Consider the following 144,179-nt stretch of genomic DNA (forward strand, 5'->3'; position numbering starts at 1 on the left):
GGCAGCGTTTCCCAAAAGCATTGAAAGCCTAAGTAGATCGTAGAAACTGTTGGCACCAATGGTCTCTACTATCAACTTAAGCTTATAATCCTTTTGGGAGATGCAGCCCAGATCTGTTACTTCCCATGTATGGCGTTTGTAAAGTCAAAATTGCTGGAGTATGACCACATTTGTTAAACAAGCCCCAGATAAGCTGTCCGTAATTCTAGAAACTCTCCAATAAGAAATATATGTATATGTATAATGCATAACTGGTATACAAACGTTAGAAATGTTGCTTTAGATTCAGTATAATGTCATACTGCAGGACATTACTGTCAGAGCTAAAAATGTAATGTCATACTAATAACTTATACAATTCACATAATAACTGTTCTGTATATAACTTAAAACATAAAAAAAAAAGAGAATACAGATCATTTATATATATTTTTATTTATAAATGATTAACATTTTATTTACAAATGTGATCATGATAGTAATAATAAATAATTAATTATTTATTCATGGTACAATTGCACTTTCAATAGAGGATCCCCCAAGACTCATTTGTCTGCTCGCACAAATGCTGCAAATACACTGTCCTCTTGATTCAGGAGAATTTCTGGCTTATCAAACTCCAGAATGACACCTCTCTTCATGACAATCACCAGGTCTGCATTAAGGATGGTGTGCACACGATGCTGCAGAAAAACATATATGACACATTATATAATTTGAGACTCTGTTTGAGCTGGCTACAATTGCTCAATAATCATTTAAAGGATTGAATCATTTGTATGCAGTTGTGAATTACATTAATTGTACAAGTTAGTACATAGACAAGACTTTTATATTGAAATTGGACAGTAAATGAATAGTACTTACAGCTATGGTGACCACAGTCCTATCAGCAAAAGCAGTCATCACAACTTTTTGTAGAATGCTCTCCTATGTAAAAAAAAAATACAAATAAATAATATACATCTACAGTGAGTGTGGTTTTAGACTTACGGACTCAATTGATTTTTATAATTGTATCAATATATTTATGCAGTATATGAAGGCAGAGGTGCAGTCATTGTGTCGGCCTTTCCACTGAGGAAGTGGATACTTGAGAACAGTGTGATGTGAATCGAGGTCTTGGCCCCAGGGGTTTCTTGTCTCGTTTATCTTAATCACACAAACACACACACACACACACACACACACACCGTAGCCATATCTATGGAAGCAGTGGCCTCATCCATAATCAGAATACTGCTCTTCCGCACAAATGCACGTGCCAGGCAGAACAGCTGACGTTGCCCCTGGCTGAAGTTCTCCCCACCTTCAGTTATTATGGCATCTGAAACACAGGAATAAAGAGTACAAATCAATATCTTTATTCACAGAATTCAGCAGAACCAATCTTTTATATTGTTTACTCAAGACACTCAAGTTTGTACAGCTGGTATAAAGTCCTGAGGGGTGCGCTTAAATTAATATTCTGTGTCCAATACAAGTTAAGCTCAATCGACAGCATTTTTTGCATTATGTTGATTAAAACAAAAATAAATTTTGACTCGTCCCTCCTTTTCTTTGAAAAGCAAAAATGTGCGTTACGTTGAGGCACTTACAATGGAAGTGAATGGGGCCAATCCGTAAATGTTAAAATACTCAAAAAAGTATCACCATAATATGTAAATATATGCACGTTAACAAGACTTTAGTGTGATAAAATTGCTTTCTAAAATGTTTTTGTTAGTTATAGCCAATTTTATAACTTTGTTGCCTTGACGACATAATGATAAAACCCTAAAATTACTGTAAAAAATTACGATTTAAACAACTTTACAGTACAAATAATACATTTGAACAGTTTTAACAGAATTAACATAAGTGCTTTTTGTTTTATTATTATTTCTCCTCAATTTGGAATGCCCAATTCCTAATGTGCTCTAAGTCCTTGTGGTGGAGTAGTGACTCATGTCAATCCGGATGGTGGAGGACAAATCTCAGTTGCCTCCGCGTCTGAGACCATCAATCCGCGCATCTTATCACGTGGCTTGTTGAGTGCGTTACCGTGGAGACATAGCGCGTGTGGAGGCTTCATGCTATTCTCTGCGGCATCCACACACAACTCACCACATGCCCCACCGAGAGCAAACCACATTATAGCGTCCACGAGGAGGTTTCCCCAGAGGTGGGGGACTCGGGTTACATGACTTGTTGCTCTTTGCTGCTGAGCAACACAGGCCCCTGATGTAAGTGCTTTTATTAAATTATAAGCTTCACATTTCTGCTTTTAAACCCTCAAAAAATTGGCCCCATTCACTTCCATTGTAAGTACTTCACTGTAACCTCAATTTTAGCTTTTTTTTAAAGAGGAGGGACGATTCAAAATACATTTTTTGTGGTAATCAAAATTATGCCACAAATGCTGTTGATTGAGCTTTAAGGGATAGTTCATACAAAAATGAAAGTTCTCTCATCATTTACTCACCCTCATACCATCCCAGATATGTATGACTTTCTTTCTTCAGCAGAACACAAACAAAGAATATTTCAGCTCTGTAGGTCAATACAATGCAAGTGAATGGTGATCAGACGTTTGTAGCTCCAAAAGTCATGTAAAGGAAAAATACAAGTAATCTAAAAGACTCCAGTGTTTAAATCCATGTCTTCAGAAGTGATATAATAGGTGTCGGTGAGAAACAGATCAATATTTAAGTCTGATCACCAATCACTTGCATTGTGAGGACCTACAGAAATATTCTTCTAAAATCTTTGTGTTCTGCTAAAGACATCTGGGATGGCATGAGGGTGAGTAAATGATGAGAGAATTAAATTTTTGGGTGAACTATTCCTTTAACTAATATTGAACCCAGAATATTCCTTAAAGCCATCTGACCGCACATTTTATTTCATGTGCACCCTCTTAAAAATTTAGTCAATTTCTGTCAGTCATTTAAAATTAGATATAAATTCTGCATGATACTGCTTCCAACGCAATTCATAAAATTAGAAAGTCTCATTTCAATTGTCAGAGAGAGAATGTAAAATAGTCATGAAAAACTAAATTTACTATTTTTGGCACAACAGACCTTGACTACCATTACAAGTGGATCATGGAGAAAAATAAGATAACCTCTTAAACTCTGCGGATGAGGTGCTATAAGGCAGGCCATTTTAACACAGAAGTTCCCAGTTGCATAAGTTAGGCATATTTGGTATCATTTGAAAGCTTAGAATCTGAACTTTCCAGAGAACCGCATCACTTTTTCATTTTGTTACATAAAATAACAAAATAAGGCCTGAAATATTTGTGTCGCAAATTGACCCCACCAAGAAGTTACATTTTAGAACATTTTAAATGAATATAAATGTCTTATAATAGCACTTAAATATACAGGTCATATATCAAATGAAAGTGCTCATTCCCAGGAAGGTGACTGTGCAGTATATTTTACTGCCATAATACCACAGATATAATTATTTTCAAAAATATCACAAAGTAATATCTTATTTTCGGTAAGGCATAAAATGCAAACGTCTCTTTTCTGTGCTGACCACTGATCTGTACGCTCTAAATAGCCTCAAACTTTACATCAAATCTTATGTTTGGTTGTTAGCTTTAAAATAAATTAAAGAAATTACTTGTTTGATAGCTTGCTTGGATGAATAATCCAATGTTGTGGACTTCAACAAAATATGAAGTCCGGTAGAAAAAGCATGAGAACAAATCATCAGCCAAACAGTTCCCATCTATAGAAGATGAAATGTTACACATCATTGTAAAGCTGGGATTAATCTTATTTGAAGACTCACCTTTTTTCACTTGATTTTAACTGTGCTTAATGTGGGTTGCTTATTTTGATATGTGTCATTGTATTTTCTACATTCTGTATTTATATGATAATATATATGATATATACCCAATATATCTGTTTATGCTATAATGTGAAGCACTTTAGTCATCATGCATGTTTTAAATGTGCTATAGGAATAAAATATATCAGATCTGTATAATGTGATGGAATGTAAAAGAGGAAAATATATATTTGTTTCTAGTACATGCTGCCATCCTTTTGGACATAGAACTGAAATGGCATACTGCTAAACTTTAGATATAAAAAATATATATATGATATTTTTTTCCAAAAAAATAAATAATAAATCAATAAGGAAAAATATACAATGGTATGTATTAATTAATCCCGCTGCCCACATATGTGGACATCAATTTTTAGGAAAACAATTCCTCTAGAATTCGATTTTTTGCTTGTTTATTAGGTGCTACTAGTTACAAATCAAAAAGGGAAATGGAAAATGCATACAGCAGCCACACGGGGGTTTCAGGAGGTTAATGAAAAAAATGTACCAAAAAAAAGCATGTTTATACAATCCCATCAACTGCATCACCACATATAAAAAGCTAACCTCACTTTTATCAATTATTTCCTATCTACAGCCCTTGTATTATTTTATTATTATTTAAGTATACCATGCAATGTCTTTTGACTCTAGCTCTTTAATAGATGTTACTGTTTACATTTTTTTTTTAAAAACGGCGGCAATTCAGGGTTCATTTGACAGCCCAGAAAGGATCTGCATGCAATGGCCGCTGCTGTTTGTGGAGTTAAAACCCCAATTTTCAAACAATTATTGGAATTTGGCTCTTGTAGATTTCCATCAGGACCAGTGCCCATACCCACCACTGAAAACTGCTGCTCATAAAAACCTGGAAGTGAAGTTGCCTGCTGTTTCTGATCTAAATATTTTATGATTTAATGCAGTAAAATATGGCAAGAAGAATCCTCATAAACAAAGTAGTTTGAAAGTATCTAGCATGTTCTTTCACATCTGTTGTTTCCTTACCAAGTCCTCCAGGTAGGGATTTTACCACAGGTTTGAGCTGTGCGATTTCTAATGCTTCCCACAGCATGCTGTCAGTAGCCTTCATCTCTGGATCTAGATTGAAACTGAACAGAAAGACAATTAAATAGTATAAAACGTATTATATTTTCAGGGTGCCTCAAATATCCTGCAGTTCTAGACTGCCATATTGATGTGCTACTGTATGTAGCTTTTAGAACTGAGAGTCGAGCACTGCAACCAGGCAAAAAATGACTCACTTCATCACTCCACAGTTGCTATGGTAGGTTCAGAGAGAAAACTGCAGCAATTAATAATATACAACTGCACATTCATGGTTGTCTTCAATTCATAATTTAAATCTTGAGCAGTTCAGTGGGTGATCTTCCCCGCATGAGCTTCAGTACAACATTAACTTTTTACTGTTATGCATAAGCAATAAAAAGTACCACACTATCCTAATATATCTCAGATGTTGGGATAAAATAAAATGATTGATACATTCAGTGTTCAGTTTAACTCCCATTAAAGATATTTACCGAATGGTTCCGCTGAATAAGAAGGGATCTTGTTGAATAATAGAGAAGCGTGATCTCAGCGTTTGAAGTGGCAGCTTTGCTATATCGATGTCATCAATGATTATCCGCCCTATTAAAATATACAGACTAAAAATGTAATATTATACAAATTCTGATGGATTTATTAATATGATACAATTATTAGATTGAGATGAATTAAAATGTAATGAGTGTCACCTTCAAATGTGTCCACCATTCGGAAAAAGGCTAATGAGAAAGACGACTTGCCGCTTCCTGTTCTACCACAGATCCCAACCTATAACAGATCAACACAATGTACATGATTAAAATTCCTAAATAATTGTGAACGCACCATTAATATACAATCAAACAGAAATTATACTTGTCCTATAAAGTGTTTTTTTTTTAAAATACTTTTGGGAAGTTTTATTCCATTACAAAGGATCAGTGATAGTACCTTTTGTCCTGGTCTTATTTGGGCGTTGACGTGTTTCAGGACCGGCTTTAGCGTGCTGTCGTACCTCACACTCAGATTCTGAATCTGGATCTCACCCCGCTGGGGCCAACCTTCTGGAACCTGATTTGCAGCTGACAGAGAGGCATATAACCAAAAATATATAAAAGAGATCTGTAAAATGGATTGATGGATGCTAAGAGACATCTAAGCTGAGCTCTACGGACAAATGCTGAGTGTACAAGTAGACTGAAAAAGAGACTCAAAATGAAGGACGAATTGACTGTAGTATCCTGTGTAGTGATACTCACAGAGAAGTCCTTCATAGTTTTCAGGCTCAGTCTTTAACAGAGCTTTTATTCTTTTCACAGCTCCCAGCTGCACCTCCATATCAGCCAGATTACGTACCATCCAATTTAGGTAGTTTGACACCTGCGTTGAATGAAAATGTGAACAAACACAGGGCATATTCTGTTTAATGTTAAAGATTATAAAAAGAAAGCTGGTTTTATAATTTATGCCCCAATCTGGTGTTTTTAATTCATTTGTAAATTAAATAAATGTCACATTTCTCCAAAAGTTGCTTGTTGAATACTCCAAATGTGTATCTTGAAATCAATGAGCTCTCTATATTCTTTATTCTATAGTCTGTATTAAAATTAAAAAGTGTTTCTGCTGCAGACCTGCCATAAGTGTGGAGAAAGTTGAATGTATTTGTGTGCTCTTACCATGAGGGCATAAGTGAGTCCCAGCCCCACCAGCCCAGTGGACAGATGATTGAACAGCGAGTTGGTGATGGAGGCCACAGCTGCTATCAGGACTATACAGGCCCCAATGTACTCCTGTAAATTGAGATAATATAACATTTACCTTTGTGTTCAACTGGACTTCCTGTTATTTGTCATCTGTCTAACGTAGCATTTGATCAGATGGAACAACCACAGACCTTTGAAAGTGCACCAAGTAATTATTTATTTATGCTTCTGTAATCATCAATCAGCACTGGTATTGTATTACATAAAAGCAAAAGCTGAGACAAAAAAAGTACATACATTTAAACGTATTTGTCAGAAGAACAATTAGTTTTTTTAAAGGTGCTGTAAGCAATTTTAGCCTTTCTAGAATTTCCACAAGTTGAGCTGTTGACTTAGCCACGCCCCTTCTTCCAAAAATCATGCACACCAAAGATACCAAATGAGCTTTATTGAGACCGACACCTAGCAACTGCAGCAAAATAGCGCCCTCAACTGACAATTGTTATGAGCAACATGCCATAAAAATGTCAGTAAGCCTCAATAATTCACTGCAACTACAATACTATGAGAACGTGCAAAATGATTGACAGGCAGAAAGTGTAAGAGACCGTGGCCTGTGGACACATTTTTGTTTGCTGTTTACATAGTTTAGAGTGGTCACAGAGAACGGTGAGATTTCTCAGGACACTTACTTCATTAATATCATGCAGGGAGAAAGAAAATGTTTTGCATAACTTTCCATGAAAAAAATCACTTAGAGCACCTTTAAGAGGCAGGACTCGAAACCAGGTCTACAATGAGCTTGACACCTCAAACTGTTGGAGTAAAGGCACTGATCACCACTAAGACAGAGAAATAGATACTATTAATGTATTACTTGTAAATATGTATTAAATACATATTTTTCTCTTACCCTTAATACATTTCAAAGAACATAAAATTAAAAGACTAAAGTTGAGGCATTAAACTTTATATAGTGCTAGCTGATGTGATATGTTAAGACAATCGTCTTGCATGGTATAATCTTATAGGTCCATTGACGTTTAATCGGGTAGCCAATCAACTTGCATATTTCCCTTTGTGTAAAATGTAAATTGTAACATTTAAATAAAACCCTCCTCCATCCCAGCACCACAGGTCTATACCAGAAACATGGGGATTGTTTGTATGTCTAATTGTGCAGCAGCATGTCAATTATGCTTGATGCCACTCGTCTTGTGCAGCAGCAGGAGCTTGTTCACATGCATATCTCAGCATGTCTGTGAATATTCTAGCAGTTGCAAGTCAAATCAGACTTCACTTTGGCTTGCGAGCAAGTTTTACTCTTCACAAGCGCAGTATCTATCTCATGATATACTGTATTTTAGAGCAGAGAAAAACTAAAACAATGTATATTCACTATAGAAATTTCCTTAGAGTTTATTTATTTACTTGTCATACTGTTAATAAGCCTATAAATAACCTGCGATTAACTCACCATTCGAACCTCCAGCCAGCGGTTAGCCGCTGTTAGAAATAGAGAGGCCATATTATTGGCATCAGTGAACTCTAGAAGCCTCTTTCTGAATCTAGCCTCATACCTAAGAAAGCAGAATACCATTGGAATCAATTAATACATTTATTGCCTTTTTCAGATGTTCTTATTCAGCTTAAGCTTTACAAATGAGATAACATTTGCAAAACCAATCTGATGTCAACAAAGGTGTTGTAAGTAGGGTTTGTCATGCACCGAATAGTTGTGCCCACCTGAAAGCTCTGATGGTTGTGAGGCCCTCAACTGTCTCAGAGAAGTGTGAGAGCAGAGGAAGCTGTGTGCTGTCGTCTAGCTGCTGCAGATCTCTGGAAACAAACAATCACACACAGGTCACTTTTCCCAAACATCTCAGTTCTTCTTTAAGTCAACATAAAACAGCCTTTCCAACCCATTTTACTTATGTTATATCCATTGAGCAATAATTGGATAATGAAAAGTGGTTTCATGATATATGGTATATGTCATGTAGTAGGAGGTGTTTTCTGATTGATTACTTAGATGCAACTCTGAAGTACTTCTGGATGAAGTAACAGGCAATGGCTAATGGTGCCAGTACGATGAGGAAAACTGGTGTGACGTATGAGATCACACCTAGAGCCGATGCACACAGTAGTGTAGAGCGACTCAAACACTCAAGAGTTGCAGGAATGTGCTAAAACAGAGAGAGAGAGAGAGAGAGAGAGATATTCAAACAGTGCTTACTCAAAAGGCTTCCGATTACTAAAACTTTATGCTAAATGCTGTTTCTAAGAGTCACCAAGAAAGATATCTTGCTTCACACAGAACCAATGCTTGATTGTGGGATTGTAACCTCATACCTGATCTATTGTGTTGGTATCAGAGGAGAAGCGATTTATTATGCTTCCCAATGGAGTTGTTTCAAAGAGCCTGGAATGAATGAGTTTGAATTTATTTGAATGTATTTTTCTATTGTAAAAGTAAAAACACTTTACTACTTAAAGGGACAGATCGCACAAAATGAAAGGACTGTACCTCATTGGGGCCAGTATGATATTATTGAGCAGACTGTGGTGCAGCTCTTTGGCTACCCGCAGGCCTGTCCACTCCACAGCCACTGATGTGGCCAGACACAGGACGATCCCAAGACAGCACAGAATGCTGAACACCAGCAGGTATGATGAGTGACTGAAACCCACTTCCTGCGAGGGAGAGCAATGATTACACATAATTTCACAGAGAAAACACAAGAAATTACAGTAAAATCCTTTTATGTAGGGTTAATATAACTTAATAGCATCTGTGGAATGATGTTCCTTACCACAGGAAATAACTTTAACTGTCCCACAATGTGTAAACAAATGGAAAATGTGTTGTAGTATTACACTAATAATGCAAGCCTGGTAGGCAAGCAAGCTTTTATTTTAGCCAAGGGACTTAACAGTGAACAGTGAATTTACTCTAAACATATGATCTGTTCCTTTGTACACAAATAAATGTGTTAAAATTTGTCTGTGGTCATCAACAGCATTTCACAGAAGCAGTAAATAGTAGTAATAGCGATATGTGGTTTTTAAATGGCTAATGCTGATAGCAATATCTAAAGGGCAGGAACCAACCAAGACTCAGAATGAAGTTTATAACTGCAGCTTCCAGTCGGCCTTTATCCCTCTCTGAGGCTTGATTAGCCTGATTAGGGGCTGGGTGTACGGAATCACAACCCGGCCCCGCCCTCCGCCCTGTCACACTCTCATTTAGGACACTCTTGGTTATGTTTAGGTTAAAGTTTGAGATTAGGGAGGTACGTTTTACTCATCAAAACTTCCACCTAATGTTCACCTTAAAAAACCTTGTCTGATTACAACAGCATTTCACTCGATGGACAGTTGTACAAACAGAGAGTCCCACCAATGGTCGAGTCAATGTTTTTGTGTCTGGATGGGATGTTTAAACAACAATTTGTTTGAAAGAGCCACAGTGTAAAATTTTTAGGTGAAACTAACCAACAAATGGCTTACCTATTGTTTTTAGAATTTTAACATACAGCTAACTACAAGTAAATTAAAACCAAGAATATAACTTTTACTTCATTAACTTGTAAAATGAAATCCAGAAAGACCATAAATAATTCCTAATATCTGCTCTAACACTGCAAGAAGGCAAATGTTCATTTTAAATTACACATCAAGACTGAATATTTTTCTATTTGATGGACATAGTGCTTTCAATTCTAACCCTGCAATTTTAATCATTCACATTAAAGAAATAACAAACTGAAAGAAAATCAATCCACAGAGATTAAAAGCCAATTTATTACTGCAGCACTCCAGCAGAGAATATCAATAATGACGGCCAGTCTCCAAAATTCGTGGGAAATCAAAATCAGTGCATAAATCTACTTGATATTCCATGTGGCGTCACAAAGTGCTGTTTAAAATGCATTCAGTAATTTCACGAGTAGTGATGGTGAATTCATTATTGAGTAAAATGAATGAGAAAAATGTCCTGCAGTTTCTCTTGTGTTCATGAGACATACTGTATAAAGTGGTGGTGTTCACTAGGGCATGCATTAATATTATAACTCTTGCTCATATGGCTTGTTGACAAAAGGTGTGCCATTACATTTCTAAGCAATTGGATTCGCCTGGCAGATGATGTAGAAAAAAAACAAAAACAAACCATAGACTTACATTGAAGGAGGCACCAGAGTCATATCTAGAGATCAGAATATCATAAAGATTTTTGACATAGACCATTGAGCAACCAGCTAGCAACCACCCAGAACACATTCGCATAGAAACTTGTTACCAAAGTGTTTTTTTTTCACAGGCTACTCAACCTAGTTATGACTTATCACATAGAACAGCTATGTGTATAGACTCCTATGGGAAATGAGTGCTGGAATATTTGAGAAAGCCCTTTGAGATGGGCCTGTATGTGCAAGTGTGAGTGTGATAGAGATATGGCTTTTTCTAAGTGGCATGATAGGTCTTTTTGACCATCTATTTAAGTCAAGGGTAGATAAGATAAACTTTAAAGTGAATATTTCCCCATCCTCAAGACCCTGAACAACAAGAGTGTAGTCTCACAGTGTTATCTAACCTGTCGCAGCACATGTTACAGTAGCTCAAGGCTAAGTCAACCACAGCATGCTCTGTTATGGCTTTTTGCAGTGACAGGGGTGTCTATAAATAAAGTCAAGTGTTTGTGTCTGGCTTTCAACATCTTCACTTGTTCTGTACTGACAACAGTAAAATTTTGCAATGGAAATGTGACTAATGGAAATGTATAACAGTAATGTCAATACCCAATTCTTTTTTCATGGAGGATAAAAATAAATAAAGGATTAATAGTCAGCATATGCAGCCAAAGAACACATATTTAAATTGATGTCATATATGAAACATCCTCATGCTGAATAATTAATATATAGGTTATATATATGTTTATACCTTATTATTGTCATGGTCTCGGTGAGTCTGCCGGTTTGTTCCATTTATATTTATGTTCTTTTCAGGTGTTTCAGGTGCCGCTGGCTCGCGGAATCAGTGTTTCCATGGGAACCCTGACCGTATATATGGGAACGCTGATCATGCCAACTTTCAGCGGATGAGCGGCACCTGATCGTGATTTGTTTTCTGCCTTTATTTACACCACTCTGTTTCGTGTTCATTGCTAGATTGCTTTTGTTTGATTAGTTACTCACCACTCTCTCTCTGCCCTAGTCGGCCCTGTTGCGTGTTTTCTATATTGGTTGCCAGTCTTTGCCGTAGTGCCTAGATTGTGGTTACCATCGCATCGCTCGCCTTGACGCTTCACCTGAGTATTCCTCATAGGTTACCTCTCTACACTTACCTCTCTTCACACTACCACGACACACACAAACGACACACACAAACCTATGAACACACTATCCTCCAGAGGATTCCTCACAGATCTGCGCTCCACATTACCACAACGCACACAAGCCTACGAACACACACTCCATCTCCCTGCTGAAGTCGGTGCCGGGTTCCCCTCATGCTTCGCTGCATTTTATATTCAATAAATTCTGTTACTTTGCCTCCGCAATTGGATGTCTGGACTCATCCTTCTTACAACTATACCTTTCAGACTTGAATATGTAAACATTTGTAAGAATTAAAAATAAAAAATATATATATATATATATATATATATATATATATATATATATATATATATATATATATATATATATATATATTTGAAATGCTATTTATTAGTAAGCAAGCATCACTATTACTAATGCTCATACTTACAATTTGGAGAAGAGAGGTGTCTTGTTAATTTTATAGGTGACCAGACTTACAATATTTGCCTGGCAGATGATAAAATGGACTAAACCCCCCATAGACTTGCATTGAAGGAAGTATCTGAGCCATATCTAGGGTCTAGAATATATTAAAGAATTGGGGATACAATATTTACTCCGGCCAGTAAGATGGAACCTTTTAGCAACCACAGCAACATTGTGGTGGTGAATTTTACACAAGCAAGCACAACTCATATTTACATTTACAGTATTATTATTGTATTATTGTCTTCCCTTACCTGCACTAGGGTGCAGTTGTGCGCGGCTGCCTCAATCTTGGCCTTGATTACTTTGGACGTCCAGTGTGCGAGCCAGTAGTCAATGGCCACCATGAGGGAATGTTTGAGGAGCTGGGACAGCAGGAGCAGGAGGAGCAGCAGGACGCCTGCAGAGCTCAGGTATGTCCCACAGGATCTCCAAGGGATGGTGGCTCTGTGCCTCATCACTTGAGACAGATTATCTTCATCATCACTCTCCACTGACTCCTCTAGAGATCAAAGGAGGAAAAATGCAGAAGGACAGACAACAAATAGGTTTAATTGTTATCAAAACCTCTTCTACTGCTATACACTGGTATGGTAATATGATATGCATTTGAATAACCTCTGTGTAAATGTAACAATTTGCAGATGATGGATAATGCAAGTTCTTGTGCTGCTGTTTAGACATTGATGTAGGATATTTTCTCACAAAAGGACTGACAAGTTTATCCAAGTTGTATCCACTGTAAAGCACAATAAATTGCTTCTATGTATGAATTGTGCTATATAAATAAACTTGCTTGCTTGCTTGAATGTTTAATTATATATTTATGATTTATAATAATATATCCAGATTTTTTTCAGAGGTTGATATTTATAAAAACACAAACTTGTTTCCCTTTTGTTATATGAAGGTCTCATTTAAACTGACTTGGAAACTTTTACAAGGCATCATCATTTTTTTTGGTACTTTCAAAATGTTTTTTATGTGTAGATTTAAGTTTTAACATTGTTCTAGATCCAGACTTTCAATATTAAACTGAAAATACACATTATTACATGTTTAAAACTATGATCATCTTAATTCGTAAGATTATCATAAAGTAATTTGGCCCATGTTGGGAATGTCTTGACTTTAAAAACTAATGACATCTACAGTGATGCATATATATATATATATATATATATATATATATACATACATACATACATACACACACTGTTGGACAATGTTAGTTTAAATACATTTCATTAAAAAATTTTGTTAATTATATAGTTGCCGTAGTTATAAATACATAAATTATTTAGTTGACGCCTGCCTTAATGCATACCAGTGTGACTTTATTGTGTCCCTTTGTTTACCAAAAAAATTTTTAATATTAAATCTTGAAGGCCAGAATTCACAAAAAATGTAAGAGTATTTTCAACAAGGTGTTTGAAACACTAACAGACTGAAGTGCAGACTGATTTTCAGTCTACTTGCAGCATCTAAATTTAAAACATGTTGTCATGCACAAGTGTAGGTGGATTCCACAGAGAAGAGAGAAAGGAAAAAATAATCATGAAAAAGCTTTGAAGTCCACAAGCATGTAACACTACTGTCATGCCTGGAATTTCCTTGCTTTATCACAGACCAGAGCAGTGGTGATATGTGTGAATCACCTGTCTCAATTCACTGCAGTAGCAGTAACATTTACTAGCACAGCACATTAGACACCATTGACAGAAAACATGTGCTACTCAGCAAAACCCCAGTGCTGAGACAGAAACATCCCTACATATATTATTCAGCCCATCATGGTCATTCGGCAGATGGTAAATGCGATTGCAATCTCAGCAATATTTTGCAAACAAATTTAGTATATTGAATGTGCCACCAGGGGGAGAATCATGACAGTCATATGCAGGTATGTAAAACTCGGAGAAGGCATTTATTTAAAGCTCTGATTTATCCAAGAGTCTCACCTCCTCAATATGGGACAACGGGTGTCCCATATGGGACATCTTAATTTTGATTGATATACGGGATGTCCCAGCCAATACAGGACAGTTGGCAATCCTATATTTACATACGAACAAGTAAATCGATTTGGGAAGTCATCCAGATCTTCAATGAGGATTTATGAGGATTCCTACTAGGGGTTTGCTCAGTGAACAATGCAACAACCCATTGTCCTTTTAATGCAGATGGCTTACAGGAAAACATTTCTCTGCTACAGAGAAATGTTTTCCTGCAAGCCACCTGCAATAAAAGCATACACATTTAAAATAACAGAACTTAGGCAAATGAGACATTAAAACTTTGATAAAACACTTTTTTGTGTTTTTGTTTTTCTATACTCCTCTTACCCTCCTCTTCCTCCTCAGTTTTCAGGGCCTCTCTGGAATACATGGCTCGCCTCAAGTTTTTTCTTTCAAGAGCTGTCATATTATCATCTGCCATCTCCTGGAACACAATATAATAGAGAACGGAAAATGGGTCATTGACAAATATGGTTGGCTGAGATGGTAAAAATGATAAATCTTTTAAATATGAGGGAAAAATATCAACTGAGTATAAATGTAATCCTAGAATTCATGTTGGATTCAATGTATTGCAATTTTTACACCACTTAATTTAATTACACCAGCACTAATTTTATTAAAATCAATGTAAAGTGGTGCAACCATAAAATAAAAACTATTGCAATACTTTTGTTGCACCACATGAGTGTACACAACTAAATAAAATAATAATAAAAGTCTATTCCAAACTATGTACGACAATATTTCTTTTTCAAGAATTTCATCATTTTTGTGATTAACTCATTTTAAGTAAATAAATACAATTTATTTTTATTTTAATTTACAATTGCCGGACAGTTACACCATTTAATTTTGCATGTGTGGAAAATATTACAATGATTTTGAACACAAAAATTGTCAACATGTTCATCAGAGTAGTGTATATCATGTATATATTCATTGTCACTGTTAGTCAAGTAAGTCATTGTTTTGAGCGTCATGTCATTGACCCAAATTCTGTTTATGAGTAATCATAATATTTGATACGTCTTAGTTGATTGGGATTAATCTACCACAATAGCATCAAATTTCAAAAGTGAACATCTATGTAGATAATTCTCAATTTATTTCCTGAATATTCAGGAACACTGATCCACTATAAAACAGATAATTATAATTTTTTACAGAACTGTCATGTAGCATCCATGCAGGGGCGAAAATTTCATCAAAATGTTGGGGGGGACAATAAACATAACAATTCTCAAGAGCAATTTTTGAAGGGGACACCAAGGGGTTTTTTGTTGTTGCCCCGTTTGCATTTGTATGATTTTATTTCTTAAACAATTATTTTAAGAATATATCATTATATTATTTACAATACACATATTTTAATGATATTTTAGGGGGAGGACAACCCTAGTCCTGACCTCCCGACCCCCCGCGATTTCCGCCTATACATCCATGCAATTTTTTCATGACTACATTGAGATCAGTAATTTAACTGAACACTTGTGTGTTCAAGGCATTTGGAAACACAGAATGGGTATTGCTCTCTTAGCAGAATCTAGCATTGAATGTCAAGCTAAACAATATAAACAGGTCATCTCAGGTTATTGCCAGAACATCTCTTACAGCTTTCTGCACGTGTTGAAAGATCTGAGCATAAAATTCAGGATGTCAGGCTGCCAGATGCTTGTATAAAAGTGCCTTTGAGTTGAATTCTGGTCACATAAAGCCAGAGTAGAGACCTAATCGGAAAATCTGTTAGCCACTAGGTGGCATTTTAGAGACTTTCTTTTGGAGTTCTGCCACTGTTATTTCTTTCAGTCCAAATTTATGTGAGTTCTCTGAATAGTATGGCATTGCCATCCACTGTGTCTGGTTGTTTTGATTACCATAAAAAACAAAAGCTCCAGTGAAATTCTCAAAATAGTATTCAGTCTTTTTATCTCACCAAATCTGCTTTTATGTCTACAACTCACTTCCTGTCTGAGATTAGTTTCCGATACTGCCATTAGCCGCTTTTCCACCATCGGCCGTACAATTCTCATCACAAAACCATACCATTCTGCGGCGATCTGGGCCAGTTGGTACTTGTACTTTTTCCACTGTAGTGCTATGAAATCAGTAGAATGTACTTAACAGATCTGCCTGAGAGGTAAACATTGGTGCTAGTGCGGCGTGCTGTGGAGGATGTTTGCATATTCCAGTTTTTATGACTGCTTTTTTGCCTGCTCTGCTAACAAACAGCAAAGACCCACCATGTCGCAAAAAGGAAAGTAAAGAGGAAAGGGCGAGAGGTTTACCATCATTTGCTGAGGGCTTGTGTTTACCACCAGACAAGAACATGTAGAAAGGTAAAAGTTTACAGACTAGCTTAAAATAATATTTATTGATAAAGTATTATATATGTATTATATGAAAATAGTATATGAGAATATATTGATGTATTTTAAGTTTAAATTAGTTAGTAATCAACTTTCCTGACGAAACAAGGCATGTAGAAATATGTACGTAGGCTACAATACCAGTTAAACCATCATAATAAAATCATGAAGATACACTAAACGAGTCGCCACTTACTAAAGCCATTCTACCAGCACGGTTGAGCATGTTTGAGTAAGGTTAACTAACCGTGCAGAGAATTCCATGCCGAGAACAGTTTATAATCCTGTCGTGCCAAACCGTGCTCCAGTGGAAATGCTACTGCAACCGTTCCGTACTCAGAACCATTCGGCCCGATGGTGGAAAAAGGCTATTCCATGATCATGTGAATCCATTACTGACCAAAAAAAAATAAAAAATCCCCTTTAAATAAATCGTTTTCTTTAGTATCTCACAACATGTTCAGCAGACTACCTTCTCAAACTTGCGGTCTTGTCTGTGCATCAAGGTCTTCCATTGCTTGAAGAGCTCAGGTTGAGAGTTCTGGATGTCCTTCAGCGTTCCTTGTGTCTGTATGCTGCCATCCTTCATCGCAATGATCTACAAACAAGACAAACATTCTATTATCATTACTTCAATCTCCTTATATTGATCTGCTCAGACAGACTCCTGCTGCAAGAACAAGCCATTATTTAATGGCAAGCTTTACGACCTGACAAATCAAGGTGAATGTGAGTAACAGAGATTTCTTAATAGAGTTAAGAAAATGTATTTCCTGACCACAGGTGATTTATTGGGTGGCAGAAGAAGAAAGACTGCAACAAAGCAATTCATTACCCAAGTCAGGCCAGCTTGAGGGAGAATGCTTTATTTCAAAGAGGTGAGAAATCTAATGTCTTAAGAAATCTAATGTGTCACAAGTTCAAATGTTAATGTAGTTATTCATTATGAAACTGCAGACAATGTGTAATGAAGCACATCATTTTGTTTAGCAAAAAGGTTGCCATGCTCATGTAATGTTCATGAGATCAGGATGGTTACTGTAGACAGATTACTTTTTAGGGGGTAACGCATTACAAGTCTTGTCAATGTTTTGTACATCATCACTACCACTACCACTTCAACAATGCAAAAAAAATGATTTCCTTATCAGTATTTTTGTCTCTTCCCATAAAAAATGCTTTAATTAAGATTAATTTACATTATAAGCAAAATTCCATTAGATATTTTTAAAGATCTGATAAAAGTACGATGTGTTTAACATGTTTTTGAAACCAGTATCTGAACATGTGCCATTTCTTGTTTACGAAACAATTTGTGTTAGGTTGGTGGAAAGTGCTAGATGAGGTGAACTGGGTATTTGTGAAATTTTCTATATTTTCTATATACTGAAACTGAATGACCTTATTTTGGTTGTGCAATTTTGGTTTGGGCTGCAGTGTGATCACCTTCATTTGCAAATAGCAGGCAATTAAAGGGGGTTTTAAAGGGATTTAATTCGATTTTTATATATGCCAGTCTATTTTGCTCTATTTGATGTAGTAATGAATTGTGTTATTAGGATTTACAATGAACAGCGTTGAATGTTTGAGGGGGTGATGACATTTAAATGATCTTTAACAACAGACTGTTGTATTGGGCTATAAATAATAATAATAAAAAAATCTTATTGGCTTCCTGGAGTTCTGGGGGTCTAGGAGAAAAGTCAGAGCATCAGAGCCACTGTATGGTGTCCTGCTTAAGAGTTCTCAGCAAACCACACCATATTCACACCAAGTTTTAATTTTCAGCAAGAAAAACATTTACAAAAAGATTTTAAATTGAAACAATGTATTTCTACACTGCCAGGTAACTTAAAATGTACTTATGGTAATATCTATAGATGGTTTTATTCAAGTAAAATGAAAATTAAAAAAATAAATTGATCAGTTGTCACACATTATACATACATTTCTGCATATACATGGTGAAATTATTTATTTTTCACATATCCCAGCTAAGCTGGGGTCAGAGTGCAGGGTCAGCCATGATACAGCGCCCCTGGAGCAGATAGGTTCAAGGGCCTTGCTCAAGGGCCCAACAGTGGTGTCTTGGTGGTGTTGGGGCTTGAACCCAGAGCCTTAACCGTTGAGCCGCCACTGCCCTCTAAAATGATTTAATGATTTAAAGACATGGGTAATAATGGCACATTTTCACTATTTACAGCATATGATGTCCTAAAACAAAAATGTCTGAAATATTTTACTGCGGTTTAATGTTTTATAATTATTACTATTATTATTTTAAGGTATTGTTCACATTTATTCTGAAAAGAAAAATATGAATTCATGCAGGTCTTCAATTGATTTTCAGAGAATTATTAAGAAGTTTTTGTTACCCAGTCTGCATGGGGCAGATACTGCAGTTTGTGTGTCACGAGCACCACCGTTCTCTTCTCTTCTCTCAGCAGTTTGAGAATGCCCTCCTGCATCAGATGATCACTCAAATGAATATCCAGTGCTGAGAAAGGATCATCCTACAATAAAAGTAAATAAACAAGCTGAAACAGGCGAACTGTTCACAAAATAATTTTATATTGGAGATGCTACAGTACACCTAAATGAAAGTCAACAATATGTACAGTAGGAGAGGAGGAGAGTTTTGGGGATTTCCAGCCAAATGTGGATAAATAAAACATTATTTTGAATATTATATTCTCTTTTCAGAATGTTTTCTCTGAATCAGAGCATACTTTAGTTGAGCAAAACCCATCTGGCATAGGACAGATTATAGTCTAAGGGTGTTTTCACATCTTGTTCTGAACCCTGGTTCATTTCCTCCCCCTCCCCCTGCTGGTCTCATATTATTTGAGTCTGATCCACGGTCTGATTGCTTCATCAAAATGAGTACAAACAGCAGCTGTTTACCACTGTAATTAGGTAACAACTCAAGACATCAAATTCACTGTGTTTAGGTGAATTATTAAAGTTTGTCTTTTTGGATTTACCACCAAAACTTTCCATGTACAGAATGGCACTTGCGTTTGTCTACCGGGGATGCATTGAATGTGCAAAGATGTGAAGAATGTAAGCTGTTCTTTGAAGGTGATTTAACAGATCAGCAGGTATGAGAAATGCATTATTATACCATAATTATTGTGAATGAGAGTATGCACAGGCACAAATTATACACCATCAACTGTGGTTCACTTCCCGATTTAGGAAGATTGCATTCATATCATATCATCTCACAAAAATAATGCACACCGAGGTAGAGGTCTGCACAGGACCACTCCCGCAAGTTTCTATCCCGCACACAAATGCTCCCGCTGAATTTTACTCCGTGTTCACCCACTCTCTGCCCGCAGTGATTATCTTCCTGGCTGCTCCAGTTCCCGCAATCCCGCATTTGTTTTCCACATAGAGCAAAAGCTACAAATAGGCAACAAGTGTCCACAAATAAAAAAAATGTTGTTCTGTTATTGCTATTATCAGATGACGTGTGGAAATGTTTGACTTGCCTGATGTTGGTTTCTTAACACTAAATTGACAATTTTCAGGTCCGAGTTTCACATTCTTTGATGACTGTGAGTGCGCTTTGCTCTGCCATTCTTCTAAAGCCGTTGACTACTATATGTGTGAACATTTATATTAAGTTATAAAAATAATAACAAGGATCGTTTATGAGGGTTTTAACTGCATTCGTTAATTACTAAAAATATAAAAGGGATCCACATTGGATTTTTCGGGCCCTTCTCTGACTGCCCGCTCCCATCCACATCTCATGGAAGTACCGTCCGCTACCGCTTCAATTTGGAAGTTTAATTCTGTGGCGCACAAAATCTACCTGGTACTGTGGGAGTTCTGCGAGAATGCAGACCGCTACACCAAGATATTCAAGATAAATTATGTACAAATAAATATTATAAAAAAAATAAAAGCAATTCAAGTTTGAAGTACATGTAACTTGCATTGATTAGCTGCATCTGCAGGGGGCAGTTGGCTCACCTCACATGCAGCACAGCCACAGAATGAGAGGGATCTCGAGACGCAATTTTCAGAGTTTCGACTACTTTTAACTTGACACAGCATCCTAAATTTGCAGCGTTTAAGAAAACAAATTAGACGCTCCATAGCATAGAACAACAATTAAAAATAATTAAAAACCAAAAGCAATAAAACATCCTGTGAAAAAGGACGGATTGACGAACTCAACTGAAAATACATTTCTGTGGACTGTTGGCTTGTTCTATGATATGGGAATAAAACAAGCAATAGTATTGTATTTTTACTTCTAAAGCCACTTTGTATATTGTCTAACCATTGCTTTACTTGTATAGTATTTTATATATATTGTATTGTATTATATTATAATATAATATATGTAAAGTAAACATTTCATTCTTTTCTTGATGATAGAGTTAAAAAAGCAAAAGCATAATTTTTCCAAGTACCCCATGGAACCTATTGAACGTACCCACTGAGGTATGCATCCCCTCTGATTTTCTGTAATTGCTGTAAAAGTCCTTGACACCAGCATAGCTTTTGACTGTATGTCTCAAAGAGAGACAGAGATTGTGAACAGCTCCTGTTCAGACATCACACACTGACGGTGCTGTGGCAAGCTCTGTACTCACCAGAAACACCACATTGGTGGTTTGGTAAAGAGCTCGAGCCACACTAATGCGTTGTCTCTGGCCTCCAGAAAGAATGATACCCTGGAAAGTGGAAGAAATAGGCGAAGGAAGTAACTGACAATGCTGTAATGTTAAAATACCAGATAAGAGGGAGAGATACAGTAACAATTGAGCCTCAGTGGGGTTAGCACGGTGACTGACTGTTTTTGAATCTTTAAATCAGATAATAGATTGCTGATTTTAACTGCCAACAGTATAACCTGAAAGGCTTTAACTACACCAAACAGCCCTCTATATGAAACTCATTTGAATGCTTGTCAGTGGCATACAAAATTACACATCTTAAATTAAACACTACCTTATGCAATACTAAAACTATTCCAGATGGCTGATAATGAAATGTGTCTCAATTGTCACATGGGTGGCACACTAACCCGCTCGCCAATCTCCGTCTGATCCCCCTGGGGAAGGATGTCAATGTCCGGCTGGAGAGAACATGCTTCAATTACTGCCTTGTACCTGCAATAATAAAAGAGACTGAATTGGGACTGAATCACAGCTGACTGGATGCTTAACACTGTGGTAATCCATCTATATTCCTTTTTTAAATATTGATGTTGCAGTAAAATTGGTTGTTAATAATGAATGGCTGATTTTGTACATGGTTCTTTTTATCAAGTGAAGTTTATTAAAGCATGTAACAGTTTTATTAATATTAAAATTACAGACTTACTCTCGCAAAGAATCAGATTCTATCATTACAGATTGAGTCATTTGCTCATTTTATATGCTCAGATTATTATTGCCCCATTATGTAACATTTAAAGTAACATATCATGGAAATCACATTATCCTTAATCATTTGAAATAATGAGTTTCATGCACTATGTAGGCAAAGTTAAATGTACATGCAAAGCTTCATCCCCAGTCCGCCCATACTATTTATTGAAACTATCACTATTCAGATTCTAATGTAGTTGTCTGAATATCGCAAAAACATTTTGTGAATAAAGCAGGTTTCCAACCAAGTTGCATATTTTTGTGAAAAAAAAAGATATAATAATAATATTGCATAAAACATTTACGAATAAAGAACTGTTTTAACTAGTCAGGTTTCCATCCAAACTGTGAATTTGTACGAGAAAAACTAAATATCGCAAAAACCGTTTGTGAATTAAGAAGTATTTCACTAGTCAAATTTCCATCCAAGTTAAATTTATGCTAAAAATCGAAATATCACAAAAACTATTTGTAAATAAAACAGTATCACTTGTCAGGTTTCTATCCAAGTTGCAAATTTATGAGAAAAATCTGAAAATTCACAAAAACAATTATAAAGGAGCATTTCACTAGTCAGATTACAATTTAAATAGCAAATTAATGCCAAAAAATCGGAATAATGCAAAAACAAATTGTGAATAAAACACTGTTTCACTTGTCAGGTTTCACAAGTTGCCAATTTATGTGAAAAAGAAAAATCTAATAGTGCAGAATCAATTTACAAATAAAGCAGCATTTGAACAAGTCAGGTTTCCATCTAATTAGCCAATTCAAGTCAAAATCTGAATATTGCAACAGCTTGAGAATAAAGCAGCGTTTCACAAGTCAGGATTCCACACAACTTGTTAATTATAAAATAAACCAAAAAAAAAAAAAAAAACAGAAAAGCGAAAATGCTGAGTAGCATGATACAATCTCAGCCAGAACATTGATGCAATGTTCATATATCTTAACATTTGTGATGTTTAGTCCAGAGCTATGTAGAGCAGGATTTTTGACCAGTGAGATTTCACAGTAGGCTTGGCCATCCAGCACATGCAACGAAAATGAAGCCAAGTGGCAAAATATTGTGCTACAAAAGATATATTTTATCGTTTGTTGCTTTATTACATCTTGACTGGTTAGGACATGGGTCATTTAGCAATTATCATGGCTATGATGTCACAACCATGTGCATAATGAATGTTCAACTACTTGGTCCGTCCTGATGAACGATAGTGTGAAATAAACTAATGTGCAGAGACAATGCATTACAGTGATCACTTAAATAAAAAGGTCTTAAAGGTACAGTAAAAAAAACAGCCCATCTAAGGGTCACGGATATAGTGGAAAATATTCTAATCCTTGACTACATTAAAAGAGGACTTTGGGAAATATATGGCTATTAAAGAGAAGAATATGCCCCCTTTAACAATCCATGTACTCTGTGTACAGTCACCGTTGACACTTTCCAGCTGCCGAGGCTCCAGGGAACGTGAAAGTACAACAGATTCTAAGAAGCATCAAATCACAGATGAGATACTTACTAAGGGACACATCTGTTTAATGACAGTTACTGCTATTTATAGGGGAGAGAATGATTGAATGGCTGGTGAAGAGAGAGGAGTCTTTTGTATTGACTAATGGAAAGAGGAGGTAAAAAAAGACACAAAAAGGAGAGCAAACACTCTACTACTTCTACATCACTAGGGTAACAGTGTGGTGGGCACAGGTTAATGTGTACGGAAAACCCATTAGACACAAATGCTGGCCCCAGATGACATATGGTGTTCTGCCATTGTTGTTATGTAATTGTGTGAGTGAAAAATATGTTAATTCATTCAGGTTTCTATATGTCTTTGAATTTATCATGAATACTGGTGTGCAAAGGCAAAACGCAACTACTTGTTTTGTCAAAACTTAGACTATGATCTGTCCTGTAACAGGCAGTTTTGGCTTACCTTTGCTCATATACTGTACATATACATACAACATAAACATATGTGAACTACTGCATTACCATGTGTGCACAAATTGAAAGACGAAGTCATTATTCTCAGATTCAGTGATGTATTTAGTGTTTTGCCATCATAAGGAAGACTACATTTACTTGTTTAGATTGAGAATGTAACTGAAGATCCGTTACCTTAGCTTTATTAAAGGCATCTCAAACGTGATGTTCTCCGTGAGTGTGGTGTTTAGCAGCCAGGGCTTCTGGGAGGCGTATGCCACAGCACCTCTTTTCCTGTCAGAGGGGTTGCCATAACATCAGTGACCTCCTTCACAACACCAATGTAGCTCTTAAATATAAAGAAAAGCTTGTTCAAGCTTTATTTTAACTGACCTACACTAAGAATGCTAATTTAAGATTTACTGTGTGCTCTAACTAACAGGATGAAATGTCAATGGCCATGCACTACGTTAAGAATTAATTTTGTTAAATTTTTTAGGCATTATGGATTTTTTTTAAAATGATAACAGAAAGGTCAATAGTAATTACTTTTCTTCAGTACGGTAAATATTAAAACATTCTATCTAGCTTATCTGGCCAATGGCTTTGTTTGGAATGGAACACAAGTGTGTTGTTAACTGCATACTGTGCACTATATATTGTATACTCGCTACTATAATTTTTATTTTATTTTATGTATAACAGTGCATATTGTGCAACGATAAACATTATAATTCACAGTACTATGCAATAGTGCATTGTTGACACATGTTAATATTAAAAACTTTGTTTGATATCGTTTCGGTTCATTCATCACACTGGACATGGAAGCTCAAATTGAGCACACTGAATTGTGCAATGAAGTATTCTGAGCAGTGTGCTTAGGTTCTTTATGGCTTATTTTGCATCCTGTGCATAGTACACATTCTGCATACTGCTAAAATATTATTAGTATGCTAGTATGCTATTCTGAACCAATGTCTCATGTGGTGTGTGGGTTTGTGTGTACATACCTGATATCCCCCTCTGCAGCTGCATCAGCGGGGCTGAAAACACAAATACAACATTTAAAAACATTGTCATAGAGCATCATATATATACACTTTTATACCCATCATAAATAAACTCTCAAGGAGTTACTACAAACACGGCAACCAAGGACAGAGGGCCCTCGGCCCAAGGAAGATGCGGTTTACCAGCAGGGAAACCATTTTGCGAAATATACATCACACAGGGTTGCCTAGGGGACAACCAGCGCATGTGGAGCTCTTACCACAGTACGGGAGCCTGGGTGACGCCCGTGAGTGACGCCCGTGAGTGACGCCCGCGTGAGATGCAGTGAGCCTCCCCGAAGACTCGATGGCCGCTAGGCTAGGGAGGAAGAACGTCCAGGGTTCACACTTCTTGCGAACGCAACTGGGGAAAGAGCGCACATCTTCGCCTCAAGGGAGGGGAAAGGCACTATGCACAAGCGATACACCCGGCCAGCTGACCCGAACTTACCTGTTTGTGTCACCTGATAACACATGGGATGAAACTGTCTTAACCCTGAGGTTATAGAACCTTGCGAAGGTGTTAGGTGTTGCCCAGTCCGCGGCTCAACATATGTCTGCTAGAGAGGCGTTGTGGGACAACGCCCAAGAAGCCGCAACACCCCTGGTAGAATGGGCTCATAGGTCAGCAGGGGGTGGCACATGCAAGGTGTGGTATGCCATAGTGATGGCATCGACGACTCAGTGGGTGATCCTCTGTTTGGAGACAGCGCTTCCCTTCCGCTGTCCACCGAAGCAGACAAAGAGCTGCTCAGAGCTTCTAAAGCTCTATGTGCAATCCAAGTAGATGCGAAGAGTGCGTACCAGACACAGCAACGCCAATTCTGGGTTTGCCTCCTCCTGGGGCAGCGCTTGCAGGTTCACCACCTGATCCCTGAAAGGGGTCGTGGGAACCTTGGGCAAGTAGCCCGGTGGAGATCTCAGGATGACGTGAGAGTAAGCCGGACCGAACTCTAGGCACAGTTCGCTCACAGAGAACGCCTGCAGGTCCCCTACCCTCTTGATGGAGGTGAGCACCGTCAGGAGGGCGGTCTTCAGAGAGAGCGCCTTTAGCTCTGCTGACTCAAGGGGCTCGAAGGGAGCTCCCCGAAGGACCACGGAGAGGTCCCACGAGGGAACGAGGCACAACCTGGGGGGGGGGTTAACCTCCTCGCGCCTGATGATCAAATCGTGCTTCCCTAAACACTTACCGTCCACTGAATCGTGATGTGCTGATATGGCAGCTACATACACTCTCAAGGTGGAGGAGGACAGCCGTCCCTCCAACTTTTCCTGCAGAAAGGAAAGTACTGATCCAACTGCGCATCTCTGGGGGTCTTCATCTCGGGAAGAACACCACTGAGCAAACAGATGCCACTTCATGCATAAAGGCGCCTCGTTGAGGGGGCCCTCATCTGAGTGATCGTGTCTACCACCGCGGGTGGAAGGCCACCTAAGTCTTCCACCAGACATGGAGATTCCAGAGGTCCGGTTGTGGGTGCCAGATAGTGCCCCGTCCCTGAGAAAGAAGGTCCTTCCTCAGGGGAATTTGCCAGGGGGGGACAGTCACGAGGAGCATGAGGTCCAAGAACCAAATCCGGGAGGGCCAATAAGGTGCCACTAAGAGGACCTGCTCCCCATACTCCTTGGTCAGAGAGTACCATAGTGAGCAATGGGAGGATTCTGGGGAAGCGAACATGTCTATCTGTGCTGGACTGCCTGAAGGTGGAGCCTCCACTCTCCCCTGGGCGTAACCTGCCACAACAGCGTGTCCGCTGTGCTGTTGAGGTGGCCCGGGATATGAGAGGCTCGCGGGCGAGTTGTGACATAAGGCGAGAGCGCAGGCCGCCTTGGCGGTTGATATACGCTACCATAGCGGTGTTGTCCGTCTGGTTCAACACGTGCTTGCCCCGGATCAACGGAAATAGCCTCCTCAGGGCAAGTAGTACTGCCAGCAACTCGAGGCAGTTGATGTGCCAATGCAGTCACGGCTGCCCGATATATAAAGTTATTCACTCCGTTAACTATTTCTGCTGAAGCGCCCATGGGTTTGTGCTCAGCACAACGTAGTGTGCGAGGGGAAGAACCGCTGGAAAGCGCCGTAGATCCAACAGCATGTAGAGATGAATGCACAAATTCAGAGGAATTCAGCTCTGTGACTTGCTCGCTCGGCTCCGAAGAGGATATCTGATGTGTGTTTGCAGCGTCACTCCTTTTATACCCGTATGTCCGGGGGAGTGGTATGCAAATTCCACACGCCAATTTCCATTGGCCTTTTCTCAAGACCTGAGATGTCTGGGCTCTGCAGGAGTGACCCCTAGTGTCAACTCATCGACCCAATGTCGAGTGAGTGACAGATAGGGAACAATGTGTAGCACTAATGTTTTATTACATTTTACAAACAAAGTGTAAGGTATGGCGGAGGATCAGTGGCCTCAGCAGATTCATGAATAAGAAAGAACCCACTGTTAAAACCCCTCTAATCACTGAAATAGCGCCAACTAGTCTCCACGAGCACAATAAATGTATTGACAAAGAGACAATGAACTATTGACAGGAAATCCTCATGCCTGCTAAGCCCCCCCTTTCCCATATGACTCGCCTCACACCGCGTGCTTCACCATGTGAGAAAAGGGCACATGAAAAGCTGGCAACAGAGAGTGTGTGTGTGTCTTTCATTTAAACCTTGAAAGGTTTATTCTTAAGGAAATACGTGTAATCCCTGTATGTTGTGTATTTCTGAGGTATATCAAACTCGTTAGAACTGTTTCGTTGTGTGTTTTAAACTCTGAGGCCTCATATTTAATAGCCTATGGGTGTATATCCACTTCTAAGTGTACTAAATACACATTTCTTGGTATCAAATTAAACCTTACGACTTGTCCTAGCTGAATATGAATATAAGATTACCTTAGAATTGTGTTCTGCTATGTTTTACCATCTTTTGAGTTATTCAAACCAAAGTCCTGACCCCGAGTCATAAAGGATGCAAATGAGCCTTGACGGGACAAAGGAACCATCTCATGATTTAAAATAAAGGGGACTTTTACGACCTCCAAAGGAATGTTCAGAGTGCAGACCCTCAATTAATTCTTACTGAGAAGGAGAAATGAACCCTTTTAATCCTATATATTCTATATATATATATCCATGTGATAAATGTATTGACATGTATCTAATGTTCCATCTCATGATTTTCCTAAATGTTGTTTGGTCTATGTTTTCTTGCAAACTCTAAAGGGTTAATGTTTCAGACTTTGCATACTATGGTTAATCGAAATCATATGTGTGGCATATTTGGTCTCTATAACTTGGTATTTTGAAGATCGAAATGACTGTGTACATGATATGTCGATAACAACAACATATTAGTATTACAAGAATATTTCCTAGTTTCTTCATTGGCTACCACCCCTCTTAGAACAAAGAGAAATAAACCAAATTCCCGCCTAGAACTTCCACCCTTCTTATTGGTCGAGCCAATGAGAGGTGGGACACGTTTTCTAAGGTTATAAATTGCATCCACAACGGCCCTTCTCTCTCTCTTGCTTCTTGCTCTCTTGCTTCCTGTCCTCTTGCTTTCTGGTCCTCTGAGCCTTGTGCTCTCTTACTCTCTTGGTCCTTCCTGAGAAGTCCTAATGAAGATGATGCTGAACTAGAGGCCCCCAAGGACTCCCAAGCGTGCGCCAGGCTACGGCCTTGTCTTTCCATTCACCAAAGATCCTCTGACTCCCACTGGTTCTCTCTCATCAAGACAACATCATCAAAGATCAACTGGAGCCTCAACAAATTGCATCAGGACAGTTTAATTCAAATGGGACATGCAAGTATCAAACTTAGTCTCATTATTTGATACATTAAGTATCCTTACCCCTTTCTAAAAGGGTGTGTCAGAACTAATATGATGGTTTGCTCAGGCTGTTGATCTGCTGAATTTCAAACAATGCTATAACTTCCTGCCTTCCTGTATTCTGCTTCAGCCCTCTTTCCCTTGGTAAACTGTATGCATGTATGTATATGTATGTTAGAGTAGTTTAAATGTTTAGTCTAGTTAATAAAGTCTTGTTCATGTCACATGTAAAGTTGTCTGTGTCTCAAGCTCATATCTAAAGTCACTAATCATAGATGTTGACTACTTGCTCTTAATACTTAGTAAGAAAGACATTTCCCATTCCCCGGAAATGTACATTTCTATTAATTAACTAATTAATAACCAATATTGAGTGTTCACGGGATGAACCGAGTATTTGGTTGTAATGTTAATGTAGCTACATCAAGTTAACCCGATTAACTGATCCAAATATTCATAATCGATTATAACAAGTTATGATTGATTATTAATATTTCATAGAGCTGATTCGCTACAAAGTATTCCACAGTATAAAGACAAAAATGCACTAAAATAGCACCAATTCAAGAAACACTTTTAATCAACTATATTAATCGTGGCTATTCACTTTGCTACAGCAATTGTGAAGCTGCATTTATATGATTCATGCCGCTTTAAAATTCACAAAAAATGCTTGCAGCGAATGTCTTGTTTTGCTTTTAGAGCTGGAACTGTCCATACAATAATACATAAGTTGTCTGGTAAGATGGAAGTGCAATGCAATGCTAGTAAAATGCTGATGCTTTTCTCCAGCAAGGCATGTGAAGCAGTGTTTCTACAACAGCATTTGACTTTTTATTTGAATTTCAAATAAAATATAGAATAAAATGTAGTTCCTAGAATATCAAAATCCACAAAAGGAGGTAGATCATTTTCCAATTTGGCTCCTAAACTATGGAATAGTCTCTCTAACACTGATTGGGATGCAGACACACTCACTCAGTTTAAGTCTAGACGAAAGACTCTATTTATCTATTTAGCCAGGCATACACCTAATTTATCCTCCAACCCACAATTAGGCTGCTTTAGTTAGGTCTGCCGGAACCATAAACATTTATCATGCTCTATAACTCTGCATCTGCAAAAACATTTAGTGGCATCTACAACAATATTAGATTTGTATCCCAATGTTACCAGAGCCAACCAGATCCAGCTCCATTCCTGCTTGGTGTCGGACTCCACTGCTGTACATCTCTCAGTGATGATGACTAAATGCAGCCAGTGCCAGCCAAACATCACTTCAGTCTATTATGATAGACTTCAGGGGATGAACTTATGCCAACTCCAACCATAAGGCATGGGATACTTCATATGCCACAGGACATATGGACTTAGGATAGACCTCAATGAAATGACCTGCTGGTTGAACTGCAATGCACCACACTCATCTCTGCCTGCATCATCTTTGTCCACTGATGGACTACACTTTTGAAATGGAATACATAGACTACCAATTAATTGCCAACAAACGCCTTCATCAGCCAACAGGACAATTGCATCAATGTGAACTTCAGCAGTTAATACAGGATGAACTTTAAAGACATTAGTCATTAATCTAACAATTCATCAAACTACACAATGATGACTCTAAGACTTTATAGATATTACAGTATTCATTTTCTGTTAACTTGGTTTTCAGATACTTTTTTCATAAAATCAAAGTCTGTAAAATGAAATATCTCATAACTGGCAAGTTTGGTTCTTTGCTTGTTTTTGAAATACCTAACTGAGAAAATAATTGGGAAAATTACTTTTGGAACCAACGCAACTGAAAAAGTGAACAGGCACTATTACGCTATATTGGGTGCAGATGAACAAAGCCTTAATGGGCTTGTCTTTAAAAAGTACTGGGCTTTTAATGTAACTGTGTCCTTCATTAGACATCAAGGATAGGTAAAAATAAGCTTTTGAAAGAAACCATTAAATTTCATAATTAGATATCTGAAAAATAATTTTCTCATTTGTGCTATGACAAGAGTAGATTCTGATTAGCTGCTGTTAAGCCAAATGATCAGAGGAGAATGTATTATTGAAAAAAATCACCTCAATGTAAAATATGCATCTCTTAGATAAGAGTATATCCATTTTGAAATCTAAATGTTTTTTTTTTTTTTTCATTTGAATGAAGGGAATGGAATGACAGATTACTTTTTTAAATTCCTGTAATAATACACCTTGCCATTGTAATAATGTACGATATAGTGATTGCTGCCAACAGTAATAAGAGACTTCTGTCCTTGGCTGCCAATCAAAACTATTGCCAAGAACAACACACACACACACACGTTGGTCTACTTATCATTATGAGGACTTTCCATAGACATAATGGTTTTTATACTGTACAAACTATAGATTTGCAACAAAGAACCAAATCCGGGAGGGCCAATAAGGGGCCACTAAGATGCAATAAAACATTTAGTATGATTTTTAAGCTATTTAAATTATGGGGACACTAGAAATGTCCTCATAAATCACATTTATAGCATAATAACCTTGTAATTACCAGTTTGTAACTTAAAATGTTTTCCTCGTAAATCACATAAACACACACACACACGCGCGCGCACACACACACACACACACCAACACACATTTATGTTCACACATAGTAGCTCATTGTCACAGCTCATGCAGCTTTATTGATGACCAGTGGGATGACAGTCCATTTTATCATCAGCACCAACTGTCAGTTTTTTGTAGTAATACTGCAGGGTTTGTAAAAGAATTCCAGAGAACCTCTGTGCTAGCTAAAGAGCTTATTAAGTCCCCATTATAGTAAAATCTATACTGCACATAAGAGAGCTTTTCGGAGAAGCAAAAGCATTAACTATTAAAATCTAACTGCGCCCAAAAACGCATACATACAGGTGAGAAGTATGAACAGATTCCAGACAAACATCATCTGGGAATGTGGCATTGTCCCGTGACCCGAATATATGACATAATAATAATAACAACCATGAAAATAATACACTCGGGTTTTGTTAAATAAACACTATTTAAGCACAAGGAATGACTATCAGTATATATACTGTAGCACTTTACAGTATTTCTCGTGTACTCTTTATGTACTCTTTAACACTGAGGATTCGGACATTCTACTCCATTAGCATAATTTTTTTTGGCATAGTATAGTGTAGGTAAGTATACATATTCGGACGCAGTTCATGACAGTCTAAAAACCTAGCAAGCTACCTGGCGAGATAGCTTTCTACATCAAATTTCGGACAAAATTAGGAATCTTAGATGTTAACATTATTTCGTTTACCATTTAAGAGAGGTTTCATGTTGGACTGCACCCAAAATTACTATTATGCCCAAAAAATACAGTGTAGGTAAAAAGCTAATTACTTGATAGCTTAGCCACATGCTATAGTGTTATTTGAACTACTTGTGTGGTTTACATAAAGAACATTGGTCCTTGTGCTTTGTCTAGCTGTTAAAAACGCATCCTGTATGACCGGCTCTCATTCTGTGGCAGAGCAGCTTGTTGAGGCGTGCTGATTGCCCCCTGCTGACATGCTCGTAAAACAAAATGACATGTACTCCAAGCTTGAATTGCTCCGATGGTGGAAAAATACTTGAATTCATTGTGAAATTTACGTATGGGTCAGGAGCAAGGTTTCAATTGTTTTACATTATTAATTTAGATTTTATTTCTATCTCAATTGTAATTTTCTCTACAATTTAGTTGAGTTATTTGTTAGATCTTTTGTAGCTTTAAATTAGTGTTTCAGTACATTTAGTTTTTATTTTAGTTTCAGTTTTTATATTAGGGATAATAGGAGAATGGGTAAATTGTGTTTAGGCATTTGTGAAATTGTGTAATAAGTGATTTATTGACCTTAACCACAAAGTCCTCTTTAATGAACTGGGCATGAGAAAGTAACACACCACAACTCTAAAAACTGAATTTTAAGCAATACACTTTACTAGTTCCTAATGAAATATAAAACAAGTCACAGATTGACAGGGTAAAACAGAATAAGTGAGAAGACTCATTAGGGGGATTAATGTCAACAAACCACATTGAAACTGATCAGCACAGCTTGACAGCACATGTGCACACACACACCCTCAATCACCCTCAGTGAGTGAACACAATAATTACCGGCTGCACTCTCTGCAGGAGGTGCTAAATGTTTATCTGTTTTCCTGTTAATCTCTTTGAAAGAACTGAGCACCTACCTTTCATTTCCATCTGCATCCATGGGCAGTCTGCAAAACAATAAACAGAAAAATAAAACTCAAACAGGAAGCAACCTTAACATGGCAAGAGGTTGACTTGCATACTATAGATTCTGAAAGGCTGTGTTGAGAAATAGCGGCTATCCATAATGTAATATCAAGGATAATGATAATCACTAAACTTTAAATAAACATGAAGGCATCAGTTGCAGCTTTTACGCTCTATATGCCCTCAAAAGTGGAAAAGAACCCATTTTGCAGCACATCTAAAGCTGCATTGGCTTTGTAGTTAAGCTAGGACTCAACTTGTCAAGTTCCGGAGGATTGTTATGGACATGCCTTTTCAGGCTGCAACATCTTTACCATTTTCACTCACAACTGGATTTTTCTTCAAGTAAATTAGGAAAAGCTCAACAGTGGGGCTGTCAAAATGGCCATTCCATTTGAGGGACATCCATTGAAAGCAGATGACGGATGCGGTTCACGAAAGTGATTATATGTTACCGTACTGAGACACGTAATTGTGCGCTATTATAAGATGATTGACATTGTGATTTCCACCACAGCACACCACATGTGGAGGTGCAAAACTGAACATCCAGTGAGAATCTGTATAGTGAATGTCCCATTATAAGCAACTATAACAAATCAGACAAATAAAACAGAACTCAATAAAAAAAAATACCTTGTGTTCATCTTACGAACAAAATTACACAAAATTGTAATTAGTAAAAACAAAACTAGGTATTGAACCATACAGTCAGTTCCCTCTTTTACATTAACTGCTGCTCTACAGTATCTTTTAGGTCAACAGTTTGAAGAGAATCTTGTAAGTTAGTTAACGTTGAGGACATGTAGCTAGCTAATTGAATAATAAACATTATAATGATGCAAAAATGCACATTAAGTATGTTCAATGGAACCACGCCTATTGAAATGCGTCAGCCAAGCATTTGCGTAAAGTGTGTAAAATTTTCCTCCCTAACTTTCATCATATCCTCTTTGTTGCATCATAGATTTGTGTTTGGGACATGCAATGTTGACATTAGAAGCTGTGAGAGACATTTATCTGGGCAGATAACATTTGTCTGATAAATGATTCAGATAAAAGAGATATTAACACTGTCGGCGCCTTGGCTTGGGTGTATCTAACAAACTTAAAATGTGCAATCTTGCATGGTATGTACATTATTGATATGTAAAATGTAACATATTACCGGTAGTTAACATTACTACTTAACATTTTTTTTTACATCAGCAATGGAATTAGTGAAAATGCTAATTATTGAGATCAGTAATTAAGTTTGCACAAGAATAATCATTCATTCTTGATATAAAAAATATGATGTCATTACTTATGTAAATACCCATTACATTACAATATAATAAATGCACAAATATTACAAATTTTAATTTTTAGTTTTAATTTAATTGCTGATATCAGGAATAAATATTTGTACAAGTTACAAAGTAATTATTAATAAATAAAATATATTGTTTTAGTAGTACGAAGTACATAACTGATCTGTAAAATTTGATCTAGTAAGTTATTTATAAAAAATATGTTATTTTCATTTTGAACAGGACTGAATGAAAGATCATCGTGAAATATTCTAGTGAAAATGCAGATAGATATCTAAAAAGTTATGGCTTTTTACTAGTTTTTGATATCAAGAATGGGTATTCCCATGAATAATGTTGTCATTTTTTACATCAAGAATTTACTTTTTTTACTAGTGCAAACCTAAATACTGATAATTGTTTTTATTTATAAATTATTTTATTTTTTTACTAGTAATTTTTTTACATAGTTGCATTGCAGATATCAAGACTTAATATTTAAACTATTGAAAATTTAATTATAGATAACTATAATTCATATACTGTACAGTACATGATTAAATGTCAAAAGGGCTGGTGATAAATCTTATACTTTATATACTTTATTTACAAAGCATTTTTAAAAAATTTCTTGAAAGGTATTTAAAAAAGAAACAATTTAAAGGGTTACTTTTTGCAATCACATTAAAGCAAAATATTTATTTGACAATTTTTTTGTTACCAATATTCTGTTACTAACGTTACATTCATTATTAACAATATTTTAGTGTTAACAGGCACTAAGTGTAAAGGATAAAAGAGTATTTTGCTTATGTATTACAATAACTTTCATTGTAGCATCTACATTGCATATATCTACATTTAAACAGACAGAATCGTTGAGATTTAAAGCTGTGTTAGTCATTTATCTGACCATTTGTCTGATAAATTATTTAGATCAAAGAAAACTTTTCTTGACACAGGGCCCTCTACTCTCTGATCATGAGCCAGAAATGCAGCATACAACATGAACATTCACACGTAAAAATCATTTCCTCTCCGAATAGACAACACCCACTTAACAGAGTGAATTTTCTCACTGGCAATATAAACAAACTAACCAAGAGTTGCATTTAGCCTGTTCTTGGAGAAGACAGCTGTTCAAGAAAATATTTTATTCTAGATGTAACTACTGTATAGCAAAACATATTGCTTCCAGTGTTTCGAGTTGCGTTAAGAATTGCGGTCTGACATAGTTCAGATGGCAACAATGAATGAAACCAAGCTTGCATAGCTAAAAACATTTGCGTTCACAGTCTACTTGTGTAGAGAATGTTTTGGAGAAGTTTTATTTGTCATACTGTAAGGAGATGATGCAACAAATGATCTACAATTATTCCTATATATATATATATATATATGTTTACATAACATATTGCGTTTCTTTTTGGGAAATGCTTAAAAAATACACTCATACATTTTTTATTCTTCAAAAGAAAGCAACAAGAATTATTTGTAGCTATAAAGAACCAACAAATTATTTATTTGTAAAATGACAAACATTGAAATATAATGATCTTGTGGATTATAACATTATTCAGATTATGTACAAAACTAACACAAGTTTATTGCAAAAAAAATTGCAGAATATGTTGGGCAAGAGACAGAGTCAATACAATTTGAGGGGATTATGTTTGTATAAAAAATAAGACAGTTAGGACTGTATTGAAAAAAAACATGTATTTCAGTTCAGGGGGTGGTACTGAGGAAGAAGTTGGGAAGTGATTTAAAATTGTGTAAAACATTAAAGATTTAAGAGAATGTTTAGAAATGATGTGATAAAAAGTTATGAAAGACTGGATAATAATCATTGGAGTATAACAAATGTATTAAAGTACAATGGAGTTATGAGTATATAGGTTTAAGTTTGGATGATGATATATTTTGTAAATTTGTTTGTAGAACGGGATTCATTACTTCCACGCTGAAATGTTATGAGATGCAACTGGCAGTCAAACAAATATTGAGCTACGCATAACACATAAGCTACACATATGTATTTTCTCAGGCAATTATTTAATCTAAATAGACGTACAATTTACAGAATTTCTGTTCACGTGTTCAACTTGCTATAGTTTATCTTCATCAAATAGCAATGTCAAACATAAATCAAGCCAATTGCTGAAATAACAGTGCCACCTTGAGGAACAAAAGCAAGTATAATACGTACGTGTACACGCATATGGATACTGATTATTCACCATTGATTTGCAGAAAATCACCATGACATAGAAATAATTTGTATGAATATATACACATTTGTCTTAAAAAATGTAAATATCCTGTGGTAGGAAACATATACAGTATAGATAGGAAACAGTAATAAAAATATGATATGATTAATGGAAATAATGCAAATATAGATTAATATCTCGGGTCACCCGCTTTTTGTAATAAAGCATCATTTTATTATATATATATATATATATTGTAATTTTTTGTACTGTTACACTATTCATAAGAGAAAGGTTGAGGAATACAAATGAGGTAAGGTAAGTGGGGTGGAATGAGGTCCATGGCTGTGTCTACATTCCCCCCACCCAGCAACACCTGATTGCAATTTAGTACCAGTCCTGCCCATATCACTAAAGACCCGAGGTATGCATTTAAGGGTTAAGTACTTTGAATTTACTGCTCCTATTTTTTAATTATTATTATTTATCCATATAAAAACATCCTCTAATCTCAAACACAATGTAGATTCACATTTTCTATCCCAATCTCATTGTTATTTTATGAAGCCCCTTTGATTCAGACTAAATTGTTTGGCTGTTGCCAGGGGTAACAGGAACTTAAACAAACACATCACTGCATTCTGCTTAACCCATGATATGGCTTTTAAAAGTGGTGTCCAAACATCAAACCACAAGACTCAAATAAACATTGTAATTACAAATAGCCAGTGTGACACCGCAAACCAAAGAACAGGTGACTCATCTTTGAAGAGGACTGGATACAGTGGTTGACAAGAACATTGCAGCCTCTATTTGACCTGAGCTAGTTCAGTCTGAAAGTCTATGGCTTTATTACTGTACAATTGACGACAAAATATTCCCGATTCAGTAAATGCCCCTTGCATCACCTGATATTTGAGATATTATGGGGTGCACTGACATATTAGGCCATTTTTCTTGGGGTAATCTTTGAATTAAAAACTTTTAAAAATTGATCAGGCATTGTTCTATTTGGACTACATTGGTTCAATTTGATTCTTGTGTCAAGACTGGCAAGATGCAGTAACTCTCTGTCTGTACTATTTGGACTACATTGGTTCAATTTGATTCTTGTGTCAAGACTGGCAAGATGCAGTAACTCTCTGTCTGTACTATACTGTTTTATGATCCATGAGGGAAAGTAATAACACACCTCTCTTCAACAAGCTGCACAATTTGAGGTATCATTCACGTCTGTAGAACAAACCGTGTGGGACAAGTTGTGTGCAGTCTGACCGAAGTCTTGAATTCAGCAAAAAACTCAGTAATGCTTTCAGCTATAAAAAAAAAAAAGAGTGCAGTAAGCCTATTCTAAATTCTGTTTATCAAAGTTAGACGAAATTTTGCACATCTAGCGCTAACTAATGGAATTGCGACTTCAGCCTCATCATAGACGCACCCGCCTCCCATGCTGGCTGACGTCGGATTGAATCCCGCACAAAGCCGGACAAGCAGGACCAGTTACAGTAGTGCCATGACCCAGATGGGAGTAAGGTTTAGGGGGGTGAGTGTACCGGTAGCCAGCTGGTATGATAGCTGTGCAGTGTGTAAACCGCACTCTCCTGGCCTTAACAGATGCACTAGTGACCGAGGATAGGGCCATGGCTTTTCGAGCCTCATTGTTAGCGCATCCGATTCCCATGCCGGGGATCACTGGTTCTAATCCTGCTAAGAGCGGGTTGAGTACGACCGGTTACAGTGGTGCCGTGACCAGGATGGGAGTAAGGTTCACACATACCGCACAGCTATCACGTACCAGCTGGCTCCTGTTACATTTGCATCCCAATTTGCAAACTATCTGAATTATTGTGCCCCAAATCACAATTTTTTTCCTGGTAGATTTTCAAAGTCTGGATCAGGGCAGTAACACGCTTCATATATACATATTAGGCAGTCTGCGTATGGCACCAACGTCCTAATGGGTCCTAGAAACTTCATTGGCTGCCCTTGTCAAGCTACAAATTAAACTGCATGTTAGGATGGGATACAAGAAAGTACCACTGGAAATTATATACTTCATGTTTAACTACATTTCCCTCCACAATCAGTGCAGAATTCATGTGGGCCAACTGATGTCACAAAACATTGGGAATCAATGCCTTCCTCTATGGTGCGCCAGTGAAAGACAAATTACTCTTTGACAGGAGATTGCTGTGTCTTACACAAGCCAAGAACTGAACAGGCAGATTTTCAATGCAGTCTTATTTGGATTACTTAATATATCTTAAACAAGCATAATCAACGTTGTACCTGTAGGGACAGTGAATTTAAGATCACAAAACCAAATCTCAATAAAGATGCCTCTGCAGAATACTTCAGTATGAGAATACAACATCTGAAATGTTTAATATGGTAGCAACTCTCGAAGAAATTAGCAATACTCACAACATATCCACAGAGGCACTAAAATCATTTCAAGCTCTACATGAAAGGCATTATTCATCACAATGTATTCTCTGCGTCCCACTCTCTTTCCCAGGGTGCTCTGCCTCTAAGAGCACTCATGAACAAATGGGAATCTATCCTGTGAAAACACAAATCACTTCACCAAGACCGAGTATGAAATTAGGGTGAACACTTGAGCCATCGATTTGAGCTTTTCAATTATCAGCAAATTCTTATCTCTAGTTATTTTAAGACATGGGGGATGAAAAAAACCATTTGAAGACAATTACCTTATCTTTATGACTTAGGATTTTATTATTAACAAAATAATTGTAGGACAGTCTTCAAATCTGTCAAATAATTATCTAGTCCTAACGGGACAATTTTGCATATTGAAGCCATTTAATAGAATGATCAGCTGATACTGTAGATGAGGAGTTCAATTTCCTGAATATATATGAATATATATAATATAAATATTTTTAGAGTGCCAGTGTGTCTCGTGCCACTTTTCACCCATTCTGTTGTGCAAGCTCGGTGCACCACACGCAACAAAAAACCCACCAAATTACTCTTTTAAATTGGAAGTTTTTCAAGAATCACCCAAGAAGAACTGAGGGGTTGAACTCAGGTTACTAGCAGTTTGAATCGAATTCACTTTCTCAGCGAATCAGCCATCAGTGAGCTCACATCTGGGAGTGCAGACATTTCAAAATAAGAGTCCCATGTATATTTGGGTCTTCTTGATCATTAAAAGTCCCATATTGGGTACCACTTTTTTTCTTCGGGAAATTATTGATTGGAGTAGCACAATAAACTGCATCTGGGATTTAATTCAATTTGCACTCTTGTTGTCTCTGTGTCTGGGCCATCCAATAAAAGAAAAGAAAGACTAAGGCGATATTTTACAACAATATATACATACGCACAGACACACACACACACATACACTGATCAGTCACAACACTAAAACCACCTGCCAAATATTGTGTAGGTCCCCCTTGAGCCACCAAAACAGCGCCAACCACATCTCAGAATAGCATTCTGAGATTATATTCTTCTCACAACAAATTTTACAGAGTGGTTATCCGAGTTAACATAGACTTTGTCAGTTCGAACTAGCCTGACCATTCTCTGTTGACCTCTCTCATCAACAAGGTGTTTCCATCCGCAAAAATAACACTCACTGTATGTTTTTTGTATTTGGCACCATTCTGACAAAATTCTAGAGACTGTTGTGTGAAAATCCCAGGAGATCAGCAGTTACAGAAATACTCAAACCAGCCTGTATGGCACCAAAAATCATTCATGCGATTATCTAATCAGCAGTGCAGTGCATAAGATTATGCAGATACAGGTCAGGAACTTTAGTTAATGTTCAATAACATCAACCATCAGAACGGGGAAAAACGGGAATAAATATTTAATCTCATATTTGTAAAATATCTATTATAATTATGAAAGGGGTGTGAAAATGTATGAGACAAAAGAGAATGCAAACTTATCTTCTCAACTAAATATACAGTTTATTAAACCATCGGTTAATGGGTTATCAGCTGTCTTCCTTTTCTTTGGTGTCTATTTTTTTCTGAACAGCAATCTAAATCAAGCAATTCTGTGATTTGGCTACTAAAAACAGCCATTTGGCTCCCAAATATTTTGATTTGATTTGATTTTAATGTTTCAGTTTAGGAGCCAATGGCTCCCAAGCCATTTTTTTAGCCTGGAGCCCTGCCCCGGCGTTACATCTTAAATGCAGTTATATTTAATGTGTTGCAAATAAGATGGAAGCTCATCCCTCGAGCCCGCACTTTCTGCAGCTAGATTATAATGTGATAGCTTGTGACTTATTGAATCATAATATATGTGTCACTGTGCATTTCTTATCATGAAGAACATTGGCAATGCGCAGCTTTATTAATAAGAGAGAGTTTGTTTTTTTGTAAAGTTAAAGATGGATTGAAGTGAACAGAAAGTTGAGAAAGGGTAGTCTTCGCCTCATTATATACCGCAACAAAATATGTTTTTGATTTGTTTTTGTTTTGGCTTGTTTTAGCAGCTATACTGCAGCAGAAATCTCTGAGAATGTTGACTATAATATAAAAATACAAATATTTTATATAAGATATTTATACTTGCTTTTAGAGAATAGTTATTGAATATAAGTATATTTTGTCTTTATTGCACTCGCAGAAGTATAACCAAGTGAAAAAAAACACTTATATTTCAGATACATTCTCTTAAAGCAAGAGTAAATGTCTAATATGTTGCTTCTCAAATAAATGTATCTTGTTTTAAGGATTTTTAGACTATTTTAAATGGAAAACAAGAAAAAACACTTGATAACAATAGGATGTTTTTACTGAATTAAACTTAATAAAAAAAATATTTTTCCCTTTAATTCAGTCAATGTTATTTAGAGGTATTTCAAAAATAATAATTTAGTTCTCTTTAATGTTAGTAAGCACGTTTAATACAACCTTTTAAGTCTGGGCACAATCTGAATAATCAGTTAAGAGCTAACGATTAATCACTGAAATAATCGCAGAATAATCGTTCTAATAATCATGAGATTAATCGATTATCAAAATAATAGTTAGTTCCAGCCCTAGTTGGGATAGTTCTGCAGACAGATAGTCATGCCCAAAACTGGCTGGCTGCGGTGCTCAAACAAACAGAACAATGTTTTGATAATGCCAAAGCCACATTGTTTAACCCTTTTCGGAGGGAGGGTTCAACCATTGCGCAGATTATTTACTGTAAAGTTGTCTCTGCAATTAAGCTGGGAGAGGAGAAAGTATTACATTTTGAAAATGACATAATTCACCTTTCAAAATGACTATGGATTCTGCATTCTCACCTGTTCCACTTCACAGTTCCAGAAATCTTTTGCATCTCACCCAATGCAGCCAGCAACAGAGATGATTTTCCACAACCAACCTGTCCTACTATTATTGTTAACTGACCTGTGGAGAGAATGCAAAAAAACAAAAACAATAAAAAAAATAAATAAAAAATATTAAAATATATATATATATGTGGACAAACCCAAAAGTCTTCCCCTCCACCATAGCTCTTTATTCTGATTGTGCTTGCATTCAATTCAAAGCATTCAAGCCAATGATGCTTGACGCCACACCTGGGAGTGACCTCTGCATACACCAGTGTTTTACACAAAACTGTTTGGGGCTCTGCCTTTTGGGAGCCAAACTATGAACTTTGCAAATGAGTTCTTGCCTATATAGATATGTATCCGAATATATATATATATATATATATATATATATATATATATATATATATATATATATATATTGTGGAGCTGGAGGGCGGTGCTGGGCTAGAATGTCACGTGCCCCATCAGGCCGATTGAGGACCAGTCGGTGCAACATTCTAGCCCGCCCTGCCCTGCCCTCCGCTCCACATATATATATATATATATATATATATATATATATATATATATATATATATATATATATATAGTATAGTATAGTATATAGTTGTACATCCTGAATATACTGTATAGTTATAAATCCTGAATATATACATACAAATCAGAATGTAGAGTAATAAATCCTGAACATATAAATTTATCTCTAAATATTTACAGTAGTCATAAATCAGAATATATAAATAGAAATCCTGAATATATTTTAAAATCTGAATACATAAACATAAATCCAGAATATAACATATAGATATAAATATGAAAATATTAATTATGAATATAATGTTCAATTCTGGAATTATAGTTATAAAATCGGAATATGTACAGTAGTTATAAATCTGAATAAATGGTTATAAAATCTGAACATACAATTGTAAACCTTAAATTACAATTACAATCCTGAATATATGGTCATAAATCTGAATTTAAAGTTGTAAATTTGAACATATATTTTTAATAGTTGACTGTATCTCTAAATATATGTTTTTTAATTTGAATATATAAATCTAAATCTTGAATATATATATAGAGGTAAATATGAATAATTAAATATAATTCCTGAATATATAGTAGTAAATCTGAATATAGAAATATAATTCCTGAATATATAAATGTAACACCGAATACAATATATAAATAAATCTTAACGCTCATGCATGTTGAAAAACACTAGTTTTCATACACTATGATGATCATATTCCAACAAATTTGAGGCAGCATTTTTGTTTTGATGACTTGTATATTTCAAAATATATTCATTGCAAGAGGATTAAAAAAAGTGGCGAGAGTAGCTATACTGTGCATCGAAAAACAGAAACATCACTTCCACCGTAGACATCTCTGTTAATTATAATATGGGTGATCTAGTGTCGCAAACAGTGTTAGTGTCGCAAAACAGTGTTTTGTTTGGATACACATTCACTCCCCTAACACACCTCTATCTGTATTTCTCTCTCATTTGAGTTGCAGAGTGCACACAAATCTGGAATTAATTGAATGCCAAAAAATTATACAGTGTGATAATAATAACACCAGTAAACGAGAGCTCATGCTCCAGTGCATACAGCTGTATGTAGCTACAGGCATTGTAGCATGAAGGTGAGAAAATGCTGACAAAAGGAGAAGAGCCAGGTAGTGAGTATATTTGTGACAGGACTCACCAAAAGGAATCTTAATATCCACATTGGATAACGTTGGGGTTCCATCAGTCCAGCTGAAGTAGCCATTTGTTATCTGGAATGGAAAGCAGACAGTTGTTCCCAGCGCATGGGTGCATGCTTTCTTTCTTGTCTCCTCATATTGCTCACGTATTCTTTCACTGTATGAATAAAGACATGATCTGAATCTCACCTTGATGCAGACATCTTCATCCTCCACAGTCATTGGCTCATCCTCCTGTTCACTCTGCAGCCCACAGCTGTTCCAATCCTCTCTAACAGGACGCTTACGGTTCACCACCTTCAGAGGCTTTATTAGAGGTGAGAAAAACAACAGATCTACTAAAGCTCAGCATTAGCAACCTCTTCAACAGTGATAACATATCTATGCTTTACACAGTTGTGGTATGTAATACATACAAATTCCATAACATTACTTTTTCAGCATAATTATATCAGCTGACTGGACTTACCAGGGACTGATACTTGTAGTGATTGGTTGAATTGTGTAATATGGTTGCTCTGGGATCCTGTTCACCTCCGATCTCATCACAGGAGAAAAACTCACTTAGCTTCTGAACACTAGAACAAAAACAATAAAATAGTTTGCCAGGTATTTATATAGTATCCATTTTGCGTTCACTACAACTTCTCTTATTTATTGTTGAATTTGCACCTTGGCCACAAATATCTGATATGAACAGTGCTCAAAGTGGGCAGGTATGCATCGGTTTGTTATACCGGTAACAATGCGAAAATGGCAACTCTAACAATGGAAAGTTTTGTGACAAAGAATAAATGGAATCTGTTAATTATGCAATTTGATACGTAGCATTCCTTTATTTATGGCAGAGTGAGAATGTTCTTCCTTTAAGCATTAAACTCTGAACTCATCTATAAACCTACATGGCCCAATGTCTACCACATTGAAATACTACCACATACCACCAAGTATCACTAAATAAATTCAAAGGAAACTAATTCCACAGATAAATGGATAGAGTTAGTTTTCAAGTAGTATAAAGTGTATTGTTGGATGAATGCTGTAAAGACATTGGAAACAGATGATGCTCTCATGAAAAATGTTGATGACAAGCAAGCAGTCAATTCCCCACTCGTTAAATGAAAAATATTGAGACTGGTGGCACAGATGGCCTGTTTTCCAGACTGCACTGATCTATGACCTGTAGATACAGCTTTCCCTCTCTGAAATGTGTTCCACGTCATTAGGTTGAAGTGATTAAACCCGAAGCACATAGACACACATTTGATTTTTTAAAGCAGAGTACAGCTGTTATGGGAGGGAACAAAATGCACAGCTCAACTGAGCTGAAATCATTTATCACACTTTGACATACGAAATATGTAATTCACTATTCACAGCCATGATTCATTTAATCCAGGAGTAAAAGTGTCCAATATGAGGGAGGTTACTGAGATTAAGCAAGTCATTTTCAGATGCTCATGTGATCATAACATGGCAGCCCCCACAAGAGGAAACAGACCCTCTCTGAGTAGAATAAAACAGCTCATGTGAGTGCTCACAATATTATACAAATATTTCAAAATTAAAATGTATTTCTTAAGTAGTATTTTTTTAATGAGGATTTTTTTTTTTTTTTAACTAAATGCACCTTTAAAGTATGAACTCATTAGTTTAGCATCAAGCTAAGCTAATACTAATTCAGACTCAGTTGAAATCAATTGTGAGCATTAGTCCATTTGTGTGGTGTGCATGAGTGACTGTTAACAAAGTTGCTGCCCATGAAGCATCTCAAATCACTCACTTTAAAAGTTCCACTTCAGTTAGGATGCTGTCTTAGAAGGTTGCTGTCTACGTAGACAGTAGACAGCGAAGCAGCTCAGTAGGTTTTGGAACAGAGCTAAAATTTGTTTATTATTAGCTTATAATATAGCCTTGGTTGTTTGTAACTGACCTGACCAGGGCTTTGACGGTGGAACGCACAACACTGGACAGCAGGAAGAGAGGGGTGACCAGGATATGAAAAAGTGAGAGGGAGGCAAAGGCCACAGCGGGGGATAGGTCTGCATCATCAGACATGTGCACGTGGGCAACAAACGTCTGGAAAAAAACATGCATCCATTTACACTTCATCTAGAGTGTTAAAACCTATGTAAATATAAGCTGGAATTGCTGGCAACAGTTCCTCATTACATATAATTGGTAAGTCCCAATAAAGATCAGAAATCTGATTGACCGTTGTATACTTACGGTGAGTACTGCTGCAATGGGAATAGCTGTGTTCATAAATACTGTGAATACAAACAAAAATAACACTAAATTAGTTTCAAATTGATTGTATAACTATGTGCAAAAAATTAAGCAAAGTGGTACACGTGTAAATTGGTAATGTGATTTTTATTTCATTTTTTACAGTGTGTTGCTTTAGGTGCGTTAGGTGAAAATATTGACTTGGAACTAGAACAAAATCTTGAGAGCAGTATCCTACAGCATATAAGACTTTGGAGCAAGAAATACACATTGCAAGACAGAATGGCTAATACAAGTGGGTTGTACCATAAGCACATTATAAAGCATTATCAATCTTGGATTGAATAAATATCTGTGCTTCTGGTGGAATTATATGTGCAGTATATTTCTGAATGCAGTTAAGTTCATGTTGATGTGCACTTTGTCATATATACAAATAACACGTGTGAATACTTTGAGATTTGTGAATTCCATTAATGGGTATTGACTTGAGAAATGCTTTGGATCTGTGTTTACTCCTCTAAACAGTCTGTGCTGGAAGTGCCACACCTGAGTGAACCTAAATTTGGCTATGTAGGCACCATCCCGCACATACAACATAAGTTTATCTAATTGATGAGGGATGCTGTATCTGCAGTATTATATTGCCAGCTGGTTGCTGAAATAATTGAATGAGCAGATGCCTCAATCTTTGTGATAAGAAATCTTCAATTACCAGAATTTATGTAAATCCTAGGGAGCCCATTATGTAATTGCTATTAACAACTAACCGATTATTTACATCAAGGGATTGATATACAACCACGTTCCCAGTTATCATTCTCACAAATTTGCACCTTCACGTTCCATGACAATAAACAAGGCTTGACATTGAGCTCAAGTCAGTTTAAACAGACTGCCAAAGCTTAATTTCCAAATGTTAACATCCAAACACATATAAGTACGCCAACCCTTCATAATCCTGCACTGTCTAGAGTCATAGCTTCAGATTGTGGTATGCAGAAGATTTGGTTTTAACACAATCATTCAGATATTACTGTGAGAACTGTGGCTTTTCCTTTTAGGACTCTGACAACTACTGAGAGAAAGTTTTCATAAGTGAAGCATGTTTATCTGCAGTAGCCATCACCACCCCAGATTTAGCTATAGCCGTCTGCCATGTAGTTGCAGCACTGACAGCTTTATGAAAAACAATTAGCCTCTTGCCAGCTGGTATCTTCTATTACTTTTCTGTAAGGCAATTCAGTGACAAGATGGCTAGGTATGCTGCACATATTTCTTTGATCCCAGTATACTACCCAGAAGGTCTGTGAGATGCAAACACTTTGTGAATGCTTCCACTGAGTTTATTTACATTGATGGGACTTCCAATTTGATTGGAATTCCCTGTCTGACAGGTTTCTTGCCACCAGTCTAGGCTGTCTGCTATATTTGAGCTTGCAGTCTGGAAAATGTTCTGTTTCTTTTACCATGTTGTTTTGAACTAACTATGGATATTCACCCAATTTGGATAGTTTGATAAGTGTGATGATGGACAAACTTAATTGGAACTTCTGGCATATCTTCCCAAAAGTACAATTTACTTAAATTGGTGAGCTGAGTGCTGCATAATGAAGTATGTCAAGTTTGTTGCTAAACTGTTTTTATTTTGCTACAGATGCACTGAACCCAATACACTCGAATACCTCTCAAGGCCTTCCCTGCTGGCAAACTCCATTACATTTATTGTGAGGGATGAGCTTTCTATATAGCTTGATAGATTGATTGTGCTACCATAAATGCCTTAAGAACTTAATCTTCATTGTTTCCTTCAATGGGTTCACAAGTTCAATCCACAAAGGCAATTTAGTGGAAGTTAGCATAGGTCTGCTCAGGTGGTACCCAGAGGGTCTGTGAGATAAAAACACCATCAATGTGATTGGTTCCTTTCAGATTTGCACTCTATGACTGGAGGCAATGCCTTCAAGTTAGTGAACTATTTTACAATCATTGCTGTAAATTTGCTGCATACTGCATAATATTTGTCATACTGTGGTGCTGCAGCAAAGTTTAATCAAATTGATGGGACTTTCTGCAACTGAAATACATGTTCTTTGGTGTCCTCATTTTGCCTTTTATTTTTGTTATGCTGTTTAGTATTCTGTGCAGTATCTTGGTGGACAAATTGTAGTATCTCCCCCAAATTACTTGAGCTGGTGATGTAGTGTATGGAAGTGTAATATCATCCCAAATGGAACACTTCACGTTTGTTTTACTACACGGAAGTGTCTGCCATTTATGAGCTGACGGAAGTGACGTTTTAAACACATGTGATGTGTTGCCGCTAGATTTAATGTGAAAGACAACCTCAGTTCAACAATGTACATATTCACACAGCTTGGGGTGATGGTAAAGCATTATCTGTTACTCACATTTGTAATGTGCTGTCTTAAATAAAGTTCTGTTGTTTGCTACATCTCCATTGTTTACTATTGTTTTGTAAGATCAGCATCGTAGCCAGGTAACTCCAACCCTTCCACTACTTATGGCAAGCCGTGACTGCTGAGTGCATGAAGTGTCCAACATTCCACACTCTGTTATAATGGTTGAACAAGTGCATCAGGCAGGACTTATAGTACACTTTTTTGAATTTCCACTGTTAACATATTATGAGCACTACTCACACTACAAAATGACATATAATAGTGCAGAAGTGTGCGGTTTGGGTTGCACCTACAGTAATTGCCCTGTTAGCTTAGCAACATGCTAAGTACAAACTTGACTGTTTCCTTTGAGACAGGTCCTGTTGGAAGTGATGCCAAGTTAGTGAATGCTGTGCTACCATGGCTGTCATTCTGTTGTGCTGCAAAATTTAATCACTTTAATGTGACTTCCTTCTCCAACTGAGTATCCTGTCTGATCATTTTATTCCCATATTATATTTTTAGGCATCCCCCAATTCACCTCTAGATTAGTCTGTCTGTCTGTGTGTAGTTTGGGGTGTGCAGTCTGGTGAATGCATTTATTTAGACTGTTCACACCAAATCCAGAGACAATCATCTGATAGAAGGTCTATTCACACCGAGTCATTAATAAAATGAAACAAAAAACTATCACTCCTGTACTATAGGTGGCACTGTTGCTGTCCAACAAACATTTATATCAGTCGCATTTTTCCATGGTGTTGTTTCATTTTGAGGAGTATATGATCTGTGTTTTTTTTATGCGAGTGAGATGAGTAAAGAGTGCTGTTGCATATTTATTTGCTCATGTATTTTGCTACGAGAACAGACTACTGAACCATATTCTCTTTTGTATAATGCCTGGATAAATTATTGCAAAACGATGTTATATGATCCTTGCAATAAAAATAGCAGCTTGGTTCTGCAATGTGTTTGTCTACAGTAAAATATTGCATGTAACAAGTCTTTTTATGGGATATTCAACACAAGAGACTGGGTTGGGGATATTTTTCAATGAGCTTAAGGAATTGCCGAAACTTGCTAACAGGCATAGTGATGTACATATTAAATAATGAACATTAAGACAAAAAAGCATTAGCAGGATTTCAAAAACAGACTGGGTTAACATTTGCCAAACAAAGTGTTCATAAACTGCAACTATTTATTTTTAAGCATATCATTTTTGGGGGTTTTTATCAGCTGCATGTTCAATGCCGGTGTTTGCCAGTTGATTAGCACCACCAACTCGCTGGATTGAGCAGCTGCAGCAACTCAAAATGACAAAAAGCTCTTCTCTCATTAGTCAGTCAGTTTTAATCACAGTCCAAAAAAAAAAAAACTGATCACTCTCCGTAAAAAATAAACAGACGATTTGTCTGACCCGATGTGAATAGCGGCATGGGAATCCATTGATTTCCTTAAAAAGCTCTTCGGAACGAAAAATCGCCCTGAAAAAACAGACTTGGTTTGAATAGACAATGACTATGCATATTTATTTAAACTAGAAAATTGACTTAAGATTTGTGCTTATCAGACTCACTGGCAAACAGTAGCACTTCCAGGAATTTTGTTAATGGTGTGGTCAGAGGGGAACAGTAAAACATTTAGAGTGGCACACCAAAATGTTTGTGTATGTGTGTGTGTGTTTGTGTATATATATATATATATATATATATATATATATATATATATATATATATATATATATAATGTATATCTATAATTGTGTGTGTGGGCAGGTTTTGGTGGTTTACGAGAAAACATTTTTAGGTTACAAACCGGTAATTACAAGGGTATTGCTATAAATGTGGTTTACGAGGAAATGCCTTGTGTCCCCATAATTCAAATTGCTTAAAAAAAAACATACTAAACTATGTTTTTTTTTTGTTGAAAATGTACAAATGCAGAATGTTTTTTGTGAGGGTTAGGTTTAGAGGTAGGGTTAGGGTTTGGGGATAATCATCCGAGAGGAAGTCTCTCGCTGTAATGGCACCGCCCATGGAGAAGTCAGGAAAATGGTGGATATGAAAGCACATTTGAAATGCACGTGCTTCAATCAGCCACAGAAATTTGTGCTCTTGCGCAATTTAAAATGAATGGTCATTCGGGGACAGACTCACTGACTGACATTCTATTGCTTTCCTCAATAAATAATTACTTCTAAATGTTAGGAGTAAAAGCTAAATGTTATTGATTTGATACAGATTTGACTCATAACATTGAAAATAATATGATTTATAAGTTTAACCAAGAGGTTTTCTGTTTATTGACTAGAGCTGAAAAGAATCAGAGATGTCTCCACTAAACTACAGAAATAAATTATTCTAACGTCAGCCTAGTTAAGGTTAATTGAATGGTTTATTGAATGTTTATTCTATTTTTTATGTCTATCAATTAGTGATAAGAAGATTGGATCATTTTACTGACTTGATCTTTGAATCTCGTTCGGCAAAATGTCTTCAAAAGGTCTTTATTCACGTCATTTCGTTCATTAGTCACATGACAGTCGCATAAGCTTTATAGGAAACAGAATTGATTTGTCACTTCCCGACTCTGTCTTCGGTTCTGAGTCTTTCATTGATTTTTTACTTGATAACTGCATAGGCTTTGCACAGGAAACAGAATTGATTAGTTCACCTCCCAACTCTGTATTTGCATCTGTCTTTCATTAATTTGTCAAGTGACCGCTACTAGGCTCCACATAGAAGACAAACAATATAATTTTTTCACTCAACAGCTCATGTTGCAGTTGTTGTTTTCATGATAAATACATGTAGTGTGACAATCAAATACATTTTAAAGTCATAAGAAAAGTCCTGATGAGCTATTTTCATGTATTTAATGCAGGAAGTGTTTACAAGATATTTTCTGCCAAGTGTAAAATTAAATTAACATGGTCTTTTACTATAAGTAATTTCAAAGGACAATTCTTTAAGGCATACTTGATTTGGGTCTGCAGTTCACAATAAGGACATAAATATTACAACAAGAGGATCCATTATGAGGGAAAAATAAATGACAGTAATTGAGTCAATAATATGGGGTTTTCTAATAGCTTTTATAGTCTATGATGAAAAGATAAAAGTTGTCAAATTTGGGACGGGGCTTGAATTTGAGGCATCTTGTTATTTTTCCCATCATTCAGAAAGTTTAAAGCTTCAACGAACACTTCATTACCAGATCCAATGTTATGGAAAATAACAATAATGACAGAAGCATTCACAAATTTATACATTGCAAGTAATAAAGAAACAAGAATGTGAGACCAGAAATGCTTCATGAAACAGTAAAGGCAAAAATACAATCAAACTAACTTTTAGTCTGTATTTAAGGAAGGTTGGGAGTATGAACTTATTTCTGTTTCCAATACAGAGTCTTTGTAGATGTCACGTGAAAAATGATCGAAAGCCTCAGATCTGAAGACCGACTCGTGAGGTGAACTAATAACTTCTGTTTCCTGTACTGATCCTATGGGTACCTATGTAGCTTTCACGTGTCAAATAAATGAAAGACTCCGATCCGAAGACCGACTCGTGAGGTGAACTAATCATTTATGTTTCCTGTACAGAGCCTATTAGGCTGTCCTGCATCGAATGAGTGAAACACAAGCATGGATTTTGCGCATGTGGGACCACGACAAAATGAATGAATTCTTTTCTAAATGAAACTAGGCCTGTTTGTTTATGAAAGACAAATTTATCTCACATCTGACTTCATATTTACAGTTAAAGTGAGTCTTTACAGTGCGTACAGTGACTTTTGGTTCACCTGGGGAAAATATCTCTCTTTTACAAGGGAAAGCATTTAATGAAAACTGTTTAATGCTTACTTGGTTGTATTATGCAAGAGTTTGTTTTGTCATTGTAAAGTTCACAGCACTCCTCTTACAAGCACTGCTGATGATTCAAGTGGCGCGCTATAACGTGCATACTCGAGAAAAGTAGAGGTGTAGTGTAAGAGGTGTAGAGTTGAATAGTTTTTTTTATATTTAATGTCTGATAATATATAGACATTATTCTGAATATATATAGAATATTATAAACATAGATTATTATTCTGAGTTAAATATAAAATATTATAATGATCATGGTGGAAGGGGGAGCCAGTTGGGGTGCTACTGATGGCAAATTCTGTAGTATAAGGCCACATCTTCACTAAACTCTGTTTATAATTCCAGCAATTGAGACCAAATTCACTTATCCTTCGCAACAACCTCTGCAGCGAGGAAATGATTGATGCAAACCGAATGATACATGAAGCTGATACCTCTTCACACCACTGCATGCAGAATTCACTCCTGCTGAGCAACCCTATACCTGCTAGTGTTAAGATGAAAAATACAAAAAAATAATAGAATGCACAGGCCTGCAGGGCTTTGAGAATGAAAGACATTGAGAGAACACCACTGTGAAAGAAGCTAAATTATTCTATGTATGCAGCTATGGGTATATTTGAAGAAACAAGAACATTTATGAGAATGTGTGCCCTATTTCAAAGCATTTCAAACTTCAAACTTTACCTCTAGTTTTTGATAGTTAGGAAGTGCTATTTTTTACCCTTACTTATTCAACCTGGTCTCACAGATATGCATTAATATACATAATACTGTATAACAGATAATAAAGCCATGTCATTTTTAAGAGATCAGGCTGTATTTATAAGGATATTTATCATTCTTTATCAAAAGTTAGGTGGCTCATTTGCTTAGAATGAATTTTACAGAAGGAATTAAATGTCTGCTCATGACTCTCTTCTCCATCATTTGATCATCAAAAAGTTAATTGTGTTTTGCAAATACTGCTGAGGTTTGTGAAACAGACACAGTCTATAATAAGCCTAATTTGCACAGAAAGGTATGCATGCCCAGAAGATAATCATAATAACGTAATTTCAATGTGCCCAGAGGCTAGCAATGCAGTTCTAGCTCATTTAACTCTTTAAATTGGTCTCCAGGTGGTTTGTAAATAAAACCCAACTTTTGCAATGAAAGTGGCACAACTGTTATTTGAATTCAATCCTTGATGTTGATTTTCCATTTTTGGGCCTGGCTCACCATTGAAGTGCCTATACCTTTTTGATTAAAATAGTATTGATATAAGTTTTGTTGTAAGTGGTTATATTTTGTGTTCAATCCTCAAGTAACATTTGCTTTATCCATACAGTATATACAAAGCCGGTTGAGAATTCTGAGGTGTCTCACTTGAAATAGAAGTGTAGAGTGCGAATGTCTGTAAGCTGGTCATCTCTTTCCCTCGGGTTTCCTCCACACTTGAGCAGAAGATATGCTCCCAGGCATAAAGCTTCAAGAGTTTGATACCCCGCAGCAACTCATTGGTCTTCTTCAGTCGTTCACTGGAATACTCCTGAGTGGCGTCACATAAATTATACATTTGTAACAACGCGATGGGCACTTTCAATCTCATGGGTCTTATTTGAGCATGTATAACTCAATGTAAACACTTTTTGACAGGCTTATCACTGTCTACAAGCTCTAGCTTTGCTGCACCAATATCATCCGTATTTGAACAAAGTCTATATTTGCACAGCTATTTGACCGCAGGCTATTAAGACCCAATCTTTTCTTGTTATTAAACCGAGAATGTAAGATAACTCACCAATGTGCTTTTCTGTGCTTCCGATAGCTTGGTCGCTACAAAGTACTGCACTGGAGCCAGAAGGGTGATGACCGTGGCCCCTATCAAGGCACTAATTCCCAGAAGGTAGTAAAGGAGGATGACTCCAACTATGATCTAGAACCAAAGAAAACATTTCATGTCATTTTTCTTTTCATATTCAGTAGCGCTTTTATCACTGGGAGAAATAAAAAGAGGTTTTATGGCAAACACGAGTAAAACTACAGATGCAAAGGACCGGGGGACGAGTCCTGAAGAGCATGACATGAGAGTCTAAAGTGTCATAAAAGCACCACAAAATGTGATTGCTTCAGCAATTGTTTTTTCATTTCACACTTGCTTTTATGATACTATAAGTTAGGTTCAGGCTTAAGGTTTAGGTTAGGGAGGTAGGCTTTTTTTTATTTAAATCTCAATAGAGCATTAACCGTTAAAACTTAATCTGCTTAAGCAGAGCATTTAACTCACTTTTAGTCAAATAATATCATTTAGCAAAAATGGTGCCTAATCGTCTTGGAGTTGTAGCAGTGTGCATACTAAATGGTGCAGAAGAGTTCCAGATATTACGAGATCTATGATCAAGAGGAATTGGCCAATGGCGAAAAACAGTTTGCTCTAAAAAATACATGTCAGAAATTAGTAATAGTTCAAGGTACTTTGCCAGAATGGGCCATCACAAGCAACTGGCCATTCAACTCGGTGTCAGAAATGTATTTTTTTTAATTAATTGTCATACTTTTACATCACACACTAATTGTTGGGTTCCTACAGTATATGTGTTATATTCCTATATTTGAATATACAGACCTGTAAAATCTGAGCAAAAATCATGCAATTTGAACTTGGCCAAAGAAGGATGTACAATTGCTCCACACTCTAGTTACCTAGAGTCATGAGTGCTTTCTGAGTCATCTACCTTACCTTTACTAATGAAACAAGGGACCAGTTCTAGCTGTGTGAATGAACAGTAGTTCAATAATATAGTGACAGATAACAAAGGGCATCCACTATTATAGGAAATATGGAAGATACCTTGGGGAACTAATCAGGGTTTGCACAAATGCAGTCACAGGTACCTGTAGGAGCACCCCAGGAGAATGTGCCAAGTTCACTGTAGAGATAGTGACTTCTTGATTGACCTGGCTGCATTATTCTAGGTCTGAAAACATGGCATCTTTTTTGTTATTTTGACCAGTTGTCATTTTATGCAAATAAATGCTCAAACGACAGAATTTCTATTTGGAATTTGGGAGAAATGTTGTCAGTAGTTTATAGAATGAAACAAAAATGTTCATTTTACTCAAACACATACCAATAAATAGTAAATCCAGAGAAACTGATAATTTTCCAGTGGTCTCATAATTTTTTCCAGAGCTGTCTGTACTGAAATTAACTGAATTTTTTTTTAAATAAAATTAGTCTTTTTATTTATAAAATGTTAATCTATCAAACAGTTGTTAGCCTGCTAGGACTATCATTATTTCAAGGGTGATTTGATAACTTAATTATGGGGTTTGGTAAGTTTTCCCCCCTTACCACAAATTAGTGCTTTTTTATTTAAATGAGAACACTTAACTGCTTGTCATTCAAGAGCCTCATCGACAAAGAAACAAATTGCAATGAGTGGCACATTTTTACAGTGTTACAAAGACCAAAAATAGATCTTGCAGAGGTGTCTGACATTTCTTCACTCTCTAACCTCAGGAGATCCATCTTCAATAGCAGGAGATGTGTGAGGAATATTAAGAGGTTTGCGATGTTTTTGTACTATATTTCTTTGTTAGGATTCAGCTCAAGGACCATTTGGTGCAACCTCATGTCATTCAAATAAAGGCATATGGCATAAAGAGTCAGCTTGCTGAGAAACAGTTCCACATATTGAAGAGAAAGAAAAATATACAGTACATTACATACACCAATCAGCCACAACTTTAAAACCATCTTTCTAATATTGTGTAGGCCCCCCTCGTGCCACCAAACAGCGCAACCCCCATCTCAGATTAGCATTCTGAGATTATATTTGTACATCTCACCACAATTGAAAAGAGAAGTTATCTGAGTTACCGTAGACTTAGACTTTGTTCGAACCAGTCTGGCCATTTTCTGTTGACCTCTCTCATCAACGAGGCATTTCCATCCACAGAACTGCGGCTCACTGGGTGTTTTTTGCTTTGGCACCAATCAGAGTAAATTCTAGAGACTGTTGTGTGTGAAAATCCCAGGATACAGTTCCATAAATACTCAAACTAGCCTGTCTGACACCAACAATCAAGCCATGGCCCAAATCATTGAAATCACCCATTCTGATGGTTGATGTGAATATTAACTGAATCTCTTGACCCGTATCTGCTTGATTTTATGCACTGCACTGCTGCCACACGATTGGCTGATTAGATAATCCCATGGATGATTGTTGGTGCCAGACGGGCTGGTTTGAGTATTTCTGTAACTGCTGATCTCCTGGGATTTTCACACACAACAGTCTCTAGAATATACTCAGAATGGTGCCAAAAAGAGGTCAACAGAGAATGGCCGAACTGGTTTGAACTGACAAAGTCTACGGTAACTCAGATAACCGCACTGTACAATTGTGGTGAGAAGAATAACATCTCAGAATGGCGCTGTTTCGGTGGCATGAGGGAGACCTACACAAAATTAGGCAGGTGGTTTTAATGTTGTGGTTGATCAGTGTATATGTTATGTTACATTTATATATTTGGAGGACACTATACTTCTCTGGAGCAACTTACAATTAATTTAAGGTAATTACTTTAGCTGTTCACATATTCCCTGGGAATCAAACCTATTCTCTACCATTTGGCCAAGAACCCTCTTAAGCCAAAATTTTAGATAAAACATCTGATGGAAGAACAGCACTGAGCAAAACAGTTTCAAAGCCATAATTACATATAAAATGCTGCCTTATTGTAGCAATAGTCTTTCCTTCAGAGACAATGGCTTTGATCACACTGCATCAAATTATTATTATTTGTTTAATACAATCTTCAGGACTGCCATTTTTTTTTTTAATACAGTGTATTGTCTAGCATATCTACATCAGCTGCCATAGTAATGAATTAAGCATCAACAGAACACCAAGAGTCAGTGTGGTTCCTCTTTTCTCCCTCCACTACTCGTAGAGTTTATTCTTCATTAAGGCTTTAAGATATTAAGGAGTGATGTTTTTATAAAGCTGCTTTAAAAAAAAAAGATGTATTGTGAAAGGAGCTAAACAAATAAATTGGACTCGACTTGAATAGGAACACTGCATGAGGCTTACCTGTACTGGCATTGCGAATAGGTTGGGACACAGGAAGAAGAACCACATTAGCTGGCTGGTGTCTATGGCGACAAGGTTGCATATCTGGCCCACTGTCATTCCCCCCATAGACATGTTTGAGGTGCAGAGACGCATAATTTTATTGAAGATCTTTGTCTGGGAGTAAAAACGAATGTGAAACTATTTTAATGGGCTCAGATAATTGAGAGCTCAAATTTAAACCTTTTAGAATGTCAGTTCAATCATTAACCACTGAAGTTCCATCTAACCATCCAACTATCATGTCTAAACATCCATCCATCCATCCATCCATTATATCTAAACATCCATCCATCCATTCTTCACATCCATCCATCCATCCATCCATCCATCCATCCATCCATCCATCCATCCATCCATCCATCCATCCATCCATCCATCCATCCATCCATCCAACCATCCATCCATCCATCAGTTTGTTTATGCTAGTTTTCATATACAAGTGCTACATACTAGTGTAAAATAGTGATCGACTGTTGTCCTGACCTGTATGGCTCCTCTCAGGTTGATTCCAGTCTCAATGGCAACATAATAGGATGCTTGGAGGAATGTCCTCTGGAGGAGCAAGGCAAAGAATAGGAGCACGGCTAGGACATATGCATTGGCAAGAAACTCCTGGGATGAGATGAAATAGATTCCAAAATGCTGCATCTGAAAAACACCAAATCATGTGCAGCCTCAAATTAGCATTAGCCTTAATGATCCTCCATAAAATCAGTAAGATAGAGGCCAGTAAATGACATTACTACTGTCATTTAGCAGATGTTTTTATCCATCACTTTGTTAGTGCAAATCACTATAAGTGTGAAAGCCCCTTTACAGCTTCAGTTCCCCTGGAGCATATTGAGGTTAAGTGTCATCCTCAAGGGCACGATGATGTCAGTTCATGGATCGCCCTTTTCATGTTCAAACCAGCAATTAATAAGTAACTAACCCATAGTTTTAACCACTAAGCTACAGATCCAGATGAGGGGTAAGACCATTAGCACTACTGTCCTCTGACAGAGACTAAAAAAAAATGCCTACAAAAGGCACTGGGCCACTACATATCACCAATCACAATTCACACATTACTTTCAGTAGGGTAGATAGATAAATAATTTACTAAGCATAACAGGACACTACAAAGTTTGTATGTTGTACCGTATGTTCATTCATCTCATATAAATGTTACCGCAACCTTCACAAGGCAAAGTGGATTACAATGTCATACAAAGATATTCGAACAGCATGACATCTGAGAGCCAGACAGCATGCTGTTCAACTCATTAATATTTGATGACAACTGCATGATGATAAAATGCTTTGTAACACAAGATGAAAATGATACATGAAAAGACGCAGCCATGACCTGAAGTGTGTATACCAATGCAATGGTTTCTAATTTTACCTTTAAATTTCTCAGGAAAGAGAATTGCTTGGTTTTAAACTGCCAAATGTATACACAGAAATAGCATAAATATCTGAAGAATTGTCACTTATTGCACATTTCATTGCCAGTGATGCTTAATGCTTTGGTCCAACAAAAATTCTAATCATAATGTGTATAAATGGACAGTTCTTGGCCAAAATAAGTACAATGTAAAACAGATTTTAAGCTAATAATCAATATTAAAATTAAACAACAATATTCTTACTGGTGGTTGAATGGTGTGGTTCTCTTTACTGATATGGTGGACAATGCCTGAGATGCAAAGGGGCCCGGCAAAGCCAAGCAGATCTGCCATGAAACGGTAGGTAATACTGAGCATGAGGGGTTTTCCGAAGGCCTGCCGGAGGGCTGTCCAGATCCACTTTGGCCCCTGGGGCTGCAAACCTAGGGGATTCTAAATAAGTAACAAAAAATAAAGAGAAAGACTGACATAGAAGAAAATGTGACTCCATGTTATAGTCTTTACTTTCTTATATACAGTATACATAATGTCTGATTTTAAGTGTATGAAGTATCAAACCCCCACCCCCACACACACAAAATGTATATATGCATAAATTGATGTATTTAAAAAAAAACATCTAATGTTATTGTATATTTTGTTTTAAGGGCAAAGTGCTGCCAAATGGAAAAAGGGTGCAAATAAGTGGGGCATCTTTCTCTTTTTACAGTGAGCAATTACTTAGTAGCCACCTAGCAATGCCCTATCAATCACTCAGAACATATTAGCATATCCTGTATCAGTGGCTCCTGTTTCCTAATCATATAAGCATTTTCACCCAAGCTTTTTCAAATATAATTAACAAATTGAAAATTCTGAATCTCATTAACTCCAAATGCTAAAAATAAAACCAAATGCTTTGGCCTTCAAAATTGATCCTGAGGTTATAGAGTCCTGAAAACACCTTGGTGGACCTGATGTCAACTGATGATGTCAGAATCAATAGCAATTAAGATCTAAATTGAAATACAGATTTTTATTTGCTTTTTATGTTGCTATCTTAATCTCATGTAATACTGCATCTGACACACAGGATGTAATACAGTCAGAAGCCTGATCTATAACACTAGAGTATGGTATCTTACATCAATCATTTTTACATTTAGTAAACCCAGTACACAAGAGACGTGACTGATGTCACACCATCATGCCGCATGTGAGAACTGTCACACTCTAACAATATCCGTTTACCTGGAGCTAAGTGCACAAACACTCACGTGAATTGCTCTCACAACACACCCTTCATTCCCATGAGCTCTGAGAAAGAGAGTGTTTTATCCCCGCTAAGAGTCAAGATGTCATTAGGTCTCATTCACTAATACTTGTGTGCAAGTTGCGTACTTACGTGAGCAGAAAATGTTTCCACGCAAAATGTATGAATCTGGATTATTTTAAATGAGGGAGAATGTGCCTGGAGTTATTAATTTGAATAAAACATGCCAAACCATAAGGCTTTCTGCACAACTTCTGTACGACCATGCGTTACTCTCTACAAATGTGGACCACACGTGATCAACTGGATTCATTTGTGAAAACTATCCCAGATAAACAAAATGAGCAATAACACATATCGTTTTTATTACACTGAAATATGTTTTTCAGGGGCCTTGGTTCTAAAAGTAGCTTTCTTATTCCTTTTCTGCATATGTATTTTAGAAAATTCTTCAATAAAGACTTCTAAGCCAACAATTAGTATTAAACCAACAAGCTCAGATTTGATGCTAACTTTACAGCATTTCATTAAAAGAAAAATCCAGGAAAAAAGGTAATGTGTCCTTTATGTATGAAGGAATGAATGAGCTACTAATCAAAAAGCATTGCAAATGACACAATTGAATCAGGTTTTTGATTCGTCAATGTTTTAAAAAAAAAAAGTATTTTCTTTCTAGAAAAAAATCACTATTGACTTTTAAGCTTTAATGCTACAACATCCCATTTTTAAATAATGTTAAGTAGGTAGCTAATGTTATCTAGCATGGCACTACTAGCCTGCAAAAAGTCATCCCTGTGAAAAGTACTACACTTTCCCATTTCAGTTTTGTTACTGACTTCTCTGATTGGTTGATCTTGCTTTAGTATTGTGGGTAGTGTAGTTTTAAAATTCAAAAATTCAACAATTAAACACAATTGTTAAAAAATAATGTTTAAATCATTATACATATACTTTTTTTATCTATATACATATATAAATGTATTTAAAGAAAACTTTATACTAAATCTCTAGTTCATAGTGGTACCTTCTGGGCTTCAAAGGCCTTGCGGAGCTTCATATAGTTTGTGAGGGCTCTCATAGCAATTGGTAGTCTGCCAATGACCTTCTGATCGATAGGCCTTTTGTGCGCTGATGTGATGAAGGTATTCATCCACCAGTATGTGCTTTTAGACAGCAGGTTCACAAATGGCTGCAAGAAACGGACCCCAAGATCCTGTAAATCCTCTGGAGGCTTCACCTCAGTGGAGTTTGCAAAACACACATATCGCTGGAGAAAAAATAAATAAAATATGAGAAAATATTCAGTAAATTTTGAAATAGGAATCAGGAAAGGATAATTAAGATATACAGGGACTCAATTACATATTGCAGTTTACATTTCACAAAAAATGGTGTATATTGTACGTCTTACAGTACATCAAATAAAATGCAAGCATGACACAAGACATGTCAAACTCATTTAACCTTCTTCCATGGAACAAAATGTAAATGACTGACAACCTGGTCACCTATTCACTTTCAGTTTTCCATGCAATGAAAGAGGATGGTGAATTCTCTGCCTGATAGTAAAAAGTCATACAGAATTTTCAATTATGGGTGAACAATTCCTTTAAAAAACTGCTATGTAAGGGTGATTTTTGACCAATGAGATTTCATTAACACAGTTTTAAAGAGATAAAAATCAAGCAAAAAACATAACTTTAAGCAATGTTCCAACAGGACACTTGAAATATCGCTTAGATGCTAAGAACAAACATTCACTGGGTCTTTGCGAGCACCATGTGTCCTGTGGCTGAATAAAAACAGGTGGCATTTTGGCAGCACAGGGTGATGGATATGATGGGCTAAAGCCCAGGAAGAAACATTCATAATTTATGAGTGCCATAAATGAAGTCTCTTATAAACAACAGCAAAAATATAGAGTAAAGAATTTAAAAACTTGCAGTATATTATGAGAAATTATAAACAGGAAGATGTCTAAATACTAAAATAAATTAAAAGAACTTCACACACTCACATACACACGCAAGTAGTTTAAAGGTGCAGTATGTAAGATTCAGAAACGTTTGGTTACGTATGTAACCTCCGTTCCCCGAGGGAGGGATCGACACGTTGTGTCGGAGAAGCGACACTAGGGGGTCTCTCTTGAGCGCCGATATCCACCTCTGGTCTATGAAAAAAGGCCAATGAGAGTTGGCAGCCAGTATTTGCATGTCCCACCCCCGGACATACGGGTATTTACAAATACGGGAGTTCATTCAGGATTTTTCTGAGGAGCCGGAAATGGTCCGGCCACAACAGTGGCTCGGTTCAGTGACATGGCGGAGGAAAGACACAACGTGTCGTTCCCTCCCTCGGGGAACGGAGGTTACATACGTAACCAAACTTTCCCCTTCTGTCGCTCTCTCCACGTTGTGTCGGAGAAGCGACACTAGGGGACCCATTCCAATCTTGCCATGTGCTGAACCATGTACGTGAACTGCCGATACAGAGGCGGGCAGGGATTCATCCAGTGCCACGCATCGTCTGTACCCGGCTGCACGTACCCTTCCCCAATGCCCCATACTGAACATCGGGATCCTTCTAGTTACCCTGGGAGGGAACAAGGCGATGTTTGCCAACATGGGAACGGGCCAGCCTGGCTGGGCCTCTTTTCTCTCTATGTTTCTCGCATAGAGCAATCACGGCCGGGGCCCTTACACGCATATAGGGAAGGGGGTCTTACCCAGACCCTGCGGAGACCACACCTGCCCTTTTTCTTGGGGAGGAAAAGTGGTAGACACGTCACACGGCCGTCTTAGGGCTCGTGTGGAAAGTATGGTGCGGTGGTAGATCCCAGCCTCGAAGGGGGGAGTTGCTACAGCACGGCGACCGGGGCAGCTGTAACTGCCTAAGTTAGGAGGGGGCCACCAACGTGACTTGCTCCTCGTCCTCCCTGACCTTGCACAGCACCGGTGCAAGAAGGCTCACTGGGGGAAATGCGTACTTGCGCAGCCCCGAGGGCCAGCTGTGTGCCAGCGCGTCTGTCCCGAGGGGAGCCTCTGTTAGGGCGTACCAGAGCGGGCAGTGGGAGGTTTCCTGGGCGCGAACAGGTCTACCTGGGCCTTGCCAAACCGTTCCCAAATCAGCTGGACCGACTGGGGTGAAGCCTCCACTCCCGCCGGGCAGGCGTTGTCGTGATAGCGCGTCCGCTACGATGTTGAGCTTGCCGGGGATGTGAGTGGCACGCAGCGACTTGAGTCGCTGCTGGCTCCATAGGAGGAGACGGCGGGCGAGTTGTGACATGTGGCGGGAGCGTACGCCGCCTTGGCAATTTATGTACGCCACCACTGTGGTGCTGTCCGATCTCACGAGAACGTGTTTGTCCCGAACTAACGGGAGGAACTTCCTGAGAGAAAGAAGGACGGTCAGCAACTCCAGGCAGTTGATGTACCAACGCAGCGGGGCCCCTTTCCAATGGCCCGCTGCTGCGTGCTCGCTGTACATGGCACCCCACCCGGACCGGGAGGCGTCGGTTATGACCAGAACGCGTCGGGACACCTGCTGCAGGGGCACTCCTGCCCGTAAAAAGCAGAGGTCTGTCCAGGGTCGGAGTGTTTTGAGGCAGGCGGGGGTGATCCTTACCCGATGCGTGCTGTGGTGCCATGCTTGTCTCGGGACTCGAGTCTGGAGCCAGTGCTGGAGTGGTCTCATATGCATCAAACCCAGCGGCGCGACCGCCGCGGAGGATGCCATATGCCCCAGGAGCCTCTGGAAAAGTTTTAGAGGGACCACTGTGCCTGGCTTGAGGGAAGCGAGGCAGTCCAGCACCGACTGAGCACGCTCGCTCGTGAGACGTGCTGTCATTGAGACTGAGTCTAACTCCAACCAGAGAAAAGAGATGCTCTGAACCGGAGTGAGCTTGCTCTTTTCCCAGTTGACCTGAAGCCCCAAGCGGCTGAGGTGCCGGAGCACCTGGTCTCTGTGTGTGCATAGTAACTCTCGAGAGTGTGCTAGGATGAGCCAGGTAGTTGAGAATGCGGATGCCGGCTACTCGTAGCGGGGCAAGGGCCGCCTCTGCGACTTTCGTGAAGACGCGAGGGAACAGAGACAGGCCGAAGGGGAGGACTTTGTACTGAAACGCCTGGCCGTCGAACGCGAACCTTAGGAAGGGTCGGTGTTGTGCCAAAATTGAGACGTGGATGTACGCGTCCTTCAGGTCCACCGCTGCGAACCAATCTAGATGCTGAACGCCAGCCAGAATATTTCTCTGCGTAAGCATTTTGAACGGGAGTTTTAACAAGGCCCGATTGAAAACTCGCAAGTCCAGGATTGGTCAGTAAGCCGCCGCCTTTCTTGGGTACAATGAAGTAAGGGCTGTAGAAACCCTTCCTCATTTCGGTTGGAGGGACGGGCTCTACCGCCCTTGGCTAAGAGGGTCGCGATTTCTGCGCGCAGGGAACTGGCGTGCTCGCCGTGTACTGCGGAAAGCGGATGCCCCTGAAGGGGCGGGAGCCGGGCAAACTGAATTGCGTAACCGAGTCGAATGGTCGGTGCAGCCAGCGTGATGCTTTGGGAAGCGAAAGCCACGCTTCCCAGCTCTGCGCTAGGGGCACCAAGGGGACGAGTATTTTGGACATACCCGGCGGGGCCTCGCAGCGGGGCGGAACAGGTAATGCAGCGTCGGGCGGCTTCGTTGCGGCCTGAGGCTGAGGTGCTGAGAATAGACTCAAAGCACTTACCTTGCTCCAGCGCCCGGCAGGGGCGGGTTCTTGACTGAGGAGGAGGTCTGATGTTGGCGTCCTCTGGACTCGTCTGAACCGGCCGGCTGGGGGACAGTCGTGGGCAGGCGGAAGGCGGGATCGCCGCGTCCAGTGTACCGGGACTGTCGTAATCTGAAAGCAGATTGCCGTGAGAACGGCATTTGCGGGCCAGGTGACCCAGAGGCAAAGGAAATAGCTCTGTTAATGAGAATGTGGGTACCACAGCCCCCGTCAGGGGTGTGAAAAAACAAAGGATTCTCTGCCCTCCACGGGGCGGGCGTCTACCGGAGCTAACATCTTCGGCTCTGGGTCGGCTGTCTCAGGAGCGGCTTGGGAGCCTTCCGGGTCCTGGAGGGGTTACGTGAGACAGGGGCGTCTTGCCGCCTCGCGGGTGCTTCGGCGCTGGGGCTGAGAGCTGGGCCCGGGTTGAGGCGGAGCAGGAGCTGGTTTCTTCGCAGGGGGACACCCTCGGCGAGCAGACGGGGCAGGGCCCGTAGCGGCAGGTCTGCGGCGGGGCATCATGTGAGAGATGGCCTCCGTCTGCTTCTCCACCGCGGAGAACTGTTGGGCGAAGTCCTCGACGGTGTCGCCGAAAAGGCCAATCTGGGAGGCAGGTGCGTCCAGGAAGCGGTTCTTACCAGCCTCACGCATCTCGACCAGATTGAGCCAAAGATGGCGTTCCTGGACCACTAGGGTGGCCATCGCCTGTCCGAGTGCCTGCGCTGTGGCCTTCGTCGCTCTCAGGGCGAGGTCGGTCGCTGAGCACAGTTCCTGCAGCACATCAGGATCAGGTCCACCCCGTGCATGTTGAGTGCTTTGGCCTGGTGGACTTGCAGGAGGGCCATCACATGCAGGGCGGAGGCAGCGTGTCCAGCCGCACTGTAGGCCTTCGCGTTGAGCGAGGATGTTGTCCTACAGGGCTTAGATGGGAGTACGGGGCGGCCCCGCCAGGCGGTAGGGCTACCGGGGCATAGATGGTACGCAACTGCCCTATCGACCTGGGGAATCGCCTCATATCCGTGGCGCTCTCCGCCGTCGAGGGTGGTGAGAGTGGAGCGGGTGGCACCTAGGCGAGCGGAGGCGGGGCTCTCCACGTAGAGCGTCAGCTCATCATGCACCTCCGGGAAGAAAGGAACCGGGGGATGCGAGGCCGCTGAACGGCGCCGCCCCAGGAACCAATCATCCGACCGTGAAGGCTGTGGGGAGGATGGAGGGTTCCAATCCAACCCCACGCTACGGCGGCCGGAAAGCATGTCAGACATCTGGCGTCGGCCTCAGCCTGGGCCTGCTGGCCCGAGCGGCAGTCCAGGGGAGTCCTCGGCATCAGACATCACACTCTCCGATGCAGCGGCGAGCTCATCTGCTTCGGGCTTGGGAGGATAGACAGCCAGGCCGTGAGGCGAGCCGCTATCGCCCATGGCGTGGGCGAGGGACCAGCGGCGTGTCGGGAGCGGGAGGTTCGCGGGGGCTACCCGGCGAAACCGCACCGCTGCCGCCCCAAATCGCCCCCAGCGCCAACCGCATCGTCCTCAATCCCGTGGGAAGAACGAGCAATGCGGGGTGCAGCTGGGGTGGCTTGCTTTCTGTTGAAAGCAAGCCGCGACCGCTAACGTGGTCATGGTCATGTTCTCGCAGTGAGAACATGAACCATCCACAAGCGCCGTCTCGGTGTGATTGCGGCCCAAACACACGAGACAGCCTGTGGCCGTCTGAAGCGGAGAGCACTCTACGCATCCAGGAACAACACAGGGGCGGAAGGGCATCTTGAAAAAGATGCGTTCTGAAAAGAACGTTCAACGCCGCTGTGTTTTGCTCTTTTAGAGAAATTACTCTTTTAATAGGAATTTACTCTTTTAATACACAGTGTGTGTGTGTGTCTGCGCTGTCGAAGCGCTCAGGGGCAGCAATGCACGCCGTGCAATGTAAAGGAGAAAGCCGCTGTTGTGCGCCGTCAAGATCCAACAGCATGCAGATCGTCAGAGGAAACAGGAACGTTTTAATGTGGTGTGTAACTCGCAGCAAACTGCAGACAGACCATCGGCTCCGAAGAAATTTTCTGAATGAACTCCCGTGTTTGCGCCGCTTAAATACCCGTATGTCCGGGGGCGGGACATGCAAATACTGGCTGCCAACTCTCATTGGCCTTTTTTCATAGACCAGAGGTGGATATCGGCGCTCAAGAGAGACCCCCTAGTGTCGCTTCTCCGACACAACGTGGAGAGAGCGACAGAAGGGGAACCCTTGTCATTAATGACACATGTGGCTATTAAGTAAACTACAGCCAGCTACCTGTAGCTCGTGCTCACGGTCATGCACACACTCCATAGGGATATGAGCGAGCGAGCATTCAAAACAATGACGTAACATACAAAGAGACTTAATGTGATTCACCCACTTTATGCTGACAGATGAGGCAGTATAATTAAAATTACACATTTATGATTGTTTTTCTACAAATTTGAGACTAAATTAAAACTACTTATCAGCTAACTTACATAGCATACTGATACACACATACAGCTACATACTGTACTATACCGAACTATACCAGACAGTTACTGTTGCACTATTTTATATTTTGTATGTCATATGTTGTACTACGATCAAGAAACCAGCGTATTTGCTTAAATTTATCCTGTATACCTGACTTTTAGTCAGGGCTGGACTGGTAATCTGGCATACCGGGCATTTTCCCGGTGGGCCGACAAACTTTGGGGCTGATCAGAGGAGGACTAGCCATCGGGAGAACCTAGGGGTCCGGTGGGTCGGCTGCGAAAAGGGCAGAATGGACCGCAATAAGCTAAAATGTTCTGCCATGTTATGCAGTACGGACCACAAAATGGCACCGCGATATGCAGAAAAGGACAGCGAACACCCCCTTTTGGTCCAGTTGCTATGTAAAATCCTGGGCCAATTTCTCTTCCCAGTCCAGCCCTGCATTTAGTATAAAGAGAAGGTCATTTAAATTATTTGAAAGTCACGCAGCAAGGTAGCTTGGAATTTGTCAGCATTAGCATGCAAGATCAAGTTAACTAAAATGACACAGATCAATCATTATGGCTCTATATTTCACATGCTTTGCAGTTATGTAAGCTTACCTGTCCAATGAGAAGAATGCCAATTTAGGGGTGGTTTTGATCCCCAAAACTGAACTAAGTTCCCGCCAGGAATCAAATGCCCTGCCGATGTTCACTCTAGTTTTCGCTTGACCACAATCATGTTCCCACTTTGTCAGACGGGATTAAGTAGATAAATGTTTTTTTTTGGCTTACTCTCAGTTTATGTAGGAGTCGATGTTGTGTTGGGAGCGGACGTTTGCTGGATTCCATCTCTAAAATAATGTTACCTAGTGTTGCAGACTGTGTTGACATGGAAGAGAAGCGATTACTGAGGCAAGTCTCTCGGGAGCGCGCTTAAACATCACATCCTTTGGATTTTCCCGACAAAACCGACACGCTCCCTTCGCATGAAAATCAGTCTACAGGCTTTAATAGGCGACCTAGGAAGTCAGGGAAGGGCTCATTTTATAAGTTGTGTTACAAGCCGCTTACACATTGGCAAAAAAAAGTTAATATTACATGAAAATTGTTACATATTGCACCTTTAATAAAACCAGGTTTCAATACTGAATTCACTTTATTTTAATAATTGGCCTCTGTGAAAGTGAAGCATTGCAAAATTGCATTATTTTACGTAAATTTCCAAAATAATAACAGCTTTCTGCACCATCACACTGCAGTTATTATGATATAAAAGACATTGGTATGATTATATGTGTCCTATAATAATCTAAACTCTCTATACACTTTAAACACTAATGTCCAAGTTGAGAATACTACTTTCCTCAGTATTCTGAAAAAAAAAAGAAAGAGGAACTGGAAAATTTTGTGTTAATCTAAATGTGAAGAACTATATTTGATTACCTTTTTTAAAGGAATAGTCCACCCTAAAATTGGAAATTACATATTTTAATGAATGTTGCAATGGTGAATGTCATAAAACAGCAGTTGATAGTGACTCACTTTAAAGCGCCCCCCCCCACACACTTATTAAAAAATGTATAGTCCATGCGACATGCTCCAAGTCTTCTGATAAACAGACTGAAATGTATCAATCTTAGCTCTCTAATCAAATTAAACCAAATGGAAATCAGCATCACAACATTCTTTAAAATATATCCTTCTGCACAAGAAAAGAAAGTCATATTGGTTTCAAATGACTTGAACGTGATTAAATAATGATAGAATTAAATATTTTGGGTGAACTATTCCTTTACAGTTTTAAAAATGGCCCATTCTCCCATACTGGCTGATATTCTCAGTTTCAGCCACTAAAATTATTTACCCTTCTGAGGATGACGTTGATCTCCACAGCCAATAGCAGGCCATACAGCAGAGTCAGTAAGCCAGTTATCCCAAACCGCAGCTGTCTCATCCCGATGCCATGCTCTGTGTACTTGGCAAATTTGATTGTTTTTGTGACAAACACCAAAACCCAGTAAATTAGCAAAGCTGTGGGAGAAACATAGAACATTAACAGTTTTATATTATATTATATTCATAGTTTAAAGGATTAACTAGATTAAGTATTAGAAATACTCATGACTAGGCCTGTGTGGAATCAGCATTTGATAATGCTTTACTGAGAGTGTAATTCTCTCTGTTCTGCTACACGAAACATACTGCAGATCAGTTTATTTAATTTTTTATTACAGTTTTGAAACTTCTTTTACATTTTTTTAGTATTACAGTAGAGGAAAGCAATTAGAGGGCTAACTGCAGCCAATGCGGCTAATTCAATCTCTTGCCAATGTTCAGCTGTTGTTGCAACAACACAACAATTAACCTGTAGCTGTAACAATCCTTTTTATTCTTACAAATATGGCCTTAATAACCATATCACATACTCTGTCACTATACCACTAAATATAAACAAAATGTGCATGCCATGTGCAAATAACAGAACAAATGCATGATATTGATGCCAAGTTTGAATCATTTTACTAAATACCAAACAAACCACACTATAAAGCAAAGACTCACTCAAGAGTAGCTTTGGGAAGTTGGAGGTCTCTATGTTATGATAGTAGACTATTGATGTGATGGCAGCCATGAAGGCCAGACATGATGGCATATAGAGATGCAGGTGGAACGACTGGTTAAACCTGAGAAAGAAAGATAGAGAAAGATTGTAAGGGTCATTAGTAGATAAGGGGTGGGATTCCCGAAGCACTAAGTTGAACATTAGTAGCACTTAAATAGTACTTAATCTCTAAGGAGCGCTTCCCAAAAGCATCGTCTTCTAAGTAGTTCATAAAAACGTTTGTTAACAACATTAACAAGAGCTTTGAACCTATCTTAAGTACATTAAGTGCAACTTAAACATATATGTCTGGCATATATGTTTATCAAAGACAATGGGACATTTAATCAATTTAATTAATATATTTTGATAATTGGACAGCCACTGCAAACTATTTCAGGGGATAAAAAATAAACAAAAATGGAAAAAATCACTATGAAATCAATAGGCAGTCTCCGCAGTCTGCACAAGCGTCGTGATAGGTCTAAATTTACAAGACACGTAATACAGTATAACGTGATATTAGCCTTCTTTGATAATCACAATTGTAATGGCTATAAAAAGATGATATGTTCTTATTAAACAGATTATTTAAGAATACATATGTGAGTAATGTGACCATGCAGTTTAAAACTTAAATAACTATACCTAAATACATTTTTTTTTATTTATTTAACAAAGGAGATTAGAGCGAGAGTGTGCAATTAGAGATCCTATCTCTCTTCCTCCTCCTCATCTTCCTTCCTCCAATGGCTGGTAATAATAAATAAATATCTTTTTGCTATTTTTGGATGGTAAGATCACTTGTTTTACTTTAACCCCCACCAAAATAAAAAAAGACTTTGAACTCGATTATGAGAAATATTGTGATTTCAGATATGAGGTAAATACAGATGTACAAAATGCACTACAGCAGTGTCATGGTAATGTGATTGTAATACTATTGTACTTGATATACCTAGTAGCACGTTACAAAATAATTATAATATTCCACATGTATCCTGGTGTTTTTTAATCAAAAACCACAGTTTTACCATGGTAAAATATCAATAAAACCATGGTAGTACCATGGCCCTTTTTTGTTAGTGTAGATAAACAGACAGCCAGACCGAACGACTGACCAACCGACAGACAGACAGACAGACAGACAGATAGATCTCACCCATCAGACACGATGCCCTCAGCGATTTCACACACAGTGACAAAGAGCAGGATGAAGGTGAGGATCCAGCGAAGGTTGTGTCCGGGGAAATGCAGCCAAGTGCTGTGATGGATGTGCACCTTGGAACTCTGGCTTCCCCAGCCTACAGTACAATGATTGAACATTTGTACATAGCTTGCAGCAACCGCCCATATTTCTCTCTCTGACAGAAAGCAATGCTAACTATCCTTGAAGAATAAACTGTTCATACAGCACCATCCCTAGAAGCCAACATGCTGAAATGTGTAGCTTATTATTTGGTCATATACATTGGTGGCCAAAAATACTGGCACCATTGGTAAATATGAAAATATGGGTAAATAAGGCTGTGAAAGAAAATTATCCTTTTGATCTTTCAATAAAAATCACAAAAATCTAACCTTTAATTGAAGTTAAACAATTGAAACAGGGGAAATATCTCCTTTTCCTATAATGCCTGAGGTTGGAGAACACATACATAGGGATCAAGACCATTCCTCCATTCAAAATCTGTACAGAATCCCGGCCAGGTTGAACTGCATTTCACATCCCTGATATCTGCCTGCATCACCTCGGTCTATTGATGGACTACAAACTTAAAATGGAATGCATAGACTAAGAATTGCCAACAAAAGTATCATCAGCCAATTAACAAGGACAATGGCATCTATGTGAACTTCTGCAATTATTCAAAGACTTCAAAGACTGTGGTCATTAACACAATCGATGTTTAAACACTGACCTTTAACCCTTACTTAGTTTAATAATTTTAAACCATGACTTTAACTATACATAAGTAATATTTACATTATATTCATGATGTTAGTCAGAGGGGAACTGGCTCCCACTGTGAGTCTGGTTTCTCCCAAGATATTTTTCTCCATTAATCTACATCTTATGGAGTTTTGTGTTCCTTGCCACAGTTGCTTTCAGCTTGCTCACTGGGGCTATTAATACAATTATTATTTAATTGTTTATTTTTTAACAATCGGATTTTAGCTAATTACACAATGATGACTCATCGACATCATAGACATTACAGTTTTATCTTCTGTTAATTCCTGATCTTCTAAGCTGCTTTGAAACTATATGTGTTGTGAAAGGTGCTATACAAATAAAATTGACTTGACTTGACTTGACTACAGATCCTTCAAATTCAGAGGTCCATGTTGGTAGACTCTCCTCTTCAGTTCACCCCACAGATTTTCTATGGGGTTCAGGTCAGGGGACTGGGATGTCCATGGCAGAACCTTGATTTTGTGATCAGTGAACCATTTTTGTGTTGATTTTGATGTTTGTTTTGGATCATTGTCCTGTTGGAAGATCCAACCAGGAACCATTGTAAGATTTCTGGCAGAGGCAGTCAAGTTTTGGTTTTTTATCTGTTGGTATTTGATAGAGTCCACAATATCATGTATCCGAACAAGATGTCCAGGTCCTCTGGCAGAAAAACAACCCCACAACATTCAAGATGCAGCACCATATTTAACCGTGGGCATTGGGTACTTCTTCATCTCTGTGTGCGCCAAACCCATCTCTGGTGTTTGCAGCCAAAAATATCTTTTTTTGTTTCATCTGACCATAGAACTTGGTGGCATTTGAAGTTCCAGTAGTGTCTGGCAAACTGAAGATGCTTGAGTTTGATGTTGGATGAGAGCAGAGACTTCTTTTCTTGAAACTCTCCCACACAACTTGTGATGTAGGTGATGTCTGATTTGTTTTTTTAGACTATCTGGCCCCAAGACCCATCTAATTTCTGCAATTCTCCAGCTGTGATCCTTGTAGATTCTTTGGCCACTTGAACCATCCTCCTCACTGTGTGTGGAGAAAATATAGACACATGTCCTTTTCCAGGCCAATTCTTAACATCTCCAGTCGATTGGAACTTGTTAATTATTGCCCTGATGGTGGAAATGGTCATTTTCAATGCTTTGGATATTTTCTTATAGCTACTTCCCATTTTGTGAAGCTCATCAACCTTTTGCCACACATCAGAACTATATTCTTTAGTCTATCCCACTGAGATTGATGATTAAGGGAATTTGGCCTGTGTGTTACCTCATATTTAAACCCCTGTGAAACAGGAAGTCATGGCTGAACAATTTCATGTTCTTAGTTACCCAGGTGCACTAAAAAATATTAAATATGAATGGGAAAATACTTAACATATATTTTACTCATAAGAATTTCTAGGGGTGCCAATAATTGTGGCCAATGTGTTTTGGAGAAAATTTTTATTTAATAATGAACTATTTCCCTTTTTCAATTGTTTCACTTCCATTAAAGTTGAGATTTTTGTGAACATTTTTAATGAAAGATCAAAAGGATAAACAATGCCGATTTTTCTTTCACAGCCTTCTTTACTCATATTTACCATGGGTACCAATATTTTTGGCCACCTCTGTACACTAATGAGCTTGTAGTGTTGTTGCAATAATACAAGACCAGATTTTGCCATTGATATCCAAAAGAACATGTGTAAGGGGATTCAGATGGGCAAGGAGGAGGCGAGAACCGGCTTGTCAATATAAATAATAATTTAATGAAATCTTAAACCAAAACACACATACATAAACACACACATGACGGACATGCCCGTAATTCTCTCTCTCCCTCTCGAACCGTCATCACCGGCCGCCTTTATCCCTCGCGCGCCCCATCAGGCCGATTGGGGACCGGGCGTGTGACATTCCAGCCTGGCCCAGCCCCCCTCCGCTCCACAACATGATATTAGGGACACATTAGGGACATAGGGAAGCTGATACCAGACCAACAACAACAACAACACGTATTTCATTTTAAAGCCACTCAAACATTGTCCCTACCTGACAGGTATCACTAAAATGTCCTGTGAAATCATTTTTGTCTCTGTGACACCTCAAGGCACTGTGAATAGTAAAAAACAGAATCTGACAACAGCCTGCATCTTTTGGCCAATCAGAAAACTTGGAGATGGCTCTCTGCAAATGGCATAAGTTTGGGATGGGACTACATGTTTGATTGAACAATGTCAGACAGGGGGATCATTTGGTTGACCTGTATGGAAACAGTCTTAATATTTGCAACACATTTTGGTGACACAAGTGGCACCAAAATCGTTTACAGTAGCTATAAGTCTGCCTATATAAAACGGTTTGATATTGGAATTTCAAGATTTGATTAAATTTTATATGATAAAATTCAAATATACTGTATATGTTTGTCAGTTTAATTTAGTTTTTATTTGATTCGTTTCAATATTGCTTCGTTAAAATGAGCCGTTATATATATAGCCGATATGTATATATACAAAGATTTGTTAAACCGAGTTTCCACAGTAAGTTTCTTCAGCAGAAACTCTGTATATTACAAAGTTTGTTTTGTTTCTGGTTTGTTTCAGGTTAGTTTCAGACTCAATTCAATTTATATTTGGCGAACTGAGTATTCCAAAGAAGCAAATTTAGCAGAAACTCAGCATAAATTGATGACTGCAGGATGGGAAATAATGATTAGCGGGAATCTTCACACATCCACAAGGCATAGATTTTAATTATTCAAATGAAGATCACATTTTTACTCAGGCTTATTACAAAATATGAGGGTCAGGGACTTGATTGGCTAACACATTAATGGGATTGTTTAATGTTGGTCTGACTTTTAATACGACAAAGGGAGCTTCCTGTAACTCGACTCTGTGACAGGGTGATAGCTTCAGCTCCTGCTCTGTACATTCCACATCTAAGGTCACATTTGTATGTCTAAAATAAAAATGTTTACCACTGCGGGTTGACAGAATACATCCCAAGCTCCCTACGTGGTTGTCCAAACCATATTTCTGACAATTCACTGCTCAAGTGCAAATCAATTATGCAGTGTTTATCTTTGCAATGAATGAAGCAAATGTTAAAATGTGAATTTCAAAATGCGTATTAATATTTTCCTGTCCTGTTTTTGTGATCTTTCCAAAAAACATCCCTCTTAATGGTGCAGTACAGCTTTAAAGGGGACAAACAAAAAAACCTGCTGTTGATTCTTAATTAAACTGAGTAAAATCTAGAGGTGTTGAACATTCCATTGACACAACAAGCATGTTCTAGTGCTCACCTGTCTGTTACACTCACCGATGAAGAGGATTGGAAAGGTGATGAAGAGCAGGAAGACATGCGGCACCACTGTGAGGGCATCCAGGAAGCAGCCGTTGTTTAGGACACCAGCATCCACGTTGTATGCTGCCGAGTTGTTGTCGTTGCCGCAGAACGCCAAGGACATGGTGGTATGTCTCTGAGGGAAGCCGATAGAAGAAAGACAGAGATAGCGGGAACGAGAGAGAAAAAGAAGAGGGATAAAGAGACACTTTCAGAGCATAATCTGTCCCCAGAGCAAACACATGGATGCTGGCTGCCAAAAAGTGTTACATCCTTGCTGTAGATGGATGATTTGAGCTGAAGTGAGTCACAGCACAGGTAGAGTGCAAAAAATGGTCCAGTTCTGCACAGGATCAGGACATCCAAACAGACTCTCTCCGACAAGGGGACATCTGCATCGCATTCCACTGGCAAAGCCACAACTCACGGGCATGCTTTTAATAACTACAGCTTAATGGCAGACAAAAAACAAAAAGCATCTCCATAGGTGCTCAAACAAGCGCATGAACAAGGGACGCGATCTGCCTCTGCTGCGGTCTCTGTGGTGATCTGAAGCAAAGTGTTGACCTTGTAGGAGGATAGATGTATAGTGAAGTGTGTGTATGAGAGGCAGAGAGTGTACGGGGGGGAGAGAGAGACAGGATGGTGGAGAGAGAAGAGGGGAGGGGAAGAGGGGAGATAGCATGACTTGCATTGCAAGGGGCGTCAAAAGCTGATACACACGTCATGGCATGAGAAATCTCACATGGTAATGAGCAGTGAACTGACTCACTGTATTCAGGACTGATTTAGTTATATTTGCAGGAAATTCAAGAGGCAAAGAGAACCTGTGAGGAGGTTGAAGGACATCTAGTTATGTAACTGCCACAAAGGAGAGGTACACACTTTGGTTAATTGGCTGCTATTTTTTAAATGGCCAAATATAATTAACTGGCTGATCCATCAGTCTACCATTATAGTACATAGAGTCAATAGTAGTCAAGCTTGCTAACTTGTCCCACATCTGTGTGTAACAGACATGAAAGACACCTCATATCATCTGACTTTAAACGATTCCTATTACTTTCCAGAGTGATAGGTTGATTTTCGACTAGTGGGCGATATAAAACAGTAAAAAAAAAAAAACAATAGACTTAGAGACCAGAATATCATAGAGACTTGGGTCTCTGACCCAGACACTTTTAAAGCAGAAAATAATAATAAGAAAATGATGCTTGGACCCTAGTCTAATAGAATGACCTTTACTATAACTACATTTCTGTAAACTGACTTTTACGTGGCACGTTCAGTGTTTTGCCTCAGTTTCCTGGAAAAAATAACACTAGAAGCTCAACAAAACTGTGCGTTTTATTCACTTTCACACAAATCCAGAGTACAACTGAGTATGACTGTATAAACACTTATTTTTCGCACTATTACTCACACTGCTTTGTTACATATACTTACTTGCTTGCTTTTCATTTGAAAAACTTTGCATTTTCACACTTGTATTATAGACTCAGCTTGCGTGGTAGGTCAGGTTTAGGTTAAAGTTTTATGTTAGGGAGGTATAATTTTCAGCTTTAAAATCACGTCTGAGTACGATACCATTTCAGCTTTTGAACCCCCCCCGCTGGACACCTCCCATTCTTTGAGAAAAGGCCATTGAGAATTGGCTAGTGGAATTTTCATGCCGCTCCCCCGGACAAATGGGTATAAAAGAGATGGAATGCCCACTCCATTCAGGTTTTGTGCTGAGGAGCCGAGACACAGTCCGTCCATTTCAGTGGCTAAAACAATGTTGTGGCAAGAGGGACACAACATCTCATTCCCTCCATCAGGGAACGGAGGTTGCAACAGTAACCATGATGTTCCCCTTCTTCTCACTCGACGTTGTGTCAATGTAGTGACACTTGGGGTCCCTATAGAAAAATGCCACAACAGCTGAACCGCGTTACATGAACTGCTGATGCAGGTGCAAGCATGCGGTTGCATGCATAATAACAGGAGCATCAGTCTGCAAGTAACCTCCCCCAATGCCCCAAAAGACGTCATGTAGTTCCCCACATCCCTGAGGGAGGGGGGGAGTGAAGTAACTAGCAGGCCACGCAGCCCATGGCCTTTTCTCTCTATGTTTTCTCTCCAGAGAGTATAAGATTCGGCTGGGGCCAGTTAACAATATTGTACGTGCCGGGAAGGTGTTCTTTTCCTTTCCTATTCTTTCATGGGGCAAAAGACCCCACGGAGGCCACACCCTGCCCAGAGGGGAGGTTAATATGTGGCGATACATCATGTGGGCCCAAGAGTCACACATGGAAGAGGCAGGTGGTAGGTCCTGCCGTGAAGGGAGGAGCAATACAAACACAGCGACCGGGGCAGAAAGAGCTCTGCCAAAGGGAGACGCGGTTCAGCCGACAGGGAGACCGTGCCATGGAAAATACATCACAGGGGTTACAGGAGTAATCGGCACCTGTGGAGCAGCTATCCCAGTACAGGGCATATTAGTACCCATAGTGGGTCTGGCTGTGAACTCCTCCACCGAATTCGCAAGCCACAGGGCTCCCTAGCCCAAGGAAGGAAATCCAGGGTCCACGACTTTGTGAACTCGACTGTGGGTAATAGCACATGTTTTTGCCTCAGTGGAGGGGAAAAGTGCTATACGCAAGCGATACACCTGGCCAGCTGTTCCATATTACCAAACTCTACCTGTTCTTACCTGACAAACACGGGACGAAATCGGCTCAACCCAGAGATTGTAAAATCTCACAAAGGTGTTGGGTGTAGCCCAGCCCGCTGCTCAGCAGATGTCTGCTAGAGAGGTGCCATTGGCCAGTGCCCACGAGGATGCCACACTCCTAGTAGAGTGTGCTCGTATTCCCAAGGGGCGGGCATGACCGGAGCCTGGTATGCCAGAGCAATGACAGCCACGATCCAGTGAGCAAGCCTCTGTTTGGAGACAGCGTTCCCTTTCTGCTGTCCGCCAAAGCAGACAAAGAGCTGCTCAGAGCATCTAAAGCTATGCAAGTGAACCAAAAAAATTGCGCAAAGCACGCACAGGACACAGCAACAACAGGGCCGGGTCTACCTCCTCCTGGGGCAGTGCTTGGATGACGTGAGAATCTGCCAGACCGAACTCCAGGCATGTGTCACTGACAGAAAAGGCTTGCAGTTCCCCAATCCTCTTGATGGAGGTGAGCTTAATCAGGAGGGCCGTCTTCAAGGAGAGGGATATCAGCTCGACTGATTCTAGCGGCTCAAAGAGGGCTCCCTGAAGGCCCAGGAGGACCACGGAGAGATCCCATGAGTGGAAGAGGTGTGGCCTGGGAGGATTCAGTCTCCGGCGCCTCTGAGGAACCTGATGATCAGGTCGTGCTTTCCTAGGGACTTACCGCCCACTGCGTAGTGGTGAGTGATCATTTCTACGACTGCTGGTGGTAGGCCACTTTGATCTTCCATGTCCCATCCAAGGGCCAGACGTGGAGGTTCCAGAGGTCTGGGCGCATATGCCAGATGGTGCCCCGTCCCTGAGAAAGAACGTCCATTCTCAAGGGAAATTTCCAGGGAGGTGCTGTCACAAGGAGCGTGAGGTCCGAGAACCAAGTCTGGGTGGGCCAATATGGGGCGACTAGAGTGACTCGTTTCTTGTCCTCCCTGACCTTGCACAGGGTATGTGCAAGTAGGTTCACTGGGGGGGGGAATGAATATTTGCACAGTGTTTGCAGGCACAGGTGAATCGCAACCGCCTTATCCACCCGAGGGTCCTCCGTGTACCGCCCCGCCGTCGAGGGTAGTGAGAGCAGATGAACCCGGAAGTCTGTTTTGGGCAGCGAAAGGTGCCCTCCACGACCTCGTCAGTTCGTCGTGCATCTCTGGGAAGAAAGGGGCCCGTGAGTGGCGCCCTAAAGCCAGGATTCAATCATCAAGCCGCAAGCGCTCAGTGGAGAGTGGAGGGTTTCAGTCCAACACGATGCTTATGGCGGCCCGGGCAAGCATGGCTCTGCATCAGCCTCAGACTGGGCGGGAAGACCCGAAGATGGCAGCCTAGTTGAGTCATCAGCGTCCAACATCGCTAGTGCGCTCCCTGATGCAACAATCAAAGATTCATCCTGCTCACAGGTCCCGAAAGAGACGTCATGCTGGCAGTGAGGCAGGTTGTTCTCATTTAGGAACCGGACAGTAGCAAACAAGCATGCTGGGGAACGGGAGGTCCGTGAGGAATTACCCGGCGAGACCGCGTCCATTGAACTCCCCATATCGCCTCCAGTGCCAGCCGGGCCGGCCTCAAACCCGTGGGTAGAAGGCGCAGTGCGGGCGGCGGCTAGAGTGGCTTTCCCCAGGAAGACGGTAGGTTCAGGATCCTTTATTTATACTCGTAGGTAGATTTGGTTTGCAGTGGATGAGTTCATTCAATTGACCAATATTTTACAAAGACAACCCAAGCAAAGTACGACATACAAAATATAAAATTACATAATTTTATAAAACAACACACAGTGTACGACATAAAAAATATAAAACGACATGATTTTAAAAAACAACACACACACAGTGTACATGTTACAATCAACATTTAAAAACAATATATAGTTAAATAAAATAGACATTGCATAGAAACGAAGGAAAGCCAGGGCAATGTTGCCATGGTCGTATTCTCGCAATGAGAACATGAACCATCCACAAACGCTGCCTCAGTGTGATCGCTGCCCAGACACGTGAGGCAGCGCCCGTGGCAGTCAGAAGCTATAACGACCACACCACAGGAATCACACAAAGAAAGAAAGGCATCTTTATAAAGATGTGCCTTTAAAAAGACGTTCAACGTCAATGTGTGTTCTCTAAATATACTCTTTAGCAGGAATATACACCCTTTTAGCACTGTTGAAGCGCATAGGGGGAAATCAAAAAATCTGAATGGAGTGGGAATTCCAGCTCCTTTTATACAGGGTAAGTGCCATACAAATTCCATTCGCCAATTCTCATTGGCCTTTTCTCAAAGAATGGGAGGTGTTCGGGGCTCTCAAGATCGACCCCTAGTGTCACTACATAGACACAACGCCGAGTAAGTGACAGAAGGGGAACTGACCATTTTTGGATGGAGCCACATTGAGAGCACCATATCTCAGTGATTTAACCTTATTGGGCCTTTAAAATTAAGAATAAAAAAGGAAAGTTTGTTCAGAACCACAATCTAAAAGTATTTTAAGATATTTTTAATACTTTTTGAGTTATACGCACTTCAACTTTGGTAAAACTATGTCAATGTCAATACCCTGTTTATTTATATAGCACAATTAAAATAACAGTATTTGACCACTGTGCTGTACAACATCAAACATAATAAGAACAAATAAGATAAAGAAATAAATGAAATGGAGAAAAGAATGAACAAAATCATGCTGTGTTAAAAGCTAATGAAAAGAAATGAGTTTAGGCATAGATTTAAAAATAGATAATGAAGGTAGTTTTGATATACCAAGGCAAGCTGTTACAGATATTAGGGTCAGCTATAGAAAAGTTGCAGTCACCTCTTAGCTTCAAACTCAATCAGGGAACTGAAAACAATATTTGGTTCCCAGATATTATGGATCTTGAGGGATTGTGTAGGCGGACAGATACGGGGCACTAAATTATTTAAAGTTTTGTAGACAAATAATAATAATTTAAAATCAACTCTGCATCAAACCGGCAGCCAATTAAGCAAAGCTAGAATTGGAGTAATGTGTTCATATTTGCGTACGCCCTTCAAAAGAAGGGCGGCAGCATTTTAGACAATTTGATACACTGATATAGAGGGAGTTACACTAATCCAGGCTAGACGAGATAAATGCACGAATCACTCATAGTCTCTCGAGGACAGAAAAGGCTTTACCCTTTTCCCAGAAAAGTAATTTCCCCCCATTTTTAGACTTTATTGGCATATAATGCAACAAATGGTGCTGAGGTTGACTGATTTTTAGTAATAGATCCACCCGTCTCTGTGCAAGATAATTATAATAATAATTAAGCTGACACCTTTCTAAGGTTATTTTTTTTTACCTGTAGTGTTACTCCAAATCATAGGTGAACATTTTCATTTTGACCCCCTCTATAAAATAATGGATTACTCAGTAAATATTGACCCATGGCATTTAATCTAAAAAAAATTTAAAAGATCAAAATCAACATTTTGAGCCTGAGACCATTGGTTGAGTTGGCACAGAATGTGCCTTCAGTGAACAATACAATACACATATTTTTTTTAAATCCCATCTACACTGAGGGAGGGACCTGAGCAATTCTGTGACTAACATCACAGAGAGGTGTTCTATTACATTTGCAAGTGACTGGATAATTTCGTCTGGCATAAAATGGGCAGAAATCCCATAGATTTATGTACATTGAAGGAGGGATCAGAATATCTTAGGGTGGACTCTTTTGACTCATTTGCATAAGCAATCACCTACAGTAGCAACTATAGGTCAACCGATGAAGATGGATGGTGGATTTTGCCGATAATGATAACTAAGATGGTGGGAAATGCCGATAACCGCTTCACTAGCTGATTGTTTTTCAAATCAATTTATAGAATGTCAAAAAAATACTAATTCTTTCTTTTCTATTATGGGCACAGACAAAGAGTCCTAAATTAATAAAATCCCAGATGCAGTTTATTGTTCCACCAAATTCCCAATAATAACAAGACAAAATTTAAGATTTGGTGCATAACGCGGGACATTTAACTATAAACAAGCAAGAAACACACTGGGACTCTTATTTTGATATGATAACAATTGATCCAGATTAAGCTGTAAAACCGATAAGTCGGTATACCGCTATTAGTGACGACCAAGAACACTCTTGCAACGACCTACTAACACCCTACTCTAGCATCATGACAGCGAGCAAACCTTTTTCAGGAGATGTAAAAATCTAGTTTAGAATGCTATTTACAATTTCTGATTTATTGAGCCAAATGTGTCAAAGATCCATCATCGAGATCCCAAATCCTTTTAAAATGCATGTATCTTTATCTGTCCAGTCTACATTGATGCCACATTAGCATTAAATTTGACTCTATTTTCACATCAGATTACAAAGGAAATTACATTGTTGGACTATTGACATATCAAAGTGGAGGTGGTAAAAATAAAATAAAAATATATAGGGACCTTCTCAAAATCACTGTGTTGCCAAAAAGTAAACATAAAGTTAGAAGAACTACACCTCTCTGTGTCTATTCCAGTTACCTGATCCACATTGAAATTAGACCTTCAGTATGTAGGGACTGAGGCCCATCTTTCTTCCTGCCTTAAGCTAAAATTACAACTCACACATACTCGGAGAACCTTTGTGCACATGGCTGTCTTGGGGAGGAGATCTATGAAGTTGATCTATGTTTAAGGAAACTACAGACAGGTGTGTGTGATCTGTTATAGATTTCACAAAGCCTCTATATATGTGAAATATGTTGTTCCAGTAAAGCAATGTGAATTGGCCTTTGACACCATCAACAGGAAAGAAACACACACACACACACACAAACATATTACAATCCATTAAGACAATTTATACAGTAAGCATTTGGATCCAAATGGTTGCATTTGGCCTAGTAGGCACGCCACAACATGTACTGTAATTTGTCTTGCATATATATATATATATAAAGTATATATATATATATATTTGTCCTCCACCACTCAGATTGAGGCGAGTCACTACGCCACCACAAGGACTTTTTGGGAATTCCAAATTGGGGAGAAAAGGGGAGAAAATCAAAAAAGATAAATAAAGGAAAAAAGAGAGAGACCATTCCAAATTTTTCTTTAATCAGCTTTTCTACATGTATGGATGCCATTCCATTCCAGTGTCTGTTGAATTTCTGCTTGAATTTTTGCACCAAGAGTAGCATAAAGTCACCCAACAGCAATGTGAAAGACTGGTAGAGAGCATGCAAAGACGCATTAAAGCTGTGATTGAAAATCAGAGTTATTCCACCAAATATTGATTTCTGAACTCGTCTTAAGTTAAAACATTAATGTTGTGTCATTTAAAAATGAATATGAAATTGTTTGTTGTCATTTTATGCAAATACATGCTCTAAATAACAATATTTGTATTAGGAATTTGGGAGAAAGAAATGTTGTCAGTAGTTTAGATATAGAGAGACCTCTGTATCTGTACCCTCCCTAGCAACCGGGCCAATTTGTTTGCTTAGGAGACCTGGCTGAAGTCACTCTGCATGCCCTGGATTCAAATTTACGACTCCAGGGGTAGTAGTGGACTAGTCTCTTTATTTTTTCCAGAGCTGTATATGTATGTATATTCAGCTCTTTTTAATCTTGGTTGATGTTATTTTATAAAAATAAAAAAAATACACCATTGTTCATTAATGAATCATGTTCGTTCATAATGCATTAACTAATGTAGCATATTCAACTTTCAATTTAAAAATGCATTAGTACATGTTCTACATGTGAATAAAGTAGTTAAAGCTACACAATGTATATTTTGGCCCTCTAGCTGTTATAAATTAAAACTGCATGTGTCTTGCGGAAGAACATTGTTTTGGTAATGAAATTTGTGCTTCGCCACTGCTCCACTGCGTGGATGAATGTGGTTCAAGGCATCGGTGAAAACTGGATACATGACATCTTATCAGGGCGAATGGACAAATACATTTATTGGAAACATTGATATTTTGAAATAAACAAATGTTACAAAAGTTAGGCAACGTTTGTTAACATTAGACATAAAGATTGCTAGTCTGATAGAGTCAAAAGCTGTAAAGTTTTTATAACTGCAGAATATTCTGGCCAAATAGACCATGATAGTAACTAATTTATAGATTGACATTGTTACCAACCAGTGGTCAACATAATTTCAAGACTCACATATCCTCGGCAAGCCTAGGACTAAAGGATTTATTTATAGAAATGATTGCCGTTATAAAGAAAAATGCAAGTGAAATGTTCTGCACTGATTACAGTATAATTATTGTATTTCACTAAACACACACACCGACGTTATTCATATTTATACATAAACCATATCAATTAAATATCTTACCTGTTCAGTAAGAAAAAAGACATCTCTGGGTTGCTTTTAAATCCTTTCAGATCTGAGTTGTCACACCTCTTAAAAGCCAAGTCAATGTTGATTCGGGTTTTATTACGGACTCTGACGTTTTCTCTTTTTGCTTGTAGACTTTGATCTGTTTGAGGTTTCTTTGTTTTTACAACTGGTGATTCCCCAGAGGTTTGCCATTTCAAATGATCCATGGTCAATTTTTCTTGTTCGTTGTGACAACAAAATGTCAGGTTCAGATACTCCCACACACGCTACAGTAGTCGGAGCTTATTTTCCAACAGCTCTAAAATATAATCATTATTATATGTTTACAAAAGTAAATTTAGGTGAAGACATGGTTTGGAAGATGGATTTTTGTTGAACTCTCTCATTAATAACATGTTGTTATTTTTTTTAACAAAAAAGTGTTACATAGTGTAGCTTTAAATAATGTTGACAAATACAACCTGATTGTAAAGTGTTACTGTAAAAAAAAAATAATATCAGCACATTTTATTCCCAAATCTCATTTCTGGTATGCAGAAAAATGTCTTTCTCTGTACCATAATGTGTAAAAAAAAAACAATATATGATATTATTAAATTGCAAATAATTTATACATCATGGTATTTGTTGTACTGGCTTTAATTTATGCAGATTAATTTTTTAAATCATTGGCCAGAAAGACAGATAAAATTATTCTTGTTATTAATGAAAATCTAAAGGAATCACCATTGGGAATATTGCGAAATACAAACAAGCTCTTAAGTAAAACATCTGGATGTATTACAGTAAATCTACTTTATACTCAAATTATCAATGTCACACTGCTAAAAATCTTGGCCCTAAAACAAAAAGTCTTAATTCCTTAAGCAAAACAATTATTTTGAGTTTTTACCTTTTAATGAGATTCAGAGATGTCTAGCTTCCTCTCTGACACACACCTACACTTGTATTACGCAAGCAAAAAGAGAAATGAATTCTGGCTGGACAGGCTGTAGTATATTGAGTTGTTGATCATTTGGTTTCATAAACATTGAAACAAATGAGTCTTTCCATCGAAAGCACTGCGCATGCGCGTTCGCCCCTGAATTCTCCAGCATCGTGATTACGGCCAACATCAGTGTTAAAATACTAAAGATGTGGCCAAGTTCGTTATAAAATACAATTTGATTAACTAAATGTTATAACATCTTTCTCTGACGAGGCTGCAAGGAATGTGTTAGAAAAAGCTCTCGTGCAGCTTTCCTAACAACTTCAGGAGGAAATAAAACCGTCGAAAAACAACCAATAAACGAATTACAAACAATACACTATACCACTTAATGCTTTGAGATTTATTAGTAGTATGTTTGTTGATAATGGAGTTTCAACTATTACTTATGCGACCATTTTATAGCCTATAAATCAAAAGATGAATATGCATACCGGTCTGTAACGCGTGATCATCATCTCAAAATTCCAGTTGTGTCCAAAACCGCCACCTCATGTGATGATTTTCCCAGTCCAGGGAACTTGACGTCCAATATAAGCGTCTAACTCAAATGGAAATAGGTTAGCAACAACACACAACTGACATTTGTCCGCGGTTGTGCCATTGGGACCGTTTTTTACTCGGAGGAACTAACCAAGGTTCTGAAATGAGCGTCGAAACAATCCGTTTGAAATTCCCGAACATCGATTTGAAAGTTGCTCGATTTGAAGGAATCCGGTTCATTCAGTCACGCGCCATGAGAGATCAATTATCGATCAAGCATAACAATGCGACTACTTGTCAATCAAATACAAAATGGGAGAATGCCGTAACATATATGCCTCCGCTATTGATTTTAAAAGCATAAAAAAATGACACAATTTCTCATACTTGTAATAAACTTGGATGGAATAGCCTACATATTTTTAAAGGTTGGGATTAAATATTGCCTTTAACTAGCACCAGTCATGAACGACAGTGACCTAGTAATCATTCGCAACTGGTATATGGGCCAAATTCGACAGGTGTGGAATTGATAGTGAAAATTGTCCAATCAGCATGGCAGCTGAGGATATCGTCATCACAGCATAATACCACACTGCCGCCTACTTGTAACTCAAAACAAAGGGCACAATTGACACACATTCATCAGCACCTTAGAAGTACAGCACGAAGGCAACACGTTTGTTAATACACGTTTATTACTTTAAAAAGAACAACAAAATATGTCCTAAAGAGTTTTTTGATGAATTATTGTGTATTTCCAAAACATGCTTTAGCACACTCTTGATTTCTAAAGCATGTAAATAATGCATTTGCTTCATATATGACTGTGAATTATGTGCTTTGCAAAATTATAAAGACAGCTAATGAATGACTCTTGATTCCCATGCATGCATCTTCTGTTTAGTGTGATCCTTTGAACTCGTATGATGAATGAACGTTACATTTATATCGCTTTTCTGACACTACACTCATAGAGCTTTACACATTGAACAGGGGACTCTCCTCACAACCACCAACAGTGTGCAGCATCCATCTAGATGATAGGGTTGGTCCTTAAAAGAATGTCCTGAAAAAAGAGAGACCAGTCTGATTACAAGCAGTCATATACAGTATTTCACTTATAATTGCTGAAAACAGGTGCACACATAAGAAGGAAAAGGAATTTAATAGTAAAGTAACACATACACATGCATGTTGCTACTGTTTATATGAAACCTATATATAAACATGAAAGTAGAATATGTCACTGCACTGGTTCTCAGAATGTGGAAACCTCACATGCTGACACAGATGCACCATTACTAACTGCTGCAACCAGCAGGCCATTACTGGTAGTGCAGCATATAGTGTCCTCAAGCAACAATGCTGCTCAAATGCTAAATCCCTCCATATATGCTTTGTTTTAGTCTCAGATTTTGTGGCTGGGGAGCCAATGGCAGAACCTTTCATTAATTCAGACAAAATTAGGCTAGCTTTATAGAAACATGCTGTAGTAAAGAACAGATCAAAGAAGCAATGATCAACACAAGTCATGACATGTAACAGTCCCTTTAAACAACATCAATCAGAACTACTGTGTGTGCTTTGTGATACATCTCTCAACAATGGATCAAGACAATTTTTATTCTCGAACATCAACCATTGAACACCATCATTTATTTTTATTATATCAGCACATCCCAATCATTTGGATAGCAAAAGTGGATTTCCACAGAGATGGGTGGGATTAACAAAGAGAGTGTCACATGTACATGATAAAACGTTCACTGCAGAAGTGCACCGGAGGTTTGGGGGGTTTCGGCTGGGGTAGTGGCTGATCAAGGAGGGGGATGGGGAGGCCTCATCTGAAGGACGTAGCCCTGTCTGTACACAGAGGCACTGCCCTGGAAAACCTTTTTCTTTGCAGTGGGTCTGACTGGTGCTGCTTTAGGACTGAAGACATACAGCAGATGATAGGTTCACTATGATGAGCCATTTACACAATTGTTTCACATAATACCCAAGGCTGTAGTCAAGTGAATTTATATTTTTTGGAGCTGTCACAGTGTGTGGTGTGTTTTTCCTTGGGGATCATATATTATGAAGAAAATGTATTTATACGTACACTTCATCTTCATATTCCTTCGGTGGAGACACTGCGATAACCAGGTCGATCCAATCCTGCACACACACATAAACAGGCAAAAAAAATCAATCAAAAATTATATATATATGATATAAATTGTAAAGTATTTATACATCATAGTAGTACTCCCCTTCATTTTCAGTGATTTTAATAATGATAAAAATAAATAAAAGTACAATAGTAGTAAACTTAATAAACCTTTTCTTGTATTAACATATAAAACGACAGTGCTACGGATAATGAGTAATCATTATTGATTCCAGAAATCATAATTGAAAACAATGGGTGTAGTTATAATTAATAGTATATAGACATTATAATTATTATATTAATATTTTACATTCTTTCATATTATACAGTATATATAACTGTAGTGTATAGGTATCAATATAATTGTGTTAATAATTTTAGATAATATAATATAATATAATTATTATATAATAATAAAAAAATATTATTATATTGATTATTATAATTCTAATAGTTATAGCTAATTCATTGTAAAAATAGTCAAACCGATTGGGAAAATTTGAAAGTGTCCAGAATGTGATGTAACACAAAAAAATTATTTGGTCCCAAAAGTAGGCTTAATTTTTTAAGCAAAATGCAATTTGATTGATAGAGAGAGAGAGAGAGAGAGAGAGGACAGACAGATTAATGAGAATCACCCATGTCCAAACAGCACATGCACAAAAGGAGGCATTTTCTATAAATGAAAATAAATTCTAGCACACAACAGAAGACGTGGTCAGTGATTTTGCCTCCCACACATTTCATTTCCATTAATGAAATGCACATTGAATCTCATTACTCTACTTAAAACTCCACCTCCACCTTTACATTTACATAATGTGTCTCATGGACATTTCAGCTTGTCTTGTCTTGAGAAGCACAATTTGTTGCAACATTTGCTCATCATTTCCTTCACTCTTCATTTCTTTTTCATGCTGCTTCCTGCAGTAATCATCACAGCAACATACTACGGCCTTTCTTTTCCTTTCTGTTTCTATCAATAAACACAAACTGTCAAACCCACAGGACATCAACCACTGAAAATTTGTGTCTATGATCATTTGCATTTTTTGGACTGTTGTTTCAACAAAAAAGTCATTGAAAAATAAAATGAATGCATAATTACAGTATAGCCACACAGAATTCGCTGCGCCGATTGTGGTGGGAAATCTGTGTAATGGGCTTAAACATGATTCAGTTTGGGCTGAGATTACAACAAGCTAACTTGTATCAGAATGATAGGCACTCAAACTCTGCGCAAGTCTAAAAAGGATTATAAAGCGCAACAGTGCCCATCCACTTTATCATCTGTGTTGGTTCGGAACGTTTCCCATTAAAAAAATTTCCATAGGGATTTCATAAAATCCTTCATAAAAGCGTTCTAAGCCATAAAAAAAACCAACCAGCTCCGATATGAATCACAACTTTACAAATTTAATTGAAGCAAAAATAGTGTTTGAAAATAAGACAAAAAGACAAAGTCTGAGTACTTAAAGTCTTTACTGAGGGAACAAATCCCATGAAGTATCGCAAATTACGATTAATGTTTCATGAAATTGTTGATTTTAAGCAAAGAAATATATTTTCTTATTGCTAAATATTAAGATATATGCAAATATACTGTATAAGTAGTTTGAGAGTGTAGGAAGTAGGCCAAAGACCAGGTCAACTGATTTGAATTAACTCGCTGTTTTATTGTAATGAGGACCGTACCCCTCCACTGTACCAAGCCTGAGTCAGAGAAGTCTGTCCTTCAGCCAGAGTCACATCTGTCAGGATCTTTCCATTCACAGCCATGATCTCATCACCTGCCACAATCCCACCTGAGAGAACAGACAAAAATATTCAATATTAGTCATTATTTACCCTTGAATTCAAAGCAATCAAAAACAAGTTTTACAGAGAATAAAAGTGAATAATATATATAATGAATCTATCAAATTAAACTAGATTTTTTTACATGGTGCTTGCCCGTGGAAAAATTGCTGCCATATTGCTAGGATGTTTGAAGTAGTTGCCACTGCCAGGGTTTTGTAATGCGTTTTCTAGGAAGTTTTGGGTAGTTGGTAGAACTTTGCAAGTTGCTAGTGTGTTCTGAGTGAATGCTAGGTGGTTGCTTACTGTCCCAAGTCAGAACAGAACCCACCCCCAAGTCTGTATGATATTCTGATCCCTAGATGTGGCTTAGGTCTTTCCTCCAATGTTTACAGAAAAGTTTTTGCCCTCTACTTAACAAGCCACATGATTTGAGCTCCTGTCCATAGCAAAAACCACAATTTAAACAAATTAGAACAAACCCCAAACCCTAAATATGATCAATAATAATAGATATGCTTGTAAGTTTACAATTGAAAACATGTTATTTTTGTGAGGCTCACCATGTTTATCTGCTGCGCCTCCCTCATAGATAGACGACACCACAATCTTTCCCAGTGGGGAGTCTATCCCTCCCTCTATAGCCAGATCAAGCTTTCCATCCTATAGAATATTAAATACACCAGAATGAGGTTTCCCCCAATCCTTATGTTTAAGATGCTCAATTGCATATCTATATTAATCATACATATGTTTATTTTCAATTCTCACATTACCTTCTTAATTCTTAAAAGTCGCAGGTCTCTACCAGCTATCTGATCAGCCGTGAACTGTTAACACATACACAAACAGTGTTAACAGGAGTTATGTTAAATCTGTAATTTTAATGTGATCCAATAAAACCATGTCTATGCTAAACAAAGTCTAACGTTTCCAAGTGTCCAACTATGCAGCATATAATTTATAGCTTAAATAAGAATGCACAGTTTATGCTGATACACATAAGCACATGGATTACTGTACCATGGAATATGGATCAAAATCATCTATGTATTTCTGAAATCCCTGCAAAAGAAATATGAAAATAGAAGTTGATGTTTGCCAGAGGGTGAGGTGTAAATCAGACATCTTATTTTTGGCAAATACAAATGAAAATGTTCATTCATTTCCAAGAAAATGAAAGCACTCTACAGTCCAAATGGATATTTGACACCTCTAATGCAATCAATGGCAGCTTCTTCCTCTGTTTCTCAATAGACTATTCAAGGTAAAGCCAGATCAGTGTTTAAAAAACATGTCTCATTAGTTTAACATGACCTCTAAATCAATCTATAAAAAGCATCTGATCTATAAAGGTGCACTCATAGATTAATTATAAGGTGTTGCCTATAAAGACATTAATAGGTGTTTTCCAATTACATGGTAACCCCCATATTTGTAAATTTTTTTAGTTCTTGGAATACATACATCATGGCTGCAAAAAGCCATAATTACAGTAAGAAACCAAACACTGTTTATTTATTTTCATAATGCTGCATCCACACCAATAGGTGTCAGTATAAAGTCCAAGACTTGAATGCACTAGTTAAATACAGACATTTAAGCACAAAAATATATTAAAAGCTCAACTGTAAATTCTCATATGTATAATCACAGCAAATGTCAATAAATGGAATACACATCCAAAGTATAAGAAACAGTATACTATGCTGCATAACATATTATTACTACATAGTGTGGTGCATGTAGAAATGGTGAGAATGAATTTGTTTAGTTGGATCATTGGTTGCTTTCTAGTTAGAGTTGTCAAAAGATGTTCATCAAAGGCAGTCATATTTTAATTTGCAATGATAATTAAGGTTAACATTATCAAAAATATCTAGTAGTAAATATGTAATTGTTGGATGACATTTGGTAACATACTATCACGCTCAAATCCACTGGCCTTCAATGAAGACCAATAATCAATCACGGTTTAACTGCATACTCTTCCTCATCCAAAATGAACACACACACACACACACACACACACACACACACACACACACACACACACACACACACACACACACACACACACACACACACACACACACACACACACGTAGTGTTTCCATGTTTTATGGGGACTTTCCATAGACATAATGGTTTTTATACTGTACAAACTTTATATTCTATCCCCTAAACCTAACCCTACCCCTAAACCTAAACCTCACAGCAAACTTTCTGCATTTTTACATTTTCAAAAACCATAATTTAGTATGATTTATAAGCTGTTTTCCTCATGAGAACCGACAAAATGTCCCCACAAGGTCAAAAATTTCGGGTTTTACTATCCTTAAGGGGACATTTGGTCCCCACAAAGTGATAAATACACGCTCACACACACACACACACACACACACACAAAGATGACATTTGGTGCAACTGTATATGCATTACATAAGCTTCAGTTTGATCATTCCTTTTGCACAGTGCATATCAGATCTACCCAAGTGCTTTTTCAAAGAAAACAAAATGGATGTATGATTGCCTTTTAATGACTGGGTGTGACTGAGAACAAGGTAGGATTTTGATGTAGACAAACATTTTTTTTATGTAGAGTTAATCCATTTGGTAAGCCCTGTTCAATGTCATGTAAAGTTGACTCTGAATAACCAGTCTTGCATGAAAGGCTCTTTATTCGATATGATTGTGGCTTTGCAATCATACACAATTGCAAAACACAAACCACAATCTTTTAAACAGCCATTCACAACATAAATGTTAAACACTGAACACCCTAGAATAGGATACACTATAAGTACAAAATGTATCCTGTACTGCTGATTTGGGATCAGTTTCCACAACCAAAAGTCAGACTTTAAAGGGTCATATCATAAATGTATCATTATTATTTATTCAGCAGCCTGATCTCATGAACATTACATGACAACAGCAACGAAACGATGCTATGATGTGCCATATAACACATTTTGCTGCAGTTTCCCCAGTTTTTGCTGTCAAAACAAATCAGAATGTGGTGATTCATAATATCAGAATGAAAAGCTCTCAAAGCTAGAAAGACAGCCAGTAGCTCTCGGCGGTTGACATGTCACGGCCGTTTTGCACCTGTTTCCAGGTTTCAAAAGTTGGGCGACAATTACACACCATGCCCTAACTTGTGTTGGATGCAGTTGTGGTCAGCACTTTCTTTCTGAAAACTTAACCCAGAATAACACACTGTTAATAGAAGGCTGGTGCTGTCCATGGTGCTAGAGCAGCCGGACATTGGCGAGTTACCGCTATGCACATGAAAATGAAATGACGTCAGTGGTAATGTTATTTCACTTTTTGAACTGAAACAGACATCAAAATATTGTCTGTATGCACTCATTATGAGGTGCACATGCAGGAACTCCTAAAAAGCAGATTTACTGGATGGGGAAAAGTGTGCTTTTCACCTGTTGACATTAAAATACATTTTCGTGAAAGTGTGGGGAGCCAGAGACACACTGAAATGAAGGACATAAATTGATCCACAGTTTCCTCAAACGCGAATATAAAAAGCCAACTGTAACGCTGTGTAATTGGTGCATGAAGTACGCATCCTTCTGATCTATTGACTTAAATCAGTCCTGATGACAGATGTACGATAAGATCTGTTTCTGAGAAAACATTCTGAATGGGCACGTCTCAAGCGCACGATTTAAGGGGCTCACGAGGCATGTGCCGGCACGAGGACCACCTTTAATTCATCCTGCTCGACCTCGTGGCCCTGCCATGCCTCCTCGTGTGACCCTTTGGGTACCACAGAAGAGGCGTATGGGAGGGCGCAGGAGGCAGAATCGTCCCTCAGAATGATGGTGATTCAAGAGCACAGCATCTTGAGACTCATGCCGTCGCAGTAAGGGCAGTCTGTCTCTATGAGAACAGACTGCGTGGGCCAAGCCCAGACAGAAAGTGCATGCTGGTCTGATGCTGGTCTGATGGCAGGATGTGTCTCTTGCACAAGGAACACTTATGTAATGACATTGCTGGGAATCAGGATGCTGAAGCGGCCCGTTCACCAGCGAAACGTCAAGCGGCAAGGCGGAGTGATGTTCGCATTGAAGGAGAGCGAAAAATCTTCTTGTTTCTGTGAAGATTCTGCCTGCTGACTTGTGTTGGCGATGGCAAAGCAGTAGAAGGCTTCTAGACAAGAGATGAATCGCTGTCTTGAGGAAAGAAAATTCTGAGGAATGGTGTTTGTGTTAGCATGCAATGTCAAGTGTACGGAGTCATAAGGGAACACACAGTTGTTGTAATGCCTCGACTGTTATTTCCATCAGGAAACTGCAACGAAATGTAGAATGCAGCACATAAGAATAAAAAGCATAAAAATATTTATAGTAAAGGTCATTCTATGAGACTACGTTTTTTTCTGGTGTTGTTGGTTATGTGTGCAAATGACAATTTTAAATGCTCTTTTCAGACTGGGGAGGAAGCTTTGAGTTCTGAAAGTTACAGTATGTTTTCATAGCACAGTGGCATTTTTAATCTCATACGATCAAGTAAAATTGTATTGCTTATGATATGACCCCTTTAATTATTGTTAAATTATTGTAATTGTAAAAAATAAAACTGCTTTTAAATCAGCTCAGTTGAATACATTTGACCAATATCACCCAGGGAAATATTGTTAGAGAAGTAATAGACACATAACATGCAATATATATTGAAAGCAGAGACATCACTTAAGAACTGAGTCTCTAGAGAGAGGGGGAGAAATGCAAAGCAATGATGACAGTTACTTGTTTCTTGCCAGATTTAAAGGATGTGTTGTACGTGACCATCCGTTTGAGCATCTCTGGGGGCTGAAAGTACACATAATTATGACGACTCTTAAATAGCACCGCACAATAACCCACACAGAGTGCTTGTGCCATCTAATTATATGCCATGAAAGGTTTCCTCAATGAGACAAATAGGTTGATTAACTATCTATGAATTGAGTCATCCTGTGAGCTTTACAAACACACTCAATGCTTGACCGCACTATTTCAGAGTGAATTGTGTTCAATATGCTATTGATATATGCTATTGATATATGTGGATTATTTGAGAGAAAAGACACCTGGTTTTTCAGACAAATAGTCTTTTGTAACTGTTACTCATGTCCATAACACATATGTTGCAGGATAAGTTGCATGCCTTAGTTTAAAATTTAGGGTTAGGGGTTTGTTCAAACCACTAAGCCTAAGTATTAGCACTAGTAATAATGCTTATTAATATTGCCTTATAAAGAACCATTAACAATTCAATAAAGACTGAAGAGACACCTCAAGGCAGCAAGGTATCGTTCTCTCTTGCCCTTCTTGTTACCCTCCTGAAATTGCCACCAAATTGGCAAGCACTCATTCATCTAATTTAGGAGCCACAAGGTCATGCATAAGCGATTGGCTTCTTCTGTGATCTGATAGAGCGGGACCGGTTGTCTGATGGAGGGGCTAGCAAGTATAAGTTTGTCAAGTTGATCAATCAAATGCATTTTAATTCTATAAGCCTCATTGAAGTAAGTGCACAGATGGAAAATGCACCTCTCTTCTCTCCATTTCTTTTATCTCTCCTCAGTTTTTCCTCACAAAGAAACGTTCATTCTAAGGAGACTGCCTTCTTAATCAGTGCAATCAGACAGAAAAACAAATCCATCTATCTGTTCCCTCTTGAATCTCAAAAACTCAAATTCTAAGGCAATTTGGCGCAACAATCAAACCAATGAGATTTAATAGTCGTTAAGATCCAGGAGCATACTCATTAATCAGCAATACGTATACACATGCACGCACTGTTTGTGTCTTACCATGGTCTCGTAGCGAAGTGTGGGTCTGTGGGTGGTCTGAGTTGGTAGCATGACGGGTTTGGACATGACAGGGTTGACCTGCCGCCGCTGGTTTGGAGGGCTAGGGGCTATTTGCTATGTTGAGGTCAGCAATAAGGGACACACACTTAAGGTCAGAGTATGATATACCATCATTATGTGATTCCAACCACACAACATGAAAAATGCAAGGAACATTTTAAATAACACAAATTCTGCAGAAGATCTTCTACAGCTGTACTCTTCTATACATCTGATTAATAGAGAAAATGTTACTCAAAAATAAACATTTTATTGAAATTATATCAGCATTTAATCTCCCTAATGTTGTTCCATACCTGTATGACTTTCTTACTTCATGAATCACAAACGGAAATACAATGATGTTTGATGAAAACTGGTGTGGCGTGTATTGACATGCCATATTTGAATTTTAAGTTTAGCTAATCTGTGTAGCTTTTAACACTAGTGTTTGAGGAAAGAATGTGATACAGGTTTGGAACATCTTGAGGATTGAGTAAATAATGATTGAATGAACTAATATGTTAAATTCAGATTTGAGTAAAGTCTTACGAAATATTAGAGCTAATTGTTTTATTTAATAATAATTATAATTTTCTAATATGGCATCTTAAACTTCATAACCTTCCAAATGGGGGGGGCATATATAGCATATGTGCCAGCAAAATTCAATACAAAATGCACTTCTTGCAGTGTGCTATTACATTCAGAGTGAGAAACTCTGGAGGATGCAACATTTTCTCTGCAAAAGATGCCAGTTTCTATTAAGCTAAAACTACATATGTTGTACAAGCGTGCCAATTTCCACTAAAACTAAAGAGGAAGGCACAGTGCAGTAAGTAGTATTATTTACAAACTAAGGACTCACCAGTGAATTATTAGAGGTTGATATCCTGCTAACATGAGATGTGTTTCTCATCACCTGTGTCACAAGGATAAAATTAGCAATGGTCAAGTGATAATAGAAATCACTGGCAACCGCAGGATACTATCTTTGCAAACATGATTCTAACCAAATGACCTTCTTCAGTCTGAGGTTAAAGGGACAGTTTATCCAAGAATAAAAATTCTGTAATTATTTACTCATCCTCTTCCATGGAACACAAAAGGCATCCGAGATCCTCAGGCATCATTCACTTTCATTGTGTGGAAAACATATGCAGTCTGTCTCTAACATAATGCCTAGGGTTCCTTTTGTGTTTCACGGATGAAAGAAAATCATACAGGTTGGAACAATGTGAGAGTGGGTAAATAATTATATAATTTTCATTTTTGGGTGAACTAAACCTTTTAATAATAGTAAACTAGTCTGGACAACAACACACTTGAGGAGTGCTTACAAATGATCCTAAATTCAGTCATGAAACTATATTTCAAAAACTGATATGTCTTTTGCCATAAAATCTTTTGAGCCAATCAGCTTGTGTACTCTCTCTCTGTCTTAATTAAAATGGCCTCAGTTGTTTGTAGGTAGGACAGTTTCACTGCAGCGAACTAAGAGAGTTTACTCTCTGAAACCCTCCTCCTCCCTAGCATCACTTGTCTAGATCTGCTTCAAGGGGATTGTATGTATTTCTAATTGTGCATCAACAGTGTAGTCTAATATGCTCAAAACAGCATGTCTGTGTATATTCTTGCAATAGCGAGTTTTTGTACTTTGCTCTGCAGCTGCAGCAGCAGTGTAAACAGATCTAGTCTGACGAGACCAAACCTACCAACTGTCATATCCACTATATTATTTTGAGAGTTGTCATGACTGAACTTAAATAAATAATAATCTCTCACACTGATAAACACACTCGCTATGCTAACCATCAAGTCACGGTCGACCTTTGGACTGAGTGGGTGTGAGAGGTCACTGGTATTGGTGAGGTGGAAGCCCACTCTCTGCCGGTAGCCATTCTCCCCAAACCTGCTTCCTTGTTCAGCTAGGCTTGGAGAGCGGAGATAATTGGATGAATCTCCATGGTATTTGTCCTCCATGTGCAGAGGTGGTGAAGGTGGTGGGGGAGGAGGCAGAGGTGGTGGGGGAGGAGGAGGTGGTGGAGGGGGAGGTGGGTGAGATGAAAATGGAGCCCTAGAGAAGAACTTTGGGACAGCAGGAGATGGTCGCACATAACCTACTGAGGATGGAGGCAACCTGGATACTGGTGGAGAAGGAGGGCGTTGAGGGGCTGGTCTGGTGGCTTGTATTGGGTGCGGTGTTCTTGGAGATGGAGGGTGGAGATTGGATGTATAGTAGAGGCGGGGTGAGGGTGGAGGGAGTGGTAAAGGAGGCGGGGCCTGGTTGGATGTGGGTAGAGCTGGGGCTAGTCTTTTCAAAGGATGCCTCAGACTCTGGTCCACCTCTTCTAAGTTGATGTCATCAAGGTCAGTGGTGGCCAACGTTATGCCACCGGGGAACCTCCGGTTGGTGGGGCCGGTCGATGGAGGGGAACGGGTTGGAGACATCTGGAAATACACTTTAATTGCTTAAAAATCTGAACCTACCAAGCCACTCAATCTGGACTAAAAGCAAAGATCAACACACTTTAAGTTCTTTTCCACCATCAGACCGAACGGTTCTGTTTATAGTGAGTAAAGGTTCCAGTAACATTTTCACTGGAGGTTAGTTTGGTATGGTATGATTGCAAACTGTTCCTGGCCCAGATTTCTCAGCATGCTTAGCTAGCCATACTCAAGACAGAGAACCATGCTGAGGGAACAGTTTTAGTGATGTGCCTCATGTTTGGTGACTTGTCAGTCCAAATTCTGATTTTGCAGCACCACAGTGGAAAAAGAAACCGTAACCATGCAAACAAGCCTGTATCGATATGGAACATCACAATTCCACAATGAGAACCATTTTGCCTGATGGTGGAAAATGCCTTTTGAGTATGTCAACACACTGCAGTATTCCTTGAGTGGAACTTAATGGTGTTTACCTCCAGAGACTCATTTTCCACCGAGGAGATCTGTTCTAGTCTGGTTTGACAGAGCCTCTCGACCCAATGCTGCACCTTCTCTGACTCATCTAGATCTTCTCTCTCAGTCTCTGACACCTATTTGAATTAGTAAAGCCACACCCAGACATGGAAGCTATAATAAACCAATGGGAGCTTGTTGAAGCACCTTTGCAAAACTGCAGCTGCCATTAGAAATGATACAACGGTATAATTATGCTATTCAATATCCAAGGTTACTGAATGTTAGATTCCCAGGGGGACTGAAGCTATTACACTCACAGGCTATGCACAATCTATGTCAAGAAACCCTACTGTAACCTCTTTGGAAGACATGGTACCTCTTGTAGAAGTCTGCTGATTTTCATCTGTTTCTCTCGCTCAAGAATCTCTTCCTTTTCCTTTGCAAGCTTCAGCTCAAACTCCATTTCTTTTTTGTTCTTTTTCTCTGCTGGGAGAGTGTCAGTCTTTGACATCTTCTTTTTCTTTTTTGTCTCTTTTCCTTTCTAAATACCCAAAGTAATGGTTTGAGAACATGTGGTAGAATTTACATCAATGCCAATCCAACAACCATGCTTAAACCTTAGACATTTCACCAAGATAAATGAGATATTATATAGTAGTTCCATCACACCAAAACACCACAACATGCTTGTAGCACACAATATACCTTTTTGAGTGTTGGCAACTTCCCTTCGTAACGGTAGATCCAACCGAATGCTATGAGAGCAAGCGTGATAACATGAACACAAAACCATGATGGGGTGCCAATTCTGTTGATTCATCCATCTAAATCAAACAAGAAATGATCCAACCAAACAAAATACAAAGAGGATGGTCTGCATGCAGTTACACATACTGCATGTGTATTGCATGAAATGTCTTGAATGAGGGAAAGTTTGTAGAAGGAAGTCTTTCTCAGTGCATGTTTTTACCTCTTCTTCATCCGAGTTCTCACCGTCCTCATCGGCTGATGAAGCCAGGTAGTGACAGACACGGCACACCAGAAAAGCAAAGAGACAGACACACAAAGAAAGATGACGCATTCCAAGAACTTACTGTTCATGCAGTAAAGAAAGTAGCAACATCAAGAATGTGTGCAAAATGGGTACCTTTTTTACACTAGTTAACAGTTATTTGATAATCTTTAAAGAATGGATCCTTTTGACAGACGATGATGCATTTTGTCTTAATATAGATGAGTAAATCTATATCTAATCTAGGAAATCTATATCTAATCTAGTAAATCTAGGAAAAATTTTTTATTTAAACATTTTCTATGATTTAATGCACATTTATCTCAATATATGTTATTTTGTTAGAATGCTTTGTTTATATTGCCCTGACATGAATAAATAAATAATGTATTATTTAAATTAAATAAAAAGTCAACACTGCTTTGTTGGGTTTTCAGGTGATAGTAAGGGGCCATTCACACTTAAAACATTTTTGCATCCATCTACACAGTTTTTCGATTGTTTTTCTGTGTATAACAATTGGCAGATGTCTTTGACCATTGTGCCACGTCTTGCTGTTTTTTCAGCATATTCAGTATGCTTTAGATGCAGTAAAAAATATAATCTTGAGTCAGGAGAAACTTCATATCTTTTCCATTAATTGAGCAGCATCATCATCATTATTTCTTCAGACTGCCATTATCCCTCTTTTTTATTAGTTTTTTCAGCTCTTGGAAAGTCATGGAAAGACAATAGTGAATTTTTCTTCTGCTGTTGCAGCAAATGGGAATGCAAAAACTAATTTTTGCTGTGGTCTCCCATTTATGGCAGAGAAGTTTACCCTTATATATGAATACTGAATAACTTCAGTGCTTCATACCCAGAAATTTGAAAAGGGTCTATTTAGTAGCTCTATAGAAAGCATTCAAAGTTAACACACTGGAGAGGTTTTATATGTGTGTCGTGGACTTACTGGAGGTTTTGGGTTTAGGTGAAGGTGTGAGACGTGCCGGTGGTGTAGGGGAGGGGGATGGAGAGGGGGATGGGGAAGGGGTTTTGGATTTTTCCTTGGATCCCCAATCTTCTTCCCACTCTTTGTGGTGCTTCCTCTCTGCTGCTTCAATTCTGAATTGACAATATACACATATAGGTTGTGATACATTTATAACATAGACTGTCATCCATTCTGACAGGTTTGCATAATAATATTAGAGTAAACATTTATTTAGCAATGGCACTGCATAGCAGTTTCATGTTCAGTGTGGACAGACATTTATTTGTGTCTTTGCTTATTATTGCTAATTGCTTATTGCATTGTAATTTGTTAGGACAAGGTGTTAAATGCTTCATTTGATCAATTTCTTCTTCTCATTGACATGTTTATTAATGCACCTTAGTCAGAGTAGACAGTATATTTAAACTGACATGAATTACTTTGAGGGATTGAAATACAGTTCGATCTGGGTGTAAATCTTTCATCTGATAAGACATTACTTTCCACAAAAGAGGAAATATGGTTTGTGAATATTAGACCTGACCTAAGATGGCAAACTGTACTTCCATCCCTTTGTGTTCAAGTCAATTTGAATATACCAATTTTTGTTTACTCAGGAGACATTTTTGCTTTTACTTGGCGAACAGTATTTTAAGTTGATGAGAACCTTTCCATTTCTTTATGATGTCGTTCTTCTTCTTCTGCAGTCTTCTGTGATATCTCCATCTTCCTCCTGCAACATATTTTACATGTGAAACAATAAAATTGTTATGCAGATTGTTTTGAGATTAATATTATGTGTATTCAGAGTTGCAACAATTTTTCAGCTGTTAAGCTTATGTAAATTTATTTTTACTAGCAAACTACTTGAATTGAAGTATTGAAAGAAACAGATGGCAGATTAATTCATCATCACATGATCATTTAAATGAATATCTAAATATTTTATATTTAAATATTTATTCAAAGACGTATCTCATGAGGGCTCTGTGGTTTTGTAACACTTTCTTTCAGAAGTCACTAACAAACATTATATAATGCTTTACAGATCAAACATTCATGTACATGCAAATATCCAAGCATAATATATATTACCATGTTAAATTACTGAATTGCCTTTAATGTTTGTAATTCATAAAAAGTATTATAAAGTATTAGCAGATATTAAATTCATAAATTCAATTTCTTGGGATAGTAAAGTATAACCAAAAGGAATAATATCCAGAATGTTTCAAATGTTTGTTCTAGAATAAGCCCAAATTGGTTGTGATCTTTTTTTTTGAATCACTTAAATATGTGTTTTGTCTGTTGTTGAACAATTGTTTTGCATGATCTCAGATGTTTTTGTGTATTGTTATGCTTGGTTACTGTTATGTCTGATTTGTGTATTATGTCTGGTATGTGTACTGTTATGTCTGGTTTGTGTATTGTTATGTCTGGTTTGTGTACTGTTATGTCTGATTTGTGTATTGTTATTTCTGGTTTGTGTATTGTTATGTCTGATTTGTGTATTATGTCTGGTTTGTGTAATGTTATGTCTGGTTTGTGTACTGTTATGTCTGATTTGTGTATTGTTATTTCTGGTTTGTGTATTGTTATGTCTGGCTTGTGTATTGTTATGTCTGATTTGTGTATTGTTATTTCTGGTTTGTGTATTGTTATGTCTGGTTTGTGTACTGTTATGTCTGGTTTGTGTACTGTTATGTCTGATTTGTGTATTGTTATTTCTGGTTTGTGTATTGTTATTTCTGGTTTGAGCATTGTTATGCTTGGTTTGTGTATTATTATGTCTGATTTGAGTATTGTTATGTCTGGTTTGTGTACTGTTATGTCTGGTTTGTGTATTTGTATGTCAGATTTGAGTATTGTTATTTCTGGTTTGTGTATTGTTATGTCTGGTTTGTGTATTGTTATGCTTGGTTTGTGTATTTTTATGTCTGATTTGAGTATTGTTATGTCTGGTTTGTGTATTGTTATGCTTGGTTTGTGTATTGTTATGCTTGGTTTGTGTACTGTTATATCTGATTTGTGTATTGTTATTTCTGATTTGTGTATTGTTATGTCTGGTTTGTGTACTGTTATGTCTGATTTGTGTATTGTTATGTCTGGTTTGTGTACTGTTATGTCTGATTTGTGTACTGTTATGTCTGATTTGTGTATTGTTATTTCTGGTTTGTGTATTGTTATTTCTGGTTTGTGTATTGTTATGTCTGGTTTGTGTACTGTTATGTCTGATTTGTGTATTGTTATTTCTGGTTTGTGTATTGTTATTTCTGGTTTGTGCATTGTTATGCTTGGTTTGTGTATTATTATGCCTGTTTTGTGTATTTGTATGTCAGATCTGAGTATTGTTATTTCTGGTTTGTGTATTGTTATGTCTGGTTTGTGTATTGTTATGCTTGGTTTGTGTATTTTTATGTCTGATTTGAGTATTGTTATGTCTGGTTTGTGTATTGTTATGCTTGGTTTGTGTATTGTTATGCTTGGTTTGTGTACTGTTATATCTGCTTTGTGTATTGTTATTTCTGGTTTGTGTACTGTTATGTCTGGTTTGAGTACTGTTATGTCTGATTTGTGTACTGTTATGTCTGATTTGTGTATTGTTATTTCTGGTTTGTGTACTGTTATGTCTGGTTTGTGTACTGTTATGTCTGATTTGTGTACTGTTATGTCTGATTTGTGTATTGTTATTTCTGGTTTGTGTATTGTTATGTCTGTTTGTGTACTGTTATGTCTGATTTGTGTATTCTTAATTCTGGTTTGTGTACTGTTATGTCTGATTTGTGTATTGTCATTTCTGATTTGTGTATTGTTATTTCTGGTTTGTGTACTGTTATGTCTGATTTGTGTACTGTTATTTCTGGTTTGTGTACTGTTATTTCTGGTTTGTGTATTGTTATGCTTGGTTTGTGTATTTTTATGTCTGATTTGAGTATTGTTATGTCTGATTTGAGTATTGTTATGTCTGGTTTGTGTATTTATATGTCTGATTTGTGTATTGTTATGCTTGGTTTGTGTATTTATTTGTCTGATTTGTGTATTTTAATGTCTGATTTGAGTATTTTTATGTCTGGTTTGTCTATTTTTATGTCTGATTTGTGTATTGTTATGTCTGGTTTGTGTATTGTTATTTCTGGTTTGTGTATTGTTATTTCTGGTTTGTGTAGTGTTATGTCTGCTTTATGTATTTTATGTCTGGTTTGTGTATTGTTATGTCTGGTTTGTGCGTGTTTTCTTCACTAACATGTGCTCTTTCTCCTGTTGCTCTTTGATGATTTTGTTGGTCTCTAAAGCAACTCTCTTCTGATGCATTAACTCCTGTCTATCCAGCTCATGTCGAGCTTCAACTGCAAGCCGTTCCTCATCAGTCATAAAAAATTCTCTTCCCTGAAATCAGCAATATTGCACAAATTTACATTCACACACACACACACACACACACACACACACACACACACACACACACACACACACACACACACACACACACACACACACACACACATAATTCAATACATACTTTACAGCTCGCATGCTTGAAGTACTGGATGCTATGTTACGAAACACATAAAATAAGCATAATTTATCATACATTTACCATCTAAAGTATACATTTTGTCCCATTAGAATCACAAAGCAGAACTGTAAAAATAATGACTTTGATTGAGCAAATGGCTTATTTTGTCACACATCCCCTGTGAGAGAGATAGCCTTGTGGTGGAGAGATAGCCTTGTGGTGAGAGAGATAGCCTTGTGGTGGGTCTTTGAGATGTTCTAATGGCAAAGATGTGTAAAGTGTGTTCTCTGGAAACTTACAGCTCCAGTGAGAACAGTAATGGTCAGACTCCTGCTGGTCTTTAACACTCGCACTGCCTGCGAACACACAGAGTAGGCCACATGGTTACCATTTAAACAAGCAGAGTGGGTCAAATTTAATAGTCTGACATTTTCAGCAAGATGCTACTCACATCTTGATGGCTTAAATTGGTGAATTCCACACCATTGACTTCCACAATCTGGTCTCCAACCTACAAGCCGCAGAACACACACACATTAGTGTATTACAAAAGTACATTCTTTACTGTACTGTAGTTCAAGGGAAATTAAAACATACGATTATGTATATTTTAGATATTAAATTCTGTTCACCTGTAAGCCCACTTCTGCTGAAAGTGAACCTGGCTTCACGTTACTCACATAGATGCCTGGTTTCTGAGTTGGTCCACTTGATATGCTGGAAAACAGAGTTCAATCAAAATACAGATTTAGGATCTTTGATGTAAAATCTTGCTTTTCCACTATATGTTTTATATAACATAAGTACAAGATTTATTTTCCAATCGGGGTCTCCCTTATACAAATATATTATACTAAGTTCTTTCATAGCAACCATAGTTTTCATTTGTGAAACCTGTGGAAGGGCGGAGGGCGGTCGGCACCACTGTAACACTCTTGGGTCTGAATGGAGGAGTCAGGAGACAACGAAGCAGTGTAGGCAAGACTTTTTATTTCTCTGCCTCACGTTTCTTACTACAGTCTGTTCACGTAGATTCGATCACATAACAAAATAAATGGTTTACACACGGAGTCCGATCCTAACTCAGCAAGTGTTGTGTTTGTGTTCTCTCTCCAGCATGATCCTCTGCAGTTGACCTTTATCCCTCTCGAAGGCTTGATTAGCCTAATATGGGACCGGGTGTGTAGGATCACGACCCGGTCCCGCCCTCCGCCCTGCCACACTGACCAATTGTATCTTAGCAACTGTTGCGGACTGCCATTTCTCTGACAAAATTAGCCGTTTCCCTTTTAGAACCTTTTTTATAAAATAATTTTATAATGAATTTTCTAGAAATTATACAAAAATATATATAATTTTTTTTTTTTTTAAAACCTTTGTCACTCTCTTTTTTTAATCCTTAAGTAAACCTTGAGAAGAGCATGTTCTGGATTAAACTACCGTATAGGTCAATCCTCATTCCAAAATGAACATGAACAGCAAGGATGCCAACATTTGCTCCAGAGTAATAAATAATATCTTAACATTAAGTCATTTATGTATTGATTCATGTCATAGTAGGAGTCAACATGAAACACGAGAGAATGCGTGATCTCCGCCCTCTTGTAAATGTGCATACTGCTGCAGAACAGAAGCAATGTTTTATAGTTAAAAAGTACTTAAACATTGCACTTTTTTGCACCAAAAGCTTTAGAAGACATTAATATAATCGCTGGTGTCATAAAGATGATGTTTATGCTGACTGTCGGTGATTTCTTGAGCTACAAAATTCGGATCACCATACACCTGCATTGTATGGACCTACAGAGCGGAGATATTCTTCAAAAAATATTTGTTTGTGTTCTGCAGAAGAAAAAAGTCTTCTAAAAGATATTTGGGATATCAGGAGGGTGAGTACATAATGACAGAATTTTCATTTTTGGGTGAACTATCCCTTTAAATTGAATGTGATAATCATTTGCCTTGATTCTGATCTGAGAGTCTCCACAATTTTTAATTACAAACAGTGTAATTGAAAAATGTCTTAAAAACAAAATCAGATAAAATACTTTACAATGTCACTCTTTATTTCAGCCTACGTAAGAATGATATCCATTCAGGTTATGAGAATATTTTGCCAAAAAACGCACCGTTCACCGCAAACTCACGATCATTCCTGTGGAAAGTTCTTTAAAGCTTGTCAGAATGAGCAATGGTAACCAAGGGGGGCGGAGCTTAGCTAAGGGTCAATTGTGGTGTGTGTTGTACTATTATCATTAATATATATAGAAAGAGAGAGAGAGAGAGAGAGAGAGAGAGAGAGAGAGAGAGAGAGAGAGAGACAGATTATTATTATTTTTTTTTTTTCTAAGTTATTGTTACTTATTTAAAAAGCTGCATCCAAATTGCCAGCGGGAAATGAAATAAATAACTGTACTGGACCATAGTAACCATCCTCATAATTTCTATGTTAGGATCAACGTAACTATAACTTCTCTAAATCAAACTATAGCATTTGTGGTGGGAAAATAGTGGCATTAAGTATCTATAAATGACATAGTTATCATAAAATGAAGTACATTCCCTAATAGCTTGTCAGGAAGGAATCTACAACAATGCAACAGTTATTAATGCTACAGTTAATGTAGTAAATCCATGATTATAGGCCATTAACAGGGTGCAAGTGGTAATAATTGGTTTTGTTAGTGTACACTAGTAGTGTATTCAGGTTGATTCAGTAATGTTTGATAAAACAACAACAACAAAAACAAAACAGCAATTTTAAATGATACAGCATGAAGCACATATGTGACTTTTTTTTCCAGTGTTGCTTGCTGTTATCAATGTGATTAAACAAGACTATGCAAAAACCTCATGCTTCATCTTTGCTATAATAAAGATTAATAAAACAGAATTACAATAACATATTAATATTCATAATTACAGCAAACATATTTAAAGATATTGTCCATTATTTTCTATTCCAACAGCAGTATCTGTGAAATACTAATATTTTATCTCCCTTACCTGATTCCCATGCCTTTGGTGCCCACTAAACTGAGGAATACTTTCTTTTCCTTGATCTCTTTCCCTCCTATTGAAGTCAAACCAGCCACACTGTTTTTCCTCTCCTGAGTTGAAACCATAAAAGGAGGGCTTTTTTACAAAACACCTCCAGCTAATTTTAAACAGGATGTCAAATGCAGGGAGAAAGATCCTCCATCTTACCCCTGACTCAGACACAAACTGATCCACAAACTGCCACTTCACAGGGTCATCAGTTGAGCTGAGTTTTAAAAATGATTTCAAGACAATATAATTATGGGAAAAGACAATAAGAATTATAGCAGTTCATGTCTACAAATGTCTGAAAATGCTGCTTAATTGAAGCTTTGATACAATTACCTCTTGACTGGAATCATTCCTACATCTGTAAAGAAATGTTACCGTAGGACTAATCAATAAATCAATAAAAAATGAATAAATAATATATTTTGACAATGACAATCCCAATAATTCACAACCTTTAAGAAAGATATAATGTAAGTTTCTTAATTTCTTGTTAAGCTGTTAAATTAATCACAATTTAGCTGTGATTGAATTACTTTAACTCAAAATCAATTTGTCAACCCTGGTAGAATCAGGGCTATTCACTTTTGCTCAACGTAATAAAGTCAGCTCTGTAGATGACGATTTAATGCCAGCGAATGCAATCTGAACGTGATAGGGGTCTTACGGCGGACTTTCAGAGACACAATCTTCTTGGTCTTGATGAGGTGGATGACCTCCTCGTGAATACAGGAGGAGATGGAGTAGCCGTTAATACGCACGATCTCATCGCCAACCTGAAAAACAGCACACATGACATTAATATGACTTATTATTAAACGTACTAGTAAAATCTTAATTATATTATAGCTTTTGGGTACAAATCCACATGTACAAATGGATTTTAGTTGTTCTGGTTATCCTGGTGTGTTAAATATCAAACCAGCCACTTCTCAGTCAATAAGAAAACAATGAGCAGCTAAAAGGCTACTTTATATTTATTTATTATATATTTACTTAAAGTGATTTATTATCATTTAAATTTTATATTACTTAGTATTTGTTAATTATATATTTTTTTACAAGCCATTGTCATTGTTTCACATGAGTACATAATGCAAATTATTTAAATAATGAAAGTATGTGATATTTATCAATGTACTGGATGGATGGATTGTTTTTGTTAAATGAAAATTAAAACTGACTGTTCACATTTTTACCAGGCCTTCATCATATTTTTGGTACCTTTCAAATCCATAAAAAAAAAAAAAAAAAGCAAATTATTACATGTTGATAACTATGATAATCTTAACAAAGATTATTTGGTGTAAAGTACTTCTATAATTTTTTCAAAGATTACAGCTGTCCCACTTATTATTGTGCTGCCCCCCAATAATTTTGCCCCTAATAAAGATTTTTTTTCCCCAAAAGTTTGAGTACTTGTTAGCCAAGTTGACAAAAGTGTCACTGAAGGGCATGCTTGAGATCAAAACAAGTGCTGTTAAAAGGAAGCAAAGACAATTTAATTAAATCTGTAATTTTGCCAAATCATGCAAAAAAAAAAAAAAAAAATATTATTATTGTGTGAATTCAGGATATATAAAGTGCTATGAAAGCTATTAAAATAGCCTTAGCAAGACAAAAGAGTGTTTTTTTTTTTTTTTCACAAACATAACAAATTACATTTCCATCAGTGTCATTTCAGAATTCTATTAAAAACAATACAGTATTTGAGATGTGCTGGAAATTACACTGTGGTGGGAACTTTCATGACTTTCAGAAAAATAATGACAAAAATGACATTTAATATCCTCTGATGCATGTACATGCACTGTTTGGCAAACATGGCTTTTCTGTGGCATTTTAAGCTAGGAGAAATCTAGGTGAAAAACAAACCTCAAAAGGTACAAGTTTTCAAATGTCAAAGTCACTGTTATCATATAGTTTGCCACTCAGCACTCTACACCACATAGTGAGCATTAATCATGGCCACAGAGAAAAACAGTACTAAAAAAACAATACCCTGACTCACACAATGTACAAGAAGAGTGTGTCTTTGAATCAGAGGAAGAAGTTAAAAAGCTTATTACTCCTCCTAGTGGAAATATCATGCATTGATCAAGACATTTTTGCATGTCCATGTGCATCCCAAGAGTGGAACATAATTTACTGAAACATTTAAATATTATTTGCGGAAATACAGAGATGTTAGCTAGGTAGCTGGACATTTATTACCTGTAATACAATTGTTATAACAATGCTATTAAAATATAACAATTTTTAAGCTGCAATACAAGAGTTTATTCTCTTACCTGCAGGCCGACATTTCCTGCCTGTCCATCCTTGACTATCTGTGAGATAAAGAGCCCACAACCGAACTCAAGACCCCCGCGCACACTCAAACCTAGACCCTCAGGGTGTATCCGGTCCAAACGCACTTCCTTCAACTTCCTGTGAAAATTTGATTTGAAAAATCAACATGAGACTTCCTTATTTGTATGTCCCAATTTTGCTTAAATAACACGATCATGTTATCCAGCATGATTTGAGCAGGTTTCAAAGACCACAACGAACTACAACAACTGTGCATTTTATTCACTATCACACAAATCATGAATATGGGTGTTTACGACTCTATAAACACTTATTTTTGCTCTATGACTCACACACTGCTAAGTCATGATATCAAAACACGTTTACTTTAATGCATCATTTGAAAAACTATACATTTTTACACTTGTATGACAGACTCACCTACATTTACACAATAATTCCAACGTGATTATCTCCCGTGGTAACTCAACTGATAGCGTGCTGACTTCAGACTCTGAAGTATGCTGTTCAAACCCAGCCAAACATGCAAACTGACATGTGAGACGAAAGTGTCATAAAAGCAACGTGAAATGACGTTGTTGCTTCAAAACATTTGCTTTTCGTGTCACATCAGCTTTTAGGACGCAATTGGTTAGGTATAAATTAAAGTTTTAGGTTAGGGAGGAGGTACGTTTTACTCATTTAAACCTCCATATAGCATTCACTTTTAAAACCTTTTCTGATTACGACACAATTTCACTCGCTTTTGGTGCCCCCTGCAGGACATTCTGGAAAACTGCAGAAAAACGTGTAATAAGGCCTGTAATTTTGTTTTGCAAAGATGTTGCCATGGTCAAGTAATGTTCAAAAGACCAGGCTGATATTTTAAGAGGAAGGGTTTTCCTCAATGTGAAAATCAACAATTTCAAGCTTTGAAAGACATCATTCTGTAAAGAAACAGCTCTCTGATACCGTGGGGACAGCAAGAAAAACAGAATCCAGTTCACTGTGACACTATTACCACTGCGCATCAGACGCGGTTGAATACACCTTCTCTCTGTGTGCTCATAAAAGCGTTCCTTTACCACGACTGACCGAGCACGAGAGGAAACAATTCTCCTCTTTGGAGATGAAAAGGGTGGCGGTCACTCTACCTTGTCCTCTCTCTTTTCAATGTTCTTTATGTCTTTATTCCCTCTTACGTTATTCATTCATGGAAAGATTTCCAGACTTCTGAGAACTGCCACACATGTCATTTTGCTCTGCTTCTCTAACTCTTTCTCTCTCACCTGGATCTCTTGGGTGTGAGCTGATCATACTGCACTTGGTGTTTGAGGGGAATCAGGGGTCTGATTGCCTCGAACAGTGGAAGGCGTTTGGGCTCATTGATTACCAGCTTCAGGTCCCCAACCAGGACAGGCAGGTCCATTGACCTAAAGGGCAGAACAATTAAATGTGGACCTGATTGAAAGCATGCAATGGGGAGGGAGGAATAATTCTCAGCTACATTAGAGGAGCAAAGTTTCCATCAATAAATCCAGACAATGTGCATTATGTATTAATTACCTACACTATTGTTAGTAAAGCACTGAAATACAGTAGAACTGATATGAAACATTTCAGTTTATACATTTTAAACTGTATAAACTGATATGGTCACTGATATATTATGCATCTAAAGGGAATGTATGCTATAACAGAACAACGTGAAGGTGCATGAGATACAACAGAATGGATTTTGATTAGGTAAGAGGCATTCATTTAATGAATTTGAAGGTAAAATAAACGATTATTATTTTTTAAATATAAATCACTGAAGCCTCTTGGACCTCTAATATCTCAACAGAATAAGCATTTAATTTATTCTGCATTTTTTATTTGCTGCTTTACATACATGTTTAGTTATAAGAACAGGTTATGAATTTCAAGTCAGCTGCTTAATGAATCATTGATATTCCACTCCTGACTCAGATATCAGAGACAATGGGAACTGGGAGAATGGCTGCCCTTGAATGCAGGGAGGACAGTGGAAATGATCTGATCCAAGACAGACTGAGAAGCACTGTGTTGCTTTTCCATTAGATTAAGGCTCTCATTCCTGTTAAATGAAGTAACACTGCCCTGTGCAGCCGAGCAATGGTGTGTTGACTTGCACAAAAGACCACAAATAAAGACCTAAAGGATTGTTTCCCTTGTATTCAGCGTATCTTATTATTGCACACAGATAGACACTGAATACTGTTGTTCTTTCATATTGTCCATGCAGTTTTCATTTAATCAATTAAATACCAGACTGTTAAAAGTAGTTACCTGCAATTCACCCAAAAATCTAAATTCTTTCACTTATTTTCACTTTCATTCATTTACCCTCATGCCATCCTTGATGTGTATGACTTTCTTTCTTCAGCAGAACACAAACAAAGATTTTTAGAAACATCTGTATGTCCACAAATGCAAGTGAATGGTGACAAGACCTTTGTAGCACCATAAATCACATAAAGGCAGTATAAAATCAATTCTTAAAGGGTTAGTTCACCCAAAAATTGTAATTATCCCATAATTTACTCACCCTCAAGCCATCCTAGTTGTATATGACTTTCTTCTTTCAGCCAAACACAATCAGAGTAATATTAAAAAATATCCTGGCTCTTCCCAGCTTTATAATCAGAATGAATGGTACCGGTAACGGCCGTCCAAACATTCACTGGCTTCGTCTATCCTCTCTTCTGCGTTCATCACTTCGGAGCTCATACGCCGGAACTTGACTCTCTCATGAACGTGTGGACGACCATTACCAGAAGACAGTGATTATAGTTATAAATATGGATATTTTTCTCACAAAAACGCATCACTTCACTTCAGAAGGCTTTATTAACCCCCTGAAGTCGTATGGATTGTTTTTTGATGGATGGATGCGCTTTTTTGGGCTTAAAAATTTAAGGTATAATTCACTCCAGTTATAAAGCTTGGAAGATCCAGGATATTTTTTCATATAACTCAGATTGTGTTTGACCTAGGATGGCTTGAGGGTGAGTACATTGGGATCATTTTTATTTTTGGGTGAAATAACCCTTTAAGACTCCAGTGTTTAAATCCATATCTTCAGAAGCGATATAATAGGTGTGGGTGAGAAACAAAACAATATTTAAGTCATTTTTTACTCTTAATCTCAACTTTAACTTTCACTTTCAGATTTAAAAGTTAAACTCAACATGTGACTTTCAGATGTAAAATTGAAAGTGGAGATTTAGAGTAAAAAAAGGACTTGAAGATTGCTCTGTTTCTCAAACACACTTATTATATCACTTCTGAAGATTTGGATTTAACCACTGGAGTCTTATGGAATCCTTTTATGTCACCATTCACTTGCATGGTATGGACCTACAGAGCTGAAATATTCTACTAAAAACTTTGTTTGTGTTCTGCTGAAGAAAGGAAGTCATACACATCTGGGATAGCATGAGGGTGAGTAAATTATGAGAGAATTTTCATTTTTGGGATTCATTTCTACCGTATCTAACTCTTGGTTTTGTTGGTGTAACCTAATGTATACAGGTTGATTTAGTGATGTTAAATAACATTTATGTCTAACAAGTTAATTTAGATGTTACCACATGAAGCAATTTTTATTTATTTTTTTAGTGTAGGACTATTGACTATTGAAATTACTCCACATTATTTATTTTATCAGCATTGAAAAACTAGCCATTTCTTAGACTAGTAAAACATTACCAAACTCTCCTAGTTCACATTAAATTCATAATTTAATGATGCATGTAAATTTTCTTTGGAAAATGTAAGTGCAAAATTTGACGGCACAATGTTAGGGTTTTGTGGTGGTTGCCAGGTTGTTTCTATGTGGTTGCCAATGGGTTTTGAGAGGTCTTTAGTGTTTTTGCAAGTTGTTGATGCCAAAGGTTGTAAATCCAATCAAAGTGAACAGTATTTTGGTGCAAATTCATGAGTGTATTGGTAATATTCAGATAAATAATAATTAATTGTAAATCAATTTCAATGCTTAATTTTTTAAATTTTGTAAAATAAAAAAGTGTACTGTTTTGGTTCAACAGAATGCATTGATGTCCAATGTAAAATCTGGGTTGAAAAGCAAAACTGTATTTGAGAGTGGACTCACTGATGGTACATGCGCAGAACATCGTAGAGATAGTCCTTTTCTGCTTCATTCTCAATCAACAACTCCACCTGCACAACACAAACACACAAACCTCCAAATCAGATCATCATTAACAATCACAAAGTCAATGCTAGTCACGTCTTTACCTGGTGGCGGCTAATCTGCTGTAGAAATGTTTTGAGGAAGCGCTTTGGCCAGTCAATGATGTAATACATCCCTCTCTCACTGAGCGAGAGACCAAGACGGAAGGTAGGAAGAAGGTAGAGTGAGGAGAGAGGTCAAGAGAGAGAAAAAAGGTGGAGTAACCACTGCGATTCTTTCAACGTCTCTCAGATTAGCCTATGCTGTCTTTTGTTGTTTGGATAGGTCAGGTGGATCTTTTCCAGTATTGTGAGCAGCATAAGTTCAGTTCTGCTCCATTGGACCTGTTAATGTTCCTGGGCTCAGGTAAAAAAGGATTATCATGCTAACAGTGTCACCTTACAAAGTGTGCTGGTGCGGTTACCATAAGAATTAAAATGTGAAGTTAATATGTTAAATATCTAGTTCAAATTCAAAATGTAAAAGCTAATGATGATGATAATATTAATAATAATAATATAATTAATTAAATGATAAAAAAAATCACACAATGATGACTAAGACCTTACAGCTTTATTAATTCATCATATAGCATCATTTCTTGTATAGCAGCTTTGAAACGATGTCTGTTCTCGCGCTATACAAATAAAAATGACTTGGCTTGACTAATAATAATAATAATTTGAAGCATATAATCAATAAAATAATACAAATCATTATTATTTAAAAAAATATGAATATTAACTGTAATGTTTTTCATATTTTATTAAATATGTTATACATTTTTATTGTTTTTATTTATAAATACACAGTATGACTGTATATTAATATACACTCACCTAAAGGATTATTAGGAACACCTGTTCAATTTCTCATTAATGCAATTATCTAATCAACCAATCACATGGCAGTTGCTTCAATGCATTTAGGGGTGTGGTCCTGGTCAAGACAATCTCCTGAACTCCAAACTGAATGTCAGAATGGGAAAGAAAGGTGATTTAAGCAATTTTGAGGGTGGCATGGTTGTTGGTGCCAGACAGGCAGGTCTGAGTATTTCACAATCTGCTCAGTTACTGGGATTTTCACGCACAACCATTTCTAGGGTTTACAAAGAATGGTGTGAAAAGGGAAAAACATCCAGTATGTGGCAGTCCTGTGGGAGAAAATGCCTTGTTGATGCTAGAGGTCAGAGGAGAATGGGCCGACTGATTCAAGCTGATAGAAGAGCAACTTTGCCTGAAATAACCACTCGTTACAACCGAGGTATGCAGCAAAGCATTTGTGAAGCCACAACACGCACAACCTTGAGGCGGATGGGCTACAACAGCAGAAGACCCCACCGGGTACCACTCATCTCCACTACAAATAGGAAAAAGAGGCTACAATTGGCAAGAGCTCACCAAAATTGAACAGTTGAAGACTGGAAAAATGTTGCCTGGTCTGATGAGTCTCGATTTCTGTTGAGAAATTCAGATGGTAGAGTCAGAATTTGGCGTAAACAGAATGAGAACATGAATCCATCATGCCTTGTTACCACTGTACAGGCTGGTGGTGGTGGTGTAATGGTGTGAGGGATGTTTTCTTGGCACACTTTAGGCCCCTTAGTGCCAATTGGGCATCGTTTAAATGCCACGGCCTACCTGACCATGTCCATCCCTTTATGGCCACCATGTACCCATCCTCCGATGGCTACTTCAAGCAGGATAATGCACCATGTCACAAAGCTCAAATCATTTCAAATTGGTTTCTTGAACATGACAATGAGTTCACTGTACTAAAATGGCCCCCACAGTCACCAGATCTCAACCCAATAGAGCATCTTTGGGATGTGGTGGAACGGGAGCTTCGTGCCCTGGATGTGCATCCCACAAATCTCCATCAACTGCAAGATGCTATCCTATCAATATGGGCCAACATTTCTAAAGAATGCTTTCAGCACCTTGTTGAATCAATGCCACATAGAATTAAGGCAGTTCTGAAGGTGAAAGGGGGTCAAACACAGTATTAGTATGGTGTTCCTAATAATCCTTTAGGTGAGTGTAGAATACATGTGCACACACAAAATCAAAAAAATGTATCTATGTAAAATCTTGAATTGCATAAGGCGAACCCTTGCATCTCTAGATGCAGACTTTAGAATCCTAAACCACACTAGCTAATTTAAACGATTACCTCCCATGCTAAATTGAAATCTTTCTCCTATAATCTCTTGAGAAACGTTAAAGTTCTGTCCCCCAAACTCTGAATTAGCAGGGAGTAATACACTGATGGATGTGTGTGCCACTCCAAAAAACAATACAGAGCAGGTGGCGCAACTGTAAATACCTATTCAATTGAGATCTAGGAATCCCAAAATGTTGAAGCAAATTTTTAAAAGATCTAAATCAGACAAATTTGCTGAGAATAAAATGCCCAAATACTTAATGCCCTGTTTGAGCCACTGGAAGGCACCTGGCTGGAAAGCCGTTACTGGGCTGTCAAAGCCAAAGCTTCGGATATACACCAATTGATTTTGTATCCTGAGAACTTAGAAAAGGAATTAATAATTCTGTGGAGGCAAGGTGTACACTCACCTAAATGATTATTAGAAACACCTGTTCAATTTCTCATTAATGGGAAAGAAAGGTGATTTAAGCAATTTTGAGCGTGGCATGGTTGTTGGTGCCAGATAGGCCGGTCTGAGTATTTCACCAGATTTCAACCCAATAGAGCATCTTTGGGATGTGGTGGAACGGGAGCTTCGTGCCCTGGATGTGCATCCCACAAATCTCCATCAACTGCAAGATGCTATCCTATCAATATGGGCCAACATTTCTAAAGAATTCTTTCAGCACCTTGTTGAATCAATGCCACGTAGAATTAAGGCAGTTCTGAAGGCGAAAGGGGGTCAAACACAGTATTAGTATGGTGTTCCTAATAATCCTTTAGGTGAGTGTATATCTAGTAGTGTCAGCGACAAATAATAAAATATCATCTGTGTAAAGCAAAAGCTTATGCCTCATACCTCTGGCCACCAACCTTGGAAAATCATCCTCCTTTCTTATTGAGGCTGCTAATGGTAACAGGGCCAGACAGAACAATAAGGGGGAAAGAGGGCAACCCTGCCAGGTACCCCTATCCAGAGTAAAATAATCTTAAATCAATCCATTTGTGTGTACCACCACTACAGGGTGTCTATAAAGTAACTTAATCCATCCAATAAAGGTTTTCCTGAACCCATATATTTCCAACATCTTAAAAAATAATCCTATTCTACCATATCAAACGCCTGTTCAGCATCAAGTGAGATGGCTTTGACCAGAGTCTGATCATTCGCCACTGACCACATGATATTGATGAAATGCCTAATGTTATCAGAAGAGCTGCAGCCTGAATAAACCCCACCTAATCTACATTTACATTTATGCATTTGGCAGACGCTTTTATCCAAAGCGACTTACAGAGCCCTTATTACAGGGACAATATCCCCAGAGCAACCTGGAGTTAAGTGCCTTGCTCAAGGACACAATGGTTGTGGCTGTGGGGATCGAACCAGCATCCTTCTGATTAACAGTTATGTGCTTTAGCCCACTACACCACCACCACTCCTTACTCTAAATGTATAAGAGATGTCATAACTTAATCGGTTAGCCAACATTTTTGACAATATTTTTACATCTAGCTAGATCAGGGAAATTGGATGGTAACTCTTACACGCGCTTGGATCTTTGTCCTTTTTAAGAAACAGGCTGATCCGGGCTTGTGTCACGGTTGCAGAAGCTTTCCATTCTTTAATGATTCTGTATAAACTTCTAACAAAAGTGGAGCCAGTTCTGTAGCATAAGATCTATAAAATTCAGCAGCAAAGCCGGTGAGGCCCCCAGGGCCTTATTACTTCACCAAACTCCTCCAAGGTTATCTCAGAATCAAGAGAATTTTTTTTTAGCTCAGTCATCAGTTTAGGGAGTTCTAATGGTTCCACAAAGTTCCTAATATCTTCATCAGTATACAAAGACGTGGAACTATAAAGATCAAGTTCAAATTCTTTAAATGCATTTTAATATCAATGGCCGAATTTAATATTTCCCCACCAGCAGAGTTCATTGAGGGTATGGTAGAAAAAGACACTCTCTGCTTTATGTATATAGCCAAAAGCATCCCTGATTTGTCCCATGACTGTTTTGCCCTGAATAGACAAAATGCCACCTTCCACGAGAAAATTTTATTATGTCTGTATTTCAATCAGGTCAATTCTCTGAGGCCATCAGATGACATTCAGTCCTTCAGCTCTGCCTCGGCACTTTTAATATTCCCTTCCAAATCCACAAATTCTCATGCTTTGGATTTATTTGGTGAATGATGCACACTCTATGATCTGGCCCCTAAGAACTGCCTTAAGTGCCTCCCAAGCCACACCTAAAGAGGATACTGAGGACCAGTTCGTCTCCATCATGTGGCAACACCTGTAAACTCACCAGGGTGTAATCTGAGACTAAGATGTTTCCAATTAAGCAATCAACAACAGATGACATGAGGGACCTCTCTATTCTAGAATAAATATTATGGACTGATGAAAAAAATGTATAGTCCCTACAAGATGGGTTCATAAAATCTCCAAATATCTGTAAGGCCAAGATTTTTACACATCCTGAGAAGCATCAATGTTGCTCTAGGGGCTTGCACATTTTTGCTTCACTATGATCAAGGACTGAGTCCAACAAAAGTCTCCTCCAAATATTATATCATGAGGTGTGCCAGTGGCTTGAAACATCCCTGCAAGATCTAAAAAAAGCCCTGACCATCAGCGTTAGGTGCGTAAATATTAGCCAAAATCAAACTTTGCCCCTGAATTTCAGCTAAAACAATAATGACTCTTCCTAATTCATTTTTAATCTGTTTGAGAAATTTGAATTGTAGATGTTTACTTATCAATGTAATGACTCGTCTTACTCGAGCCACTAGGCAGCAACAAGAAAATCATCAAATGGCTCACTTACTCCAATGTCTATATGAAGGACATTGCTTGCTGTGGGCATGTAAATTCTTTATGGCCATTATTAGCATCTATTCATTCTGGCCAGAAACATCAGTGCAAAAGCGACCTTCCGTTGATCTAAGTGATTCTTGCATTTCTTGAATCGATCACGTTTCTCTATTGTTGAATTTGCAAAATATGGGAACAAGAAAATTCTGTGGTTCTTCCAAGAAAGCCTTCCTTTACTCCTCACCTCACATAACACAAGATCTTTATTGGATGATCTCAGAAACTTGGCCAGAATTGATTAGGGCTTGTCTCCCTCAGCAGACCTCCAAACCAGGACCCTGTGTGCTCGCTCGATTTCCAGCTTATGGCCTTTTATGTCGAGCAGATTCAGAAAGAGTCCGTCTAGGAATTTTACCATTTCTCTGCCTTCCTCATGCTCAGGAATTCTGATCATTTGGATGTTGTTTCATTGATTACGATTCTCTAAATCCTCCTGTTTTTCCCAAATGCACTGCAAGTATATCTTGGTCACCAGTGGGTTACCAGCTAATTCCCTCTCCGATGACTCCAGATAATCGATCCTTTTCTTGACGTCCCCCATTCTTGTAACCAGCTCAGTGAATTTCATCTACATGGAAGTGATCAATCGTCGTATTACAGCCAGATCCTCCAAGTCTACGATGACCTTCTCCAGCATTGCAGACATACTCGACAGCTGATGCTGAAACTCTCCTGCCACACCATCCAAGTCCCTGGTCTGCGGCCTTGTCAGGGTTATCAGCTTGAACACAATAGTTTCTTTTAATATCTCCAGAGCCCTAGGATTTTTAATTCTTTGACATAATGTCTTCATAAAACCGTTAAGAATCAGGGTGTATCAAATCTCACCCGTTTCTGACATAAAAAAGTATTAAAATCTAATAAGGATCATGCAGGGATCACTGTTCACACGACAGAACCTCGCATGGCGTCACACGACTGTTTGATTCACTGCTTATTTTTTTAAGAAATAATAATTGAAGATTATTTCAAACTACTTATGTCAACATTTCTTTTTTCACCATATTTTAAAACAAAATTGTTTTAATTGCTTATTTTTAAGAAATCATATTAAAACATTATTTCAAACAACTTAAGCCAACATTTTTCCTTTTATACCAATACTTTTTTATATGACAGTTTTATTTTATTTATTTTTAACTGTCTATATTAATAATTTTATTTATTTCTTAATACATTTTTTACTTAAAGCCCACCAAAAAAAATTATAATATCAGGATGACTCTGAACTCAAAATTTTTATGTTGATATTAGTAGAGGTGTCTTCAAGAAAAGTTTTGTGTGAATTGCATTTTTTATGTCTTTTTTAATAACTTAATAATAATTTAATAAATCTAGACAATACATATATACATATATATATATATATATATATATATATATATATATATATATATATATATATATATATACACACATACACACTACCGGTCAAAAGTTTGAGTTGCGGTAACACCCTGGGATGCTTTTTAAACATCTATGTTGGTCACTTATTATCTGCATTTCTTTATTATTTGGTCCAAGTCATCAATTTCAAAAACTTTTTTTTTTTTTTTATTAAATTTTAGTTTTATCATGAAGTAAATTAATATGGTGGCACAATTATATTTTTGTCTACAAAACTAGTTTCAAACATTTATACAGCTTCTATTTTAAGATCATCAGAAACATCTCAGTCAAGTATTTCAAAAGTTTTGACCGGTAGTGTATATAAAAATGATTCATGATACAATTGCTCAAGAGCATAAAAAGATCTGTTGAATAGAAAAGTAAATGTAAATGTGTTTCTTTTATAGTGTGGCAAAGCCACCCCTATCTACAGACAATAAAAGAGGCCCAGTGATACATTTTGCAATCCATTCCGCCTGACAGCACATCTCTGTCACTGCATCTAACAAGGTGGAAAACTGTTCATTGTATCTGTCAGTGCACCACAAAACAATTGGCACAATTCTAATATTACACATTTGGAAATCCTCGGTATTTCTGCATGGTGCTTCAAAATAGTATGAGCATTGACAATAGGATGGCAATTAAATCATCCAGTTCAAAGCCACAACATAAATCTACTGTACACAACAACAACGGGATAATTTAACGTTTATATAGCAAAAAGAAAATGTATACCTTTTCTACACTAGCTCATATACAACAGTACACATATTTTCAGCCAATCATAAGCACGTCCACATGGTGACGTCACTTCTATCTTTAGACCTGAAACTGTTGGCTACCTTTAACCGCACATTTGGCTTACGTAAATTAAATGGGACAAAATTCCTCATTCAAGCGAAAAATTATAGTTACAAGTTTAATATTATCACTGTATTCAAGAAAATAGCGTCTAAATAAGCACCACAAACGTAATTAGAAATATGATGATGTATGATGGAATTAGAACTTTTGGAAGCCTTTTCAGCGCAAAACGATCGTTATCAACCGAATAACGACGGGTGTTGTATAAACAATAATTGTCGGAAGCTTTACGAATGTTTATTTTATAATTTCCGAAACATTTCATAACGCAAAAAGCTCTTCCGGCGTCTCTTCCGAAAATAGACAAGTTGAAATAATGATAAACAAGAATGTAAGAATAAAATAACATTTTAAAAGTTCACCTTATGTCGAAATTCCCTCGCCACTTTCCGCTCCATGCTGTACAGCGGCTGTTCTCAGAAGTGACGGTCAGTTTGTTTGCGCCTCAGTCAGCCCGGTTAACACGTCTCTTCTCTGAGCGGATGGTGGAGTATCAGCGCCGGCCAGAGGTCGATACCTGCTGGCTGCTGCTGTTGGGTTTATTAGCCTACACGCCAAATTATTTCTGAAATTAAATGATACAATAATTTTGTCATGTGACAGTGGTCCCACAGTATTTGGACACTTACGCCACCCTTTGAAATTCATGTATATGAATGTAATTGCATTATATTACAAGAGGAATTATATAAAAGAAATAAAGCACAATCACAAATTTAAAGCAAAAACAAACAAACAAATAAATACATAATAATAATAAAAAATCCCAATACATTTTTAAATCTGGCTGTCTTTTTATTTAGTCTGCCTGTCTGTCTGTCTGACTATTTGTCTCTGACAGTCTGTGTCTGTCACATCTATCTATCTATCTATCTATCTATCTATCTATCTATCTATCTATCTATCTATCTATCTATCTATCTATCTATCTATCTATCTATCTATCTATCTATCTGTCTGTCTGTCTGTCTGTCTGTCTGTCTGTCTGTCTGTCTGTCTGTCGTGATTGAGGATATTGATATTTCAACCATTGATATTTCTTTGTAATGTACCATTTACAAAGTGCATAAGCAGTTATTGTGTAGACAAAACAGGACATCAAGTGCTTACAGTTTCGATCAATTTCTACATTGCGCCTTTCATTTCACAGTTTGTTTTTGTGCTGTGTAATTATAATGCACAGTATTTTACCCAGATTCTGTGTGTGTTCTAGAGTATCCCTGCTGTTTATGGGGGTTTAGTAATTATCATTATTTATAACCATGACAAAACATTAGGGCCTAAGACCACACACATTCACAGGATAATGTGTATGCTCGTATGTGTCCTTCGGTTAGTGCTGGCATGTTCTTTTACGTTGGTGAGTATGTGTGTGTGGCAGAGAGATTGTATGAGTGTGTGTGGAGTGCTCATTTCAGGGGAAGCAGGTTGGCCCCTGCTGGTTCAGCTGTTAGCAGAGTGGTACTCTTGGGGTGTTCGAGTCCCTGCGCTGACCCAAAGGCTTACAGAGAGGGATTACAGCCTGTAATACTATCTCATCACCCACCATCAAAACACAAAGACATTCAGAACTTAAGAGGGATTGAGCAGAACCATGATTCCAAGACTGAATTAAGGACAAAAATCTAGATTTTAAGCATGTAAATTAATGTTAGAGAAGAGTGTGAAGAATATTAAACTTGCTTTTATTTATTTTACTTTTTTAAGAAAAACTGTGAGCTACATTTCTTAACAAATTCTTTACTTTTTTTTAGGCTCCTGCAACAAACATCTTCAGCCAATCTTGGCATCCCGTGGGTCCAAAAGTCCACATTGAAAACCTTAAAAAAATTTAAAGAAAGAAAAGTTATAACATATAATAAGAAATATATTCAGATTCTGCACTATAAGCTGCACTAATCAAATGAAAGCAAATTTGTGACATCAACCATTTGTAAAACTTTGTACAAAAGGTCATATTTCCTTTTTTCTATTAAAGCGCACAAGATTTTAAATTGTAAAAATCATGCTGGATAACGTGGATCATCAGGTTTTGCACAAACTGGACAGTCCATATCAGCTTGACGGCATTCTGTCATTAAAATAAAAGGGAGCATATCAATATTGAAAAATTCTCAAATTTGTCCACATCTTTTAATTCAGCTTTTCACTTAAATTGTTATGCTGATAACATAATCTGTAATGGGGGAAAAAACATTGCAAAAAAAAAAAATTATACATTTTTATATAATAATAATAATAATAATAGTTTCAGACTTTTGGAACACAATACGGACCATAATGTCTCTTCACTATAAAGTTCAGACAAATGGTTATATGGTCATTGACCTCTAGGTGGCAGTATGGGAAAGCAGGTCTGCTGACCCAGACATGCCCCAGTCATCCCTCAAGTTAGTTCATACCCATGCATCACAGCAATGACTAGAAAGATTTCTACAAAGTAACGACTGCATATTCCTCTATTATTTCCACTCTTACTTATCAATTAAAGGTATATAGGTCACTCCAAAATGAAAATCCTGTCTTTATTTACTTGGACTTCCAAACCCATTTCAATACGGGATGAGGGTCTCCCTCAAGCATTTCGTCATCTGAATGGGGGGAGGGTGCGTTTGAGCATTTTGCCACTTCAAAAAGGGAACATAATGCCTTCAGTACATGGTCCTGTAGTACAATAGTACAACAGACATCCTGTACGGGACATTGTGATTTCAGGCAAAATACAGGATGTAATATGGGACAGTTGGCAACCCTACTTGCCATACAACAACAGTTCATAGAGAACATGTCTTTCAAGCTTCAAAAAGGACAAAAACACACACACAAAAAACAAACAAACAAAAAAACTTTAAGTATAATAAAAGCAGATCATAAGATTTGTGTGCTACAGAAAATCATGTGCTTGTGGTCATGTCCAGAATCAGTTATATGGTTTATTATGGAAAAGGAGTTACATGTTGGTCTGTTTCTCACACTTAATCAATTGTATCGCTTTAGAAGACATGGATTAAACCCCTCAAGTCGTATGGATTGCCTTTATGCTGCCTGCATAACCTTTCTGCAGCTTAAAAGTGTTGGCACCTATTGACTTGCATTGTGTGGATATATTCACATCATCTCTTCATCAAAATATCTTTATTTGTTTTTCACAGAAAAAAGTAAATGATAAGGGAATTATAATTTTTGGTGAACTATTCTTTAAGACTAGAGAAGACTTGGAATGTAGCGCTTAAGTACTTACGCAATAGTTCACTTTTTTGTTGGTTTAACTATTCCTTTAAATGGCACTTGCAAGGCATTGTTTTGTCACTATCATGAACTGTCCTTGTATGGCAAGAGCTGTGTATAAAAAAATTATACTTTTGTGTTTCATTTAAAAATGACAGAATCCATGTTTGGAACAACATGTAGGTGAGTAAATTATTTTTTTTACATTTTTGGGTGAACTGCTCCTTTAAGATTATTTCAGCCATTTTATTAAGTTGGATCAGGAACAATGAAGTTTCAGGTTTAAATTTTAAGCTTTTTACTTTTGCTCCTTTTCAAATCTGCTACAAACTTCCTGTCAGCTACCACCCAAGCCCTCACACCCCAAGATCACAGGAAGAGCCACATTGTGAAGGTGTTGAAAGGGAACAGGCAAATGTGTTAGGCTAGCACTTATGCTAAATGCCCTTGCACCTCAAAGAATGTGTGTGGCTCAAGGTGTGTGCCTCTGCCAACTAAACATGTGGCCTACAGTGTGAGTTGGTATAACGTACTAAGAAAACATTTCTAATGAAAATGCAAAATGCAATATTCTGCCACCATGCTAGGGTGTTGTCAGTGGTTATCAGGGTGTTGCTATGTGGTTGCTAAGAAGTTCTTAGTGGTTTCAGAGAGCACTATTATCCAGAGACAGGGCACTTGTATTAAAATAAATGGGAGAAATGGGAACACTTCATATAGCGGATGTAGACAAGAAAGTCCTGCTTTACATGTAAAAGAGCCAATCACCTTTAAGATACAGATTTTCTGTCAACTCAAGCACGCGCATGTGCATTAGCTGGACCAGCCTGAAAAATAGTGTTTTATTTTTTTTTTGCACGATCTGAGCCAAAGTATCTACATTTATTATACCATTGTTGTCAGATTTTACTGGTGATTTCAAATATGTTCTTTGATTATACTCTTGACAAACTGTTTTGGAGATGTCGGTCTTTCCCCATTCAAGTATATACAGGAGAAACTCGAAAAATTCGAATATCGTGCAAAAGTTCATTAATTTCAGTAATTCAACTTAAAAGGTGAAACTAATATATTATATAGACTCATTACAAGCAAAGTAAGATATTTCAAGCCTTTATTTGATATAATTTTGATGATTATGGCTTACAGCTTACGAAAACCCCAAATTCAGAATCTCAGAAAATTAGAATATTGTGAAAAGGTTCAGTATTGTAGGCTCAAAGTGTCACACTCTAATCAGCTAAACACCTGCAAAGGGTTCCTGAGCCTTTAAATGGTCTCTCAGTCTGGTTCAGTTGAATTCACAATCATGGGGAAGACTGCTGACCTGACAGTGCAGAAAACCATCATTGACACCCTCCACAAGGAGGGAAAGCCTCAAAAGGTAATTGCAAAAGAAGTTGGATGTTCTCAAAGTACTGTATCAAAGCACATTAATAGAAAGTTAAGTGGAAGGGAAAAGTGTGGAAGAAAAATGTGCACAAGCAGCAGGGATGACCGTAGCCTGGAGAGGATTGTCAGGAAAAGGCCATTCAAATGTGTGGGGGAGCTTCACAAGGAGTGGACTGAGGCTTCAAATGTCGTATTCCTCTTGTCAAGCCGCACCTGAACAACAAACAACATCAGAAACGTCTTACCTGGGCTAAAGAAAAAAAGAACTGGTCTGTTGCTCAGTGGTCCAAAGTCCTCTTTTCTGATGAGAGCAAATTTTGCATCTCATTTGGAAACCAAGGTCCCAGAGTCTGGAGGAAGAATGGAGAGGCACACAATCCAAGATGCTTGAAGTCCAGTGTGAAGTTTCCACAGTCTGTGTTGGTTTGGGGAGCCATGTCATCGGCTGGTGTTGGTCCACTGTGCTTTATTAAGTCCAGAGTCAACGCAGTCGTCTACCGGGACATTTTAGAGCACTTCATGTTTCCTTCAGCAGACAAGCTTTATGGAGATGCTGACTTCATTTTCCAGCAGGACTTGGCACCTGCCCACACTGCCAAAAGTACCAAAACCTGGTTCAATGACCATGGTATTACTGTGCTTGATTGGCCAGCAAACTCGCCTGACCTGAACCCCATAGAGAATCTATGGGCCATTGCCAAGAGAAAGACGAGAGACATGAGACCAAACAATGCAGAAGAGCTGAAGGCCGCTATTGAAGCATCTTGGTCTTCCATAACACCTCAGCAGTGCCACAGGCTAATAGCCTCCATGCCACGCCGCATTGATGCAGTAATTAATGCAAAAGGGGCCCAAACCAAGTACTGAGTACATATGCATGATTATACTTTTCAGAGGGCCGACATTTCTGTATTTAAAATCCTTTTTTTTTTATTGATTTCATGTAATATTCTAATTTTCTGAGATTCTGAATTTGGGGTTTTCATAAGCTGTAAGCCATAATCATCAAAATGATATCAAATAAAGGCTTGAAATATCTTACTTTGCTTGTAATGAGTCTATATAATATATTAGTTTCACCTTTTAAGTTGAATTACTGAAATTAATGAACTTTTGCACGATATTCAAATTTTTCGAGTTTCACCTGTAAGAGCTACACATTTATCCACAGAAAATAGCTGCACGGAAGCATAGATGGCAGCCGAGTGGACTGATTTACCTTTAAATGGATATGGTAGTTTTTACCATGTTACTATGCAGTTGATAATTGCCTGGTCCAAGTCCAAAGGGTCCGCCCTTAAATCTCTATAATATTCTGGGTAGGGTTGCACCAGCTGTGCGTAAGTTCTCACGTAACTTAGGATGTAAAGCTCACACTAAGGGCTTAGTAACTACTAGTTAGTTTGTTACTAAGTCAGTGCTTAATTCAGTTGCACCACCTGTTCTTAAGGCAGAACTTAACTAGTAGGTCGTAAGCTCTCCTTAAAGTGCTGTGTAGTCGCACAGAATGACATATTTGATTTGTAATCCAATCAGCAGCCTTCAAATTTGTGAACAGGAACCACGCACATCATTTAAAGCTGCTTCCTTACGTGAACTGTCAAAACAAATACGTACAATCTAAAAATATATATTATCACAGTACACATTTAATTTAAAATAACGTAACGCAACACACACTTGGAGGCTTGGAGAGAGTGCGCTGTTTCGGTCTATTCCATGTTGGATATCAGTCGATATCAAATCAGTTATCCGCATTATTCCCTCTCTTTTAAACCGCAAACGAGCATATATGTTCACATCATCATAGATATCCAAAGGATTATGTCTGTCTCATAAAACTCGTCGATGAATTTGCGGTTCATTATCTTCATTATCAATGATAATCTCATAGATGTACTCTAATCTGGCTGCGATCTCATTCCATCTATTTGTTATTCACGGGCTAAGGCTGCCATAAATATTTAGTTTATATGTAGGGTTACGTCCTACATAAGTTTAACGATGCAACGTTCAAATATTTAGTAGTGTGTAAATTGTGACTTAGTGCTCATTTATGGAGTGGTGGTGGCGTAGTGGGCTAAAGCACATAACTGTTAATCAGAAGGTATCTGGTTCAATCCCCACGGCCACCACCATTGTGTCCTTGAGCAAGGCACTTAACTCCAGGTTGCTCTGGGAGAATTGTCCATGTAATAAGTGCACTGTAAGTCGCTTTGGATAAAAGCATAAATGCATAAATGTACAATTATGCAACAACTAGGTTAAGTTTGAATTTACGCACAGCTGGTGCAACCTGTTGGAAGTCTGGTTGGTCTTGAGGGAATGAACATGCAGGAAGTTCATTGAAGAGGCATGCGGTACAGAATTCTGTGACACACCCACAGTGTTGTTGTGGCCTGGATATCAGATTCCTACACAGGGCAATTCAAAACCAATTCCTCCATCAACCTCTCTGCGTGACAAATTAGGAGCTGCCTACAACTCTGCTGAAGAGCAAAAACAAAAGGGAATACAGACATGTTTTGTGATAAACACGTTGTGTTTGTGTAGCTATGGCTAAGTTGCATGTTCAAAACAGCATTGGAGACTTTTTATTCTTATTTTTAAAATATAGATTTTAATAGTTGTGTGGTATATCAGTCTAAGATCAAAGTGACTGTTTAGAGCTTTGGGAAGTAAAAATTATGAATACTCTGTCATATGAGATATTTAAAGGAGTACATTTTGCACTGCATCTTTTTTTACTTGTACTGACACATAGTGGTGTGGATGTAGCATCACGCAAAAACATTTGTTGACACTCACCAGTGCCATTGTAGAAATGTGATATTAGCAGTCAGCCATGATTTATTTATTCCATGAGCAAAAGTGGCCAATAATGTGGGGGTTATCAAGTCATAATGAGAAATATATGGCTTGTCATGTGATCTCAACATTGAGGCCACCAATGAGGCGGTCCAGCACCGTGTACAATTAAGCAGTTTCTGTTGAGCTACTGATATGATTGGAGTCTTCATCTTATGTGAGTGTACATCATTTTTAAACACAATTCTTGAAATATATATGAATCCATTAATTGGTAAGACTTTTTTATGAAGAAACAAATGAGTGCACCTTTAAGGAAATATAACATTGCACTGACAAGACAATAGGAGTACTGGTAGAGCAATTTATGTTGAAATTTGTACTGTACTATATACAGTACAAAGTATAAAGTTCTCTTCATTTGCGCAATACGTTCATTGATCAAGTTCATTATTTCATACCCATTAATAACAGGATTGTTGTACAGGCACAGAAAGGACTCAGTATGTTATACAGTGTTGTGACTAAGTGCAGAACGAATCGAAAAATGAAAGGTATCGAGGCCTGGTCATACCAAATTTGATGCGTCTGATCAACTCAAAAGTATTCAATATATCACAAATAATTTTTTTAAACAAAATTGTTCAGATTCTGTTGTTGCATTTTTGTTAATCTCTGAAATAAGGTGTCTGGATATCAAAATGACTTTGTTTTTCAGCATTACTGTAGTATATTTCAACATCATGAACCCATAGTCAGCCACATTCTGTCAAATTACTGACAAGTGCCATCCCACATTTGTCAGGGCTGCAGAGAATCAGGACCCAAATGAAGAGTGAAAGAATCCCAAAAAGGCAAAAAACAAACATACACAACCCCGTGGGGGAAGTAGAGATGCATTGTTTCCTTTTTTTTTTTTGCAGACTTTTATGACTAAAATTGAGTGGACAAAATGACACCAAAAACTTATTAAAAACAAATTATGGCATGGCATGGCAAAGGTCATACTCTCGTTTTTAAGGCACATCACATTTGCTTACATATTAATGTAATATTTTATTATACCTTCTGCCTTATTACATTGATCTCCATGATCACTGGCTATGGTTGGGTACATTCTGAGGGAACAAAGAATGGGTTGATGCGACATGGGCTCTGCAGGGCTCAGGCCCCCTAGTTGCACACCTCCCCTTCACTGGGGTTGCACTAATGGGCAGGCGGCAGGGCTGGTGTTAGAGGCTTGAGCCCTGCAGCTGTCAGCTGGCACACTCCAACCACACAGAAAAATGACAGCTTGTGTCAATGCAAAATGCCTGCTGGGGGATGAGAGGGCCTTTAATCACAGAAAACTAAGATGGAGGGAGCACATCAATGTAGAGCTGTAATTTGACCAACTCTTGTGTGCACCAATATGTTTTAAGTATTGTCAGGCTGTTTGTTATTGATTGGCTAACTCATGCTGATGTCACACTAGCTGATGGTCACATGCCTAACAGGATCTATGGCTGTTTTTAAATGGCTGAATTCCAGTTTGCATGCTTCTACTGAGAACATAAAGTAAAGACTGTCCTGGTGATTTTTAAGTATGCACTTTTAAAGGGGTAGTTCACCTAAAAACGTCTTCATTTATTCACCCTTATTTTGTTCCAGTTAGGCAAAACGTTAGCCTAAGTTAACATTCACTTTTATTGTATCTTTTTCTTCTGTACAATGAAAATTAATGGTGACTGAGGCTAACATTGAAGGTGACAACTTGAGTACGAGTAAATGTTAATTAATGAATTATACCTTTAATTATAAAAGTAAAATACACCATACCGGCCACCTTTAACATAACTTTTTCACTATAATTTGATTTGGGACATACTAGTCCTAAATTGGCATTATTATGTAGGACACTTATTATGTATGCAAATTATGATTCAGCCCTGGATGATTTCATTCAGAAATATATTTGTATATTTTTCCAAGATATGGCTCAGGTCCCTCCAAGTCTTTAGGTTTATTTAACCTTTTTATCGGCACACCAGGCAAAATTCCAGCATGATCACATGAGAAGTTGGCATGTTGTTTCTGACAGTTCTGGTACCCTAGGATTGACCACATTATTCAGACTCTCAAACAAGCACTACCTCCTATCAGTAATCTTTGCATTGGACCTAGTGTGTTTACCTTCCCCTGTGGTGTAACCGGAAGCCTATAGCATCAGCAGTGTGGGAGACCCAGGGTCAGGTCCTGTGTTTAAACCAGGAAGAAATTGCATTTGCATAATCAGTGACGAGCACGATTTGGAGGTTACATTTTTCCGCCTATCATACAATTTTTACTCCATAGGTAAGGTTTGGGGTTTGGGAGAAAAGTTAATAAAATTTGCATTCCTCTACACTGTAATACAGCCTATACAACTGAAAACAACTCACTTCACAACTTGCTTGTGTATAGCTGCACCCCCCCCCCAAATGGTTTAAATTAAAATATATTTATTGTTTACATTTCTTCTTCTTCTTCTTCTTCAAAAAAAAGGTTTGTAATCTAATTTGTAATGTTATAATATGATAAATTACTTATTTTGTCATTCACATTAATGCCCTATTGTGATAATGAAACTTCCTTAGTGTAATGTTCTGTTTTAACCTGGTTGGAGTACAGAGATAAAGCCTCCTGCAATCTCCTGGATCCCGTCTAGACACCACACTTCATTCACCAATGAGCCCCTTTATTTTAAGGTAAGCAACATGCATTATTAATATCATAACATGTTAGATCATTGACTTTAGGGTGAATTGATAGAGGAGTATTACATGAATACAATGGAACCATGGTGAATTAAACATTGTATTAATAATTATAATAAAATAAACTACCCAAAATATGTCCAAAAGTAAAAAGTAATTTTCAGTTTCTTTTTTTTAATTAAAATTTTCCATGAAGATGCAGTTCAAAATCACCCCAATCATTCTAGAATAATTAATTATTCTCAAATAGAGCTATTCAAGTCATCTGGCGTAGTCATCCTGTATTTTTCATATCGCAGAAAAACATAATATTGTGCAGCCCTAGTCTTAACCTGAGTTCATGTTACAGTGTAGGGGTTGTAGGCAGCAGTGTGTGTTTGGGGTGTCTCTGTGCTTCTTCCAAGAGCATTGATACTGAAGATGCTAAATATGGCTGCATTTGTTTTAGTTAATGGCAAAGTTACACCCAAGATTAAACTCCTATGGCAAAAAGCAGATATAGATTCCCTGCTGACCATGCTGAATGCTTGGAATATCAGTGGAAGGAGATGGAAAGGGGGCGACTCAGAGTTGAGAACAGTACAATGTACTAAACTCTCAGATGTGTGGAGTTCAGATCTGCATTACGAGAGGAACGTGACTGTAACACAGGTAAATGTGGGCAAGGAGGAGGCGAGAACCGGCTTGTCAACATATATCATAATTTAATGAAAACTTAAACCAAAAGCATAAACAAACATAAACACACACATGACAGACATGCCCGTAATTCTCTCTCTCGAACCAAACCATCGCCACCGGCCGCCTTTATCCCTCTGTCACACACATGACAGACATGCCCGTAATTCTCTCTCTCGAACTGAACCATCGTCACCGGCCGCCTTTATCACTCGCGCTGCCACCCCCATGCTTCATGGTTGGGATACTGTTCTTCGGCTTGCAAGCCTCACCCTTTTTCCTCCAAACATAATGATGGTCATTATGGTTAAACAGTTACATTTTTGTTTCATCAGATCAGAGGAAATTTCTCAAAAAGTAAGATCTTTGTTCCCATGTTCACATGCAAACTGAAGTCTGGCTTTTTTATGGTGATTTTGGAGCAGTGGCTTCTTCCTTGCTGAGCAGCCTTTCAGGTTATGTCGATATAGGGCTCATTTGTGCTGTGGATATAGATACTTGTCTTCCTGTTTCCTCCAGCATCTTCACAAGATCCTTTGCTGTTGTTCTGGGATTGATTTTGCATCTCCTTCTTAAGCATTATAACAGGCCGGAGGGTGGGGCCAGGTCGTGATTCCGCACACCCGGCCCCTAATCAGGCTAATCAAGCCTCAGAGAGGGATAAAGGCCGACTGGAAGCTGCAGTGAGAGAGAGAGAGAGAGAGAGAGAGAGAGAGAGAGATTTACAGACAGCTGTCCGACACCTTTGTGTGTTTGTCTTTTTGTTTAAGTTTCTTATTAAAATATTATTTATATTCTCAAGCCGGTTCTCGCCTCCTCCTTTCCATTAATCCCTTTACAAGCCGCATGATGGCTGCTTGGTACCATGGTGTTTATACTTGCATACTATTGTTTGTACAGATGAACGTGGTACCTTCAGGCATTTGGAAATTGCTCCCAAGGATGAACCAGACTTTTTGAGGTCCACAAGTTTTTTTTCTGAGGTCTTGGCTGATTTCCTTTGATTTCCCCATCATGTCAAGCAAAGAGGCACTGAGTTTGAAGGTAGGCATCAACAGGTACACCTCCAATTTGCCAATCAGAGGCTAATTTGTCTACAGGCTTGATATCATTTTCTGACCCACTGGAATTGTGATATAGTCAATTAAAAATGAAACAATCTGTCTGTAAACAATTGTTGGAAAAATTACTCATGTCATGCACAAAGTAGATGTCCTCAACAATTGCCAAAACTATAGTTTGCTAATATGAAATCTGTGGAGTGGTTACAAAATTAGTTTTAATGACGTCAACCTAAGTGTATGTAAACCTAAACTGTACAAGGTGCCTGTTTCACTCACAGTAAATGCTTGAGAATATTGTAGTTACTAAAAAATCTTTGAATAAAACCCTGGATTGTAGGATAATGAAACTGTTGTTCAAGGATTGCGTTATTACAAGTTAACAAATACATTGTCAAACACACACACACACACACACACACACACACACACACACACACACACACACACACACACACACACACACACACACACACACACACACACACACACACACACACACAGTTTGGTTTCCATGTTTTATGGGGACTTTCCATAGACATAATGGTTTTTATACTGTACAAACTTTATATTCTATCCCCTAAACCTAACCCTACCCCTAAACCTAACCCTCACAGAAAACTTTCTGCATTTTTACATTTTCAAAAAACATAATTTAGTATGATTTATAAGCTGTTTTCCTCATGGGGACCGACAAAATGTCCCCACAAGGTCAAAAATTTCGGGTTTTACTATCCTTATGGGGACATTTGGTCCCCACAAAGTGATAAATACACGCTCACACACACACACACACACACACACACACACACACACACATTGTGTTTCCATGTTTTATGGGGACTTTACATAGACACAATGGTTTTTATACTGAACAAACTCTATATTCTATCCCCTAATCCTAACCCACACAGAAAAGTTTCTGTATGATTTATAAGCTGTTTTCCTCATGGGGACCGACAAAATGTCCCCACTAGGTCAAAAATTTCGGGTTTTACTATCCTTATGGGGACATTTGGTCCCCATAAAGTGATAAATACACACTCACACACACACACACACACACACACACACACACACACACACACACACACACACACACACACACACACACACACACACACACAGAGAGAAGTGGCTTTGAGGAGTGTGCCACAATTACAGCTCTATTACCCTAAACACATTTGCTCTGCCACTTATTTACTGATTCTAGCATACTTTACATCACCAAATGCACTATCAAATTTCTAAAAAGCCGTGGACATAATCTCTTGTGCAAAAGTTTTTAGATTTAGAGCTCGGCCACAAGTTATGCATTTACTGCGCTTCCCCGTGCTCTTGCTTTTTTTTTTTCTTGAATAGAAGTTCTTATCTAACAGTTGTTATATTATTTATCCTCCAGGCATTAGGCTAACAGTTGCTACTGGGCCCTGTGCTCCCCCTGAGCCCATGTCAGCACCTGCAGCTGTCCTTTCTGCAGTCCACACGGCTACTGCAAGCCTCTCACTGGCACGCTCCACCCCCACCGCACACCTCCTGCTCCAATGGGTCTCTTTTTAGGGCCCCTATCTGAAGAGCCTAAGCCCGCTGTTTTAGCAAGTCAAGCATTCATGGATACATTCATTAGCTGCCTCAAGAGATTGCATTTCATTCATTCTGCCAGGCAGAATGAATGAACTGCACTCTTAGCATGAAGAATGCCACATGCTCAAAGCTTTACAATACAAAATAAGAATGCATATTTTTGTATTTTATACTATTTTGCACTACATTTATAACATTTATTTATGAATATAAATGTATATATAAAAATATTAAATTATATATTCTATGTATGTGTTTGTTTTTCTATGTTTTTAATACAGTCCACCTGAAAGTTCAACACAGACACAAATGTACAAGCACACGCACGCACGCACGCACGCACGCACGCACGCACGCACGCACGCACGCACGCACACACACACTATTGACAAACCCTATCACGAACCCTAAACTTCACCCAAAAATAATATATACAGTATATGTGTCACGGTCCCAGTAAATTTGCTGGTTTGTTCTGTTTGATTTGTTTTTCTCTCCTTCATGTGTCTGATTTTTTCCATGGGAACGCTGTTCATGCCAATAATTAGCATGATGACAGCAGCTGTTAATCCCTTCATTGTGTCATGATTTTTGCTAGATTGTTTTTGTGTGTTCATGTAACTCACCTCGCTCTTTCTGCCTCAGTTTGTCCTGTCTTGCGTATCTGTATTGTTTGCCCAACTCTGCCCATGTGTCTGAAGTGTGGTTACCTTCCAGTTTGTTGCTGTGCTTGTCCTTTTACCCAAACATTCTTCAACGTAGGATTCCTAAAAAATCTGCTCCTTACTACAGTGATGCATACACGCCTACGAACACACTCTTCATTGAGGAATCCTTACGGATCTGCTCTCTACACATGATGCATACACACATTCTAACACACTCTTTAAAGAGGATTCCTCACAAATCTGCTCTCTATACGACCACGATGCACACACATCTACAAAAACATTCACTGCCTTCCTAGTGCAGTCGTGCCGGGTTCCCCCACGCTTCCCCAGCCCTGCTGTGTTCTAATTTATTGTCAATAAATCCTGTGAATTTTATCTCTACTCTTGGGTCTCTTGCTTTCTGCAAAAACAATCTAGCAAGGATGGGAATCCACTCTTTGCTCCACCCTTTCTCAGCAGAGAGCTTTACTGGGACCTCAGCGGGATCAGATCTCCGCTTCTAACCGTGCTCTGCAGATGATGGTGTCGCAGTTCCGCCAGCCTACCGATACTGGTCCCACCCAGGAAGCACCCTCACCATTCTCCGCAGAGCTACGCTGAGTTTTCGATCGCTCGGCTCAAGGTTGTGAGGTAGTGAGGGTTTTATCTGGATTGTCTCAGTTCCACACCCTTGCCACATATTTTGAGTGGAATGATCACACGCAGTGGGACTGGTTTCTGTATGGGCTATCCGAAAGCATCCAGGATGAAATCTATGTCTTGGAACTGCCTCCCCACTTTGACGACTTGGTGGACCTGGCCATCCGAGTGGATCCGCGCCTGACCCTGCATCTCCGTTCACCACCTGCCCGGGCGGCTGACCACCATACCTAGTCCACTGTTCCGGCCAGGCCATTAGAATCACTGTCCAAGGCAAAGCCCTTGCAGATCAGGATTACTCTGCATTCTCCAGAGATGCAGCGATGCCTCACCCAAGGACCGTTTATATTGTGCCCATCCTGGCCATGTCTCCACCTCCTGTCCAGTATAAGCCACTGCTCATCAGTAGGCAGGGGGTTACTGGTGAGCGCAACACCCCAAGACTACGTACTCCTCTCCCTGTCCGACTGCTGTACGGATCATCCAGCCACGCCATTCTGCATTTGATGAGTCCAGAGCTGAAGGGAACTTTCTGGACTTTGACTTGGCTTCCAAGTGGCAAGATCTGGTGGTCTAGTTGAACAAACCTATCACAGCCCATACCATCAGCGGCATGCCTCTGACCATCGACTCCCATTCCACCAAGCCAGTTACCTTAGTCTCAGGCAATCGTTTGGAACAGTTATCCTTCTATCTAATCTAATCTCCATTGGCACCAGTAGTGTTGGGGCATCCTTGGCTTTCACCCACAACCCACACATAGACTGGTCAACCAATACTGTTCTTGCTTGGATCACAAACTATTTTTCTTACTGTCTTAACTCTGCTGTCTCCCCTGTCCAGCCTTGAGTTTTGTTTCAGGATGAATTGGCGGATTTATTCGGAGTACCATTGGTATACCATGACTTGACGGTAGTGTTCAGCCAGTCCCGCGCCACAACCCTTCCTCCTAACCACCCGTACGTCTGTGCTATTGATTTGGTTCCTGGCACTTCTCCATGAGGATGGCTGTTTTCACTCTCTGCTCCTGAGTGGGAGGCCATGAATAGGTACATCAATGATTCTCTGGCAGCCAGTCTCATCCACACATCCTCTTCTCAGCAGGGGCAGGGTTCTTCTTCATGAAGAAGACAGCTCACTTAGACCATGCATAGATTGTTGGGGGCTGAATGACATCATAGTGAAGAATCATTATCCTTTGCCATTCATTTCTTCAGCTTCCAAATTCTTGTAGGGAGTGTCAGTCTTAACGAAGTTGGATCAGGGAGGGGGATGAGTGTAAGACGGCTTTTAAAATCCATAGGGAGCACTTTGAATATTTGGTTATGCCTTTCGGATTGTCAACGCCCCAGTCGTTTCCGTTATTGGGGTTCATAGTTTCATCTGAGGGAGTGTGCATGAATCCTTCCAAGGTGTGAGCCATTTCCGATTGGCCAACCTCAAATTTCCACAAGGCCTTGCAGAGGTTTCTGGAGTTTTCTCATTTTTATCATAGGTTTATTTGTAACTATAGCCAACTCACAGCTCATCACCATGTTAGTTTGTATTAAAACCAATTCTCTGGTCTGAACAGAATTAGTCTGAACAGATTTCTGACATCCATAACAGAGAATTGCTGGTGGTCCGGCTGGCTTTGTGTGAGTGGCATCCCTGGTTAAAGAGTTCAGGGGTACCTTTCGTGGTCTGGACTGATCATAAGAACCTAGAGTACATCCATAGCGCTAACTGCCTTAATTCTAGACAGGCTTGCTGGGCACTGTTTTCATCAGATTCGACTTCGTTCTCTATGATGGTACAGCTCTAGGAATATTAAACCTGATTTGTTATCTCGATGTTTCGAAGTTGAGACCTCTACCATCCCATCTGATGCCATTCTACCCGCCACTCGGTGGTGGGCATGGTCTCCTGGGATGCGGAGACTTAATTCCTTGCTGCATTACATAATATTGCTCCTCGCTAAATACCCAGCAATTCTGTTATCTGTTCCACGATCAGTTTGGTGGGGCCACTCATCCAATGTCGCTTGTCATCCAGGGGTGGCTCACACCCAGGTGCTCATTAGACAGAGATTCTGGTGGCCGTCGCTAGTTCAGGATGTAAATCGATTCATAGCTGTTTGCTCATTTGTGCTTCAAATAAATCCTCCAGTCAACCCTACCCAGCCGGGCCTCTCCAACTGCTGTTAGTCCCTTCGAGACCCTGGTCTCACATAGCCATGAATTTTGTTACCAGTCTCCCCCATCCCAGTGCAAAACTTTTGTTCTCAAAGACGGCTCACTTCATTTCCCTCCCTTACCCACAGCGAGGGAGACATTGGTGTCAGTAATTAAACAAGTCTTCTGCATTCATGGCCTCCCGGTCGATGTGGTTTCTGACAGAGGTCCTCAATTTGTGTCAAGTTTTGGGCAGAATTCTGCCAACAGCTGGGAGCTACTGTGAGTTTGTCCTCTGGGTTCCATCCCAAGACAAATGGGTAGGTGGAGCGGGCTAATCAGGAACTTGAGAAGAACCTGCGCTGTATGGCCTCCCATAATCCGTCTTCTTTGAAGTCTCATTTAGTCTGGGTTGGGTATGCCAACAACTCTTTTGAAGTCGTAGTTGTGGCAGGGCGGAGGACGGGGCCGGGTCGTGATCCTACACACCCGGTCCCGTATTAGGCTAATTATGCCTCCATGAGGTTTAAAGGCTGACTGCAGAGGGCCGTGCGGGAGAGAGAGATCGTTAGCGGACATGTCTGTCATGTGTGTTTATGTTGTCTTTTAAGTTTCTCATTAAAATATGATTTATATCGTCAAGCCTTTTCTCGCCTCCTCCTTTCCATTGATCCCTTTTCAGTAGTCTACCGGGTTATCACCCTTCCAGTGTAGCCTCGTTTACTAGCCTCCTTTGTTACCTGCCAAAGAGCCCGATATTCAGGTCCTTTCTGCTCATGGCTTTTTTAAAAAGTGCCATCACACATGAAAAGCTGCTAGAGAAGCCTTCATACGAACTGGCACTCGTGTTAAGAGGTCACAGAATGGCACCTGTCTAAGCCCCCAGCTTACATGTGTGGTCATAAGGTCTGTTTTTCCCCCAAGTACATTCTGCTCTGACTCCCCTCACATAAGATGGGTCCCAAGTTTATTGGGCCATTTCCCATCGTTAAGGTCATTAGTCCAGTGGTGGTCCGTCTAAAATGACTTCCCTACCTCAAACGCATCCATCCTGTTTTCCATGTTTCTAAAATTAAACCAGTTTTTCATTCCAATTTGCATCCCACCGCACCTGTCCCACCTCCACCATGTCTAGTTGAGGGCTCTCCAGCGTATATGTCACAAGGTTGATCGATGTCAGGCAGAAGGGTCCCAGTGAATTTGCCGGATTGTTCTGTTTGTTTTTCTGTCCCTCATGTGTCTCACATGAGAAAGGTGCTCTGAAGCACTACACTGCTTTCTGGAGAACATTAGGGGATTAAAGTCTAACTCTCTCATGGGCCGGACTTCGGTACATCCGCAGGTATGGGGCTCTTGTTTCTGTAGCTGCTCCTCGAGCTGAATTCCTCTGAGGAAATCCTTTCCTAGGAAATGTTTAATTTTTCAGTGCTGCTGTGTCTCCATTAGATCTCTCTATAGACTTATCAACAGAGCTCAATTGCAAAGTATTTGAGCAGAAGACATCACAAGGCAGCAGCAGTTTTGTGCAGTGATTTGGAAATCTGAAATTCTGACAGCTCAAAGTATATTTTGGTGCAAGCTTTCTATCCACTGTGTGGTATCGCTGATATGCTAGTCTCACGTAGCCAGACCTTTGACTAAAATGGTAAAAGGTCTGGGACTTATTATAGTTTACACTGGCCAAGAACTGCCCACTTAGGCAGGAAGAGATGTGGGTCTGTACTATGATGCAATCCTTGGTGGGGCACTGCCTATGACGTTTTGAAATTTAGGAGCAAGCATGCGCAAAGTCTAGGCGCAAATACGTTGCCAAAATTGCGCACATAAACCTAACGGGCTTGGTCAAGTGCAATGTAATTGCACTTACTGCACCATCGGTGTCCATTTATATGTCCCATCACCCCTCTCAAGAACTGATAACATTCATACTGTAAGAAGTTTGAAGTGCAAATGGGCTGTATGGAATGAATTGGAAGAATAAAGATATGGACTTGAATTCTTTTTGGGCATGAATCCATCCTTGTTGAATCTCAGGCATATTTCTATGACTTTGACATGCTCTTTATAAGCTAATTGGATATAGGCTGTGTTACATTATAAAAAAAAAATAAGTATAATAAATTATATTGATCTCCTGACACATAAATCATTCTTTCATCCGTGAAGCACAAAAGTGAGATTAAAAAAGCTGTGCAAAAGAAAACTGTTAGCTTGGTTACCTGTGGCATACTTGACAGCAGACTGTACAGGATGAAAATCTGATTAAAGAAAGACATGATAAAAGAAACAGAGTGACTAGGGGTAAATAGCAAATGTCAGAAAGTGTGGCTATTTGCACTTCAATAGTCTGGTAGAAACAACTAATGAAAAAATGCCCATGTAGTGTTGCTGCAATGGCATAATGTGTAAAGACAGTGTGGATGTCTGTAATCTGTTATCTTCACTGCCTGTAATGATGGCAGACTGGAGAAGGCAGGAGCCAATTGAAGCTTTTAATGAAAAAACTCCGAGAAACACTAAAGAAAGTGCAAAACTTAAACATAAAGCTACATTACAGACTAGATACTAGTGGACCACCGAGTTGGGGCCCACTGGGACCTCCTTTATGGGAATCTCTGAGGAGGGAGCCTTGAGAGCCACAAGGGGAGTTGAGCAGTACCCCACTGTATGGGGAGGAACTTAGCAGTAGGGCATAATCTATGTACTGTTCCAAAGTACATTTAAAGCTGCCTCCTGGCATACATGACTTGATGGGCTCATTGAGCCACATCGAAATAAGTCCTTTAACATGAGCTCTCCCCAGTTTGCACAATCTGCAAGGGCTCAGTTATTTTACCCTCCTGCTTCAGAGATAACAGTTCCACAGCTGGATCCATTTCTTTGGTGGGTACTTCTGTAATGATGGCAGACTGGAGAAGGCAGGATCCAATTACAGCTTTTAATGAAAAAAACTCTGAAAAGCACAACACACTAGAGAAAGCGCAAAACTTGAACACAAAGCTACAATACAGACTGGATACACAGAACAAGAACAGACCAGCTGAGATAAATCAAAGGGAACACAGAGAACAGAGGCAAAACAAAAACCAAATTTCAGATGGAGGTATACACAGGTTTCATTTCCCATCAAACATAAGGGCAGTGGTGATTTTACGCTGAAGTTAAGTGCTATCGTTATCTCCAGCAACGCTACAACAGTTGTGTTCTAGCAGTGCATCACTTCAGTTCTAACAGAGAATTACAAAGGCTATGTACACAATGTATCAAAATACGGTTGTCACTCATCTTTTGAGTGCTTCACCCTATCAAACCGCTATATACAACATGATCACATGGGAAGTCGGCATGTTGTTTCTGAGAGTTCCAGTACCATTGACAAGCAGCATCTTGTGGCTTGACCAGAAGTACATTGCGTAAGCAGCATGGGAGACCCACGTTTAAAGCCTGTGTTGAAACCAGGAAGCAATTGCATTTGCATAATCAGTGACAAGTGCAAATCGGAGGTGGCATTTTTCACTCTAACATCACATTTTAACTCCATGGATGGTTAGGTTTAGATTTGGGGTTTGGGTTAGTTTAGAACACAAGCATTCCACTTTACTGTATGACAACCTGTATAGGTAAATTTGCTTCAAAACTCTGTTTTGGCGCCCCTCTGTGGACATTTCACCTGAAAATAGAGCTCAAATGTGCCCAGCAACACTTACCAATTTGGCCACTATTTACAGTGTTTAAGTACAAACTGATTTTATCTAAAGAAAACTTCAGTGTTGGAATTTCTCAATTTTAGTCTGTTAAATAACACATTTTAAAACAAATATCCTCTATCAAAACTGCAAACACAGTCAGGATAAACTGTTGGCATTCATGTTACTTGTTTATAGTTGTGAGATGCTAAAAGTTGCTATGGTTATGCATGAGGCAACCTTTACAATTTAGTGAGTGACTCTCACATTTTGTACACATACAGTATGGAAATTGAGGGGACTCAGTGCTACAGGTGTCATACCAAAACAGTGTAGTGTGTACATGGCCAAAGAAATCTTTAACAAAAGTCAAGTAAAGAGGTTGTTCAATTCAACTATTCATCACAATAAAGTTGATGGCTTTATTGCATAAAAAAATTGCAAATGCAAATAATAATGAAATGTGATGATAGAACTGAGGAGAATCAGGTGATATTTATATTGTTCAAAATAATTGACAAATGCCACACCTATGGCCTTGAATATACTGTATAACTCAAGCCAAAAGTATGTCTTACTCATCAGGCCACATGAGATTTCATGGTCAAAGTTGAGGTAAAATACAGACCAAAAAACACATGTCAAGCTGTTAACTTCTCTCTGACAAACTGACCTTTGCATTTTTACAACAGGTAGGTACCAAATTCCTCCAGTCTTACTAAGACACAGACACATACCCCGAATGAGCATACAGAAGCAATGTTATGGTGTTCTGGGACTCTGTTGGAGTTGTTGCCCTGAAGAGCCTATTATGATATGTGGAAGTTCAAAAGAGTCTGTGTAAACTTTGGCAAATCTACTAAAATCACTTGTGTACTATAGAATTACTCAGTTTCAAATTGAGCATTAGAGGTAAGGTGAAGTCATAGAGAAACCTTGGCATTCACCTGCTGCAGCTGTTGGGTTAACATTCATCATGTTATCTCATGGCCCAACATCAGTTGTAGGATAATAACAAATAAAGGACCACACGATTGCCATGGTTTATAGATTTCAAGAGCGAAGGGCGCAGCAAATGCACACAAAGTCCTTTAGTGCAGAAGAAAATCCCTTCACTCTGCTGCAAGGTTTCGGGTTACATAGACAATTTTCAAGGGGGTTTAACGTCTTCCTGTGAAAATCAATTGTTCTCTGTGCTAAAACGATTCACGTCCAAGGTAAAAGTAGAGAGAATGTTGAGCCCCATGCCATGCTTGATATCACTGCTGAAAGGCAGTCCTCATCAAAACACAAAAAGCAGAGTTTCACTGACATTGAACCAGATTTACAGATAGGGTCCAAATTATAAGCAAGAATAAAAGCAATATTGCTTTTAGAAAATCGCAGAACATCACTATGGTTTAATGCACAAATATTCAATGAAATATACATTTATTATCAACAATGAACAGAATGAACAATTTACCATTTTCAAAGGGTCACTTTTTTAATTATTTGTATTTATAACATTATACTTTTTATTATATCACCCTGGAATTAGAGTTACTACAGATGCAATGAGGTTTCTAATACAGCTGCTAAAAGAGTACATTTGCCATCTTCTCTCTTCTAACTATCGTAGTCCAGCGCTCTCTATTTTTTTTTCTTCATTTGGAAAGTTGTGAATACAAAATAGTGCCGTTTTTCTTTTGACGTCGGAGCAAATGGATAAGGAAAAATTATATTTGCCGTTGTCTCCCATTCACTCCCATTTACCACTATCGAGGTGCACCCTGCAATCATTTACTTCTTCATTCCAAAACTGGATGTGTGAAAAGGGTACATTTTTTGTTAGTCTAAATGTTGGTTGTTTCAGTTACCAAGCAACATAGCAACTTACCACATTTAAATAGAAGGTGTGGTCACAGGTGTGCATTTATAGACATTTTACCAGAGATATGGAGATAAAAACCTCCACTGCTCTACAATAGGAGAGAGCATAGTGGTTAGCTTGTGTGTTATGACAGTAAGCCACCGTTTGCAGATACCATATATATGAGAGCCGTAAAGTGACATCTACCTGTCACAAAATCATAAACAGCAATTTAGTGTAGTAAACTCCACATATAGTTAATTCCAAAAGGATTGTTTAGTGTAAAACATGTTGAAGATTAGCTGAAAGGCAGTCAATTCATTAAGAGATGTGTCGTTTCCTCACAAAAAGCAGTTAATTCAGCACACTGAGGCATCTCCTCCATAGACATCCATTCAAAAAGAACGGCCTCTTCCGCCCCGTAGAATGTCAAAGGGAGCACTGTGTTAAGCTATTTTAGGCTAAGCTTGTAGGCTGTCTATTAGAAGGGTTCTGATTTTACAATGGCTTCAAACGCAGGTCATCAAATCATAAATTAGAGTCAGAACTATCCGTTTACTATTAACTTTTAGTAACAGCTGCCAATATACATAGTGAAACAGGCAAAGACAATACAGTTTTTAATAAAATGCATGTGTAATATTTAATTTTCACACATTTCTCTCGATATGAAAGCTTCCAGTATTAGTGAAGACAGCGGAGGTCCCTGTGTATGATCCTGCTAATTACAAGCATTCAGTGAATATTACGAGGTTCAACATGTTATCATGCAGTGCAAACTAAGGAGTTGTTTAGATGATGCACTTTAGGGACATTCACCAATAAAGTGCTGCTCTTTACTCCCAAAATTGATAATGGTGAGAGCAATGCTGCATGTGCGGTGCTACACAAATTGAAGTGCTGGTGAGAGTGCATTTGGGTGTCAGATAGGAAA

At 38.3% G+C, this 144,179-nt stretch overlaps 3 protein-coding genes across 4 annotated transcripts; all 3 read right to left on the minus strand.

The window, feature by feature from the left end:
* Window positions 1–538: 538 nt before the first annotated feature.
* Window positions 539–75,733, minus strand: LOC127640161 (ATP-binding cassette sub-family C member 8-like). Of its 2 annotated transcripts, XM_052122583.1 has the most exons (39): window positions 75,175–75,733; window positions 71,057–71,198; window positions 69,855–69,976; window positions 69,157–69,323; window positions 61,095–61,337; window positions 59,062–59,250; window positions 57,911–58,075; window positions 57,386–57,541; window positions 54,088–54,222; window positions 53,673–53,835; window positions 46,032–46,072; window positions 45,736–45,881; window positions 44,272–44,380; window positions 43,992–44,108; window positions 43,802–43,874; window positions 42,051–42,156; window positions 33,213–33,242; window positions 25,118–25,150; window positions 24,300–24,398; window positions 21,829–21,913; window positions 21,395–21,475; window positions 19,157–19,294; window positions 17,254–17,379; window positions 14,740–14,836; window positions 12,649–12,896; window positions 9,112–9,278; window positions 8,937–9,006; window positions 8,613–8,770; window positions 8,331–8,423; window positions 8,062–8,164; window positions 6,558–6,671; window positions 6,141–6,261; window positions 5,833–5,963; window positions 5,592–5,670; window positions 5,376–5,484; window positions 4,840–4,943; window positions 1,194–1,327; window positions 868–930; window positions 539–683 (listed from the first exon to the last, which is right to left on the minus strand). In XM_052122583.1, exons 1-39 carry the CDS (start codon window positions 75,320–75,322, stop codon window positions 546–548), a joined length of 4,743 nt encoding a protein of 1,580 aa, XP_051978543.1. In that variant the 5' UTR covers window positions 75,323–75,733; the 3' UTR covers window positions 539–545. The 2 variants fall into 2 exon arrangements, 1 of the variants encoding a protein (XP_051978543.1); XR_007970070.1 differs by lacking the exons at window positions 539–683; window positions 868–930; window positions 1,194–1,327; window positions 4,840–4,943; window positions 5,376–5,484 and having other exon boundaries at window positions 5,596–5,670; window positions 5,833–5,952.
* An 11,043-nt stretch (window positions 75,734–86,776) lies between these two features.
* Window positions 86,777–121,249, minus strand: LOC127640165 (harmonin-like). The gene is given in 22 exon segments (XM_052122589.1): window positions 86,777–87,540; window positions 87,543–87,634; window positions 87,807–87,862; window positions 89,553–89,662; window positions 90,218–90,317; window positions 90,431–90,484; window positions 90,678–90,719; window positions 99,392–99,426; window positions 100,386–100,537; window positions 101,074–101,139; window positions 103,651–103,793; window positions 104,223–104,279; window positions 104,375–104,434; window positions 104,556–104,640; window positions 106,930–107,033; window positions 107,131–107,188; window positions 107,308–107,332; window positions 107,639–107,747; window positions 109,263–109,401; window positions 110,553–110,696; window positions 113,399–113,466; window positions 121,121–121,249. Coding segments are annotated over 22 exon segments (1,890 nt in total). The 5' UTR covers window positions 121,157–121,249; the 3' UTR covers window positions 86,777–87,385.
* LOC127640172 (harmonin-like) lies at window positions 96,634–99,244 on the minus strand. The gene is made up of 4 exons (XM_052122596.1): window positions 99,127–99,244; window positions 98,798–98,962; window positions 98,439–98,555; window positions 96,634–97,965 (listed from the first exon to the last, which is right to left on the minus strand). Exons 2-4 carry the CDS (start codon window positions 98,930–98,932, stop codon window positions 97,123–97,125), a joined length of 1,095 nt encoding a protein of 364 aa, XP_051978556.1. The 5' UTR covers window positions 98,933–98,962; window positions 99,127–99,244; the 3' UTR covers window positions 96,634–97,122.
* Window positions 121,250–144,179: the final 22,930 nt, after the last annotated feature.

This window comes from Xyrauchen texanus, chromosome 49, assembly GCF_025860055.1.
Source record: "Xyrauchen texanus isolate HMW12.3.18 chromosome 49, RBS_HiC_50CHRs, whole genome shotgun sequence".
In the NCBI taxonomy this organism is placed as follows: Eukaryota; Metazoa; Chordata; class Actinopteri; order Cypriniformes; family Catostomidae; genus Xyrauchen; species Xyrauchen texanus.

What these genes read in the sequence shown, in the direction of transcription:
- LOC127640161 (XM_052122583.1), bottom strand. Translation starts at nt 75,322, where the DNA reads ATGTCCTTGGCGTTCTGCGGCAACGACAACAACTCGGCAGCATACAAC. An exon ending in CTTCCCAAAGCTACTCTTGA is followed by an intron (nt 69,324 to 69,854) that starts GTGAGTCTTTGC and finishes TTTCTCCCACAG; the next exon opens with CTTTGCTAATTTACTGGGTT. An exon ending in AGGCCTTTGAAGCCCAGAAG is followed by an intron (nt 59,251 to 61,094) that starts GTACCACTATGA and finishes TTACTTATTTAG; the next exon opens with AATCCCCTAGGTTTGCAGCC.
- LOC127640172 (XM_052122596.1), bottom strand. Translation starts at nt 98,932, where the DNA reads ATGTCAAAGACTGACACTCTCCCAGCAGAGAAAAAGAACAAAAAAGAA. An exon ending in TCAGCAGACTTCTACAAGAG is followed by an intron (nt 98,556 to 98,797) that starts GTACCATGTCTT and finishes TAATTCAAATAG; the next exon opens with GTGTCAGAGACTGAGAGAGA. An exon ending in TGGAAAATGAGTCTCTGGAG is followed by an intron (nt 97,966 to 98,438) that starts GTAAACACCATT and finishes GTGTATTTCCAG; the next exon opens with ATGTCTCCAACCCGTTCCCC.